This window comes from Lampris incognitus, chromosome 2 (assembly GCF_029633865.1).
Source record: "Lampris incognitus isolate fLamInc1 chromosome 2, fLamInc1.hap2, whole genome shotgun sequence".
Taxonomy (NCBI): domain Eukaryota; kingdom Metazoa; phylum Chordata; class Actinopteri; order Lampriformes; family Lampridae; genus Lampris; species Lampris incognitus.
The window spans coordinates 31,969,750-32,113,928 of NC_079212.1; the positions used below are offsets into that span (position 1 = coordinate 31,969,750).

At 44.6% G+C, this 144,179-nt stretch overlaps 3 protein-coding genes and 21 non-coding genes across 25 annotated transcripts in view; 3 read left to right on the forward strand and 21 right to left on the reverse strand.

The window, feature by feature from the left end:
* Nucleotides 1–696: 696 nt before the first annotated feature.
* Nucleotides 697–18,850, forward strand: LOC130107805 (SH3 and cysteine-rich domain-containing protein 3-like). Of its 2 annotated transcripts, none has more exons than XM_056274565.1 (13): nt 697–964; nt 2,129–2,169; nt 2,640–2,718; nt 3,991–4,147; nt 9,950–10,047; nt 10,283–10,343; nt 10,840–10,937; nt 11,131–11,200; nt 13,593–13,642; nt 13,959–14,041; nt 14,208–14,259; nt 14,552–14,689; nt 17,747–18,850. In XM_056274565.1, exons 2-13 carry the CDS (start codon nt 2,162–2,164, stop codon nt 17,852–17,854), a joined length of 1,002 nt encoding a protein of 333 aa, XP_056130540.1. In that variant the 5' UTR covers nt 697–964; nt 2,129–2,161; the 3' UTR covers nt 17,855–18,850. The 2 variants fall into 2 exon arrangements, with proteins under 2 accessions (XP_056130540.1, XP_056130541.1); XM_056274566.1 differs by having other exon boundaries at nt 697–881; nt 2,133–2,169.
* Nucleotides 18,851–29,573: 10,723 nt separating this feature from the next.
* On the reverse strand, nt 29,574–29,687 carry LOC130108613 (U5 spliceosomal RNA). The gene has a single exon (XR_008809924.1). It is a non-coding gene; the product is annotated as a U5 spliceosomal RNA (small nuclear RNA).
* Nucleotides 29,688–31,933: 2,246 nt separating this feature from the next.
* LOC130108607 (U5 spliceosomal RNA) lies at nt 31,934–32,047 on the reverse strand. The gene has a single exon (XR_008809918.1). It is a non-coding gene; the product is annotated as a U5 spliceosomal RNA (small nuclear RNA).
* Nucleotides 32,048–34,291: 2,244 nt separating this feature from the next.
* On the reverse strand, nt 34,292–34,405 carry LOC130108612 (U5 spliceosomal RNA). The gene has a single exon (XR_008809923.1). It is a non-coding gene; the product is annotated as a U5 spliceosomal RNA (small nuclear RNA).
* Nucleotides 34,406–36,651: 2,246 nt separating this feature from the next.
* Nucleotides 36,652–36,765, reverse strand: LOC130108614 (U5 spliceosomal RNA). Its single transcript, XR_008809925.1, has one exon. It is a non-coding gene; the product is annotated as a U5 spliceosomal RNA (small nuclear RNA).
* A 2,235-nt stretch (nt 36,766–39,000) lies between these two features.
* Nucleotides 39,001–39,114, reverse strand: LOC130108608 (U5 spliceosomal RNA). The gene has a single exon (XR_008809919.1). It is a non-coding gene; the product is annotated as a U5 spliceosomal RNA (small nuclear RNA).
* A 2,248-nt stretch (nt 39,115–41,362) lies between these two features.
* LOC130108615 (U5 spliceosomal RNA) lies at nt 41,363–41,476 on the reverse strand. The gene has a single exon (XR_008809926.1). It is a non-coding gene; the product is annotated as a U5 spliceosomal RNA (small nuclear RNA).
* A 2,247-nt stretch (nt 41,477–43,723) lies between these two features.
* LOC130108609 (U5 spliceosomal RNA) lies at nt 43,724–43,837 on the reverse strand. The gene has a single exon (XR_008809920.1). It is a non-coding gene; the product is annotated as a U5 spliceosomal RNA (small nuclear RNA).
* Nucleotides 43,838–46,083: 2,246 nt separating this feature from the next.
* LOC130108610 (U5 spliceosomal RNA) lies at nt 46,084–46,197 on the reverse strand. Its single transcript, XR_008809921.1, has one exon. It is a non-coding gene; the product is annotated as a U5 spliceosomal RNA (small nuclear RNA).
* A 2,246-nt stretch (nt 46,198–48,443) lies between these two features.
* LOC130108600 (U5 spliceosomal RNA) lies at nt 48,444–48,557 on the reverse strand. Its single transcript, XR_008809911.1, has one exon. It is a non-coding gene; the product is annotated as a U5 spliceosomal RNA (small nuclear RNA).
* A 2,246-nt stretch (nt 48,558–50,803) lies between these two features.
* On the reverse strand, nt 50,804–50,917 carry LOC130108603 (U5 spliceosomal RNA). Its single transcript, XR_008809914.1, has one exon. It is a non-coding gene; the product is annotated as a U5 spliceosomal RNA (small nuclear RNA).
* Nucleotides 50,918–53,163: 2,246 nt separating this feature from the next.
* On the reverse strand, nt 53,164–53,277 carry LOC130108604 (U5 spliceosomal RNA). The gene has a single exon (XR_008809915.1). It is a non-coding gene; the product is annotated as a U5 spliceosomal RNA (small nuclear RNA).
* A 2,246-nt stretch (nt 53,278–55,523) lies between these two features.
* On the reverse strand, nt 55,524–55,637 carry LOC130108605 (U5 spliceosomal RNA). The gene has a single exon (XR_008809916.1). It is a non-coding gene; the product is annotated as a U5 spliceosomal RNA (small nuclear RNA).
* Nucleotides 55,638–57,886: 2,249 nt separating this feature from the next.
* Nucleotides 57,887–58,000, reverse strand: LOC130108601 (U5 spliceosomal RNA). Its single transcript, XR_008809912.1, has one exon. It is a non-coding gene; the product is annotated as a U5 spliceosomal RNA (small nuclear RNA).
* A 2,255-nt stretch (nt 58,001–60,255) lies between these two features.
* LOC130108606 (U5 spliceosomal RNA) lies at nt 60,256–60,369 on the reverse strand. Its single transcript, XR_008809917.1, has one exon. It is a non-coding gene; the product is annotated as a U5 spliceosomal RNA (small nuclear RNA).
* A 2,252-nt stretch (nt 60,370–62,621) lies between these two features.
* On the reverse strand, nt 62,622–62,735 carry LOC130108602 (U5 spliceosomal RNA). Its single transcript, XR_008809913.1, has one exon. It is a non-coding gene; the product is annotated as a U5 spliceosomal RNA (small nuclear RNA).
* A 2,251-nt stretch (nt 62,736–64,986) lies between these two features.
* Nucleotides 64,987–65,100, reverse strand: LOC130108611 (U5 spliceosomal RNA). Its single transcript, XR_008809922.1, has one exon. It is a non-coding gene; the product is annotated as a U5 spliceosomal RNA (small nuclear RNA).
* Nucleotides 65,101–67,352: 2,252 nt separating this feature from the next.
* On the reverse strand, nt 67,353–67,466 carry LOC130108599 (U5 spliceosomal RNA). Its single transcript, XR_008809910.1, has one exon. It is a non-coding gene; the product is annotated as a U5 spliceosomal RNA (small nuclear RNA).
* A 2,249-nt stretch (nt 67,467–69,715) lies between these two features.
* Nucleotides 69,716–69,829, reverse strand: LOC130108598 (U5 spliceosomal RNA). Its single transcript, XR_008809909.1, has one exon. It is a non-coding gene; the product is annotated as a U5 spliceosomal RNA (small nuclear RNA).
* A 10,066-nt stretch (nt 69,830–79,895) lies between these two features.
* LOC130108597 (U5 spliceosomal RNA) lies at nt 79,896–80,009 on the reverse strand. Its single transcript, XR_008809908.1, has one exon. It is a non-coding gene; the product is annotated as a U5 spliceosomal RNA (small nuclear RNA).
* Nucleotides 80,010–96,289: 16,280 nt separating this feature from the next.
* On the reverse strand, nt 96,290–96,402 carry LOC130108616 (U5 spliceosomal RNA). Its single transcript, XR_008809927.1, has one exon. It is a non-coding gene; the product is annotated as a U5 spliceosomal RNA (small nuclear RNA).
* Nucleotides 96,403–102,089: 5,687 nt separating this feature from the next.
* Nucleotides 102,090–102,205, reverse strand: LOC130108596 (U5 spliceosomal RNA). The gene has a single exon (XR_008809907.1). It is a non-coding gene; the product is annotated as a U5 spliceosomal RNA (small nuclear RNA).
* A 36,231-nt stretch (nt 102,206–138,436) lies between these two features.
* On the forward strand, nt 138,437–139,272 carry LOC130106903 (neurexophilin-4-like). The gene has a single exon (XM_056273215.1). It carries the CDS (start codon nt 138,508–138,510, stop codon nt 139,270–139,272), a length of 765 nt encoding a protein of 254 aa, XP_056129190.1. The 5' UTR covers nt 138,437–138,507.
* Nucleotides 139,273–140,274: 1,002 nt separating this feature from the next.
* LOC130106902 (serine hydroxymethyltransferase, mitochondrial-like) overlaps nt 140,275–144,179 on the forward strand; it is a 27,801-nt gene continuing 23,896 nt past the window's right edge. Inside the window, exons 1-2 of the mRNA XM_056273214.1 lie at nt 140,275–140,426; nt 141,983–142,177. Coding sequence (XP_056129189.1) covers nt 140,394–140,426; nt 141,983–142,177 — 228 coding nt within the window. The 5' untranslated portion in view covers nt 140,275–140,393. The remainder of the gene's footprint in view (nt 140,427–141,982; nt 142,178–144,179) is intronic.

A 144,179-nucleotide genomic window follows, 5' to 3' on the forward strand; every position in this document is an offset into this window, starting at 1 on the left:
AAAGGAAGAAATATATCTCACCGTTGTTTCTATTTTGTCTTCAAATGTACCTCATAAAATTCTCCTTAACTAGATACTTACACTTCAAGATCTTTTTATTCAAGGAAGTAACTGAAATGAACCAACCAGACAGAAAATTCATGCTGTAGTGAAGGTCAGTGTGGGCCTCTGTAATAGCCCTGCCAGAGTTCATGGCCTCACATATGCTAAAAAACCAATGCAGACAGAAGCAAAGCCAGACGCACAGTCACATTAACACACACAAGAACTCATGTACACATCTATTTCAGACCACCTTTGTCAGTGAGGGGAATTCTGGGATACAAATGTTAAAAACACAGGTGACACAGCATGTCCATGTGTACACTTCTATAGCCTTGCATTCTGTTCTTATGAGAATTCTGCCGGGTGTTACGTGGCAAGGACAGTGAGCAGTGTGTGCATGCATGCATGTGTGTGTTTCTGTTGTTTCCACATGAATGGGGACCAAGGGGAAAAGAAGTGTGTATTTGTGTGTGCGTGCGTGTGTGTGTGTGTGTGTGTGTGTGTGTGTGTGTGTGTGTGTGTGTGTGCGTGTGTGCGTGTGTGTGTGTGTGTGAGAAAGTATCTGATTTCCCCTCGTCATCGGTGCTCAGTCTGAGGTCCCCAGCTGTCTCAAACAGTCACTTTGACGCCTGGGTATCCAGCAGTGTGCACACATACACACACACTCTCTCACAAAATACACTCACACAGTCACAGACAAACACACACACTTACATACACACATTCACAGATTGAAAATCCCTTTGGAAATCACTTAGAGGGAATACATCTGAAAAGGACCCAGATTAAGAGACTGCTGAAGTGGACGTTCCAAAAGGCCTTAAGTGAGGAGGCAAGTTGGTTGACTGGCCTGGTGGACTCTAAGGCTTATAACAGACTTCAGCCGTCGGCTAAGGGGGAAGATTTCATTGGCAGAGAGGTTCATTAATACAAGCTCTTCTGAACTGGCTGGGTTTGTGCTTATACCGATTTTGCTGTAGTAGAGTGTTTGCATGTATGCGTGACGGGGGGGTAATAGTCATCTTATTCGGCTTTTTATTCGTGTTGTGCCTTAAATATGTTTTAAATTCCACTTTGATATTCATTTGACCAAAAGTGCATGAAGCCTACAGAAATTCACAGAAGCGGACTTTTTAAAAAAAAAAATTGTATTGACACTGCTAACATATTTCCAGAATTTCTTCATTCTTGCCTATACTGGCAAGGGCACCCAAATTTAGCTGTGATGAGATTGAATTACACTACCCGAGAATAGTAGAGTCAAACTGACAAGTGCAGTCGTGTGTATGTGGTGGGGGAGGTATATGTGCCACTCTGCCTGCGTAAGCATAGATACATTGGTGACCATATTTGTGTATAAAATGTACTATATATGTCCACACAAGCACAAATATTCACCTGAGGTGTTGTGTGTCCAAGTGTATGTCAGCATGTGAACACTCATGAGTGTGTGTGTGTGTGTGTGTTTCATTTCCTATCTGCAGTGAATATCAAGATTCTGTCATTCTGTTGCGTGACAATATGTTTTGGTTGTTGACATTTCTATGTAGACGTGAAAAGGATGTGACAAAAACTTATTAAAGGAAACATTTTTTCCAAATAAAAAGAAAAATAACTCAAAAGGTTTAGTAGCATCTAATTTGTAGTTAAAGCTATTTTCATCACATATTTTTTTAATATATTTTTTAAGATACCTCTGGATATATGTTGCCCAATGACTTTGTTAGCCATGGGAGACAAAATAGCAACCATAAAAGACATTTAATTTAACTATTGTTTGAATTAAAGGAGACAAAACAGGGAAGCCAGTGACAGGGGATTTGTAATATGCAAAATCAGCACTATGGGGCAGATGATGTTCCCTACTAGATCTGCTGAATTCATGAGGTACCAACGTTGTTGTAAAAAAAAAAAAAAGTATTTTTTCACCATTGTTGTTTGTCCCAGAAAACCTCAGACGAGGTGAGACATGGAGCAGCCAAACTGTTGCAAATCTTGTCTCGATGTAGCCTTCATACTAACTGATGATTCTGCAAAGAAAGATTATTTCAGAAAAGAGTTAATGTTTATTTTCTCTGTTTAGGTAGGACTGTAGCAAAAGTGTCTACACTCCAACATGGACCAGTGAGTATAGTCGCAGTATTATTCCTGAAATCAATACATTTTCCACAGGGATGTAACTTTAGCACAACTCAAAGAATGTTGGCGTTACTCCCACTGCCACCTCCTTACCAACACTTTCAGTCCCGCTCTGCAGCTCTTGTGAGGTTCATATTGCATGAGTCCAGCTCGAAAAGAACAGACTGTTGACAAACAGAATGATCAAATTCCCATCTCTCATTTTTCCACATTCAGAAACATTATCTTCTACAAGCTTCTATTCTGAAGACAAAATGTATAAAAGAAATTTGCATTCAACCTTTTTGAAGTGTTGGTTGTGGAGAGTACACCGAGATCAGTGTACAAAGCATGTCCTTCATACATAAAGTTATCTGTTACAGAGTCGTATAGTCAGCGTTGTCGAATAATCAAGTTGATTAATTTGATCTTGATGATCTTTTTTAATGAGTTTTCTTTATCTGTGTGTGTGACAGGGAGGATGACAAGAACTCTGTGGATATCCATGACAACCCTCCGGCCCCAGACAATGTCGTGAGGGAGGAAGGGGATACTGTGAGTGACAGGGTCATGTCAACCTGTCAGCACTGGACACGCAGCAACCCTCCTAAGCGGTTTAAAATAGCCACCAGCTGTAACTACCCAAATACAGTACAGCACCAATTAGATTTACATGAGCCTGGAATTAAGCATTTCCAGACTTTGTCCTAGCGGGACAGAGTGATGCCGCTGGCTGGTCTGTGTGGGATAGCTTACTGTAGTTTTAATTAGATCAGAGACTGTCTGTTCTCGCTCTTTACGGAGTACAATATCAAAGTGCTGAGGCTGAGCAGCGCTTATGCTAATTTTGTAAGCTCTGTGAATCTGTCAAATCAATAATGATTAAAGCAAACTAAGCAGTGTAGGGGTAGCTACTTTGATCTGGTGTCCTACATTAGTTTTCAGAACTAACAATTTTAAACACAACCTCTCGACAACATGGTTTAACATGGTGATGTAGTGAAACAAGAGTAACAAAGGGTTTAGAGAGGGAGAGACTTGAGGAAAAAAACAACAGTCTATAAGATTAGATGTAGACACTTTAACATTACAACCCTTATTGTCTTGCTTATCTTACTGACAGCTACGGTGACACTGGCTATAGCCAATTGCCAGTGCTGTTATTTCAGCCCCTTGCCCACTGCTGGACAGAAGAAAAAAAAAACATGGTTAAATGTGAGTTTTGATGTCTTTTGGTCAAGGTCTTCTTCAAGTTTTGTTTGCCACATCTGCCTGATAGCCACCAAAACTTTGCTTTTTCTTCAAACTCCCCACAACCTGCCTTATTCTTCCACATTTTGGATGTCATGGCGAGTCCATAATCATACTTTGAACATTTGTGGATTAGCTGTTGTCTTCATTATGCCAGTGATAGAATTAAAAGGCGTATTTGTTGGTGCATATATCTGCAGGACTGTAGATTTAACTAAAGACCATGGTACCCAGGCACAGTTTTAAGGCAAATTTAGGGCCATATTAACAAAACATAAACATATGAACATACACCAATTGCCATAACACATATGTATTTAACTGTCTGCCATCCCATACACATTGCATCTAATCACTTCTATCTCTCTCACACACACACATGCACACGCAGCATGCACGCACGCACACGCACACACACACACACGCACACACACACACACACACACACACACACACACACACACACACACACACACACACACACACACAACTGAAAATGTTCATTTGGATTGCATAAAAAAGTTGACTGGGAATTATAGTCTTAAATGATTAAGATTCTGTCCTGTGTGTCTACAGATCTACTTCATATATGAAGAGGAGGTGGAGGTGGAGGAGAAGGAACCAGAGTTTCCATCAGACCCTGTTGTCTTGGTCAATGACAAACCTCACAAGTTCAAGGACCACTATTGCAAGAAACCCAAATTCTGTGACGTCTGTGCTCGCATGATAGTCCGTATGTATTGCCCAATGCATCTTGAAATAGAAAAAGTTAGCAATATTAAAAAATACAATACACCTGAGTCTCCATTGGCAGGGGATAGTTTGGGTGGACTATCCTTTCAAGAGCAGCTAAAACCCTGATGAACTTATCTTCAGTAGCCGTAATTAAAGCAGCAGTTTAAGATTTGTTTAAGCTGGGTGAGAGAGCTATTCACCTCCACAGAAAAATGTTTCTGAATGAATCATTGCACTAAGCAGGTGAACATGCATATGGAGAACATGTTTAGTGATTATATTGAATGTGCATTGTGCAATTGGAAAATTAACAATCGGGGAATTCAGGAAAACTATACCAGACAAAATCACATTAACAAATCTTCAAAGCAAGTTGAATCAGTTCATCTGGATACAGCGTTTATTGACAGATACGCTTCATCACTCATCTAAGTGACCTCTTCAGTCTAAACTGGCTGCAGGTATCCCCACCCTTATAAACAATACAGTTGCATAACGACTGAAAACAATGATAGGTTTCATATACAAACAGGGGTGTGACCATTAACTAAAGTTTCAATGGGCATGTGTACTATTCACAGAGGATTTGAGAATGTTTGCAATCATAGCATTGTACAATGGTGACAGATGTACTCTTAGCCCCCTGGTTTTCTTAACATAGTTGGTGTCTTGGACTCCCCGTTCAAACCAGTGTTCCTCCCTATCAAAGGTGTGCACATCCTCATCCTTGAAAGGGTGGCCACTGGCCTGTAGATGGGTGTAGAGTCCTGTGGGTTCCTGGCCTGATGCGTTAGCTCTCCTGTGTTGTGCCATCCTCTTGGCCAGCATCTGTTTCCCTAATGTACAAGTCACGGCAATCCTCCTGGCACTTAAAAGTGTACACTATATTGCTCCGTTTGTGCCAGGGGACCCAATCCTTGGGGTGGACCAACATCTGGCGCAGCGTATTTTGGGGTTTGAAAGCGAATGAGACGCGGTGTTTAGAAAATACAAGTCTCATCTTTTTCAACATTTCCACCACATACGGAATCACCACTGGTTTATGCTTAGGCAGCTGTTGTCCTTCTCCTCTCCTCTCTTCGATCGGCTGGTGCACTCAACTCAAAACTTTATTGCAGACTCAGGGTCCATAACAGACAAAGACATGGTTAAAAAAAAAAAGAAGCCATAAAAGATAAGAACCATTGGTAAAAGATAAACCCAAGACAATACATAGAGTAAACACAATAAAATAACATAAAAGGAACAAATCAGTGTCTTACAAGGATGCAGCTATACCAATGGTCCCACTGCCGGGATAGGTAGCGTGTGGCACTGAATCTTATATTAGTTAAACTCATGATGATTACATTACCAGAGTCACTGAGCTGGCAAATAAATTTATACATGAGATTTCTTAGAACAGCCTGAAAAGTACTGGCTCCTGCAGCCACAAAACATTTCACTTGCACTACACTAGGTCTTTTTAGTAGTATTCTCGTTGCATTATTATAAGCAACTCGAAGTCTCTGTAAGCTTGTTTTTTTGTGTTTTGACCACAGGTGTGCAGTATAAAGTGTACAATATGCGCTGAAGAGAGACCTCTTTTTTGGGGGGGGGGGGGTTCTCCCTTTTTCTCCCCAGTTGTATCCGGCCAATTACCCAACTCTTCTGAGCTGTCCTGGTTGCTGCTCCACTCCCTCTGCCAATCCGGGGAGGGCTGCAGACTACCACGTCTCCTCCGATACATGTGGAGTCGCCAGCCACTCCTTTTCACCTGACTGAGGAGTTTCGCCAGGAGGATGTAGCGCATGGGAGGATCACACTATTCCCCCCAGTTTCCCCCCTCCCCCCCCGAACAGGTGCCCCAACTGACCAGAGGAGGCGCTACTGCAGCAACCAGGACACATATGTACGGATCAAGCCACCAGTAAAAACAATCACTGTCTGGCCAGAGGGAGCAGTCTCTGAACTCCAGGACTGTTTTGACAACACAGACTGGATTATTTTTACACATTCAGCTACCCATGGCTCCCATAAAGACATTAATGAACAGACATCTGCCGTACTATCCTACATTAACTTTTTCACTGAGAGTGTTACAACAACAAAAAAAATCAATCCACACCTTTCCAAACCAGAAACCCTAGATGACCAGTGAGGTCCGGCAGCTGCTGAAAGCGTTCAAGTCAGGTAACTACGAGGCCTACAGCACAGCCAGATCCAACCTCAAAAAGGGCATCAGAACAGCAAAACATAACTGTTCCCTATGAATAGAGGACCACTTTCACAATAACTCCAAGTCCCAGTGAATGTGGCAAGGCATTCAGTCTATCACAGGCTACAAAAGCTTCAATAGCAGTCCCATGGTCTATGATGCCTCCCTGCCAGACGAGCTGAATAATTTCTACACCCGCTTCGACAAGGACAATACTGACCCAGTCACAAAAATCCCCAGCCACCCAGAAAAGCAGGTGCTCACTCTATCGATTGCAGAGGTCAGAGAATCACTGCACAGAGTGACCACACGGAAGGACACCGGACTGGATGGCATACCGGGTCGGGTCCTCCGGGAATGCTTCGACCAGCTGGCTGAGGTCTTCACGACTATATTTAACCTCTCACTGTCCCAATCCATAGTTACAGCATGCTTTAAGACCCCCTCTATTATTCCTGTCCCCAAGAAATCAACACCCACATGTCTGAATGACTACCGACCCATAGCACTCACCCCCATTGCCATGAAGTGCTTTGAGAGACTGGTTCTGGCTCACATCAAAAACACTATCCCCCCCACATTTGACCTACATCAGTTCGCCTACCATCCGAAAAGGTCTATGGAGGATGCCATTGCCACTGCCCCGCACTTTGCTCTGACCAACCTTGAACTTAACAACACATACATCCGGATGTCATTCATAGATTATAGCTCTGCCTTCAACACTATCATCCCCGCCAAACTAACCACCAAACTCCTCTCCCTTGGCCTCAATCCCTCCCTCTGTAACTGGACCCTGGACTTCCTGACCAACAGGCCTCAATCTGTTAGGTTAGGTGACCACACCTCCTCCACCCTGACCCTCAGCACAGGTACCCCTCAAGGCTGTGTCCTGAGCTTCCTCCTTTTCTCCCTCTTTACTCATGACTGCCTGCCAACTCACCCTTCAAATGTAATAGTTAAGTTTATGGATGACACCACAGTCATTGGCCGTATCATCAACAATCAATCAAGTTGCATTTTATATAGCGCTTTTCTAGCTGCAACAGCCACTCAAAGCACTTTACAATTAATGTATTCACATAAGAAATGAACGCAGACAACGACGAAGGGTGGCCAAGAGAATGGATGGCAACTACACTTGAACTATACTAACCAAAATATCAACAAAAAACTCTAAACTTATTCTTAACTTGTCTTCTTTACGGTCTATTTTCTTCTGCTTCTTTTTCTTCTTCTCCTTTAACAATGATGAGACGGTCTACAGGGACGAGATTCAGCACCTCACATCATGGTGCACCACCAACAATCTTGTTCTCAATGTGCAGAAGACGAAGGAGCTGATTGTGGACTTCAGGAGGTCTAGAAGCTGCAGCCACTCCCCCGTACACATCAATGGGGGGGCAGTGGAGCATGTCTCCAGCTTTAAATTCCTTGGAGTCCACATCAGTGAGGAACTTTCCTGGATATCAAACACCCAGGCCCTTGTGAAAAAGGCCAAACAACGCCTGCGTTTCCTGAGGAGGCTAAGGAGCATCCGTCTATCCCCCAAAATTCTCACCAACTTCTACCACGGCACCACAGAGAGCATCCTTACCAGCTGCATCTCAGTGTGGTACGGCAACTGCACATCAGTAGACCAGAAAGCTCGTCAAGGCGGCCCAGCATATCACCGGTACCCAGCTCCCAGCCATAAAAGACATTTATCACAAACGCTGCCTTCGAAGGAATCTCAGCATCAGAAGGGATTCCACCCACCCCAACCATGGACTGTTCTCCCCCCTGCACTCTGGGAGGCGCTACAGAAGCCTCAGAGCCCACACCACCAGGCTCAAAAACAGCTTCTTTCCCCAGGCTGTTGCTCACCTAAACCTGGCTACCCACTGAATGTCGGTGGATATTTTTAAATATTTTGTACTCATGCTCTTTTTTTTCTAACTTATTTTTAGCTTTTGGTCGTCATCTGTGTATATATCTTATATTGTGTTTGCTGTGTTTGTCTATGTCTGTCTTGCACTGTTTGGTGAAGCCACAGTCTTCATTTAATTTTTAACATGTGCCTGCACATTGTTTTTAATGACAATAAATTGAATTGAAACATACCCAGATCTGGCTTCCCACCCACAGACTAGGCCAATTGTGTCTGTAGGGATGCCCGGCCAAGCCGGATGTAACACAAGGATTCGAACCGGCAATCCCCGTGCTGGTAGACAATTGAATAGACCGCTACACAACCCAGATGCCCCTAGTGTATAATTTACAACATTCAGGAACAACAAATCCTTTACCCTGAAAAAATGTTATCGGCTCATTTGGAATTTATCCACATGGGGGACCTGACTTACTTCAGATAACAGGATTCAGCTGGAAGACACCCAACCAAGCAGGAGGTAACACAGGGATTCAATCCACGTGATCCCTGTTGGGAGGCAACAGAATAGACCTCCATGCTACCTGAATATATACCAAACTTGCGTGAGTGTTTGCTTGTGCATATATCATTCCGTATTGCCTATAAATATCATCATCATCTGTCAATTGTTCAGTAATATAATGTCTAAGATATTTCACCTTATTACACACCCCAAGATTATCATCAGAAAATTTAAAATTAGGAAATCTTAGATAATTGTCCTCTTTGGTTCTGCAGATCATGACAACACTTTTACTAGCATTGTATTTGATATCATGCTCTATACCATACACCAATCATGCACTCAGTGTTACAGGCTTTCAAATGCTTGGAAAAATCATCAATATATGGATTGTAGAGAACTGGAGACAGAATTCCCCCTTGTCTGAGACCATTGCTAACCCCAAATGAAGCTGAAACGCACTGTTTGGGCATCTTCCTGGCTTTAACAAACACCCAGTTAGGATAACCACCCTTAACCAGGGCCTGTTTAATGTGGGATTTCTCCCCTTCCCCCACCGCTGTGTCAGTGGGGACGTTGTCTGCTCAGTGGTACAGCATCCTGATGACTCCTAGTCAGTCCAGATGAACTGATTCAACCTTCTTGGATTTTCTTACCTGGATTATTGAGTATGCATAAAGACATCAACACATCTTGACCCGTTACTGTAAATATAACATATTCTACATATGAAGTAAATTCACATTATAATATTCTTGATTTCCCATTTACTATAAGTATTGAAAACTCGTTCTTTTTCATTTTGTTCAGTTTTTCACGTTTTTATACATATTTCTGCCTCAGTAGAATATGTTCTGTTGTTCTCAGGACCTTCATATATTTCCATGTTCCATGTCCTTGACACTGATTGCACAAGCAGGAAGAAAATGGATGGATGGATTGATATTAATTTGATATGTTCTAGTGTTATTGTCAACTGTGTTACATTTCATATATGCCCCATTTTTGATTGATATCTTATTTTTTAAAGCTGTATCCTATATAAGCTGTTGCTATGACTCACGCTTCCCATAAAGGTCATTCAATCTAATGGAAACAAATCTCATATGCTGAAATCAAATACAAAAAGAAATTACATGGGGGTGGGGGGGCAGACTGAGTGGTTTTTGAATGCTACATGGGCATTTGAATCCTGATAATTTAAACTGTGCCTTTTCTAACCCATCAGTGAACAACAAGTTTGCCTTGAGGTGTAAAAACTGCAAGACCAACATCCACCACGCATGCCAGTCCTATGTCGAGTTCCAGAAGTGCTTTGGCAAAATTGTGAGAAATTTTCCTTTGCTAATGGAGTATCTTGCCTTATTTCCAAAGCATACAATTTTAGAGACTATAAAAATGTGTATGGCCCTTTTAACATTGATTCTGAGTAAAACAAACATTTAAACTATAAGTATTTATATTTTCAAAAGTTCCCAAGCACAGTTTCTGTTTAATCTAAAAAGACAATGACATGGTGCCTGCATTCTTGAACCGCTGTTGTTTTTCTCTGTTTCTACAGCCCCCCGGCTTCAGAAGGGCCTACAGCTCCCCACTGTACAGCAGCGACCAACCTGATCCAAGTGAGATCAATGTGGACAATATGGGGACAGATCTAACCCTGGTGTCATACATATCTTGTGGGATGAAATAGAAACAAGGGAAAACAGGATTAAAAAAAAAATCTTGTCAAGTGGGAACCAAAACTAGGGGCCATTTTGGGTCCCAAATTGCAATTAAAACAACCAATTTATGGATCTATTTGCCAAATTATTTGTTACTGGAGCTACTTTTGTTGGAAATATTAGCTTTTATGATGAGTTAAATTTCACTTTCCTTGTTATAATTTACAGCACACATTTCTATCAACCTAAGGAAAACACATATTGCAATATTATCCTCATTATGACACTGCTGCTAATTTATGGGAAAAAGCACTATATAAATGCAGTCCATGACCATTGACAGAGAGAGAGCGAGAGAGTGAGAGTGACAGCGAGAGAGCAAGAGAGAGAGAGAGACTCCTATCATCTTAACTGTCAGTAAAAATGAACCTGTCTGTGTTATTGTCTGGCCCAGACAACCCCAACCGGAACGACCCTGTGTTCGACACACTGCGGGTAGGGGTCATCATGGCAAATAAAGAACGCAAAAAGAATGACAATGACAAGAAAAATGTGAGTGTTTAATATAGTTCTAATAAAATAATAGCAGCAAATGTCCCTAGGAAAACAACTACTAACTAAATTTGCCTCATACCATAAACAAAAGAAACTGTGCGATAATGGCAGTATTTTGAACAGATTTACTGGGTGGTCTACATACACAACATTAGAATGCACAGCGCTAACGTTCACATCTCTCCTCCAGATGATGATGATGATGGAGGAGGAGGAAGAGGAGAACCAACAGCCAAAGGAAAATGAGGAGGGAGGAGAAGGTATGGAGCACAGACACCAATGGCAGTAATCACATTTTTGGGGCACAATATAGACATTTACTAAGTTCAGAAGGAGATATGGAGTATTTGATATGGTACTGAAAAGAGAAGCAATTCAATTTCAACTCAACTTCTATTCCAAACTCATCTTAGTACAGGTTCATATCAAAAAGGAAATAAACAGTACAAGACAAGGACATATACATAGAACATAAATAATATTACAGGGGCAAAAACATTTGTCCATCTAATAATTCACATAGAGGCTCTTGTGCCAATGTCGCCACATATTTGATGAGAAATGAGTATAACTCTTTACAGGGTTGGTTAAAACCAGAATAACATTATTCTCCAACTTGTCTAGATGGCACACAAATGTATTGATGTTTCTTAACAGTGCTTGACAGGTAGGTATACCGATATTAACTAACATCTGGCTAGTACTGTAATATCTTGGTACATGAAGCAATAGCTGCATAGGATCATTATATGCCGCTTTAAGTCTCTGCATACTTCCTTTTCTGTAACTACCCCATGAGGGAGCAGATGTGTACAAAAAGCTCTGAACAGTGAGGCTTTGACATCGATTGAGATGTATCAACATGTTAGCCTGGGCATACAATTTGCAACATTGTAATTTAGTGATCAATATAGTGACCAAGATATTTACCCTCATTACACACCTTTAGAGCATTATTACCCAGATAAAAATCGGGAAAAACGAATTTTGTATCCTCTTTACATCTTATAATCATAATATTGTTCTTTTTTGGCATTGCATTGGATGTCAAATTCGGCACCATACTGGGAACATATTTTCAATAACTTGTAACCCAGCACTACATGGAGAGAAAACAACCATAAGATGGCTAACAACAGTATTTCTGATAACACAGCCAGTTTTATACCAATTCAGCTGCTTCGACGAGTCATCCATTCACACAGTGAACAAGAAAGGATATAAAATCCCACCCTGTCTGACCCCATTGCTAATATAAAAAAGAGCAGATGCAGCATTGCCCCATTTAACCTGCATAGTCTAATGAACATACCAGAAAACTAAAATTCTGAGTATTACCTTGGGACCACCTCTTTGGCACATTTTTTAAAAATAATTTCTCGTGATTAATTCTATCAAATGCTTATGAGGCTTCTATAAAAAACATAAACACGGTAAAGTTTTGGCTTTTGTATTTAGCTACCATTTCCTTTAGGGCAAAAATACACATATCTGTGCCATGTTTAAGCTTAAAACCAAATTGATTATCATTGGTAAGAATATACGTTTCTAGCCTGTTCAACAAAAATCTCTCCAACACTTTAGAAAGGATGCTCACTAGAGCAATAGGTCTGTAATTATCCTTGCTATTTAATTTACCAGCTTTATCTTTGATAACCAGCACAAGTAACACTGATAGTGTGGAAACTGGTAACATACCATGAATGAAAAAATCCAGTAAGACATACAGAAAGAAGGGAAACAAGCTTTTGACTGCCGTGTTCAGCAGTGATATAATCCATACCACATGCCTTATTGTCATCTAACTTCATGATAGCATGGTGTATTTCCTCCGGCCTAACTACCAAGTTCTCAGTGGAGTCAACATTATCAACCAAACATGTGTCATGTTTAACACAGCTGAATAGGTCATAATAGCACTGTCACCACATTCAGCAATATTATCTGAGCCACATACTCCATCAATATTAGATGGTAAGGACATTTTAAATTTGTTTATAATGCTGACCTCTTTCCAGAAGTCATAGTAGCTATTTTTTCGCAGCTTCCTAGCAAGTGAATCACTCATAATTGTCCCCTCATTACTTTCAATGAAGCAGAGAGCATATTTAAATCTACCATTAGTATGTTTTTTTGTGCTCAAAGAAGGGACCCTGACTCATCCTTCCTGACTCTGCCCATATTTTAAAGGCTTCTCTAGCTGCACCATGTAGCTCAGCCACATATTCATTCAAGCCAGGTTTAATATTATGCTCCTTATTCTTAGATTTATAAAAAGACTTATTAGCAACATTGAGATTCAACAATAGTATCATACATAGAATATAGGTCTCTGCCATATTGTTCATTTTTACAATTCATGTCACAACACCACATTGTATCTATTGGAAATTCAGTAGTATCTAGCAGTTTGTCAGTTTGAGCAGTATAATTGTTAATGGTGTATAATGTGCACGGATAAATAGACTTGCTAGCCCTTGGCTAATGGGTCAGCCCCTTTAGTCGACTGGTTAACATAGTCGCCCGTGGTGCGGGATTCATGGGTTTATCACCCAGTAATGAATGTGATTCTGGGCTGCACAGGATGAAAAACTACAATAGCCTTTTGCTTATGAAGCCAGGATACCAAACTTATCCTTGCTGTCTAAACAGGAAAGCCAGAAGACAAGAAGGAAAAAGGCGGCGACAAAGCAGATGAAAAGGTAGAGGAATTAAACATATTAGCAATATGTGCACAAGTGATTTTGTGGGGGTAAAGAGATTGAATCTCCCTTTTTAGATTATGAAAATCCTCTTTAGAATGCAGAACTGAAACAAGGGAAATGTAATCATTTACCTACCCACAATCCTCTCTGAATCTGAGCAAAGTGGCCAATGTATGTACTGTACCATTGGTTTCAAAGATGTGTCTCAATAGATTCATGCATAATGGGATTAAGATATCATTATCTGCATATATCATAAACCCTGTATTTAAAATCTAACAATCCTTTATTGCAAACTTTTCCTCCCCATCAGAGTAAGGGTACATTCTCCCAGTCCCACTACTACCTAGCCCTCTACCGTTTCAAGGCCATTGAGAAAGACGACCTTGACTTTCAGTAGGTTCCAGAGCCACACAAAAAATTTTCTTGATAGTTATTTAATCTATCAGACCAACACCAAATTTAACCACGTGAATGTTAACTCACTACAGGACACGCAACAGTTAAAATAAAAGTCAACGGCAGATAGATTAAAATAAACGTGTTTTTTTTTTCACTTCAGTCCTGGTGACCGAATCACAGTGCTGGATGACTCCAATGAAGAGTGGTGGAGGGTGAGCTTACTTTTAAAAATTCTCTCAAACACTTTTACATCACATTCATCTATACTGTACAGTCATGTTGTGTACATTCATACTTATTGTTTATAACTTTGTGAATAAAGATGAATTGTTGCATGTTCAACTCTGTTCCCACTGGATCAAGCAAGATTCTACTCTATTCTTGAATGTTATCGAAGTTCATCTATGGATGAACTAAGGTTTGTGTGTGTGTGTGTGTGTGTGTGTGTGTGTGTGTGTGTGTGTGTGTGTGTGTGTGTGTGTGTGTGTGTGTGTGTGTGTTCAGGGAAAGATGGGTGAGAAGACAGGCTACTTCCCCACAAACTACCTCATAAAAGTGCGAGCATCAGAGAGAGTGTATAAGGTCACGCGCTCCTTTGTCGGAAACCGTGAGATGGGACAAATTACACTGAAGAAAGACCAGGTGCACACGCGAGCGTGTGTGTGTGTGTGTGTGTGTGTGTGTGTGTGTGTGTGTGTGTGTGTGTGTGTGTGTGTGTGTGTGTGTGTGTGTGAGATGAAAAAAAGAAATGTTCCAGACTGCAGACAAGCAGCACTAGTTTTTCTGAAAGGAATTGGAGCACCAGATAACTTTTAAATTATCGTCATTGAAATAATTTTGATTGCACAGTGCAACGGTTCCCAAACTTTCAGGCAACGCACCCCCTACTACATCCCGACCAGGTTGATGCACCCCAATCCCCCACAACTTCAAAAAAACAACAAAAAAAACAACAAAAAAACCCAACATGGCCTATTTATAGCTGCATTGAAGGTATCAAGATCAAGTTTAATCATGCACAAATAATCAAAACTCAATAAAATATTCAAGAGATCACAACAATGCACTCTCACATTCGAATGAAACTGAAACTACACTGCAACAAAGTTTCAATAAATTGCAACAAAGTTATGCACAAGCTGCCACTTTTCACACCTGTAGTTCGTTTGCTTTGGTCCAAATCAGCAGATGAATTACTACTTTGTTACATAGTCCCTTAAATTCGGTTTGTTTCACATGGCGAAATTTCATGTGAACCAAAATGTATCAACAAAAGCCACGTGGGAACTGTCACTCTGTTCATAGTTAAGACATCTGGTGGAGTTAGTGGTGGAGAAAGGAGAGTTTGTTTTTCTTCTGGGATCGCTATGCAAAATGGACCATCAGCAGAATTGGCATTTGTTCATAATTGCAGTCATTGGTTGGGCCATATACCAAGCCAAAATATGTGAGCAGAATGGCACAATTGAACGCAATTCAAGGCAACGTGAACAATGTGTTGTTTCATGTTATGCGAAGAAGACATGCTGCCTTCAGTCGGCAATTCTGTGTTGACAAAGCTCCTTCTCAGCCCACAATACACAGCGCAGCTGGTGACGGGAGCTGGTTTAATCCAACACATGTGCAATGATTCCTGCAGTTGGGTTGGATCAAGTTCATACCACAAATGAATCGTAGCAGAGTTCGTCTGTAACCAGATCAAGACCACCTCTTCAACAAGGTCTTGGTCCAGTAGTTTGGGCCGCACCCAAGTGCGATTGCTGTGTTCACACCTGCCCAAACGAATCGCACAAAGGGGTTAAACGCTCCAGGTTAGATTAAAATGGACCAAACAGCTGAGGTGTGAAAGCACCGCTAAAGAGCAAAGAGTATGGCTGAGGGTTCTGAGCACAGGCTCAGAAGCAGATAGGCCTATCATGAGAGAAGATGGGGAAAAATGCAGTCACATTTTCAGCCACATTAAAAAAAACTGCATCAAGTTTAAATTACAATTAACCATAACAGTGGTTACGGAAATTAGAACACAAATAATTTCAGTCAAATTGCAATAAAGTTACACACCACATAAAGAACAAAGAGAATAACACATGCATATGCTCAGAAACAGTGGACAAAAACATGGACAAAAAGAGGATCCATGAGGATTTTCGATTGCAGTGCTGGTGGCTCAGCCTGTTTTTATTCCGTGAAAATTCCCACTTAAAAAAAATACAGTGTAATGGTATAATTATTACATCATTACACCACCTCTATTACAGTTTTCCTCCCGCCCACCCCGTAGAGGCAACTCGAGCACCCCAAGGGGTGTGCGCATCACATGTTTGGGAATCCCTGGCATAGTAGGATGACTATGGGAGAATAACATAATTGCCATTTAGATCATTTACCTAGAAGTGTCATTTTCACTACGCATTCTGTCTGCCACCAGGAATGAAGCCTCTCAGTATATATATATATATATATATAGCGTTTGCTTTACGGCAGTTATTTCCAGATTCTAAATTCAATAAATAATGCATATCAAAACAATTTTACTTTACAATGTCTGTGAACATAGCTCTTTTTCTTCTGCGCCTTTTCTTCTGCCATAGTATTTTGAGCTATTGCTTGTAAATAAATGCATGTGTCTTGTTGCTTTGCTATGAAGAAAGTGCCTCAGTTGTTCTTTGCTACAGTGACGTAAAGGACTTTGCCAAAATCCAAATAATTATTAAGTGCCTCTTTAAGATCTAATGAAAATGTTAGAGACTTTGCCACAGTATTGAGTTGATAACAGTGAAACACTTAGATGACTCCTGTGGGAGAATTTTATGTTCACTTGTTCCTTTCCACAAAGAGGTCAAAGTGCAGATCCAGCAACAGAACACTTCCAGCAAAGAGCCCTAGCTTCAGAAGGACGGATAGGTTTCTAGCAGGAGGGTTACCAGGGTTCTCCACTCAGGCACAATCTCACTAGGTCTCCTTGCTGTCTAAAGTGGTTCACAGTCTTTTTTTTTCATGCTAAAAAAAAAAGAGCCATATTTGGTACTTTTTCCCACAGGCATTTTTAGACCAATTGCCATTCAGTGTATTGGCATTCTGTAATTGCCCCCTGTATGCTGTTTTTCATTGGTGCCAGTTCCCATGCGATATTCAAATGTTGTTGCATTCGCACAGAAAATGTGGAAAGTGTGCCACAAAAAGAAGCGCAGAAGGAACTTGCGTGTGAAATGCGGAAGAGAAAGCCATAGGTGCTGAAATACAGAGCTAAATATTATCAAACATTTAATTAAGTTTAACTAAACGGTAATAACTAAACAGTAAATATGGGTTGCTCAATATTACTGTGTTGGATGACATTGATGATCAGTCTTCTGTCTCCAAAATACATAAACTTGAGGAATCTTGCTGGTGTCTGCGACTGTTGAAATTGTGACCAGCACATGAATGGTTTCTGTGCATTCAGTATCACGTCTGTTTCAAATTGAATGCTGGGATTCACAGCGTGAACACCAACTATTGAAGAAAATAAGGCTAACCCCTTTGAAGTTCAGCATCATTATTACCAGTGCATTAGTGGTAGAGTAAATGCTGACATCGAAATCGGTAACATTCCAACATCAGCTGTTTTTAAATCTCTGGGCCTTATAATAATGTACCAACATTACCTTTGATTATCTATGATGCTCAATTCCATTTCTGTCTCCATCCATGTTTAAGATCGTAGTGAAGAAAGGAGATGAGAAGGGAGGATACCTGAAGGTCAGCACTGGACGCAAGCTGGGCTTCTTCCCTGCCGACCTGCTGGAAGAGATAAAAGTGTCTTAAGAGACCACAAGAGGCAATAAATATGCCTGAAAACTGGGGAAAGTCATCCATTGCTAGAGATCTTCACTGTTTGACCAGCAATTTACTATGTCAATATCATTTCTTTGTTTATTTGAAATGAAAACAAATTAAAATGGACTTACCTCCAAAATGTTCTTAAAATATACAATTGATACAGTGACATTTCCTACGTGTATAGCACAGTAATGCAAGAGGTCAAATATTTATACCCTACCCCATACCTGCCATGCATACACTGAATTAATCTCTACTGATTACTCACATTGCACAGACAGATTTCAAAACATCAAATCTGGGTAGTAAGTGCAACAACAACAAAAAAGTTGTACTTCTGCAAGTTTCCAAATTGGGTTGTCAAATACTTTTTTAAATTACAAACCAAACAATAATTACACACCTTATCTGAAAAAGTAATGGAGCTAAAACAACTTCAAATGTTTATTTTTTTTATAAGTCACTGAACGTTTCAGTTAATGTTCAGTTAATCTTGAAGTGTGTTTGACAGCCATTTGTCTGGTATGTGAACAGATTCAGTGCCCCAACTGGATTCATTGATAACCTGCTGAGGTTGAAGTGGGTATGGCTGCCATGGAACCCAACTTGATGTGACGTACCTGTGCACATATGAGCCGGACATAGCTTAAAATGCATTTCACATGTGTATATTACAGCCCTTTAAAGCCATATAAGAAGCAGCCATTTGACACAAGATGCACATCATGCACTCTTAACTTTTCTGTAGCTCATGAAGTTGAAATGCTTCATGAGGTGAAATATTTTCCGAATTTCCAAGATTCTTGTATAATAGCAAGACAAATTTAATAATGAACATATAAATAGCATTTCATGATGAGCTTGTCAAATACATGCTGAACTTTCATCAGCGCATGAGACTTTTTTGTGCTTTTTCAAAATAGCATGTTCTTAATAATGATTTATGTAGAAATGTATGGTTTCCAAATATGATTTTTCTTTAATCCCTCGTGAACTCGTATCTTAACTGTTTGAATTTGTAAAGTTTATTTTCTTGAATGAAAATGGTCTGTATTAACTATTAAGGTTTGTGGAAGACCCCAAGCGCACGACACCAGACAGAGATGGGGTTAGCCGAAAACTGGCGTACTTCATTCCTTACGCGTACAAATAGTCAAACACAGGGAGGCAATGAGCGACAAGAGAAACGGAAAGTCCAAGGGGAAAAACTCGCGGGTAATCCAAAAACGGGAACACGGCAGGATACTAAATAGGATACTAAAACATAAACCAAGGGCTGGGGTGAGTTCGGAGAGAAAAGGACCGTGAGGGAAGAGTAGCCGCTACAGCGAGGAGGTTACAACACTAACTGACAACGGGCGCGGGGCCGTGCCTATAGTCCCCGGGTCCTATATTCCCCGGGTCCTATGTTCCCCGATCGGGGAACATAGGACCCTTTCGAAAAAAAAGGGTCCCATATTCCCCGTTTTCCCCTAAAAAGGTCCTATAATCCCCGTTGCAACAGACACCGGGGAACATAGGACCCTCTTTTGGAAAAAGGGTCCTATATTCCCCGCTGTTTAGGGGGTCCTCCCTATAGTCCCCGGGTCCTATAGTCCCCGGGTCCTATGTTCCCCGCTTTGTATGAGACCGGGGAATATCGGACCTTTTTGTATACAGAGGGCCCTATATTCCCCACTTTTCCCCAAAAGGGTCCTATGTTCCCCGTTTTGTATGTGCAGGGGAACATAGGACCTTTCTTTATAAAAAGGGTCCTATGTTCCCCTAGGGCCCCCGGGGAACATAGGACCCTTTTTATAAAGAAAGGTCCTATGTTCCCCGGTCAGCAGGTTTGACGCTGTTTGGCGCAAAAAGTGCATTTTCAATAATGCATTATTTAGGGCAGATTATTAAGAAGACAATGAATCATACGATTTCTATTTTTATATCACAAAAACGAATTCACAAAGTCCAGGTTGGCTAAAGTATGTGGAAACTTTCGACACTACACAAATTCAACTTATTAGCCTATAGCCTATATTTGGGCGCATAACCCACCCCGGTAGTTCTCTGATATTTATGCGCGAAATGTGTCACTTACCGAGGAAAATGCTCCTCGCCGAGTAGGTGAGCTGGCTCGTCTGTGTCTGAATGTAATATAGTAAGCCTGTGTTCCTTGGGCAATTGTACCCGGGCGTAGCTCAGCCGGTAGAGCTCTCGCCTATGGATCGCAAGGTCGTGAGTTCGATCCCGGGTGCCGCCAACTCAGCGTATGAGTAGCACATTGTGCGAGAAGTGCTGGGAGCTGAGGATAGGTGTTGTGTTCCGTCCTCAGCAGTCCATCTCCCAGAGGTCTAGTGCATTGTACCAGGGATAGACTCCTGCGTAAGCTAGCTGATATCGACAATAGGCCAATTCCGACCCACTTCTTCTATGTTCGCTAGAAAGCCGTCGTTCCCATCATAACCACACCAGCTTATTGGGAAAAGCATCTGACAGATATTAGATAGAAACCATCTGCTCAGTAAGGCCCTTTAAGCATCATAATTGTAATGATAATAATAATAACATAATAATAATGACAATAATAATGATAATAATAATAGCCTAATAATAATAATGATGATGATGATGATGATGATAATAATAATAATAATAACAATATAGCCTTATATTAGAAATGCTAAAAATTGGATAATTGAAATATTTATAATTATAAAGTAGGCTAATATAGCATGGTAATAACAATAAAATAATAATATGTGCCTGGTCTCTTAAGATTCTAAGATGCTGTATGCTACAGAAATAACGGGACATAGGCCTAGGCTAATGAATACGCCTTTTTGACAAAATATGAATGAAAGGCTAATCAACAACGCTAAAGCTGAATCACAAAACACATATTGCTCGAAAAATAATTTATAAATAGCCAAATGCACACATGATTTCGAGTTTGGAAATATTTAAGACTTGTCGAGGATGTGTGGTCATCTGCATCCAAGTTTCCTGGCGTTCTAAACCACATGATCAAAATTCACCTATGTCTAAACCGCCCGCCAACTTGCAACAATTTGCAACAATCGGTTGTTATCGGTGATAACTCGTGGACTCACTGTCATGTGCTTACTAGCCTACAAGAAGACAAACAATGGCGATAGTTATGGATGGTGATCGAGGGGGCAAAGTGTTGGTACATGAGAACTTCAGATATCAGAAGCACCGCACCAATCAAGACACCATTAGATGGAGGTGCTGGAGGTGAAACTGTAGAGTGCCACTGATCACAAATAGATCTGAAGTGGAGGACGTGGATGCTAACATTATTGTGCACGATGTTGGGGAACACGTGCATCCCCCTGACGGAGAAATGGTGCACCGTGCAGAATTCCGACAGGGGGTGGTTGCAGAAGTTGCGAGGGAGCCAACAGTCCCAATCAGAAGGATCTATAATGCGCAAAGGGTCCTGCAGCGTCGGCAATGTCAAATCCAGGGTTTTAGCCCCTCTTTGTTGAGTAGCCTAATGGACTAGGACTACTCATTTGGATTTTTTGAAGAAGAAAAAAGCCTTAACGTTAGGCTAGTTAGGCCTAGAGAGATTTTTGTTTTAGACCATGCCTTTTCTGGGGGGCTTCTGCCATAGACCAACCCTTTTTCAGCCAAGCTTTTACTAGAAGCATTTTGTTATTAATAGCCTATTATCAGCATTACTATTGATAGTATTATGCCAGCAATTGTTATTTGTTATTAGGCCTCTTTTATAATTAGGCTATTATTATTATTATCATTATTATTATTAGGCTGTAATTATTATTATTATTATGTATTATTTATTATTATTATTGATATTATTACTATTACTATTATTATTATTATTATTATTAAAGAAGAACATCAAAGGATGTAAGGTAGCACTCATCAAATGAAAAAAAGACACAATTCTCTATTTTACCATTTCATTGTTTGGCATCAGTCATTAACTTGGCCGGGTGGTCTTCTTCAGAAACCTTAATGACTGATGCCAAACAATAAAATGGTGAAATAGAGGACTGCCTCTGTTATTTTTTTACCATTTGGTGAGTGTTACCTTACATCCTTTGATGTTCGTCTTTGATTCATGTTTTTGGTTTCGCACCTCCACAAGCCTTTAGTTTTTTGAGAAGCACATATTATTATTATTATTAGGCAATTAGCCTATTGTGTAAGGTAAGCGGCCCCCGTTGATGGATACTTTGTGCTGGTCCTAAATTTCAAGTCCTGGTCTAAGTTCTCTGCCTAAAAAGTTCATCATTAAAGTCTTTTTGAAAGAAAGTCTGCCAAGTGATTTAATATGGAAAACGATCTGCAAAGTAACAAGAAAGTGGCTGAAGTGTCCAGTGCTGTGCAAATTGAACTTTGAGCGAAGGTGGAAATGGCTAGGTTATACTGGTAGGCGGGCCTACTGCAAGACAAACTTGCGTTGATTGCCGACTGTCCATGCTGAGCCGGAGAGCCAACTAACTAGGCCTACTGCAGTAAATATTGGTAAGAAATAACAATAAAGCAAATTACAGCCTCCCCTAGGCCGAATTTGGATACGCACTCAAGGTGGCCTGCGATATACAACAGCCAACAATGGTAATACGGCCTAATTTAATCAGCGGAGGAATAGATTGTCGTAGCCTACATCTCAGCCATGACCCAAGTTTTTATTATTTTGGACCCGTTAAGGAAATAATTTGCAAAAAGGGTTCTAAGTTCCCCGGTTTGTTCCTCGATTGGCAATAGCGGGGAATATAGGACCCTTTATTTGGAAAAAGGTCCTGTGTTCCCCTGGAAACAGCGGGGAATATAGGACCCTTTTTCCAAAAGAGGGTCCTATGTTCCCCGGTGTCTATTGCAACGGGGATTATAGGACCTTTTTAGGGGAAAACGGGGAATATGGGACCCTTTTTTTTCGAAAGGGTCCTATGTTCCCCGATCGGGGAACATAGGACCCGGGGAATATAGGACCCGGGGACTATAGGCACGGCCCCAATGATGGAACTCAGTGAGCAGCCCAGGGTCCAGGATGAGCTGGCGGGAGACCCAGCTACGTTCCTCCGGACCATAGCCCTCCCAGTCCACCAAATACTGGAACCCCCGTCCTCAGCGCCGGACGTCCAGCAGCCGGTGGACCTTCCACTGGGGGTGCCCATCCACGATCTTAGGGGGAGGCGGAGCCGGGGCCGGAGGCATCAGAGGACTGTGGGAGACAGGCTTAACCCGAGACACATGAAACACGGGACGGGTCTTCAAGGAAGCCGGAAGCTTCAGACTCACCGCCGCGGGGCTGAGAACCTTCCTGATTAGTCCATGGGCCAGAGCCCAAAATTTCCTATTTCGGTACACTCAAGGTGGCAAAACTTACTTATAATTTTTGAAAGGATCCATGTCTGTAGATTATATTTTGGTATGATAACCATTCCTGAGTGGCAGCTGTATCACAGTTATCAGCTCATGAAGTTAACCACCCCCTAAAGTAAATTGCATTTTAGACGCTGGTGCATATCCTGGTTTAGCCTCATGGTCAGGACATTTTTCAATGTTCTATAATATTGTCTTTGGTATCATTTTAAAGGGGACCTTCTTAGCTTTCATTCAAGCCCTGTTGTGGATATTTCTCACAAATATAGAGGTCACTTGAGCTCTTCAACCCGTCAATAACACACATCTTTCTGCAATGTTCGCCTAAACTATATACTTTCTTTTAGCCCTGTGGCATCTAGGAATATCAGGGACACAAAACACAAAAACTGGAATACTCACAGGACTGTAAAGATTCAGGAATTGTATAATATACCCATACTATTTCATTGTGTGAGGTGATTGTGAACCTTAAATTAGAAGGGCATTATTACTAAGAAACTAACTAGACCAAAGCCAGTTAGTCCATGGGTCAGACCAGATATCGATATCACCCAAGGTGACACAACTTCACTGGTGCCATTTTATTTGGTACACTAACAGAAGTAAAATAATACATGATAACCTTTCCAAATGAGCAGCTATTTCATTTTTCTTTCAGGAAACCTGTTTCTGTGCCTCTCACGATTGTGTATTTGCCCAGATTTTTACAAATATAGCATTTCAACACCCCTGGTACTGATTAGCCTAGCTTAAACTCTGGGACAGTTCTTAGTTGGCCAACAACCAAGGATAACCAGTACTGTGTACTTCCATTCATTGTGCTAAGCTAGGCTAACGTGCAGCCAGATAGCTTTCTACTAAACACATATAGAGGAAACTGGTATCTATCTTCTTGTCTCACTCTGGAGAAGATTGTAAGCTAATTTCCCATAATGTTAGCATGTTCTTTTAATGTATATGTTAATATGATTAGTTAAAGTGGCTATGAGGAACTTTCATCTTGTGTTGATTTTAGCGGCCTCATGTGGACAAAATACAGCTGTTGCATAGCAAATGTATCTATTTGTGGCTATGTAAGATAAATAATGGTAATATGACGCTGGTGAAGCAAAGTAAACTTTGTTTTAGTAGTGTTCATACACCTAAGTTACATGTATTTGTTTGTATGTGCCAGGTGAAAACTGACTGAATATGGCCACTGGTGAACAAGCAAGTTTTTACCCAATACCAAAGCGCCCACGGGTGGAGTGCATTATCCACTGTTCTGATGATACAGATAAGCTGGTTTCACTACAAAGTGTCGACTCATGGAGAACTCTGCTCAGGGCAGCTCAGATACGAAATCATGCACCAGTTTTGAAACTGGCAAAAGACATTCCTGAGGGACAGATTCCAGCAATCTACTACCACAGAAAGTGTCGCAGTATCTTCACTATGAAGCAAATTCTTGATGGCTTCCTTGCAAAAGAAAAGAAAAGTTGTGTCTCTGCTGAAGAGAAACAATCTAAGAGAGTAGCTCGACATGCTCCAAGTACATCTAGGACTTATGATGCAGAGTGCATATTTTGTCAGAAAAACAGCAAATATTCCAAGAGACAGAATACGAGAGAAGTACTGGTGCAGTGTCGAGAACTGCGAGCTGATGCAAAGATCAGGAGTGCAGCCACAAAGAAAAGGGACAGCAGAATCCTTGCCATTGTGAGTAGAGACCTTGTAGCAGCTGAAGGGCACTACCACAGGTCATGCTATAGACTTTACACCAAAGAAGAGGTTTCCAAAGGAGAGGTTGCCAGCAATGAAGATGATGATGCTGCAGCCCAGTATGAAGCTGCTGTGAATAAGGCATACAATGAGCTGTTCCTCTTCATCAGGATGGAGCTTTTTGGCAATCCTCAATGGATGACAATGACTGATCTCTCTTCTAGACTGGTAGCTTCAATGAACTCCCAAGGCATTGCCCAAGTCAAGGAATCAACCAAGAAGCACATAAGGCGAACCCTGGAGAGTGAGTTTGCTGGAGCCTTGCAGATATTCCCTGATGAGAAAGGAAAATTCCTCCTCTATCCCGATAACTTGTCCATGAGGGAACTTGCCAAAGAAAATCAGTCTCTCAAAAGGGAGCTGCAGACCCTGAAAAGTGTCAGTGCACAAGATGTTATAGCCAAAGCAGCCATCAAATTGAGAGCAGACATTAAAAGTCAAGATGTTCCTCAAACCTGGCCGCCTGAAGTCAAACCAGAAGCAGAATGTCCTACCATTCCAGAGTCGCTCATTATCTTCCTGTACTCTCTACTCACAGGCTCAAATGATCCTGATCATGCATCCCAGAGAGTGCAGTGCCTTCTGCAGTCATTTGGCCATGACATAGTATATGCAGTGACATGTGGAAATACCAAGCCTTCCAAGCACATTGTTCTGCCATTCAGTGTCAAATCGTTGACAGGAAATGTAGAGTTGATAAACATCCTCAACCGACTTGGTCATAGTGTGTCCTATTCACAGATGGAAGAGATCAACACTGCCCTGTGTCTCCAGAAACTCTCATCATCAGGGAGTGGCATTGCCCTTCCAGCTAACATCCATCCTGGCATATTCACAACTTTAGCCTGGGACAATATCGACCGTCTTGAAGAAACTGTCAGTGGTGAGGGAACATCTCACAGAGTCAATGGGATTGCTGTGCAAGCAAAGCCAGTCAACCCACTTCCTGTCCAACCCATGCTCACTGTTCCCAAAACAAAGAAGAGAAGCATTGATGGACCCCCACCAATGTTACCAACTTACAATGCTGGACAACGGGTAGGGCCACCACAAAGCAAAAAGTCAGATGCCGATACTGCAGCCAATACTAAGCTTGCCAGAGAGAAAAACCTTCTTTGGGTCCTAGCACGCTTGTCACAACAAGAAGAACAGTCAGTCAGCAGCTGGACAGGCTTCAACATCCTGACTCGAGGAGAGATGACGGTCATCCCCGACAATATAGGCTATCTGCCTACCATCAATGCTCCAGCGACACAAATGTCTACTGTCAACGAGGTGCTTAACCAGTCACTGAGCATCATGCAGTGCTTAGGCCTGAGGAAGATTGTCTCTGTCTTTGACCAAGCCCTGTATGCGAAGGCTGTCGAGATCACATGGAAACACCATGACAAGTTCCATGATATCATCGTTAGGCTTGGGGTATTCCACACCATCTGCACACTGCTGGCAATAATAGGAAAGCGTTTCCAAGATGCTGGACCCAAAGACCTCTGCATTGAGTCTGGCATGATTGCAGAAGGCTCAATTGCTGGTGTTATGGATGGCCGCAAGTACAACAGGGCAGTGCGACTACACAAGCTCCTGTATGAGGCTCTCATGCGACTGACCTTGAATGGTTTCCTGTCCTGGTTGGAAGAAACTCACAGGAATGACATGGTTCACCTGAATGAGACACTGAAGACCATTGACAGCCTTGGGAAAGAAGTCTCACAACATGCTTTGAAGGAGGTCCTCGAGAACAGCTCTTGTACACGCATCATGGATCTATTTGAAGTCTACCGTGAGTTCCTTAGAGGTGGAAACGGCAGCCTCTCGAACTTCTGGATGTCCTATTTGGACATGGTTGAAATCTTGTTGGGGCTCATCCGAGCATCCAGAGAGGGAGACTGGATGCTACACTTGGCTAGCATTCGAGCAATGATCCCATGGTGCTTTGCTTATGACAGGATGAATTATGCACGCTACCTCCCCTACTACTACGCCCAGATGTCTGAGCTGCCCATCACACACCCAGATGTGTACACAGAATTCATGGAAGGAGGCTTCTCAGTCCAACTGGGCTCCACCAATCCCTTTGGCCGAATCCCTGTTGACCAAGCTATAGAAGAAACGGTGAACAAAGACACCCAAACAGCTGGAGGGACAAAGGGATTCAGCTTGAAGCCAGGAGCTGTGACCAAATATTATCTCACAGCTGAGTATAGAAGCATGTACCTCAGACAGCTGAGAGACCTGACAGGTCAAGGCAGGTGCAAATGGTCTCATCCAGATCTACAGAGTCCAAGGATCAAGAGAGATGAAGCAGATGTCCAGTCTCTCATGGACCTTATGGAGAATAACTGGCTCAATCCTATGTCCCCTGATGAGATTGATTTGGTTAGCCTCTCCACTGGCAACATGGCTCCACCTGATGTGACCATAGATCTCTTGAGAGCTCTTGAGAAAGGAGAAGAGGCCTACCAAGCATTCCAGCAAACAAGGTTAGATGCAGACCCACCACCTGTGAAATTCCACGACAAGATGACCAAGCAAAGTCTGAAAACATTCTCCAATGTCAGCACAAAACAAGCTCATGGAAAGAAAGCACAGGATGTGGTTCTGAAGGCAGATAGAAACCTTTTCAGTCACATGATCCTGGTGGCTGAAAGCAGGAAGGTGAATCTGAAGGATGTCCTTGCCTACCCATTGGGCCCACTACCATGGGCACTGGCAAATGCTGATGGGTCCTTACGAAAAACAAACAAGGCTGCACTTGCCACAGAGCTTGAAAAGAATGTATCTCCTGCAGAAGACATCCCAATCCCATCTACTTCCATCATTGATGGGATGAGCCTGGTCCAAAAAATGAATGGCAACAACAAAACCTTTGCACAGGTGGCAGAGTCAGCCTTGACCCAGGTCCTCCATGAGGGAGCACAGAGTGGGAGGATTGATGTTGTTTTTGATGTCTATCACCAGACTTCGGTCAAAGATGCTGAACGACTGAACCGGGGTGGAGACATCACTCTCCAGTACAAGAATCTTGCAGGGGGACACCACGTCCAGCAGTGGAGAAAATTTCTGTGCAGTTCCTCCAACAAGACCAGTCTCATCAAGTTTCTGGTGGAAGAGTGGAAACTCCCACGATACAGAGCTATGCTGCATGGCAAGGTGTTGTACATGACCTGTGAGGAAACCTGCTACAAGTTGACAGAAGATGGGTGTGAGGAAGCAGCAGAACTGCACTCCACACATGAAGAAGCTGACACCCGTCTGCTCCTGCATGCATTGCATGCAGCAAATGCGGGCTCAAAGTCAGTTATCATTACAGCTGAGGACACTGATGTCATGGTGCTTTGTCTTGGCTTCCAGAAGGACATCACCTGTCCCATCTACCAGAAGTGTGGGACTCAGAACCGCACACGGTTTGTCGACATCACCAAACTGGCAAGTTCACTTGGAGACAGCATCTGTGACAGCCTAATTGGCTTACATGCCTTCACAGGCTGCGACACTTGTCAGTGCATTCGCTGGTCGAGGGAAGCTGAATGCCCTGAAGATAGTGAGAAAGCACACTTCCTGCCAAGAGACTTTTAGTCAACTGGGACAGACATGGAATGTGAGTGATGAGCTGTTCCAGAAAATTGAGCAGTTCACCTGTCGGATGTATGTTGCTAATAGCAGCACTGCTGAGGTGAACAAACTGCGTTACCAGCCCTTCTGCACCAAAAGGGGAGAGGTTGAGTCCAGCCAGCTGCCACCATGTAGAGACTGTCTCTTTATGCATGTTCAACGAGCCAACTATCAGGCAGCAATATGGAAGTGCTGTCTGCAGGCTAACCCTGTGGTGCCAAGCCCTACTGAGTATGGATGGACAGACGATGAAGGCAAGCTGGCCATTTACTGGATGCGCTCCCCACCTGCACCAGATGTGGTCTTGGAAATGCTAACATGCAAGTGTGTGCATTCATGCAAAATGCCAAGCTGCATGTGCCTGTCAAATGGACTTCCATGCACAGACATGTGCAGGTTACAGACCTGCAGTAACCAAAAACAGCAGGATGGTCCAGAACTGGACTTTGAACTTGGGGAGTCAGATGATGAGAGAAACGAGCAGTTTGATGAATGACAGTGTGATGATTCTGATGGTATTACTGTGGTAGTAGTCTATTGATGCACAGGATGTTGATTCTGGACTTGGTTACACAGAGCTTGATAACAATAATGTAACCATATTCACATATACCCATTACCCTACCCATTACCATTACATATACCCACTAATGATATGGGATTACATGTATCATTGACTAAGTATATGTAAATGTCAATGTTGTTTAAAATATTAAAATAGCTCATTACCTCACTATGGTATTCCTTTTTATCATGTATTTTGATTGTGTATTTAAACAAATGTATAGAGACCAGTTTGTGACCTAACTGGCTTTGGGCTAGTTCTCATTTAAGGCTCACAATCACCTCACACAATGAAATAGTATGGGTATATTATACATTTCCTGAATCTTTACAGTCCTGTGAGTATTCCAGTTTTTGTGTTTTGTGTCCCTGATATTCCTAGATGCCACAGGGCTAAAAGTAAGTCCTACATCTGGGCAGGACATCAAAAATTAATCATTACTCATGCTGTCCCTATGCACGGAAATCTTTAGTAAAAGGCGAAAGATTTGTACGATCTGCTGAGAAACTTGAGTTTATGGACACTGACAACAAGCAGAAGGGATCAGACTACCTGTCATACAAATTTTAATCATGTTTCAACAGTTCACGTTATTGAAACGTTGATGCAATGTAAAGCTGAGTTGCATTTTGAAAACACCTGCAAAATGTACGTCTAAAGTTGAGTAAAACTGTGAGATATAATAGAATCATACACATGGGAATCATCCTAAGATATGCAATGCATCATGGGAGCGGCTGCTAGCCAAAGTCTACAACGTAGGTAAGATGCCAAAGGGAGGAGCTGTATACTGATATTTTGACATGCGTGTGCACATTTATGTAAAACATAAAACATGCCAGACATGTGCATCACATTCTTATGAAAACATGTTTTGGCGTAAAAAAAATCTACCCTTTAAAAACCCGTGGTAGAGAAATGTGTGCTGTGCATCCCAGCCACGTCTAGTCCTTCTGGACTCTAATTTCCAAAAGTGAATGATTATTTCCTCTCCGTCAAAGAACCAGAAAAACAGAACGACAACTCACAATCCGTCTTCGTCGTAGCTCCTTTTTAAATCATTTCCCCAACTACCTCCAAGGCTGGTTTACGGACCAGGCATGCCAGGAGAGTGCCCTGGGGCCCAGCACCACGATGGGCACCAAAAGGTCAGGGGTATTGTGTTCGCATATAGTAGGGATCCCCAATCATACCCTACAAGGGATGTGTATTCCACCCCCGCGTCGCGATGTAGGGCCCAAGGTAGTCTCTGTTGATGCGGGCACCCCAAACCACAATCTCGACTGATGCAGGGCCCCAAGCTACAGATGTCTCTGAATGTATGCGGGGGCCCCAAGCTACAGTCTCGACTGATGCAGAGCCCCAAGCTACAAAGTCTCTATTGAAGCGGGGCCCCAAGCTAGTCTCTACTGATGCAGGACCCCAAGCTACATGATTCAAAGTTGTGTTGTACTTTGTACTCGCCATCGAAAGCCCATGAAGATTGGAATAGCGTCGACGACGATGTTGGGTATTCTCATTAGTTTTACATTTAACAATGTTTAGTATCGTTTGCGTAGACTATCTGACGGGGCGGGGGGGGGCAATGCACGTGCGTGCCCCGGGGCCCCCTCGTGGGTTAATCCGGCCGTGCCTACCTCGCACATACTTTAAAGTCATCCATTGGGCTATGTGTAACTGTATGAATATTACACAACGGGGCCCCTGCCGTGAAAGCATCAAGACATTTATATATGCTCATGATGCCCGGTTAGTAAAACACTACAGAAACTCAGTCTAGAGAATAACGAATGAGAATTCAGGTTTGACACGCATGTTTGTGAAACTACGAATCAGCGTGAGAATAGGCACCCTTTAAAATAGACTCATGAGAACAACATCTGTGCGTAACATGTCTGTGAATGTTCTCATTCATCCAGGTCATGGTTATCCAAAGGAGTTGAATCAAGTGCAACTGGACTTGGTGTATATCCGTGAAGAAGTTTCGCCTCTCATCCAAGAGGCTTCCTTAGTTCGTGCCTTTCTGACTAGACGAAGCTAGTCTGACTCGCTGGTGATGAGACTCAGAATGTATCCTCTTGGAGTCGTTGTCAGAGCTATAGATGTCCATGGCTCTTTGTGCCCCGATGTTTACCAACGCCCGTCGCTAACAGAGCCATAGATATGAGTGGCTCTTTTGTGTACCGATGTGTGGCCGCACGCGACGTTATCGGAGCTATTGATATGTGTGGCTCTCCTGTGCTCCGATGTCCAGCCTCGCCCGTCGCCTTCGGAGCTTATGGTTTGCATTTGTTTAGCAGCGACGGTCGTTGGGGGTGTTAGTTTCGAATTCATTATTCAGTAGTCATGGGAGTCGTTGGAGCCGTTAGTGACCGACTGTTGTTCTTGGAGACTCGGCTTCTTAAGTCTCCTGGGTAGAGATGAAAGGACGACATGTAAGTGGGAAATAGATGGTGTCGCAGACCCCCTCTCCTCTGTTGAGAGACTTTTTTTCCAGCTTCACATAGACGGCTTCCTTCACCCCTCTTTCAAAGCATCTATCCTCTCTGTCTAAAATGTGTATGTGTGTACCACGATTGGCAGTCATCAAGATACATTTCAATACCTAAATGTGTAGTTAGTTGCTTTGGATAACACGTACGATCCTGTGATGCAAAAAACTACTGAGCAACAAATCGGTTGACAGAGTCTCGGACGCATTAAGGACTGCACTTAAATCAGGACAATGAGCTCTCGAATATTTTTTTTCAACAGTCACGTAAGTCCTACATCTGGGCAGGACATCAAAAATTAATCATTACTCATGCTGTCCCTCTGCACGGAAATCTTTAGTAAAAGGCGAAAGATTTGTACGATCTGCTGAGAAACTTGAGTTTATGGACACTGACAACAAGCAGAAGGGATCAGACTACCTGTCATACAAATTTTAATCATGTTTCAACAGTTCACGTTATTGAAACGTTGATGCAATGTAAAGCTGAGTTGCATTTTGAAAACACCTGCAAAATGTACGTCTAAAGTTGAGTAAAACTGTGAGATATAATAGAATCATACACATGGGAATCATCCTAAGATATGCAATGCATCATGGGAGCGGCTGCTAGCCAAAGTCTACAACGTAGGTAAGATGCCAAAGGGAGGAGCTGTATACTGATATTTTGACATGCGTGTGCACATTTATGTAAAACATAAAACATGCCAGACATGTGCATCACATTCTTATGAAAACATGTTTTGGCGTAAAAAAAATCTACCCTTTAAAAACCCGTGGTAGAGAAATGTGTGCTGTGCATCCCAGCCACGTCTAGTCCTTCTGGACTCTAATTTCCAAAAGTGAATGATTATTTCCTCTCCGTCAAAGAACCAGAAAAACAGAACGACAACTCACAATCCGTCTTCGTCGTAGCTCCTTTTTAAATCATTTCCCCAACTACCTCCAAGGCTGGATTACGGACCAGGCATGCCAGGAGAGTGCGCTGGGGCCCAGCACCACGATGGGCACCAAAAGGTCAGGGGTATTGTGTTCGCATATAGTAGGGATCCCCAATCATACCCTACAAGGGATGTGTATTCCACCCCCGCGTCGCGATGTAGGGCCCAAGGTAGTCTCTGTTGATGCGGGCACCCCAAACCACAATCTCGACTGATGCAGGGCCCCAAGCTACAGATGTCTCTGAATGTATGCGGGGGCCCCAAGCTACAGTCTCGACTGATGCAGAGCCCCAAGCTACAAAGTCTCTATTGAAGCGGGGCCCCAAGCTAGTCTCTACTGATGCAGGACCCCAAGCTACATGATTCAAAGTTGTGTTGTACTTTGTACTCGCCATCGAAAGCCCATGAAGATTGGAATAGCGTCGACGACGATGTTGGGTATTCTCATTAGTTTTACATTTAACAATGTTTAGTATCGTTTGCGTAGACTATCTGACGGGGCGGGGGGGGCAATGCACGTGCGTGCCCCGGGGCCCCCTCGTGGGTTAATCCGGCCGTGCCTACCTCGCACATACTTTAAAGTCATCCATTGGGCTATGTGTAACTGTATGAATATTACACAACGGGGCCCCTGCCGTGAAAGCATCAAGACATTTATATATGCTCATGATGCCCGGTTAGTAAAACACTACAGAAACTCAGTCTAGAGAATAACGAATGAGAATTCAGGTTTGACACGCATGTTTGTGAAACTACGAATCAGCGTGAGAATAGGCACCCTTTAAAATAGACTCATGAGAACAACATCTGTGCGTAACATGTCTGTGAATGTTCTCATTCATCCAGGTCATGGTTATCCAAAGGAGTTGAATCAAGTGCAACTGGACTTGGTGTATATCCGTGAAGAAGTTTCGCCTCTCATCCAAGAGGCTTCCTTAGTTCGTGCCTTTCTGACTAGACGAAGCTAGTCTGACTCGCTGGTGATGAGACTCAGAATGTATCCTCTTGGAGTCGTTGTCAGAGCTATAGATGTCCATGGCTCTTTGTGCCCCGATGTTTACCAACGCCCGTCGCTAACAGAGCCATAGATATGAGTGGCTCTTTTGTGTACCGATGTGTGGCCGCACGCGACGTTATCGGAGCTATTGATATGTGTGGCTCTCCTGTGCTCCGATGTCCAGCCTCGCCCGTCGCCTTCGGAGCTTATGGTTTGCATTTGTTTAGCAGCGACGGTCGTTGGGGGTGTTAGTTTCGAATTCATTATTCAGTAGTCATGGGAGTCGTTGGAGCCGTTAGTGACCGACTGTTGTTCTTGGAGACTCGGCTTCTTAAGTCTCCTGGGTAGAGATGAAAGGACGACATGTAAGTGGGAAATAGATGGTGTCGCAGACCCCCTCTCCTCTGTTGAGAGACTTTTTTTCCAGCTTCACATAGACGGCTTCCTTCACCCCTCTTTCAAAGCATCTATCCTCTCTGTCTAAAATGTGTATGTGTGTACCACGATTGGCAGTCATCAAGATACATTTCAATACCTAAATGTGTAGTTAGTTGCTTTGGATAACACGTACGATCCTGTGATGCAAAAAACTACTGAGCAACAAATCGGTTGACAGAGTCTCGGACGCATTAAGGACTGCACTTAAATTAGGACAATGAGCTCTCGAATATTATTTTCAACAGTCACGTAAGTCCTACCTCTTGGCAGGACATCAAAAATTAATCATTACTCATGCTGTTCCTCTGCACGGAAATCTCTAGTAAAAGGCGAAAGATTTGTACGATCTGCTGAGAAACTTGAGTTTATGGACACTGACAACAAGCAGAAGGGATCAGACTACCTGTCATACAAATTTTAATCATGTTTCAACAGTTCACGTTATTGAAACGTTGATGCAATGTAAAGCTGAGTTGCATTTTGAAAACACCTGCAAAATGTACGTCTAAAGTTGAGTAAAACTGTGAGATATAATAGAATCATACACATGGGAATCATCCTAAGATATGCAATGCATCATGGGAGCGGCTGCTAGCCAAAGTCTACAACGTAGGTAAGATGCCAAAGGGAGGAGCTGTATACTGATATTTTGACATGCGTGTGCACATTTATGTAAAACATAAAACATGCCAGACATGTGCATCACATTCTTATGAAAACATGTTTTGGCGTAAAAAAAATCTACCCTTTAAAAACCCGTGGTAGAGAAATGTGTGCTGTGCATCCCAGCCACGTCTAGTCCTTCTGGACTCTAATTTCCAAAAGTGAATGATTATTTCCTCTCCGTCAAAGAACCAGAAAAACAGAACGACAACTCACAATCCGTCTTCGTCGTAGCTCCATTTTAAATCATTTCCCCAACTACCTCCAAGGCTGGTTTACGGACCAGGCATGCCAGGAGAGTGCCCTGGGGCCCAGCACCACGATGGGCACCAAAAGGTCAGGGGTATTGTGTTCGCATATAGTAGGGATCCCCAATCATACCCTACAAGGGATGTGTATTCCACCCCCGCGTCGCGATGTAGGGCCCAAGGTAGTCTCTGTTGATGCGGGCACCCCAAACCACAATCTCGACTGATGCAGGGCCCCAAGCTACAGATGTCTCTGAATGTATGCGGGGGCCCCAAGCTACAGTCTCGACTGATGCAGAGCCCCAAGCTACAAAGTCTCTATTGAAGCGGGGCCCCAAGCTAGTCTCTACTGATGCAGGACCCCAAGCTACATGATTCAAAGTTGTGTTGTACTTTGTACTCGCCATCGAAAGCCCATGAAGATTGGAATAGCGTCGACGACGATGTTGGGTATTCTCATTAGTTTTACATTTAACAATGTTTAGTATCGTTTGCGTAGACTATCTGACGGGGCGGGGGGGGGCAATGCACGTGCGTGCCCCGGGGCCCCCTCGTGGGTTAATCCGGCCGTGCCTACCTCGCACATACTTTAAAGTCATCCATTGGGCTATGTGTAACTGTATGAATATTACACAACGGGGCCCCTGCCGTGAAAGCATCAAGACATTTATATATGCTCATGATGCCCGGTTAGTAAAACACTACAGAAACTCAGTCTAGAGAATAACGAATGAGAATTCAGGTTTGACACGCATGTTTGTGAAACTACGAATCAGCGTGAGAATAGGCACCCTTTAAAATAGACTCATGAGAACAACATCTGTGCGTAACATGTCTGTGAATGTTCTCATTCATCCAGGTCATGGTTATCCAAAGGAGTTGAATCAAGTGCAACTGGACTTGGTGTATATCCGTGAAGAAGTTTCGCCTCTCATCCAAGAGGCTTCCTTAGTTCGTGCCTTTCTGACTAGACGAAGCTAGTCTGACTCGCTGGTGATGAGACTCAGAATGTATCCTCTTGGAGTCGTTGTCAGAGCTATAGATGTCCATGGCTCTTTGTGCCCCGATGTTTACCAACGCCCGTCGCTAACAGAGCCATAGATATGAGTGGCTCTTTTGTGTACCGATGTGTGGCCGCACGCGACGTTATCGGAGCTATTGATATGTGTGGCTCTCCTGTGCTCCGATGTCCAGCCTCGCCCGTCGCCTTCGGAGCTTATGGTTTGCATTTGTTTAGCAGCGACGGTCGTTGGGGGTGTTAGTTTCGAATTCATTATTCAGTAGTCATGGGAGTCGTTGGAGCCGTTAGTGACCGACTGTTGTTCTTGGAGACTCGGCTTCTTAAGTCTCCTGGGTAGAGATGAAAGGACGACATGTAAGTGGGAAATAGATGGTGTCGCAGACCCCCTCTCCTCTGTTGAGAGACTTTTTTTCCAGCTTCACATAGACGGCTTCCTTCACCCCTCTTTCAAAGCATCTATCCTCTCTGTCTAAAATGTGTATGTGTGTACCACGATTGGCAGTCATCAAGATACATTTCAATACCTAAATGTGTAGTTAGTTGCTTTGGATAACACGTACGATCCTGTGATACAAAAAACTACTGAGCAACAAATCGGTTGACAGAGTCTCGGACGCATTACGGACTGCACTTAAATCAGGACAATGAGCTCTCGAATATTTTTTTTCAACAGTCACGTAAGTCCTACATCTGGACAGGACATCAAAAATTAATCATTACTCATGCGGTTCCTCTGCACGGAAATCTTTAGTAAAAGGCGAAAGATTTGTACGATCTGCTGAGAACCTTGAGTTTATGGACACTGACAACAAGCAGAAGGGATCAGACTACCTGTCATACAAATTTTAATCATGTTTCAACAGTTCACGTTATTGAAACGTTGATGCAATGTAAAGCTGAGTTGCATTTTGAAAACACCTGCAAAATGTACGTCTAAAGTTGAGTAAAACTGTGAGATATAATAGAATCATACACATGGGAATCATCCTAAGATATGCAATGCATCATGGGAGCGGCTGCTAGCCAAAGTCTACAACGTAGGTAAGATGCCAAAGGGAGGAGCTGTATACTGATATTTTGACATGCGTGTGCACATTTATGTAAAACATAAAACATGCCAGACATGTGCATCACATTCTTATGAAAACATGTTTTGGCGTAAAAAAAATCTACCCTTTAAAAACCCGTGGTAGAGAAATGTGTGCTGTGCATCCCAGCCACGTCTAGTCCTTCTGGACTCTAATTTCCAAAAGTGAATGATTATTTCCTCTCCGTCAAAGAACCAGAAAAACAGAACGACAACTCACAATCCGTCTTCGTCGTAGCTCCTTTTTAAATCATTTCCTCAACTACCTCCAAGGCTGGTTTACGGACCAGGCATGCCAGGAGAGTGCCCTGGGGCCCAGCACCACGATGGGCACCAAAAGGTCAGGGGTATTGTGTTCGCATATAGTAGGGATCCCCAATCATACCCTACAAGGGATGTGTATTCCACCCCCGCGTCGCGATGTAGGGCCCAAGGTAGTCTCTGTTGATGCGGGCACCCCAAACCACAATCTCGACTGATGCAGGGCCCCAAGCTACAGATGTCTCTGAATGTATGCGGGGGCCCCAAGCTACAGTCTCGACTGATGCAGAGCCCCAAGCTACAAAGTCTCTATTGAAGCGGGGCCCCAAGCTAGTCTCTACTGATGCAGGACCCCAAGCTACATGATTCAAAGTTGTGTTGTACTTTGTACTCGCCATCGAAAGCCCATGAAGATTGGAATAGCGTCGACGACGATGTTGGGTATTCTCATTAGTTTTACATTTAACAATGTTTAGTATCGTTTGCGTAGACTATCTGACGGGGCGGGGGGGGGGCAATGCACGTGCGTGCCCCGGGGCCCCCTCGTGGGTTAATCCGGCCGTGCCTACCTCGCACATACTTTAAAGTCATCCATTGGGCTATGTGTAACTGTATGAATATTACACAACGGGGCCCCTGCCGTGAAAGCATCAAGACATTTATATATGCTCATGATGCCCGGTTAGTAAAACACTACAGAAACTCAGTCTAGAGAATAACGAATGAGAATTCAGGTTTGACACGCATGTTTGTGAAACTACGAATCAGCGTGAGAATAGGCACCCTTTAAAATAGACTCATGAGAACAACATCTGTGCGTAACATGTCTGTGAATGTTCTCATTCATCCAGGTCATGGTTATCCAAAGGAGTTGAATCAAGTGCAACTGGACTTGGTGTATATCCGTGAAGAAGTTTCGCCTCTCATCCAAGAGGCTTCCTTAGTTCGTGCCTTTCTGACTAGACGAAGCTAGTCTGACTCGCTGGTGATGAGACTCAGAATGTATCCTCTTGGAGTCGTTGTCAGAGCTATAGATGTCCATGGCTCTTTGTGCCCCGATGTTTACCAACGCCCGTCGCTAACAGAGCCATAGATATGAGTGGCTCTTTTGTGTACCGATGTGTGGCCGCACGCGACGTTATCGGAGCTATTGATATGTGTGGCTCTCCTGTGCTCCGATGTCCAGCCTCGCCCGTCGCCTTCGGAGCTTATGGTTTGCATTTGTTTAGCAGCGACGGTCGTTGGGGGTGTTAGTTTCGAATTCATTATTCAGTAGTCGGAGCCGTTAGTGACCGACTGTTGTTCTTGGAGACTCGGCTTCTTAAGTCTCCTGGGTAGAGATGAAAGGACGACATGTAAGTGGGAAATAGATGGTGTCGCAGACCCCCTCTCCTCTGTTGAGAGACTTTTTTTCCAGCTTCACATAGACGGCTTCCTTCACCCCTCTTTCAAAGCATCTATCCTCTCTGTCTAAAATGTGTATGTGTGTACCACGATTGGCAGTCATCAAGATACATTTCAATACCTAAATGTGTAGTTAGTTGCTTTGGATAACACGTACGATCCTGTGATGCAAAAAACTACTGAGCAACAAATCGGTTGACAGAGTCTCGGACGCATTAATGACTGCACTTAAATCAGGACAACGAGCTCTCGAATATTTTTTTTCAACAGTCACGTAAGTCCTACATCTGGGCAGGACATCAAAAATTAATCATTACTCATGCTGTCCCTCTGCACGGAAATCTTTAGTAAAAGGCGAAAGATTTGTACGATCTGCTGAGAAACTTGAGTTTATGGACACTGACAACAAGCAGAAGGGATCAGACTACCTGTCATACAAATTTTAATCATGTTTCAACAGTTCACGTTATTGAAACGTTGATGCAATGTAAAGCTGAGTTGCATTTTGAAAACACCTGCAAAATGTACGTCTAAAGTTGAGTAAAACTGTGAGATATAATAGAATCATACACATGGGAATCATCCTAAGATATGCAATGCATCATGGGAGCGGCTGCTAGCCAAAGTCTACAACGTAGGTAAGATACCAAAGGGAGGAGCTGTATACTGATATTTTGACATGCGTGTGCACATTTATGTAAAACATAAAACATGCCAGACATGTGCATCACATTCTTATGAAAACATGTTTTGGCGTAAAAAAAATCTACCCTTTAAAAACCCGTGGTAGAGAAATGTGTGCTGTGCATCCCAGCCACGTCTAGTCCTTCTGGACTCTAATTTCCAAAAGTGAATGATTATTTCCTCTCCGTCAAAGAACCAGAAAAACAGAACGACAACTCACAATCCGTCTTCGTCGTAGCTCCTTTTTAAATCATTTCCCCAACTACCTCCAAGGCTGGATTACGGACCAGGCATGCCAGGAGAGTGCCCTGGGGCCCAGCACCACGATGGGCACCAAAAGGTCAGGGGTATTGTGTTCGCATATAGTAGGGATCCCCAATCATACCCTACAAGGGATGTGTATTCCACCCCCGCGTCGCGATGTAGGGCCCAAGGTAGTCTCTGTTGATGCGGGCACCCCAAACCACAATCTCGACTGATGCAGGGCCCCAAGCTACAGATGTCTCTGAATGTATGCGGGGGCCCCAAGCTACAGTCTCGACTGATGCAGAGCCCCAAGCTACAAAGTCTCTATTGAAGCGGGGCCCCAAGCTAGTCTCTACTGATGCAGGACCCCAAGCTACATGATTCAAAGTTGTGTTGTACTTTGTACTCGCCATCGAAAGCCCATGAAGATTGGAATAGCGTCGACGACGATGTTGGGTATTCTCACTAGTTTTACATTTAACAATGTTTAGTATCGTTTGCGTAGACTATCTGACGGGGCGGGGGGGGGGGGCAATGCACGTGCGTGCCCCGGGGCCCCCTCGTGGGTTAATCCGGCCGTGCCTACCTCGCACATACTTTAAAGTCATCCATTGGGCTATGTGTAACTGTATGAATATTACACAACGGGGCCCCTGCCGTGAAAGCATCAAGACATTTATATATGCTCATGATGCCCGGTTAGTAAAACACTACAGAAACTCAGTCTAGAGAATAACGAATGAGAATTCAGGTTTGACACGCATGTTTGTGAAACTACGAATCAGCGTGAGAATAGGCACCCTTTAAAATAGACTCATGAGAACAACATCTGTGCGTAACATGTCTGTGAATGTTCTCATTCATCCAGGTCATGGTTATCCAAAGGAGTTGAATCAAGTGCAACTGGACTTGGTGTATATCCGTGAAGAAGTTTCGCCTCTCATCCAAGAGGCTTCCTTAGTTCGTGCCTTTCTGACTAGACGAAGCTAGTCTGACTCGCTGGTGATGAGACTCAGAATGTATCCTCTTGGAGTCGTTGTCAGAGCTATAGATGTCCATGGCTCTTTGTGCCCCGATGTTTACCAACGCCCGTCGCTAACAGAGCCATAGATATGAGTGGCTCTTTTGTGTACCGATGTGTGGCCGCACGCGACGTTATCGGAGCTATTGATATGTGTGGCTCTCCTGTGCTCCGATGTCCAGCCTCGCCCGTCGCCTTCGGAGCTTATGGTTTGCATTTGTTTAGCAGCGACGGTCGTTGGGGGTGTTAGTTTCGAATTCATTATTCAGTAGTCATGGGAGTCGTTGGAGCCGTTAGTGACCGACTGTTGTTCTTGGAGACTCGGCTTCTTAAGTCTCCTGGGTAGAGATGAAAGGACGACATGTAAGTGGGAAATAGATGGTGTCGCAGACCCCCTCTCCTCTGTTGAGAGACTTTTTTTCCAGCTTCACATAGACGGCTTCCTTCACCCCTCTTTCAAAGCATCTATCCTCTCTGTCTAAAATGTGTATGTGTGTACCACGATTGGCAGTCATCAAGATACATTTCAATACCTAAATGTGTAGTTAGTTGCTTTGGATAACACGTACGATCCTGTGATGCAAAAAACTACTGAGCAACAAATCGGTTGACAGAGTCTCGGACGCATTAAGGACTGCACTTAAATCAGGACAATGAGCTCTCGAATATTATTTTCAACAGTCACATAAGTCCTACCTCTTGGCAGAATATCAAAAATGAATCATTACTCATGCGGTTCCTCTGCACGGAAATCTTTAGTAAAAGGCGAAAGATTTGTACGATCTGCTGAGAAACTTTAGTTTATGGACACTGACAACAAGCAGAAGGGATCAGACTACCTGTCATACAAATTTTAATCATGTTTCAACAGTTCACGTTATTGAAACGTTGATGCAATGTAAAGCTGAGTTGCATTTTGAAAACACCTGCAAAATGTACGTCTAAAGTTGAGTAAAACTGTGAGATATAATAGAATCATACACATGGGAATCATCCTAAGATATGCAATGCATCATGGGAGCGGCTGCTAGCCAAAGTCTACAACGTAGGTAAGATGCCAAAGGGAGGAGCTGTATACTGATATTTTGACATGCGTGTGCACATTTATGTAAAACATAAAACATGCCAGACATGTGCATCACATTCTTATGAAAACATGTTTTGGCGTAAAAAAAATCTACCCTTTAAAAACCCGTGGTAGAGAAATGTGTGCTGTGCATCCCAGCCACGTCTAGTCCTTCTGGACTCTAATTTCCAAAAGTGAATGATTATTTCCTCTCCGTCAAAGAACCAGAAAAACAGAACGACAACTCACAATCCGTCTTCGTCGTAGCTCCTTTTTAAATCATTTCCTCAACTACCTCCAAGGCTGGTTTACGGACCAGGCATGCCAGGAGAGTGCCCTGGGGCCCAGCACCACGATGGGCACCAAAAGGTCAGGGGTATTGTGTTCGCATATAGTAGGGATCCCCAATCATACCCTACAAGGGATGTGTATTCCACCCCCGCGTCGCGATGTAGGGCCCAAGGTAGTCTCTGTTGATGCGGGCACCCCAAACCACAATCTCGACTGATGCAGGGCCCCAAGCTACAGATGTCTCTGAATGTATGCGGGGGCCCCAAGCTACAGTCTCGACTGATGCAGAGCCCCAAGCTACAAAGTCTCTATTGAAGCGGGGCCCCAAGCTAGTCTCTACTGATGCAGGACCCCAAGCTACATGATTCAAAGTTGTGTTGTACTTTGTACTCGCCATCGAAAGCCCATGAAGATTGGAATAGCGTCGACGACGATGTTGGGTATTCTCACTAGTTTTACATTTAACAATGTTTAGTATCGTTTGCGTAGACTATCTGACGGGGCGGGGGGGGGGCAATGCACGTGCGTGCCCCGGGGCCCCCTCGTGGGTTAATCCGGCCGTGCCTACCTCGCACATACTTTAAAGTCATCCATTGGGCTATGTGTAACTGTATGAATATTACACAACGGGGCCCCTGCCGTGAAAGCATCAAGACATTTATATATGCTCATGATGCCCGGTTAGTAAAACACTACAGAAACTCAGTCTAGAGAATAACGAATGAGAATTCAGGTTTGACACGCATGTTTGTGAAACTACGAATCAGCGTGAGAATAGGCACCCTTTAAAATAGACTCATGAGAACAACATCTGTGCGTAACATGTCTGTGAATGTTCTCATTCATCCAGGTCATGGTTATCCAAAGGAGTTGAATCAAGTGCAACTGGACTTGGTGTATATCCGTGAAGAAGTTTCGCCTCTCATCCAAGAGGCTTCCTTAGTTCGTGCCTTTCTGACTAGACGAAGCTAGTCTGACTCGCTGGTGATGAGACTCAGAATGTATCCTCTTGGAGTCGTTGTCAGAGCTATAGATGTCCATGGCTCTTTGTGCCCCGATGTTTACCAACGCCCGTCGCTAACAGAGCCATAGATATGAGTGGCTCTTTTGTGTACCGATGTGTGGCCGCACGCGACGTTATCGGAGCTATTGATATGTGTGGCTCTCCTGTGCTCCGATGTCCAGCCTCGCCCGTCGCCTTCGGAGCTTATGGTTTGCATTTGTTTAGCAGCGACGGTCGTTGGGGGTGTTAGTTTCGAATTCATTATTCAGTAGTCATGGGAGTCGTTGGAGCCGTTAGTGACCGACTGTTGTTCTTGGAGACTCGGCTTCTTAAGTCTCCTGGGTAGAGATGAAAGGACGACATGTAAGTGGGAAATAGATGGTGTCGCAGACCCCCTCTCCTCTGTTGAGAGACTTTTTTTCCAGCTTCACATAGACGGCTTCCTTCACCCCTCTTTCAAAGCATCTATCCTCTCTGTCTAAAATGTGTATGTGTGTACCACGATTGGCAGTCATCAAGATACATTTCAATACCTAAATGTGTAGTTAGTTGCTTTGGATAACACGTACGATCCTGTGATGCAAAAAACAACTGAGCAACAAATCGGTTGACAGAGTCTCGGACGCATTAAGGACTGCACTTAAATCAGGGCAATGAGCTCTCGAATATTTTTTTTCAACAGTCACGTAAGTCCTACATCTGGGCAGGACATCAAAAATTAATCATTACTCATGCTGTCCCTCTGCACGGAAATCTTTAGTAAAAGGCGAAAGATTTGTACGATCTGCTGAGAAACTTGAGTTTATGGACACTGACAACAAGCAGAAGGGATCAGACTACCTGTCATACAAATTTTAATCATGTTTCAACAGTTCACGTTATTGAAACGTTGATGCAATGTAAAGCTGAGTTGCATTTTGAAAACACCTGCAAAATGTACGTCTAAAGTTGAGTAAAACTGTGAGATATAATAGAATCATACACATGGGAATCATCCTAAGATATGCAATGCATCATGGGAGCGGCTGCTAGCCAAAGTCTACAACGTAGGTAAGATGCCAAAGGGAGGAGCTGTATACTGATATTTTGACATGCGTGTGCACATTTATGTAAAACATAAAACATGCCAGACATGTGCATCACATTCTTATGAAAACATGTTTTGGCGTAAAAAAAATCTACCCTTTAAAAACCCGTGGTAGAGAAATGTGTGCTGTGCATCCCAGCCACGTCTAGTCCTTCTGGACTCTAATTTCCAAAAGTGAATGATTATTTCCTCTCCGTCAAAGAACCAGAAAAACAGAACGACAACTCACAATCCGTCTTCGTCGTAGCTCCATTTTAAATCATTTCCCCAACTACCTCCAAGGCTGGTTTACGGACCAGGCATGCCAGGAGAGTGCCCTGGGGCCCAGCACCACGATGGGCACCAAAAGGTCAGGGGTATTGTGTTCGCATATAGTAGGGATCCCCAATCATACCCTACAAGGGATGTGTATTCCACCCCCGCGTCGCGATGTAGGGCCCAAGGTAGTCTCTGTTGATGCGGGCACCCCAAACCACAATCTCGACTGATGCAGGGCCCCAAGCTACAGATGTCTCTGAATGTATGCGGGGGCCCCAAGCTACAGTCTCGACTGATGCAGAGCCCCAAGCTACAAAGTCTCTATTGAAGCGGGGCCCCAAGCTAGTCTCTACTGATGCAGGACCCCAAGCTACATGATTCAAAGTTGTGTTGTACTTTGTACTCGCCATCGAAAGCCCATGAAGATTGGAATAGCGTCGACGACGATGTTGGGTATTCTCATTAGTTTTACATTTAACAATGTTTAGTATCGTTTGCGTAGACTATCTGACGGGGCGGGGGGGGGCAATGCACGTGCGTGCCCCGGGGCCCCCTCGTGGGTTAATCCGGCCGTGCCTACCTCGCACATACTTTAAAGTCATCCATTGGGCTATGTGTAACTGTATGAATATTACACAACGGGGCCCCTGCCGTGAAAGCATCAAGACATTTATATATGCTCATGATGCCCGGTTAGTAAAACACTACAGAAACTCAGTCTAGAGAATAACGAATGAGAATTCAGGTTTGACACGCATGTTTGTGAAACTACGAATCAGCGTGAGAATAGGCACCCTTTAAAATAGACTCATGAGAACAACATCTGTGCGTAACATGTCTGTGAATGTTCTCATTCATCCAGGTCATGGTTATCCAAAGGAGTTGAATCAAGTGCAACTGGACTTGGTGTATATCCGTGAAGAAGTTTCGCCTCTCATCCAAGAGGCTTCCTTAGTTCGTGCCTTTCTGACTAGACGAAGCTAGTCTGACTCGCTGGTGATGAGACTCAGAATGTATCCTCTTGGAGTCGTTGTCAGAGCTATAGATGTCCATGGCTCTTTGTGCCCCGATGTTTACCAACGCCCGTCGCTAACAGAGCCATAGATATGAGTGGCTCTTTTGTGTACCGATGTGTGGCCGCACGCGACGTTATCGGAGCTATTGATATGTGTGGCTCTCCTGTGCTCCGATGTCCAGCCTCGCCCGTCGCCTTCGGAGCTTATGGTTTGCATTTGTTTAGCAGCGACGGTCGTTGGGGGTGTTAGTTTCGAATTCATTATTCAGTAGTCATGGGAGTCGTTGGAGCCGTTAGTGACCGACTGTTGTTCTTGGAGACTCGGCTTCTTAAGTCTCCTGGGTAGAGATGAAAGGACGACATGTAAGTGGGAAATAGATGGTGTCGCAGACCCCCTCTCCTCTGTTGAGAGACTTTTTTTCCAGCTTCACATAGACGGCTTCCTTCACCCCTCTTTCAAAGCATCTATCCTCTCTGTCTAAAATGTGTATGTGTGTACCACGATTGGCAGTCATCAAGATACATTTCAATACCTAAATGTGTAGTTAGTTGCTTTGGATAACACGTACGATCCTGTGATACAAAAAACTACTGAGCAACAAAACGGTTGACAGAGTCTCGGACGCATTACGGACTGCACTTAAATCAGGACAATGAGCTCTCGAATATTTTTTTTCAACAGTCACGTAAGTCCTACATCTGGGCAGGACATCAAAAATTAATTATTACTCATGCGGTTCCTCTGCACGGAAATCTTTAGTAAAAGGCGAAAGATTTGTACGATCTGCTGAGAACCTTGAGTTTATGGACACTGACAACAAGCAGAAGGGATCAGACTACCTGTCATACAAATTTTAATCATGTTTCAACAGTTCACGTTATTGAAACGTTGATGCAATGTAAAGCTGAGTTGCATTTTGAAAACACCTGCAAAATGTACGTCTAAAGTTGAGTAAAACTGTGAGATATAATAGAATCATACACATGGGAATCATCCTAAGATATGCAATGCATCATGGGAGCGGCTGCTAGCCAAAGTCTACAACGTAGGTAAGATGCCAAAGGGAGGAGCTGTATACTGATATTTTGACATGCGTGTGCACATTTATGTAAAACATAAAACATGCCAGACATGTGCATCACATTCTTATGAAAACATGTTTTGGCGTAAAAAAAATCTACCCTTTAAAAACCCGTGGTAGAGAAATGTGTGCTGTGCATCCCAGCCACGTCTAGTCCTTCTGGACTCTAATTTCCAAAAGTGAATGATTATTTCCTCTCCGTCAAAGAACCAGAAAAACAGAACGACAACTCACAATCCGTCTTCGTCGTAGCTCCTTTTTAAATCATTTCCTCAACTACCTCCAAGGCTGGTTTACGGACCAGGCATGCCAGGAGAGTGCCCTGGGGCCCAGCACCACGATGGGCACCAAAAGGTCAGGGGTATTGTGTTCGCATATAGTAGGGATCCCCAATCATACCCTACAAGGGATGTGTATTCCACCCCCGCGTCGCGATGTAGGGCCCAAGGTAGTCTCTGTTGATGCGGGCACCCCAAACCACAATCTCGACTGATGCAGGGCCCCAAGCTACAGATGTCTCTGAATGTATGCGGGGGCCCCAAGCTACAGTCTCGACTGATGCAGAGCCCCAAGCTACAAAGTCTCTATTGAAGCGGGGCCCCAAGCTAGTCTCTACTGATGCAGGACCCCAAGCTACATGATTCAAAGTTGTGTTGTACTTTGTACTCGCCATCGAAAGCCCATGAAGATTGGAATAGCGTCGACGACGATGTTGGGTATTCTCACTAGTTTTACATTTAACAATGTTTAGTATCGTTTGCGTAGACTATCTGACGGGGCGGGGGGGGGCAATGCACGTGCGTGCCCCGGGGCCCCCTCGTGGGTTAATCCGGCCGTGCCTACCTCGCACATACTTTAAAGTCATCCATTGGGCTATGTGTAACTGTATGAATATTACACAACGGGGCCCCTGCCGTGAAAGCATCAAGACATTTATATATGCTCATGATGCCCGGTTAGTAAAACACTACAGAAACTCAGTCTAGAGAATAACGAATGAGAATTCAGGTTTGACACGCATGTTTGTGAAACTACGAATCAGCGTGAGAATAGGCACCCTTTAAAATAGACTCATGAGAACAACATCTGTGCGTAACATGTCTGTGAATGTTCTCATTCATCCAGGTCATGGTTATCCAAAGGAGTTGAATCAAGTGCAACTGGACTTGGTGTATATCCGTGAAGAAGTTTCGCCTCTCATCCAAGAGGCTTCCTTAGTTCGTGCCTTTCTGACTAGACGAAGCTAGTCTGACTCGCTGGTGATGAGACTCAGAATGTATCCTCTTGGAGTCGTTGTCAGAGCTATAGATGTCCATGGCTCTTTGTGCCCCGATGTTTACCAACGCCCGTCGCTAACAGAGCCATAGATATGAGTGGCTCTTTTGTGTACCGATGTGTGGCCGCACGCGACGTTATCGGAGCTATTGATATGTGTGGCTCTCCTGTGCTCCGATGTCCAGCCTCGCCCGTCGCCTTCGGAGCTTATGGTTTGCATTTGTTTAGCAGCGACGGTCGTTGGGGGTGTTAGTTTCGAATTCATTATTCAGTAGTCATGGGAGTCGTTGGAGCCGTTAGTGACCGACTGTTGTTCTCGGAGACTCGGCTTCTTAAGTCTCCTGGGTAGAGATGAAAGGACGACATGTAAGTGGGAAATAGATGGTGTCGCAGACCCCCTCTCCTCTGTTGAGAGACTTTTTTTCCAGCTTCACATAGACGGCTTCCTTCACCCCTCTTTCAAAGCATCTATCCTCTCTGTCTAAAATGTGTATGTGTGTACCACGATTGGCAGTCATCAAGATACATTTCAATACCTAAATGTGTAGTTAGTTGCTTTAGATAACACGTACGATCCTGTGACGCAAAAAACTACTGAGCAACAAATCGGTTGACAGAGTCTCGGACGCATTAAGGACTGCACTTAAATCAGGACAATGAGCTCTCGAATATTTTTTTTCAACAGTCACGTAAGTCCTACATCTGGGCAGGACATCAAAAATTAATCATTACTCATGCTGTTCCTCTGCACGGAAATCTTTAGTAAAAGGCGAAAGATTTGTACGATCTGCTGAGAAACTTGAGTTTATGGACACTTACAACAAGCAGAAGGGATCACACTACCTGTCATACAAATTTTAATCATGTTTCAACAGTTCACGTTATTGAAACGTTGATGCAATGTAAAGCTGAGTTGCATTTTGAAAACACCTGCAAAATGTACGTCTAAAGTTGAGTAAAAATGTGAGATATAATAGAATCATACACATGGGAATCATCCTAAAATATGCAATGCATCATGGGAGCGGCTGCTAGCCAAAGTCTACAACGTAGGTAAGATGCCAAAGGGAGGAGCTGTATACTGATATTTTGACATGCGTGTGCACATTTATGTAAAACATAAAACATGCCAGACATGTGCATCACATTCTTATGAAAACATGTTTTGGCGTAATAAAAATCTACCCTTTAAAAACCCGTGGTAGAGAAATGTGTGCTGTGCATCCCAGCCACGTCTAGTCCTTCTGGACTCTAATTTCCAAAAGTGAATGATTATTTCCTCTCCGTCAAAGAACCAGAAAAACAGAACGACAACTCACAATCCGTCTTCGTCGTAGCTCCTTTTTAAATCATTTCCCCAACTACCTCCAAGGCTGGATTACGGACCAGGCATGCCAGGAGAGTGCCCTGGGGCCCAGCACCACGATGGGCACCAAAAGGTCAGGGGTATTGTGTTCGCATATAGTAGGGATCCCCAATCATACCCTACAAGGGATGTGTATTCCACCCCCGCGTCGCGATGTAGGGCCCAAGGTAGTCTCTGTTGATGCGGGCACCCCAAACCACAATCTCGACTGATGCAGGGCCCCAAGCTACAGATGTCTCTGAATGTATGCGGGGGCCCCAAGCTACAGTCTCGACTGATGCAGAGCCCCAAGCTACAAAGTCTCTATTGAAGCGGGGCCCCAAGCTAGTCTCTACTGATGCAGGACCCCAAGCTACATGATTCAAAGTTGTGTTGTACTTTGTACTCGCCATCGAAAGCCCATGAAGATTGGAATAGCGTCGACGACGATGTTGGGTATTCTCATTAGTTTTACATTTAACAATGTTTAGTATCGTTTGCGTAGACTATCTGACGGGGCGGGGGGGGGCAATGCACGTGCGTGCCCCGGGGCCCCCTCGTGGGTTAATCCGGCCGTGCCTACCTCGCACATACTTTAAAGTCATCCATTGGGCTATGTGTAACTGTATGAATATTACACAACGGGGCCCCTGCCGTGAAAGCATCAAGACATTTATATATGCTCATGATGCCCGGTTAGTAAAACACTACAGAAACTCAGTCTAGAGAATAACGAATGAGAATTCAGGTTTGACACGCATGTTTGTGAAACTACGAATCAGCGTGAGAATAGGCACCCTTCAAAATAGACTCATGAGAACAACATCTGTGCGTAACATGTCTGTGAATGTTCTCATTCATCCAGGTCATGGTTATCCAAAGGAGTTGAATCAAGTGCAACTGGACTTGGTGTATATCCGTGAAGACGTTTCGCCTCTCATCCAAGAGGCTTCCTTAGTTCTTGCCTTTCTGACTAGACGAAGCTAGTCTGACTCGCTGGTGATGAGACTCAGAATGTATCCTCTTGGAGTCGTTGTCAGAGCTATAGATGTCCATGGCTCTTTGTGCCCCGATGTTTACCAACGCCCGTCGCTAACAGAGCCATAGATATGAGTGGCTCTTTTGTGTACCGATGTGTGGCCGCACGCGACGTTATCGGAGCTATTGATATGTGTGGCTCTCCTGTGCTCCGATGTCCAGCCTCGCCCGTCGCCTTCGGAGCTTATGGTTTGCATTTGTTTAGCAGCGACGGTCGTTGGGGGTGTTAGTTTCGAATTCATTATTCAGTAGTCATGGGAGTCGTTGGAGCCGTTAGTGACCGACTGTTGTTCTCGGAGACTCGGCTTCTTAAGTCTCCTGGGTAGAGATGAAAGGACGACATGTAAGTGGGAAATAGATGGTGTCGCAGACCCCCTCTCCTCTGTTGAGAGACTTTTTTTCCAGCTTCACATAGACGGCTTCCTTCAACCCTCTTTCAAAGCATCTATCCTCTCTGTCTAAAATGTGTATGTGTGTACCACGATTGGCAGTCATCAAGATACATTTCAATACCTAAATGTGTAGTTAGTTGCTTTGGATAACACGTACGATCCTGTGATGCAAAAAACTACTGAGCAACAAATCGGTTGACAGAGTCTCGGACGCATTAAGGACTGCACTTAAATCAGGACAATGAGCTCTCGAGTATTTTCTTTCAACAGTCACATAAGTCCTACATCTGGGCAGGACATCAAAAATTAATCATTACTCAGGCTGTTCCTCTGCACGGAAATCTTTAGTAAAAGGCGAAAGATTTGTACGATCTGCTGAGAAACTTGAGTTTATGGACACTGACAACAAGCAGAAGGGATCACACTACCTGTCATACAAATTTTAATCATGTTTCAACAGTTCACGTTATTGAAACGTTGATGCAATGTAAAGCTGAGTTGCATTTTGAAAACACCTGCAAAATGTACGTCTAAAGTTGAGTAAAAATGTGAGATATAATAGAATCATACACATGGGAATCATCCTAAAATATGCAATGCATCATGGGAGCGGCTGCTAGCCAAAGTCTACAACGTAGGTAAGATGCCAAAGGGAGGAGCTGTATACTGATATTTTGACATGCGTGTGCACATTTATGTAAAACATAAAACATGCCAGACATGTGCATCACATTCTTATGAAAACATGTTTTGGCGTAATAAAAATCTACCCTTTAAAAACCCGTGGTAGAGAAATGTGTGCTGTGCATCCCAGCCACGTCTAGTCCTTCTGGACTCTAATTTCCAAAAGTGAATGATTATTTCCTCTCCGTCAAAGAACCAGAAAAACAGAACGACAACTCACAATCCGTCTTCGTCGTAGCTCCTTTTTAAATCATTTCCCCAACTACCTCCAAGGCTGGATTACGGACCAGGCATGCCAGGAGAGTGCCCTGGGGCCCAGCACCACGATGGGCACCAAAAGGTCAGGGGTATTGTGTTCGCATATAGTAGGGATCCCCAATCATACCCTACAAGGGATGTGTATTCCACCCCCGCGTCGCGATGTAGGGCCCAAGGTAGTCTCTGTTGATGCGGGCACCCCAAACCACAATCTCGACTGATGCAGGGCCCCAAGCTACAGATGTCTCTGAATGTATGCGGGGGCCCCAAGCTACAGTCTCGACTGATGCAGAGCCCCAAGCTACAAAGTCTCTATTGAAGCGGGGCCCCAAGCTAGTCTCTACTGATGCAGGACCCCAAGCTACATGATTCAAAGTTGTGTTGTACTTTGTACTCGCCATCGAAAGCCCATGAAGATTGGAATAGCGTCGACGACGATGTTGGGTATTCTCATTAGTTTTACATTTAACAATGTTTAGTATCGTTTGCGTAGACTATCTGACGGGGCGGGGGGGGGCAATGCACGTGCGTGCCCCGGGGCCCCCTCGTGGGTTAATCCGGCCGTGCCTACCTCGCACATACTTTAAAGTCATCCATTGGGCTATGTGTAACTGTATGAATATTACACAACGGGGCCCCTGCCGTGAAAGCATCAAGACATTTATATATGCTCATGATGCCCGGTTAGTAAAACACTACAGAAACTCAGTCTAGAGAATAACGAATGAGAATTCAGGTTTGACACGCATGTTTGTGAAACTACGAATCAGCGTGAGAATAGGCACCCTTCAAAATAGACTCATGAGAACAACATCTGTGCGTAACATGTCTGTGAATGTTCTCATTCATCCAGGTCATGGTTATCCAAAGGAGTTGAATCAAGTGCAACTGGACTTGGTGTATATCCGTGAAGACGTTTCGCCTCTCATCCAAGAGGCTTCCTTAGTTCTTGCCTTTCTGACTAGACGAAGCTAGTCTGACTCGCTGGTGATGAGACTCAGAATGTATCCTCTTGGAGTCGTTGTCAGAGCTATAGATGTCCATGGCTCTTTGTGCCCCGATGTTTACCAACGCCCGTCGCTAACAGAGCCATAGATATGAGTGGCTCTTTTGTGTACCGATGTGTGGCCGCACGCGACGTTATCGGAGCTATTGATATGTGTGGCTCTCCTGTGCTCCGATGTCCAGCCTCGCCCGTCGCCTTCGGAGCTTATGGTTTGCATTTGTTTAGCAGCGACGGTCGTTGGGGGTGTTAGTTTCGAATTCATTATTCAGTAGTCATGGGAGTCGTTGGAGCCGTTAGTGACCGACTGTTGTTCTCGGAGACTCGGCTTCTTAAGTCTCCTGGGTAGAGATGAAAGGACGACATGTAAGTGGGAAATAGATGGTGTCGCAGACCCCCTCTCCTCTGTTGAGAGACTTTTTTTCCAGCTTCACATAGACGGCTTCCTTCAACCCTCTTTCAAAGCATCTATCCTCTCTGTCTAAAATGTGTATGTGTGTACCACGATTGGCAGTCATCAAGATACATTTCAATACCTAAATGTGTAGTTAGTTGCTTTGGATAACACGTACGATCCTGTGATGCAAAAAACTACTGAGCAACAAATCGGTTGACAGAGTCTCGGACGCATTAAGGACTGCACTTAAATCAGGACAATGAGCTCTCGAGTATTTTCTTTCAACAGTCACATAAGTCCTACATCTGGGCAGGACATCAAAAATTAATCATTACTCAGGCTGTTCCTCTGCACGGAAATCTTTAGTAAAAGGCGAAAGATTTGTACGATCTGCTGAGAAACTTGAGTTTATGGACACTGACAACAAGCAGAAGGGATCACACTACCTGTCATACAAATTTTAATCATGTTTCAACAGTTCACGTTATTGAAACGTTGATGCAATGTAAAGCTGAGTTGCATTTTGAAAACACCTGCAAAATGTACGTCTAAAGTTGAGTAAAAATGTGAGATATAATAGAATCATACACATGGGAATCATCCTAAAATATGCAATGCATCATGGGAGCGGCTGCTAGCCAAAGTCTACAACGTAGGTAAGATGCCAAAGGGAGGAGCTGTATACTGATATTTTGACATGCGTGTGCACATTTATGTAAAACATAAAACATGCCAGACATGTGCATCACATTCTTATGAAAACATGTTTTGGCGTAATAAAAATCTACCCTTTAAAAACCCGTGGTAGAGAAATGTGTGCTGTGCATCCCAGCCACGTCTAGTCCTTCTGGACTCTAATTTCCAAAAGTGAATGATTATTTCCTCTCCGTCAAAGAACCAGAAAAACAGAACGACAACTCACAATCCGTCTTCGTCGTAGCTCCTTTTTAAATCATTTCCCCAACTACCTCCAAGGCTGGATTACGGACCAGGCATGCCAGGAGAGTGCCCTGGGGCCCAGCACCACGATGGGCACCAAAAGGTCAGGGGTATTGTGTTCGCATATAGTAGGGATCCCCAATCATACCCTACAAGGGATGTGTATTCCACCCCCGCGTCGCGATGTAGGGCCCAAGGTAGTCTCTGTTGATGCGGGCACCCCAAACCACAATCTCGACTGATGCAGGGCCCCAAGCTACAGATGTCTCTGAATGTATGCGGGGGCCCCAAGCTACAGTCTCGACTGATGCAGAGCCCCAAGCTACAAAGTCTCTATTGAAGCGGGGCCCCAAGCTAGTCTCTACTGATGCAGGACCCCAAGCTACATGATTCAAAGTTGTGTTGTACTTTGTACTCGCCATCGAAAGCCCATGAAGATTGGAATAGCGTCGACGACGATGTTGGGTATTCTCATTAGTTTTACATTTAACAATGTTTAGTATCGTTTGCGTAGACTATCTGACGGGGCGGGGGGGGGCAATGCACGTGCGTGCCCCGGGGCCCCCTCGTGGGTTAATCCGGCCGTGCCTACCTCGCACATACTTTAAAGTCATCCATTGGGCTATGTGTAACTGTATGAATATTACACAACGGGGCCCCTGCCGTGAAAGCATCAAGACATTTATATATGCTCATGATGCCCGGTTAGTAAAACACTACAGAAACTCAGTCTAGAGAATAACGAATGAGAATTCAGGTTTGACACGCATGTTTGTGAAACTACGAATCAGCGTGAGAATAGGCACCCTTCAAAATAGACTCATGAGAACAACATCTGTGCGTAACATGTCTGTGAATGTTCTCATTCATCCAGGTCATGGTTATCCAAAGGAGTTGAATCAAGTGCAACTGGACTTGGTGTATATCCGTGAAGACGTTTCGCCTCTCATCCAAGAGGCTTCCTTAGTTCGTGCCTTTCTGACTAGACGAAGCTAGTCTGACTCGCTGGTGATGAGACTCAGAATGTATCCTCTTGGAGTCGTTGTCAGAGCTATAGATGTCCATGGCTCTTTGTGCCCCGATGTTTACCAACGCCCGTCGCTAACAGAGCCATAGATATGAGTGGCTCTTTTGTGTACCGATGTGTGGCCGCACGCGACGTTATCGGAGCTATTGATATGTGTGGCTCTCCTGTGCTCCGATGTCCAGCCTCGCCCGTCGCCTTCGGAGCTTATGGTTTGCATTTGTTTAGCAGCGACGGTCGTTGGGGGTGTTAGTTTCGAATTCATTATTCAGTAGTCATGGGAGTCGTTGGAGCCGTTAGTGACCGACTGTTGTTCTTGGAGACTCGGCTTCTTAAGTCTCCTGGGTAGAGATGAAAGGACGACATGTAAGTGGGAAATAGATGGTGTCGCAGACCCCCTCTCCTCTGTTGAGAGACTTTTTTTCCAGCTTCACATAGACGGCTTCCTTCACCCCTCTTTCAAAGCATCTATCCTCTCTGTCTAAAATGTGTATGTGTGTACCACGATTGGCAGTCATCAAGATACATTTCAATACCTAAATGTGTAGTTAGTTGCTTTGGATAACACGTACGATCCTGTGATGCAAAAAACTACTGAGCAACAAATCGGTTGACAGAGTCTCGGACGCATTAAGGACTGCACTTAAATCAGGACAATGAGCTCTCGAGTATTTTCTTTCAACAGTCACATAAGTCCTACATCTGGGCAGGACATCAAAAATTAATCATTACTCAGGCTGTTCCTCTGCACGGAAATCTTTAGTAAAAGGCGAAAGATTTGTACGATCTGCTGAGAAACTTGAGTTTATGGACACTGACAACAAGCAGAAGGGATCACACTACCTGTCATACAAATTTTAATCATGTTTCAACAGTTCACGTTATTGAAACGTTGATGCAATGTAAAGCTGAGTTGCATTTTGAAAACACCTGCAAAATGTACGTCTAAAGTTGAGTAAAAATGTGAGATATAATAGAATCATACACATGGGAATCATCCTAAAATATGCAATGCATCATGGGAGCGGCTGCTAGCCAAAGTCTACAACGTAGGTAAGATGCCAAAGGGAGGAGCTGTATACTGATATTTTGACATGCGTGTGCACATTTATGTAAAACATAAAACATGCCAGACATGTGCATCACATTCTTATGAAAACATGTTTTGGCGTAATAAAAATCTACCCTTTAAAAACCCGTGGTAGAGAAATGTGTGCTGTGCATCCCAGCCACGTCTAGTCCTTCTGGACTCTAATTTCCAAAAGTGAATGATTATTTCCTCTCCGTCAAAGAACCAGAAAAACAGAACGACAACTCACAATCCGTCTTCGTCGTAGCTCCTTTTTAAATCATTTCCCCAACTACCTCCAAGGCTGGATTACGGACCAGGCATGCCAGGAGAGTGCCCTGGGGCCCAGCACCACGATGGGCACCAAAAGGTCAGGGGTATTGTGTTCGCATATAGTAGGGATCCCCAATCATACCCTACAAGGGATGTGTATTCCACCCCCGCGTCGCGATGTAGGGCCCAAGGTAGTCTCTGTTGATGCGGGCACCCCAAACCACAATCTCGACTGATGCAGGGCCCCAAGCTACAGATGTCTCTGAATGTATGCGGGGGCCCCAAGCTACAGTCTCGACTGATGCAGAGCCCCAAGCTACAAAGTCTCTATTGAAGCGGGGCCCCAAGCTAGTCTCTACTGATGCAGGACCCCAAGCTACATGATTCAAAGTTGTGTTGTACTTTGTACTCGCCATCGAAAGCCCATGAAGATTGGAATAGCGTCGACGACGATGTTGGGTATTCTCATTAGTTTTACATTTAACAATGTTTAGTATCGTTTGCGTAGACTATCTGACGGGGCGGGGGGGGGGGGCAATGCACGTGCGTGCCCCGGGGCCCCCTCGTGGGTTAATCCGGCCGTGCCTACCTCGCACATACTTTAAAGTCATCCATTGGGCTATGTGTAACTGTATGAATATTACACAACGGGGCCCCTGCCGTGAAAGCATCAAGACATTTATATATGCTCATGATGCCCGGTTAGTAAAACACTACAGAAACTCAGTCTAGAGAATAACGAATGAGAATTCAGGTTTGACACGCATGTTTGTGAAACTACGAATCAGCGTGAGAATAGGCACCCTTCAAAATAGACTCATGAGAACAACATCTGTGCGTAACATGTCTGTGAATGTTCTCATTCATCCAGGTCATGGTTATCCAAAGGAGTTGAATCAAGTGCAACTGGACTTGGTGTATATCCGTGAAGACGTTTCGCCTCTCATCCAAGAGGCTTCCTTAGTTCGTGCCTTTCTGACTAGACGAAGCTAGTCTGACTCGCTGGTGATGAGACTCAGAATGTATCCTCTTGGAGTCGTTGTCAGAGCTATAGATGTCCATGGCTCTTTGTGCCCCGATGTTTACCAACGCCCGTCGCTAACAGAGCCATAGATATGAGTGGCTCTTTTGTGTACCGATGTGTGGCCGCACGCGACGTTATCGGAGCTATTGATATGTGTGGCTCTCCTGTGCTCCGATGTCCAGCCTCGCCCGTCGCCTTCGGAGCTTATGGTTTGCATTTGTTTAGCAGCGACGGTCGTTGGGGGTGTTAGTTTCGAATTCATTATTCAGTAGTCATGGGAGTCGTTGGAGCCGTTAGTGACCGACTGTTGTTCTTGGAGACTCGGCTTCTTAAGTCTCCTGGGTAGAGATGAAAGGACGACATGTAAGTGGGAAATAGATGGTGTCGCAGACCCCCTCTCCTCTGTTGAGAGACTTTTTTTCCAGCTTCACATAGACGGCTTCCTTCACCCCTCTTTCAAAGCATCTATCCTCTCTGTCTAAAATGTGTATGTGTGTACCACGATTGGCAGTCATCAAGATACATTTCAATACCTAAATGTGTAGTTAGTTGCTTTGGATAACACGTACGATCCTGTGATACAAAAAACTACTGAGCAACAAATCGGTTGACAGAGTCTCGGACGCATTAAGGACTGCACTTAAATCAGGACAATGAGCTCTCGAGTATTTTCTTTCAACAGTCACGCAAGTCCTACATCTGGGCAGGACATCAAAAATTAATCATTACTCATGCTGTTCCTCTGCACGGAAATCTTTAGTAAAAGGCGAAAGATTTGTACGATCTGCTGAGAAACTTGAGTTTATGGACACTGACAACAAGCAGAAGGGATCACACTACCTGTCATACAAATTTTAATCATGTTTCAACAGTTCACGTTATTGAAACGTTGATGCAATGTAAAGCTGAGTTGCATTTTGAAAACACCTGCAAAATGTACGTCTAAAGTTGAGTAAAAATGTGAGATATAATAGAATCATACACATGGGAATCATCCTAAGATATGCAATGCATCATGGGAGCGGCTGCTAGCCAAAGTCTACAACGTAGGTAAGATGCCAAAGGGGGGGGGGGGGGTTGTATACTGATATTTTGACATGCGTGTGCACATTTATGTAAAACATAAAACATGCCAGACATGTGCATCACATTCTTATGAAAACATGTTTTGGCGTAAAAAAAATCTACCCTTTAAAAACCCGTGGTAGAGAAATGTGTGCTGTGCATCCCAGCCACGTCTAGTCCTTCTGGACTCTAATTTCCAAAAGTGAATGATTATTTCCTCTCCGTCAAAGAACCAGAAAAACAGAACGACAACTCACAATCCGTCTTCGTCGTAGCTCCTTTTTAAATCATTTCCCCAACTACCTCCAAGGCTGGATTACGGACCAGGCATGCCAGGAGAGTGCCCTGGGGCCCAGCACCACGATGGGCACCAAAAGGTCAGGGGTATTGTGTTCGCATATAGTAGGGATCCCCAATCATACCCTACAAGGGATGTGTATTCCACCCCCGCGTCGCGATGTAGGGCCCAAGGTAGTCTCTGTTGATGCGGGCACCCCAAACCACAATCTCGACTGATGCAGGGCCCCAAGCTACAGATGTCTCTGAATGTATGCGGGGGCCCCAAGCTACAGTCTCGACTGATGCAGAGCCCCAAGCTACAAAGTCTCTATTGAAGCGGGGCCCCAAGCTAGTCTCTACTGATGCAGGACCCCAAGCTACATGATTCAAAGTTGTGTTGTACTTTGTACTCGCCATCGAAAGCCCATGAAGATTGGAATAGCGTCGACGACGATGTTGGGTATTCTCATTAGTTTTACATTTAACAATGTTTAGTATCGTTTGCGTAGACTATCTGACGGGGCGGGGGGGGGGGGCAATGCACGTGCGTGCCCCGGGGCCCCCTCGTGGGTTAATCCGGCCGTGCCTACCTCGCACATACTTTAAAGTCATCCATTGGGCTATGTGTAACTGTATGAATATTACACAACGGGGCCCCTGCCGTGAAAGCATCAAGACATTTATATATGCTCATGATGCCCGGTTAGTAAAACACTACAGAAACTCAGTCTAGAGAATAACGAATGAGAATTCAGGTTTGACACGCATGTTTGTGAAACTACGAATCAGCGTGAGAATAGGCACCCTTCAAAATAGACTCATGAGAACAACATCTGTGCGTAACATGTCTGTGAATGTTCTCATTCATCCAGGTCATGGTTATCCAAAGGAGTTGAATCAAGTGCAACTGGACTTGGTGTATATCCGTGAAGACGTTTCGCCTCTCATCCAAGAGGCTTCCTTAGTTCGTGCCTTTCTGACTAGACGAAGCTAGTCTGACTCGCTGGTGATGAGACTCAGAATGTATCCTCTTGGAGTCGTTGTCAGAGCTATAGATGTCCATGGCTCTTTGTGCCCCGATGTTTACCAACGCCCGTCGCTAACAGAGCCATAGATATGAGTGGCTCTTTTGTGTACCGATGTGTGGCCGCACGCGACGTTATCGGAGCTATTGATATGTGTGGCTCTCCTGTGCTCCGATGTCCAGCCTCGCCCGTCGCCTTCGGAGCTTATGGTTTGCATTTGTTTAGCAGCGACGGTCGTTGGGGGTGTTAGTTTCGAATTCATTATTCAGTAGTCATGGGAGTCGTTGGAGCCGTTAGTGACCGACTGTTGTTCTTGGAGACTCGGCTTCTTAAGTCTCCTGGGTAGAGATGAAAGGACGACATGTAAGTGGGAAATAGATGGTGTCGCAGACCCCCTCTCCTCTGTTGAGAGACTTTTTTTCCAGCTTCACATAGACGGCTTCCTTCACCCCTCTTTCAAAGCATCTATCCTCTCTGTCTAAAATGTGTATGTGTGTACCACGATTGGCAGTCATCAAGATACATTTCAATACCTAAATGTGTAGTTAGTTGCTTTGGATAACACGTACGATCCTGTGATACAAAAAACTACTGAGCAACAAATCGGTTGACAGAGTCTCGGACGCATTAAGGACTGCACTTAAATCAGGACAATGAGCTCTCGAGTATTTTCTTTCAACAGTCACGCAAGTCCTACATCTGGGCAGGACATCAAAAATTAATCATTACTCAGGCTGTTCCTCTGCACGGAAATCTTTAGTAAAAGGCGAAAGATTTGTACGATCTGCTGAGAAACTTGAGTTTATGGACACTGACAACAAGCAGAAGGGATCACACTACCTGTCATACAAATTTTAATCATGTTTCAACAGTTCACGTTATTGAAACGTTGATGCAATGTAAAGCTGAGTTGCATTTTGAAAACACCTGCAAAATGTACGTCTAAAGTTGAGTAAAAATGTGAGATATAATAGAATCATACACATGGGAATCATCCTAAGATATGCAATGCATCATGGGAGCGGCTGCTAGCCAAAGTCTACAACGTAGGTAAGATGCCAAAGGGGGGGGGGGGGTTGTATACTGATATTTTGACATGCGTGTGCACATTTATGTAAAACATAAAACATGCCAGACATGTGCATCACATTCTTATGAAAACATGTTTTGGCGTAAAAAAAATCTACCCTTTAAAAACCCGTGGTAGAGAAATGTGTGCTGTGCATCCCAGCCACGTCTAGTCCTTCTGGACTCTAATTTCCAAAAGTGAATGATTATTTCCTCTCCGTCAAAGAACCAGAAAAACAGAACGACAACTCACAATCCGTCTTCGTCGTAGCTCCTTTTTAAATCATTTCCCCAACTACCTCCAAGGCTGGATTACGGACCAGGCATGCCAGGAGAGTGCCCTGGGGCCCAGCACCACGATGGGCACCAAAAGGTCAGGGGTATTGTGTTCGCATATAGTAGGGATCCCCAATCATACCCTACAAGGGATGTGTATTCCACCCCCGCGTCGCGATGTAGGGCCCAAGGTAGTCTCTGTTGATGCGGGCACCCCAAACCACAATCTCGACTGATGCAGGGCCCCAAGCTACAGATGTCTCTGAATGTATGCGGGGGCCCCAAGCTACAGTCTCGACTGATGCAGAGCCCCAAGCTACAAAGTCTCTATTGAAGCGGGGCCCCAAGCTAGTCTCTACTGATGCAGGACCCCAAGCTACATGATTCAAAGTTGTGTTGTACTTTGTACTCGCCATCGAAAGCCCATGAAGATTGGAATAGCGTCGACGACGATGTTGGGTATTCTCATTAGTTTTACATTTAACAATGTTTAGTATCGTTTGCGTAGACTATCTGACGGGGCGGGGGGGGGGCAATGCACGTGCGTGCCCCGGGGCCCCCTCGTGGGTTAATCCGGCCGTGCCTACCTCGCACATACTTTAAAGTCATCCATTGGGCTATGTGTAACTGTATGAATATTACACAACGGGGCCCCTGCCGTGAAAGCATCAAGACATTTATATATGCTCATGATGCCCGGTTAGTAAAACACTACAGAAACTCAGTCTAGAGAATAACGAATGAGAATTCAGGTTTGACACGCATGTTTGTGAAACTACGAATCAGCGTGAGAATAGGCACCCTTCAAAATAGACTCATGAGAACAACATCTGTGCGTAACATGTCTGTGAATGTTCTCATTCATCCAGGTCATGGTTATCCAAAGGAGTTGAATCAAGTGCAACTGGACTTGGTGTATATCCGTGAAGACGTTTCGCCTCTCATCCAAGAGGCTTCCTTAGTTCGTGCCTTTCTGACTAGACGAAGCTAGTCTGACTCGCTGGTGATGAGACTCAGAATGTATCCTCTTGGAGTCGTTGTCAGAGCTATAGATGTCCATGGCTCTTTGTGCCCCGATGTTTACCAACGCCCGTCGCTAACAGAGCCATAGATATGAGTGGCTCTTTTGTGTACCGATGTGTGGCCGCACGCGACGTTATCGGAGCTATTGATATGTGTGGCTCTCCTGTGCTCCGATGTCCAGCCTCGCCCGTCGCCTTCGGAGCTTATGGTTTGCATTTGTTTAGCAGCGACGGTCGTTGGGGGTGTTAGTTTCGAATTCATTATTCAGTAGTCATGGGAGTCGTTGGAGCCGTTAGTGACCGACTGTTGTTCTTGGAGACTCGGCTTCTTAAGTCTCCTGGGTAGAGATGAAAGGACGACATGTAAGTGGGAAATAGATGGTGTCGCAGACCCCCTCTCCTCTGTTGAGAGACTTTTTTTCCAGCTTCACATAGACGGCTTCCTTCACCCCTCTTTCAAAGCATCTATCCTCTCTGTCTAAAATGTGTATGTGTGTACCACGATTGGCAGTCATCAAGATACATTTCAATACCTAAATGTGTAGTTAGTTGCTTTGGATAACACGTACGATCCTGTGATACAAAAAACTACTGAGCAACAAATCGGTTGACAGAGTCTCGGACGCATTAAGGACTGCACTTAAATCAGGACAATGAGCTCTCGAGTATTTTCTTTCAACAGTCACGCAAGTCCTACATCTGGGCAGGACATCAAAAATTAATCATTACTCATGCTGTTCCTCTGCACGGAAATCTTTAGTAAAAGGCGAAAGATTTGTACGATCTGCTGAGAAACTTGAGTTTATGGACACTGACAACAAGCAGAAGGGATCACACTACCTGTCATACAAATTTTAATCATGTTTCAACAGTTCACGTTATTGAAACGTTGATGCAATGTAAAGCTGAGTTGCATTTTGAAAACACCTGCAAAATGTACGTCTAAAGTTGAGTAAAAATGTGAGATATAATAGAATCATACACATGGGAATCATCCTAAGATATGCAATGCATCATGGGAGCGGCTGCTAGCCAAAGTCTACAACGTAGGTAAGATGCCAAAGGGGGGGGGGGTTGTATACTGATATTTTGACATGCGTGTGCACATTTATGTAAAACATAAAACATGCCAGACATGTGCATCACATTCTTATGAAAACATGTTTTGGCGTAAAAAAAATCTACCCTTTAAAAACCCGTGGTAGAGAAATGTGTGCTGTGCATCCCAGCCACGTCTAGTCCTTCTGGACTCTAATTTCCAAAAGTGAATGATTATTTCCTCTCCGTCAAAGAACCAGAAAAACAGAACGACAACTCACAATCCGTCTTCGTCGTAGCTCCTTTTTAAATCATTTCCCCAACTACCTCCAAGGCTGGATTACGGACCAGGCATGCCAGGAGAGTGCCCTGGGGCCCAGCACCACGATGGGCACCAAAAGGTCAGGGGTATTGTGTTCGCATATAGTAGGGATCCCCAATCATACCCTACAAGGGATGTGTATTCCACCCCCGCGTCGCGATGTAGGGCCCAAGGTAGTCTCTGTTGATGCGGGCACCCCAAACCACAATCTCGACTGATGCAGGGCCCCAAGCTACAGATGTCTCTGAATGTATGCGGGGGCCCCAAGCTACAGTCTCGACTGATGCAGAGCCCCAAGCTACAAAGTCTCTATTGAAGCGGGGCCCCAAGCTAGTCTCTACTGATGCAGGACCCCAAGCTACATGATTCAAAGTTGTGTTGTACTTTGTACTCGCCATCGAAAGCCCATGAAGATTGGAATAGCGTCGACGACGATGTTGGGTATTCTCATTAGTTTTACATTTAACAATGTTTAGTATCGTTTGCGTAGACTATCTGACGGGGCGGGGGGGGGGGCAATGCACGTGCGTGCCCCGGGGCCCCCTCGTGGGTTAATCCGGCCGTGCCTACCTCGCACATACTTTAAAGTCATCCATTGGGCTATGTGTAACTGTATGAATATTACACAACGGGGCCCCTGCCGTGAAAGCATCAAGACATTTATATATGCTCATGATGCCCGGTTAGTAAAACACTACAGAAACTCAGTCTAGAGAATAACGAATGAGAATTCAGGTTTGACACGCATGTTTGTGAAACTACGAATCAGCGTGAGAATAGGCACCCTTCAAAATAGACTCATGAGAACAACATCTGTGCGTAACATGTCTGTGAATGTTCTCATTCATCCAGGTCATGGTTATCCAAAGGAGTTGAATCAAGTGCAACTGGACTTGGTGTATATCCGTGAAGACGTTTCGCCTCTCATCCAAGAGGCTTCCTTAGTTCGTGCCTTTCTGACTAGACGAAGCTAGTCTGACTCGCTGGTGATGAGACTCAGAATGTATCCTCTTGGAGTCGTTGTCAGAGCTATAGATGTCCATGGCTCTTTGTGCCCCGATGTTTACCAACGCCCGTCGCTAACAGAGCCATAGATATGAGTGGCTCTTTTGTGTACCGATGTGTGGCCGCACGCGACGTTATCGGAGCTATTGATATGTGTGGCTCTCCTGTGCTCCGATGTCCAGCCTCGCCCGTCGCCTTCGGAGCTTATGGTTTGCATTTGTTTAGCAGCGACGGTCGTTGGGGGTGTTAGTTTCGAATTCATTATTCAGTAGTCATGGGAGTCGTTGGAGCCGTTAGTGACCGACTGTTGTTCTTGGAGACTCGGCTTCTTAAGTCTCCTGGGTAGAGATGAAAGGACGACATGTAAGTGGGAAATAGATGGTGTCGCAGACCCCCTCTCCTCTGTTGAGAGACTTTTTTTCCAGCTTCACATAGACGGCTTCCTTCACCCCTCTTTCAAAGCATCTATCCTCTCTGTCTAAAATGTGTATGTGTGTACCACGATTGGCAGTCATCAAGATACATTTCAATACCTAAATGTGTAGTTAGTTGCTTTGGATAACACGTACGATCCTGTGATACAAAAAACTACTGAGCAACAAATCGGTTGACAGAGTCTCGGACGCATTAAGGACTGCACTTAAATCAGGACAATGAGCTCTCGAGTATTTTCTTTCAACAGTCACGCAAGTCCTACATCTGGGCAGGACACCAAAAATTAATCATTACTCATGCTGTTCCTCTGCACGGCAATCTTTAGTAAAAGGCGAAAGATTTGTACGATCTGCTGAGAAACTTGAGTTTATGGACACTGACAACAAGCAGAAGGGATCACACTACCTGTCATACAAATTTTAATCATGGTTCAACAGTTCACGTTATTGAAACGTTGATGCAATGTAAAGCTGAGTTGCATTTTGAAAACACCTGCAAAATGTACGTCTAAAGTTGAGTAAAAATGTGAGATATAATAGAATCATACACATGGGAATCATCCTAAGATATGCAATGCATCATGGGAGCGGCTGCTAGCCAAAGTCTACAACGTAGGTAAGATGCCAAAGGGGGGGGGGGTTGTATACTGATATTTTGACATGCGTGTGCACATTTATGTAAAACATAAAACATGCCAGACATGTGCATCACATTCTTATGAAAACATGTTTTGGCGTAAAAAAAATCTACCCTTTAAAAACCCGTGGTAGAGAAATGTGTGCTGTGCATCCCAGCCACGTCTAGTCCTTCTGGACTCTAATTTCCAAAAGTGAATGATTATTTCCTCTCCGTCAAAGAACCAGAAAAACAGAACGACAACTCACAATCCGTCTTCGTCGTAGCTCCTTTTTAAATCATTTCCCCAACTACCTCCAAGGCTGGATTACGGACCAGGCATGCCAGGAGAGTGCCCTGGGGCCCAGCACCACGATGGGCACCAAAAGGTCAGGGGTATTGTGTTCGCATATAGTAGGGATCCCCAATCATACCCTACAAGGGATGTGTATTCCACCCCCGCGTCGCGATGTAGGGCCCAAGGTAGTCTCTGTTGATGCGGGCACCCCAAACCACAATCTCGACTGATGCAGGGCCCCAAGCTACAGATGTCTCTGAATGTATGCGGGGGCCCCAAGCTACAGTCTCGACTGATGCAGAGCCCCAAGCTACAAAGTCTCTATTGAAGCGGGGCCCCAAGCTAGTCTCTACTGATGCAGGACCCCAAGCTACATGATTCAAAGTTGTGTTGTACTTTGTACTCGCCATCGAAAGCCCATGAAGATTGGAATAGCGTCGACGACGATGTTGGGTATTCTCATTAGTTTTACATTTAACAATGTTTAGTATCGTTTGCGTAGACTATCTGACGGGGCGGGGGGGGGGGGCAATGCACGTGCGTGCCCCGGGGCCCCCTCGTGGGTTAATCCGGCCGTGCCTACCTCGCACATACTTTAAAGTCATCCATTGGGCTATGTGTAACTGTATGAATATTACACAACGGGGCCCCTGCCGTGAAAGCATCAAGACATTTATATATGCTCATGATGCCCGGTTAGTAAAACACTACAGAAACTCAGTCTAGAGAATAACGAATGAGAATTCAGGTTTGACACGCATGTTTGTGAAACTACGAATCAGCGTGAGAATAGGCACCCTTCAAAATAGACTCATGAGAACAACATCTGTGCGTAACATGTCTGTGAATGTTCTCATTCATCCAGGTCATGGTTATCCAAAGGAGTTGAATCAAGTGCAACTGGACTTGGTGTATATCCGTGAAGACGTTTCGCCTCTCATCCAAGAGGCTTCCTTAGTTCGTGCCTTTCTGACTAGACGAAGCTAGTCTGACTCGCTGGTGATGAGACTCAGAATGTATCCTCTTGGAGTCGTTGTCAGAGCTATAGATGTCCATGGCTCTTTGTGCCCCGATGTTTACCAACGCCCGTCGCTAACAGAGCCATAGATATGAGTGGCTCTTTTGTGTACCGATGTGTGGCCGCACGCGACGTTATCGGAGCTATTGATATGTGTGGCTCTCCTGTGCTCCGATGTCCAGCCTCGCCCGTCGCCTTCGGAGCTTATGGTTTGCATTTGTTTAGCAGCGACGGTCGTTGGGGGTGTTAGTTTCGAATTCATTATTCAGTAGTCATGGGAGTCGTTGGAGCCGTTAGTGACCGACTGTTGTTCTTGGAGACTCGGCTTCTTAAGTCTCCTGGGTAGAGATGAAAGGACGACATGTAAGTGGGAAATAGATGGTGTCGCAGACCCCCTCTCCTCTGTTGAGAGACTTTTTTTCCAGCTTCACATAGACGGCTTCCTTCACCCCTCTTTCAAAGCATCTATCCTCTCTGTCTAAAATGTGTATGTGTGTACCACGATTGGCAGTCATCAAGATACATTTCAATACCTAAATGTGTAGTTAGTTGCTTTGGATAACACGTACGATCCTGTGATACAAAAAACTACTGAGCAACAAATCGGTTGACAGAGTCTCGGACGCATTAAGGACTGCACTTAAATCAGGACAATGAGCTCTCGAGTATTTTCTTTCAACAGTCACGCAAGTCCTACATCTGGGCAGGACACCAAAAATTAATCATTACTCAGGCTGTTCCTCTGCACGGAAATCTTTAGTAAAAGGCGAAAGATTTGTACGATCTGCTGAGAAACTTGAGTTTATGGACACTGACAACAAGCAGAAGGGATCACACTACCTGTCATACAAATTTTAATCATGGTTCAACAGTTCACGTTATTGAAACGTTGATGCAATGTAAAGCTGAGTTGCATTTTGAAAACACCTGCAAAATGTACGTCTAAAGTTGAGTAAAAATGTGAGATATAATAGAATCATACACATGGGAATCATCCTAAGATATGCAATGCATCATGGGAGCGGCTGCTAGCCAAAGTCTACAACGTAGGTAAGATGCCAAAGGGAGGAGCTGTATACTGATATTTTGACATGCGTGTGCACATTTATGTAAAACATAAAACATGCCAGACATGTGCATCACATTCTTATGAAAACATGTTTTGGCGTAAAAAAAATCTACCCTTTAAAAACCCGTGGTAGAGAAATGTGTGCTGTGCATCCCAGCCACGTCTAGTCCTTCTGGACTCTAATTTCCAAAAGTGAATGATTATTTCCTCTCCGTCAAAGAACCAGAAAAACAGAACGACAACTCACAATCCGTCTTCGTCGTAGCTCCTTTTTAAATCATTTCCCCAACTACCTCCAAGGCTGGATTACGGACCAGGCATGCCAGGAGAGTGCCCTGGGGCCCAGCACCACGATGGGCACCAAAAGGTCAGGGGTATTGTGTTCGCATATAGTAGGGATCCCCAATCATACCCTACAAGGGATGTGTATTCCACCCCCGCGTCGCGATGTAGGGCCCAAGGTAGTCTCTGTTGATGCGGGCACCCCAAACCACAATCTCGACTGATGCAGGGCCCCAAGCTACAGATGTCTCTGAATGTATGCGGGGGCCCCAAGCTACAGTCTCGACTGATGCAGAGCCCCAAGCTACAAAGTCTCTATTGAAGCGGGGCCCCAAGCTAGTCTCTACTGATGCAGGACCCCAAGCTACATGATTCAAAGTTGTGTTGTACTTTGTACTCGCCATCGAAAGCCCATGAAGATTGGAATAGCGTCGACGACGATGTTGGGTATTCTCATTAGTTTTACATTTAACAATGTTTAGTATCGTTTGCGTAGACTATCTGACGGGGCGGGGGGGGGGGGCAATGCACGTGCGTGCCCCGGGGCCCCCTCGTGGGTTAATCCGGCCGTGCCTACCTCGCACATACTTTAAAGTCATCCATTGGGCTATGTGTAACTGTATGAATATTACACAACGGGGCCCCTGCCGTGAAAGCATCAAGACATTTATATATGCTCATGATGCCCGGTTAGTAAAACACTACAGAAACTCAGTCTAGAGAATAACGAATGAGAATTCAGGTTTGACACGCATGTTTGTGAAACTACGAATCAGCGTGAGAATAGGCACCCTTCAAAATAGACTCATGAGAACAACATCTGTGCGTAACATGTCTGTGAATGTTCTCATTCATCCAGGTCATGGTTATCCAAAGGAGTTGAATCAAGTGCAACTGGACTTGGTGTATATCCGTGAAGACGTTTCGCCTCTCATCCAAGAGGCTTCCTTAGTTCGTGCCTTTCTGACTAGACGAAGCTAGTCTGACTCGCTGGTGATGAGACTCAGAATGTATCCTCTTGGAGTCGTTGTCAGAGCTATAGATGTCCATGGCTCTTTGTGCCCCGATGTTTACCAACGCCCGTCGCTAACAGAGCCATAGATATGAGTGGCTCTTTTGTGTACCGATGTGTGGCCGCACGCGACGTTATCGGAGCTATTGATATGTGTGGCTCTCCTGTGCTCCGATGTCCAGCCTCGCCCGTCGCCTTCGGAGCTTATGGTTTGCATTTGTTTAGCAGCGACGGTCGTTGGGGGTGTTAGTTTCGAATTCATTATTCAGTAGTCATGGGAGTCGTTGGAGCCGTTAGTGACCGACTGTTGTTCTTGGAGACTCGGCTTCTTAAGTCTCCTGGGTAGAGATGAAAGGACGACATGTAAGTGGGAAATAGATGGTGTCGCAGACCCCCTCTCCTCTGTTGAGAGACTTTTTTTCCAGCTTCACATAGACGGCTTCCTTCACCCCTCTTTCAAAGCATCTATCCTCTCTGTCTAAAATGTGTATGTGTGTACCACGATTGGCAGTCATCAAGATACATTTCAATACCTAAATGTGTAGTTAGTTGCTTTGGATAACACGTACGATCCTGTGATACAAAAAACTACTGAGCAACAAATCGGTTGACAGAGTCTCGGACGCATTAAGGACTGCACTTAAATCAGGACAATGAGCTCTCGAGTATTTTCTTTCAACAGTCACGCAAGTCCTACATCTGGGCAGGACACCAAAAATTAATCATTACTCATGCTGTTCCTCTGCACGGAAATCTTTAGTAAAAGGCGAAAGATTTGTACGATCTGCTGAGAAACTTGAGTTTATGGACACTGACAACAAGCAGAAGGGATCAAACTACCTGTCATACAAATTTTAATCATGTTTCAACAGTTCACGTTATTGAAACGTTGATGCAATGTAAAGCTGAGTTGCATTTTGAAAACACCTGCAAAATGTACGTCTAAAGTTGAGTAAAAATGTGAGATATAATAGAATCATACACATGGGAATCATCCTAAGATATGCAATGCATCATGGGAGCGGCTGCTAGCCAAAGTCTACAACGTAGGTAAGATGCCAAAGGGAGGAGCTGTATACTGATATTTTGACATGCGTGTGCACATTTATGTAAAACATAAAACATGCCAGACATGTGCATCACATTCTTATGAAAACATGTTTTGGCGTAAAAAAAATCTACCCTTTAAAAACCCGTGGTAGAGAAATGTGTGCTGTGCATCCCAGCCACGTCTAGTCCTTCTGGACTCTAATTTCCAAAAGTGAATGATTATTTCCTCTCCGTCAAAGAACCAGAAAAACAGAACGACAACTCACAATCCGTCTTCGTCGTAGCTCCTTTTCATACCATGTCACCGCTTACCAAAAGGGGTATTGTGTTCCCATATAGTACGGCTCCCCAGTCACACCCTACAAGGGACGTGTATTCCAACCTCGCGTTGCAATGTAGGGCTCAAGACAGTCTCTGTTGATGTAGGCACCCCAAGCTACAGTCTCTGCTGATGCAGAGCCTCATGCTACGTGATTCAAAATTGAGTATCGTCTACTCCTTCTGGACTCTAATTTCCAAAAGTGAATGTCCTCTCCATCAACGAACCAGAAAAACAGGACGACAACTCACAATCCGTCTTGGTCGTAGCCCTTTTTTATACCATTTCACCGTCTACCTCGCACATACTTTAAAGTCATCCATTGGGCTATGTGTAACTGTATGAATATTACACAACGGGGCCCCTGCCGTGAAAGCATCAAGACATTTATATATGCTCATGATGCCCGGTTAGTAAAACACTACAGAAACTCAGTCTAGAGAATAACGAATGAGAATTAAGGTTTGACACGCATGTTTGTGAAACTACGAACCAGCGTGAGATTAGGCACATTTAAAATAGACTTATAAAAGTAACGTCTGTGCGTACCACGACTTACAGTCATCAGTATACTTTTGAAAACCTAAATTTGTAGTTAGTCACTTTGGTTAACCCCGTAAGATACTGTGATACAGATGGTGCAGGCCATGACGAACTCCTTGACGTCCCTCCTCATAGTGGGCCACCAGAACCGTCGAGCTATGAAAGTGAAAGTGCGGTGGACTCCAGGGTGGCAAGCGAGCTGACTGGTGTGGCCCCATTTGAGGACCCGAGACCTCACTGAGTCCGGAACAAACAGTCGGCGAGGCGGCACGTTGCTCGGGGCTGGACTGGAGCGCAAGGCGCGCTTGACCACCGTTTCAAGGCCCCAGGTCACCACGCCAACGACCTTGGTCTCAGGGAGGACGGGACTTGGTTCCACCGTTACAGGTTCCTTAAGGTGTTGACGAGACAGAGCATCTGCCTTGGTGTTGCGGGAGCCAGGACGATAAGTCAGTGTGAGGTCGAACCGACTGAGGAAGCTGGCCCACCGTGCCTGCCGACCATTGAGACGTTTGGTTGCCCGGATGAACGTCAGGTTCTTATGATCAGTCCAGATGGTAAATGGATGCTCTGCCCCCTCCAGCCAATGGCGCCATTCCTCAAGTGCAGCCACTACAGCGAGAAGCTCCCGATTACCAACATCGTAGTTCTCCTCGGCGGGAAGGAACCGGCGGGAGAAGAACGCGCAAGGATGAACCTTCTGGTCGGCCTCTGATCGTTGGGAGAGCACAGCCCCCAATCCGGTGTCCGAAGCGTCCACCTCAACTATGAACTGCCTCTTGGGATCGGGATGGAGTAGGACGGGGGCACTGGTGAACCTCTCCTTGAGCGACAGAAATGCAGAGCGAGCAGCTGGGGACCAGACGAACGGCTGAGAGGGGGAGGTTAGACGGGTGAGGGGTTCTGCTACAGAGCTGTAGTTTCGGACGAACCTCCTGTAAAAGTTCGCGAACCCGAGGAAGCTCTGCAGTTCCTTACGTGACTTAGGATCCGGCCATTCCACCACCGCTTTGATCTTGCGAGGATCAGCTCGAGTCTTGCCTCCCTCCACGATAAAACCTAAGTAGTCCACTGACTCAGAATGGAACAGGCATTTCTCAGCCTTGACGAACAGCCGGTTACGAAGGAGGCGTTCGAGAACCTGCCGCACGTGCTGGACATGCTCCTCGAGGGACCTGGAGAAGATGAGGATGTCATCAAGGTAGACGACAACGAATTGGTCGAGCATGTCGCGAAGGATGTCATTCATGAGTGCCTGGAACACCGCCGGGGCGTTGGTGAGGCCGAACGGCATTACCAGGTACTCATAATGACCACGGGGAGTCTTAAAGGCTGTCTTCCACTCGTCCCCTTTCCGGATCCGAACGAGATGGTAGGCGTTCCGGAGATCCAGCTTAGTGAAGACAGTCGCCTGGGTCAGGGGTTCGAGGGTGGAGCTCATCAGAGGCAGGGGGTATTTATTCTTGATGGTGATGTCGTTGAGTTGGCGATAATCAATGCAGGGTCGGAGACCACCATCCTTCTTCTTAACGAAAAAGAAACCAGCTGCCACCTGGGAGGATGAGGGTCGGATGAGCCCTGCCGCCAACGATTCTGAAATGTAATCGTCCATAGCAGCCTTCTCGGGGATGGAAAGGCTGTAAAGACGACTGCTAGGGAGAGAGGCCCCAGGACGGAGGTTGATAGCACAATCATATGGCCGATGCGGAGGGAGAGACTGAGCCCGCGTCTTGCTGAAGACCTCCCCGAGATCATGATACTCGGGAGGAACAGAGGAAAGATCGGGAGGAGGGGCAATCGGAACAGTCTGGACTGCTGGACCAGGTGCGGCCTGAAGACACCGGGCGTGACAGGAGGAGCTCCACTCCAAAATGTTACCAGACGACCAAGCAATGTGTGGCTCATGCTGAGCCAACCAGGGACGCCCCAAGATCACAGGAACTAAGGGAGACTGGATGACGAAGAACTGAAGGCTCTCCACATGGTTTCCAGCAATAGTGAGAGACACGGGACAGGACTGTCGGGTAACACTGGCCAGGCGGCGCTCATCCAGAGCAAAGGCCTCTATTGGCCTCTCCAATTCCTCACATGGAATGTTAGCTTGAGCAGCAAACGTAGAGTCCAAGAAACACCCATCAGCTCCCGAATCGATGAGTGCGCCTACAGTGAGCCGCTGGTCTGCCCAAGCCAGGGTAACGCTCACAAGATGGTTAGCCGGAGCAGGATGGCGGGAACAGGAAAGACGGCTCACTAGGATCTCCCGGGGTCCCAGTGAGCCTAATCTTTTGGCCGCGTAGGACACTCGCTGATCCGGTGTCCCTTAAGACCGCAGTAAAGACAGAGACCTGCCTTGAACCGGGCCTCACGTTCAGCGGGAGTCAGTCGTGTACGCCCAAGCTGCATAGGTTCCTCCTCTGTCACTGTCTGGGAGGAGGAGAGGCTTGCCACAGGGGAAGTGGAGTGCGACGAAGAAGAGCCCCCTTCGGAAGCTCTGGATGGCTGAGAGGTAGAAACGGTTCCCCGTAGACCTCGCTCGCGCCTTCTCTCGCGGAGACGTCCATCGATGCGGATGGCAAGGCTGATAAGGTCGTCGAGAGAGGTAGGATCCTCCCGGGTGGCTAGCTGATCCTTGACGGCATCGCTGAGGCCCCTACGGAAGGTTACCCGAAGTGACTGGTCGTTCCAGCCACTCTCAGCCGCAGCCAGCCTGAACTCGACTGAGTAGTCAGTGACACTGCCACTGCCCTGCTGGATCCTGCTCAATCGGACACCCGGATCCTGACCTTACACTGGATGATGGAATACCTTCCGAAGCTCAGCCACAAAGTCATCGTAGGAAGAGCAGAAACTGGCCCCCATGGACCAGGAAGCAGTGGCCCACTGAGCAGCGCGGCCAGTCAGCAGGTTAGTCACGTAAGCAACTTTTGCAGCATCTGTGGTGAACCCCCTGGAATGGTGGGCGAAGACAAGCTCACACTGCATGATGAACGTGGCACAGGTCTCAAAGTTGCCATCAAAAGGCCTGGGATTGGAGATACTGGGCTCCCGGAAATCCGAAACATAAACGGTAGGATTGTCTAAGGCAACGGCTGCGGGCACTGCTGGAGGAGGGGCGGCCGGAACTGGTGGGACAGCTGGCTGGATGGTGATAGCCGCTGTGAGAGTTTGCAACTGCTTAAGAACCTCCTCTTGTTGGCTCGCGAGCGCCGCTTGCTGGGCCGAAAGAGAATCCACCGAAGCCTGGAGGGGTTGCACCTGAGCCCGGAGGCCCTGCATGGCAACAGCGGCCTCTTGTAGTTGCTGGCCGTGGGAGGCTGTAAGCTGAATCTGCTTATAGAGAGCAGCCTGGACAGGATTGGCGTCTGGGTTGTCTGGGTTCATAGTGAAGGCGAGTTCGTACTGTTAAGGTTTGTAGAACGAACCCAATAGCGACAACACAAGACAAAGTAAAGCACCAACCTGGCAGGACTCGTAGAGGAGAGCCGGCCGGGCCTGGACAGAAGGGGGAGGCGCTTCAGGCGGAACTTGAGAATAGCTTCTTAAAAATGGGAAAACGTAAACTGCCCCCTTAATCCGAAAAGGAAAAAAAGTAAACTGCTCCTTTAAAGTCCGAAAGGGAAAAAACGTAAACTGCTCCTTTAAAGTCCGAAAGGGAAAAAAACACAAACTGCTCCTTTAAAGTCCGAAAGGGGAAAAAACACAAACTGCTCCTTTAAGGTAGAAGTCCAACCGAGTAATAAGATCCACAGTGAGAGGGGAGAAATTAGAATATCAAAAACTTGATCTCAACTAGAAAATCACGATGGGAAAATCCAATGGGGAAAACACAAAGAGAGTTCTTCTCCGAACAAGCTCTCAAGGAGAACTGACACAAGGGAATAATCAAACAAGCAAAAACACGGAGAATACTACAATCTGTACTCCACCGGGAGACACAGAAATGTCACAAAACTCGAGACGAAGAATTTACTCACGGGACTGTTCAGGACGAACTCGCGACGAGTTCTGGAAAGCAAACAAACTTATACTAGAGTGGTAAACGAGTAGGCAGGCTGCAGGTGTTTCAGACGCGCCCCTCCCCCGCTCTCATTGCTGGTTGCCAGGTTGGTCAACAGACCGAGCCCTAACACTTATAACGCTACTTTTTGGAAAGATTTTGCTCAATACATTCATTGTAACATTCTGTCCAATTTTCATTACTCTACAAGGATGTGCTGTTTGGTTTCTATGATGTATGCATTTCAGAACAAAAACAATATTATTTTGTAAATTTTTCCATTATTCTAGCAAAATTTCACATTCACAAAAGTAAATGTTCTAACAGAAAATCTTTATTCAGTTTTTTTTAGAAATGAAGTGCAACAACACATACAAACTACTCAGCACTCTGCAAACCCCAAAGCCGTAAAAACTATTGACGTGTGTAAACTATATAATTGTCTGAACTGCTGAACCGCTCTTTATTTTATTTCTATTTTGTTCTTTTTTTTATTCCTTTTTCTTTCATCTTATATTTTATTTACCTCATAACCCCTGGCATATATATCTGTATATGTTGGTGTTGATTGATTGATGTCATTTAATCTTCAAATTTATAAATAAAATTTGTTGAAAATATTATTATTATTATGTCGTTTATTCTTCCATACAAAATCACAAAGCAAGCAACATGGTGCTGCTCCAACAAACCTCGTTCTCGCTCCGCCCTGTCAACCCAAAAACCCTTTCTTAAAGGGCCCGTGTCTACCCAACATAGAACGTCAATCAGTTATGGTAAATTGTGCCCATATAGTCCGCTACATACGTCCCCCCAGAATTCACCATAATAAAAAAAAGTCAATGTGGAGGGGGGCGGATGGCCCGGGGTGCTTACAGGAGGGGCCTTAAGGACCCTGCGGCGGCGTGGGGTAGGCCGAGTGATAGAGGAACCTTAGGGGCCTTGTTGGGGGGTGGGGGCAGAGTAGGAGGGCGCCCCCGCCGTGGAGCTGGGCAAGTTCGTGAGGACCGGGAACTCAGCGAGAAGCCGGAGAAAATCGTCTGCAGCGGAGAGCATGCTAGACAGTCTGATGGAATCCGCTCCGCTGAGGGTACACCCATATGAGTAGAAAGTGACAGCGTCAATCAAGCGATGGTTGTTGACATCCACCTGCAGCCCATAGGCGCATAGGAAATCCACGCCGAGGAGAGGGACGGCCAGTTTTGCCGTGACAAAGTCGCAACCGAACCGCTGTCCTCCGAAATACAGCTCCACGTACCTAGTGCCATAAGTGCGGATGGGGCTGCCGTTAGCGGCTTCCATGGGGGGGGGGGCATATTCGCAGGACAGGATGTCCATTCCTGATGCGGGCAGAACGCTCCTCCGCGCGCCCGTGTCGCACAGGAACCGCCCGGAAATGGTGTCTTTGATGAAGAGCAGCCTGCCAGTTCAGCCGACGAACGTGGCCCCGGCGTTTCCCGCCGAGCTGAAACTACATGGAGATTGGCACCACTTGGCCTTGGGTCCAAACTTTGCGTGGTAAAAACACAGGCTGTGGTCCTGCCGCCGTTGAGGAGCTGCTGCTGCGGCGGTGGCGACTGTTGTGTCACCAGGCGGTGGTGGAAATGTTTGGGCGGGAAAAAGCACGGCCGCGTAGTGTTGTTGACCAGCCAGGAAAATTTGATCAGCCTCCTCGGCCAGAGCACGACAATCAGTGATGGCGGTGTTGGCTATTGCAGCCTGTACCTGAGGAGGCAGCTGTCACAGAAACAGTTGGACGAAGAGGAAGACGGGTTTGTGCTCTCCCAGGAGATCCAGCATCCTGTCCATGAGTTCAGACGGCTTACTGTCACCGAGGCCTTGTAGAGCGAAAAGCCGGCTGGCCCGCTCTGCGTCAGAAAGTTCAAAAGTTTTCAACAGGTGAGCCTTGAGTGTCTCGTATTTATCCTGCTGCGGAGGATTTTTGAGGCGACTCACCACTCTGGTTGCTGTTGAACTGCCGAAAGCCGACACCACAATCCAAGTTATAACACAAAATAACAAATATGCATATTAAATGATTTTACAGAAATGGCTCTAACAGGGTCCCTCAAGACTTCTACTACTACTACTTTCGGCGGATCCTCCGTTTCCATTTCTTTCTGTCTTCTGCGTCTTCCTCTTGTCACATCTGCATGTCTTCCCTCACCACATCTATAAACCTCCTCTTTGGCCTTCCTCTTTTCCTCTTCCCTGGCAGTTCCATATTCAGCACCCTTCTCCCAATATACCCAGTTTCTCTCCTCCACACATGTCCAGACCATCTCAATCTCGCCCCTCTTGATGAAATATTGCCCCTGATAGGTTTTACATGATGCCTGAAGGGGGGAGGGCAAACATTTTATGATATTGTTGTTGGAATGTTATGCTTGCCCACAAAATCAGACTTGATGATGCAATCATAAAAATCTGGCTGTTAGACGAAGTTAAGGTGATTAGATTTATATCTAAAATACTGATTTTTTTAATAAGTTGTTGAAAAGGTTATATAACATGACCCAGTGTTGTAGTCGAGTCACTAAACCTCGAGTCCGAGTCAAGTCTCGAGTCCCCAGTGTTCGAGTCCGAGTCCGATTCCCCAAAGAAGAGTCCGAGTCGAGTCCACGTCAAGTCCCCATTCCGAGTTCGAGTAATCAAGGTTGAGTCTGAGTCGAGTTCCAAGATGGGCTCCAGTGCTCCAATCTGGCACCGTAAAAAAGCTATTGGGTGATCAATGTTACAGTATTAATGTAGCTATCAATATCTTATGCCAAATTATTAGGGCCTACTACAAAAAAACCCCAAAAAAGTCTTTATCAATTAACAAGTCCGAGTCCTCATCTCCAACTTCCGAGTCCGAATGCAGTCAATGCTCGAGTCCAAGTCCAAGTCATCAGTGCTCAAGTCCAAGTCAAGTCTCGAGTCCTGAAAATCAGCACTCGAGTGTACTACAACACTGACTAGTAAAAATAAAATCCACTTTCATTTGACTTTGTCTTTAAAGATAAAAAAACATTCATTTTCATACGTTTCGAGTCAGTGCAAACATCGCAACGATTCCAGAATATCACTAAAAATAATTTTGTCTGTTCAATTTGAACATTGGTAGACCATGATTGGAGACTGAAAAGGGGAACATTGCATTGATGAACAAAATAGGGTCAAATATGATTTGACTATGATATGACTTTTTGACAGGTAATGAAAATGTATTGTCTACTGTACAAAGTATTTGTGAAGTTTTTCCCGGGTAAAAAAAAAAAGTTTTCCACATGTGGGAAAAAGGTATGTGATGTGACGTCAGACCTCTGACTCAGGCCATTATCCAAAGGAGTTGAATCAAGTGCAACTGGACTTGGTATATATCCGTGAAGACGTTTCGCCTCTCATCCAAGAGGCTTCCTCAGTTCGTGCCTTTCTGACTAGACCAAGCTAGTCTGACTGGCTGGTGATGAGACTCAGTATTTATCCTCTAGGAGTCGTTGTCAGAGCTATTGATATGCGTGGCTCTTTGTGGTCAGATCCTCTTGGATGAGAGGCGAAACGTCTTCACTGATATATACCAAGTCCTGCTGCACTTGATTCAACTCCTTTGGATAACCATGACCTGGATGAATGAGAACATTCACAGACACGACTCAGGCCCTTGGCTCTCACAGTTTCTCTTTTTGACCACCAGATGGTGATGACGTGGTACTTTATCGATGGGGATTGGGTTTTGTTTTTGGGGATTTTGAAAAGCAACGTTTATTTTTCCCTTAAACAGGGGTCGGATACCTTTACTATGAAAAGAGCAAACTTTAGCCGCCCCCCCCCCCAAAAAATCTGTCTTGAACTGCAAAACATATTTGAGCTTTATAATGAAGGTATTACAGCGTATTAAGGCAGCTGCTTTGGTTTGAATCCAGCCAGGGCCCCTTTGCTGTACGTTATCCCCTCTCTCTTGACTATCCCAGTCAAATAAAAGTGTAAAATGCCAAAAAAACAATCGAATAAAATACCCTTTTTTGTGATTTTATTTTTCAACAAGTCATTGGGCGGCAGGCGGGGAGACACCACTACTGCTTCTAATAATAATGATGATAATAATAATGCCCAATGACTGCTGGAATGGGCTCCAGCATCCCCGCGACCCTGAGAGCAGGGTATGCGGTTAAGACGGATGGATGGATGGATGGCTTTTTATAATAAGTCACTGATGAAAAGACGAAGGCGGAGATGAAGGCGGTAGAGTTGAAGATGCTAAAATTTTCGTTGTGAGTGAGGAAAAGGGACAGGATTAGGAACGAAATTAGAGGGGCAGCTCACGTTGGAAGGTTTGGAGATAGATGTTGCAGATTTTGTGTTCCTGCTATTACGATTATCATCATCATTATTATTATTCCATTCCATTATCCAAACCGCTTACCCTGCTTTCAGGGTCAAGGGGATGCTGGAGCCTATCCCAGCGGTCATTGGGTACTATTATTATCATTATTATTAGTAGTAGTGGTGGGGATAATAATTTAGGCCTGGGATTCTTGAAGCCTGTGTTGAGGGTCACAAGAAAAAAATGCACTCCTCAGAAATGCCAAGTAAAAGATTATATACGATCTAAAGAGAAACATGAGTTCATAAGCATTGGAAAAGAAGCGGAAGGGATCACCTTGGGTCGAACAGTTTTCACTGACGTCTCAAAGGTGAAAATTGACGGGGAAAATGTGTACTTTCGAAGATGCTTGTCTGGGAAACACGAACTATTACGAGAACAAGTACCTTTATAAACTACAATCGAAACATGCGCATTACGGCTAGCAGACATTAAAATAAGCGAGTTTCTATATGTTGCGAAAATTAATCACTTTCCATAACAATTCACTTTCATTTTTAACAAAAACTAATCTATAAGATGTTAAGCTACGTTTTAATAATATATATCGAGACCTCTAAATAACTGATTAACTTATTCTTGAACAATAGATGTGACCCCACCGTAAGGCGGGGCATCAAAAATTAATTGATACTCATAATGTTTCTCTCCACGGAAATCTTTAGTAAAAGGCGAAAGATTTATACGATCTGAAGAGAAACAAGAGCGTACTGTAGAACTGGGGATGACGCACGGACCAGATTCTCCGCCTTACGACTATACCTGACGGCTTAATAATCACTTTTTTTAACAACTATTTTGAATTTAAATTATACTGTTTGAATAACTTCAGAACATAACGTCAATGCCGAATATTGTGGTGGTCTAATTATATTATTTGTAAATTCCTTTACTCTGACGCTTTGCATTCTGGGAAGGGTGCTAATATCTTATTGATCGTCTCTACTATTAAAAGTTTAGCCCTCTCACCGTGGTGAACTGGATCTATTGGATGTTATATTGTAGTCATAGATGAGTTGAAAGCAAAACACAAGCGCTTGACTTTACTAGTTTGCTTTTTAAGCTTCGTATAATTCAAGGTTCACGCATGAGCAGAGTAAACTGTCTTTGGTCTGAATAACTCCTCCTAACAGTGCATAAGGGACTGATCCGTGTACGGACTACCAACTATTTTTCATCCATGTTTTATACCGTATAATTGTCGCTGCGTTTTCTATCCTGATTAATTTTGCGTTTCCTAGTCAGCCTATTGTTTACACAAAGCGTCGTGTGCGTGCACATGATTACCCTTTACGGAGACGTTACGACTGCACCTGCGTAGTGTGGCAGAGCCTCGCAGATGGTCATGGATACATCTAATAATGCATTACATTGGACAGGTTGCAAACCTTCGTCTCTTGCAGAGATGCAGATATAACTTAAATCTATGTTTTTCGTGGACACAAAAACATGGACACATTTGTACAGGCAATAATTAAAAGAGTGCCAACTTTACATGGATTAATTAGATAACAGAGCGTTTAGTCTGAGAACAAAACCACCCGTGAAGTGCCTTTGCAGGTCGTCCTCATGCAGTCCGCAGGAAGGTTGGCTGGTTGTATTATATCTAACATTACAGTCAGTCTTACAACTGCCTCTAATTCAAATCCACGGAGAGTTGGCCGTAACGGCGAGTTATAACTAATGTTAAACAAACTACTGTCTACTTAACAAGCTTAAAACTAAAGATGATTTTATATTTAATCAATGACAAAGTCAAACTAATCAGCCTGTTCATGAAACAGGTTCGAAAAATACTGCACACATTAAGTTTGGTCTACAAAACACTGGTACTCAGATTAAACTAAAATAAATATATATACAGTGCCTCGCAAAAGTATTCAACCCAGTCATCACTCATTTCTGGATTAGAAAAGATATTCACACATCTGTTCCTGAACAATATTATTTTTGTGAACCCATAAGCTCTAACAGCATGTTCCCAAAGCCAAAATAAGTTATGTTTCGCTGACTTTTTATTAATGAATTAAAAACTAAAATATAGTGTTCGCATAAGTATTCAACCCCTTTGTGCTCTGAAAGCTCCAAGTTTACACAAATGAAAAATTATTCCTAAAACAAACTCAGGCAAACAGAATTGGATATAATTAATGGGAACCTGTAAAATATCAAAGTAACGGTCTCGTTTATGGGTATATAAAGCACTCTGTGTAAAGTTCATTAGCCGGGCGTGAACTCCATCAGAAAATGAAGACAGAGCAGCATAATACTGAAGTAAGAGACAAAGTGATTAAAATGCAGAAGGCGGGAAAGGGATACAAAACAATATCCAAGTCTTTGGATGTCCCACAAAATACTATTGGATCCATTGTCAGTAAGTCGAAGCTGTATCACACCACTGTGATGTCTTGAGTTGATTCAGTTGGAAGGACAGTAGGGGGAGCTAGAGGACAAGATAGGATGTAAGTGACTGTAAGAAGGGAGAAGGAGTTTGACGTGGGTTGTTCAAGTAAAGAAGCGTATGCTAACAGACGTGTCTTCGAGTGGTCCCTTAGCAACACAACATATTGGCGACGATGGCTGTGAATGTGAACCCAATGACGCCTTTCCTCATGTCTCCGGGTGAGCCTTCGATAAGCTTTTCAAGCTGGCTACGTGCTTTTGAAAATTATCTGCTAGCTTCGGCGGAGAAAATGTCGGAAGCTAGAATGCGCGCGCTTCTCATCCATAGCCTCGGTGCTGAGGGGCAGAGACTATTTTACACACTGACTTGCGAAAATGAATCTTATGATGCAACGGTAGCTGCACTGACGAAGTTTTTCGTTCCTGCTGTTAACGTGGTGGCTGAAAGATACAAGTTTAGACAAGGGAGTCAGCATCACGGAGAATCAGTGGCACAGTACGTGTCCGCGCTGAGAGAACTCGCTGCTACGTGCGACTTTAAAACGTTTGAGGGTTACATGCTACGGGACCAGTTGGTGGAAAAGACTAACTCCAATCGGATAAGAGAGCGTTTGCTGCTGGAGGTGCCCCAACTCTGGAAAAAGCTGTGACTATTGCTGGACTAACTGAATCCATCACACCTAATGCTAAAATCATGGACCGGGGAACTGCGGCTGCAGCACCGCCCGCGGCAGCTGTGGGCGTGCAGCCGGTGGACAACCAGGGGACCGCCAGCGTCCACGAGAAACAACGCCAAGAGACAAGGGCTAAGATGATTCAGATGTGGAGCACTCGACCATAAAGCTTCCTACCCATCTTGCCGCGCCAGGACGGCCCGTTGTAATAACTGCAGGAAACAGGGGCATTTTGCAAAGGTGTGTAGGGGGCCAAAGAGAGTAAGTGAAATTACAGATGATGTGGAACAAGTAGAGAGCACTGTGCCTGAAGTGACTATATTAAATGTAGATACTGTAGCTCGCACTGGGAATAAAATAATGGGCACAGTACAGATAGCTGTTGAGGGGCAGACAACACAAAATGTGGAACTTACGCTGGACACGGGCTCTGCCGTTTCAGTCCTTCCCAATGCAATGTTAATGCAACTTTTCCCAAACGCCCCACTGAATACACTGACACTGAAACTTGTGAGTTACGGAGGCAATCCTATTCCTGCGAGTGGAACTCTACATGCCACGGTGTCATACGCCAGTAAAAGTATGAGGAGTGAGATATATGTTATACACTTCGGCACGGCCATTCTAGGCAGAGACTTGTTTGCTGGACTTGATATGCAGTTAGTGAATGGTCAGGTTGCAAGTCAGACCTGCTCCCCAGTCACACGTCAACCAGATGCTGTTTCATCCATTTCAGAACAGGGCAATGGGGAGACACTTAGCTATGCAAAAGGATTTGTTCACAAAATCAAAGTGCGCACAGATGTGACCCCAATTCAGCAAAGACTGCGCCGCCTACCTTTTGCAGTGAAAGGTGCCGTTACGCAGGAGCTTGAGAAGTCTCAAAGACAGGACATTATAGAGCCTATCGAGTCATCAGAGTGGGTTTCCCCTATTGTAGTGACCGGAAAGAAAGAGGGAGCTATTAGGTTATGTGTGGACGTAAGGGAGCCTAATAAGGCTATAGTGGTGGACAGCTACCCTCTCCCACACATGGAGGAAATGTTTTCAGAGCTCAGAGGGGGAACTGTTTTCTCCACACTGGACCTGCAGAGAGCATATCATCAGGTGCTACTCCATGAGGACAGCAGAAATCTCACAGCTTTCATCACACACGAGGGTCTCTTCAGGTTTAACTGTGTCCCGTATGGACTGGCTTCAGGGCCTAGCTGCTTCCAGTGGATGATGACAACCATACTGAAAGACTTACCAGGGTGCCAATGCTACATGGATGATGTGATCATCCATGGGAAAATCAGGGAACAACATTATGCCCATCTCCGAGCAGTACTCCAGGCCATCAATGCATCAGGACTGAAACTGAACATGGCAAAGTGCAAATTCAGGCAGGAAGAGCTTGGCTCCCTGGGCCACAGGGTGTCAGCCCAGGAGATACAGCCAGACCCCTGTCATGTGGAGGCAGTGTTGCAGGCACCTGTCCCCAAGTATGCCTCTGGCCTCCGCTCCTTTCTGGGGCTCACTTCATGGTATGCAAAGTTCATTCCCAACTACTCCTCAGTGGTGCAGCCTATGCACAGCCTGTTGCGAGGAGATACTGCATATGTCTGGACCGCAAATGCACAGCAGAGCTTTGAAACAGTGAAACACTTGATTGTACAGTCCCGCGCTGACCTTGTTTGACCCTGATCTGCCCACCATCGTAACCACTGACCCTTCAGATTATGGGGTTGGGGATGTGCTGACTCAAATACACCCAGACAACTCCGAGAGAACAGTGGCATTCGCGTCACGCATGCTTTCATCAGCAGAGCGGAAGTACTCCACGGTGGAGAAAGCTTTTGGGGGTGTCTGGGCTACAGAGAAATGGAGGACCTACCTGTGGGCAGACGCTTCACGTTACGTACAGACCACAGCCCCCTCACTACACTACTCTCCTCTAAGGGGCTGGACAGAGCTGGTATGCGTATAGCTAGGTGGTCGGCTAGGTTGCATGCAGTACAGACCTGGCACAGAAAATGTCCCAGCTGACTGTCTGTCCAGGCTCCTGTTGCTAACTGCTGATCAGGGACAGGAGGACGAGCTGGAGGTGGTGGCACTCATCGGCAGCTTCTCAGCTGTGTCTGCAGATGAATTCAAGGAGGCCTGTCAGGCATGCCCTGTTCAGTCACAGCTGCGCAAGTTCATCGCCACAAGATGGCCACACTCACGTCTGGATCCAGCACTGACACCCTACTACAGACTGAGAGCAGAACTGTCCATAGTGGATGGATGGATGTGTCCTGCGTGGAGACCACCGTCTAAGGGTGCCACAGCAACTGCAGCCACAACTGATACGACTGGCTCACGAGACACATCAGGGCATCGTCAGAACGAAACAATGTCTCAGGGACCTCTACTGGTGGCCTGGGATGGATGCACAAGTCGAAGCCACAATCAAATCTTGCCTCACATGTCAGCAGCATGACAAGACAGCTGTTACACATACTATGCCTATGCAACCAGTTCCATTCCCAGACGCTGCATGGGAAAAAGTAGCAATAGACATTGTAGGCCCTTTTGAGTCCACAGCCCCTGGTTGCCGTTTTGCTATTACCCTCAGAGATTACTTTAGCAAGTGGCCTGAGTTTGCATTCATGTCCTAAGTTACTTCTGCATCAGTTATCCACCTCCTGTCTGCAGTGTTCAGCAGGAAAGGAAACCCAAAAGAGTTAATCTCAGACAATGGTAGTCAACTGATTTCACAGGAAATTGAATCTTTTCTCAAGGACATGGGAATTGCACACAAACGCTCCTCATTCTACTGCCCCCAGGCCAATGGGGAAATTGAGAGATTTAATCGATGTCTGAAGGATAGTCTACTGACTGTGAAAGTAGAATGAAAGGAGTGGACAGCATCAACCAGAGACTTCACTGCCCCGCCCCCCTTACAGCCTGATGGAACCCTACCCCCCCCCCTCTGGGTTCCCGGACGAATAGCTCTCTCCAACCCCCCCCCCCCCACACACACACACACACACCTGTAACATCTACAGTGTGCTTCACAGTTGACCATGTCAGAAGACAGCTGACGAGTTTAGAGGAAAAGGCGCCGGCTATAGACGTTGGCTATGCGCATATTTTAGTTGAAATGACTGCTGGGATAGGCTTCACCATCCCCGCGACCCTGAGTAGGATAAGCGGTTTGGATAATGGATGGATGGATGGATGTTAAAACATTTTTTATTCGTTGTTGAGAACGAAAGAATCACTTTATGCCTATAACTATGATAAACTAATCATAATGTTAAACCACACAGGGAGCCACTGGATAGGGTCAAAAGAAAAAAAAGTGTTCGAGCAAGATGTGGACTGGTGAGGAAAGCCACAGATAATCCTGCAATCACTGAAGGAGCTCCAGAGGTCAGTGGATGAAACTGGAGTAAATGTGCATGAGTCGATCATACCATGGGCTCTCCTCAAATCTGGCCTGTACAGGAGGGTGGCAAGAAAGAAGCCGTTGCTCAAAACTATACATATAAAAGCACACTTGGAGTTTGCTACCAAGCATGAGAGAGACCCAGTTAGGATGTGGGTAAAGGTTTTGTGGTCAGATGAGATGAAAGGTTTTTTTTTAACATGTCAAAAAATAACAAAATAAAATATATAGGCAGGAATACAAGAACAAATGGAAATAACTGTGAACATATTTTGCAAACTCTCTGTAACAACACAAGTAATAACTAGTTCAGGTTCGAAAAGGGTGTAGGATGAAGTAAAGAACTTTTCTGGTCCCACCCCTTTCTTATACATTATCAATCAAACCAAACCAAAACAAAACTTTCAAAACAAAACAAAAAGTGAAAAAAGGAAAGAAAGACCAATGCATAGAAATCAAAATAAACAAAACAGCACAAGTCAAACAAGACACCTTACACGTCAAGTATCGTGTTATGTTATCACCTCTTTGTTCATCCATCCTGTATCTGTTCAGTGTGTTATTTCTAAAGAATTATTTAAACTTCCTTGTTGACGAACACAGCTTCATTTCTTTTCTACAGTTGTTCCATAGATTGACTCCTTTATGGTTATACAATGAAGTTTTGCATTTGTCTTCACTAATTGTTTTTTTGAATATACATATTCCTCTGAGATCGTGTTTACTTTCCTTCATTTGGAACAACTTTTGGACACTGTTTGGTAACTGCTGATTTTTCACTCTGTACATGATTTGAATTGTTTTTAAGTCAACCAAATCCTTAAATTTTAGTGCTTTCAGTTTGATCAAGAGTGGGTTTGTAGGCTCTCTGTAAGTGGTTTTGTCTACAATTCTTATGGCTCTTTTTTAAGGATCTGTGTTTGTTTTATATGTGTTCCCCCACACTTCCACACAGTAGGTGATGTATGGAAGTATGAAAGAACAGTACAAGGTGTATAGCGCTGATGCAGGAGATCTTTGACTTTATATAATATTGCAATTGACTTTGATATTTTTGCTTTAATATACTTTATATGTGGCTTCCAACATAATTTGTTGTCTATTATTACTCCAAGAAATTTGATTTCTGACACTTTTTCAATTTCTACATTATTTATCATGACCGATTCCCACATATTATACATTTTGTTTTGCTTAGATTTAGTGTTAGTTTATTTGAATCAAACCAACTCTTTATTTTCTTCAATTAATTTCTTACTGTATCCAAAGATTGTTCCAAGTTGTCGCCACTGCAAAGTAGGTTTGTGTCATGTGCAAATAAAGTTGAGCTTTTTGGCCAAAACTCAAAGCGTCGTGTGGCGCAAACCTAACACTGCTCATGCCCTAAAAAACACCCTCCCTACAGTGAAGCATGGCAGTGGCAGGATAATACTATGGGGCTACTTTTCTTCTGCAGGCACTGGGAACCTTGTTCAAATTGAGGGAAAAATGGATGGAGCTAAATACAGGGAAATATTGGAAGAAAGCCTGTTGCAGTCTGCCATAAAACTGAACCTTGGGAGAAGGTTCACCTTCCAGCAGGACAATTACCCTAAGCACAAGGCTAAAGCAACAATGGCATGGCTCAGGAACAAAAAGGTGAACGTTTTGGAGTGGCCTAGTCAAAGTCCAGCCCTCAACCCCATTGAGAATCTGTGACACAGACTGAAAATCGCAATCCAAAGGCACCATCCCACAAACCTGGAAGACCTGTACAAATTCTGCCAAGAAGAACGGGAAAAAACTACTCCAGAAGAAAATGCAAAGCTTGTACATACTTGCCCAACGAGAATCATGGCTGTAATTGCAGCAAAAGGGTACTCTACTAAGCATTGATATGTGGGGGTTGAATATTTATGCAAGTGTTACGGACTAGTCGGGTCTAGGGTTTAAGGGTTAAGCACACAGTCTTAACCTGGAGTCTGTAGAAAAGATGAAAAAGGAGGGGAGAAAAGGAAAGAAGGACTGATTTCCAAGACTAAGAAACAGGCAGGAGGTGGGCTAACTTACCGAGGTAGCATGCTAGCAGTTAGCAGGCCCCTCCAACAAGGCCTTGGCCATATGGGTCTCAGCTCCCGTAAACGGCGGACTCCGTCTTGGCAGGTCAGTTCAGTTTAGGTTGATGGTCTTGACGGTCTCCGTTTGACCACCAGATGGTGATGACGTGGTACTTTATCGATGGGATTTGCGTTTTATGTTTTTTGGGATTTTGAATAGCAATGTTTATTTTCCCTAAACCAGGGGTCGGAGACCTTTAAGATAAAAAGAGCAAACTTTAGCCCCCCCCCCCCAAAAAAATCTGTCTTGAACTGCAAAATATATTTGAGCCTTATAATGATGGTATTACAGTGTATTAATGCGGCTGCTTTGGTTTGAATCCGGCCCGGGCCCTTTGCTGTATGTTATCCCCTCTCTCTTGACTATCCCAGTCACATAAAAGTGTAAAATGCCAAAAAAACAATCAAACAAAATACCTATTTTTGGTGATTTTATTGTTTAACAAGTCCTTGGGCGGCAACCAGCCAATCATTGCCCAACACAAAGGCAGCTTCTTCAGTCGGCAAGGAAGGAACAACACCCACCACTACCAGTCCATTTACAATGTTAGATGCCAGAAATACAATGTGCAGAGGGTCACTAACAAAACCACCTCTACCCCCTTCACTGGGGTAGAAGCTTTAAAATAGGTGGCAGGCGGTAGGTCTACAAATCCCTAACCATTAAGGACTGTGGGGCCCCTGTATCCCTCAAAATTGATATAGGGATAATTTCGCCATTGGATGCACCAGAAACTGCTCCTTTTGACACAAAACCTTCAAACCCCTTCACTATTGGGCAGGAAGTCAGGTTCAAACTGTCCACTTCACAAGGACTGAGCTGAGTCTGGGTTTTAATCAATCCCACAATTTTCCCATCTCCATTTTTCTTCTTGAGGCCGGGACAACTGGACTTTATATGTCCAGGTTTTCTGCAATAATGGCAGATGACATCCTTTTTGGAAAAAATAAGGCTTGCCATATCTTTTCCCTGGCCCTGCAGACTGAACAGAGGTGGGAGTAGATTTTGTCATGACAGACTCACCAGGCCTGTCAGTTGCAGCCTGCCTCCTATCCTATCCTGTCTGCCAAACTTTCCTTTCCATGGCACTTCTCTATGAGTTAACTCATAAGAATCTGCTGCCATAGCAGCTTTTCTTAACTCAGTAATGCTCATCTCATTTAGATGTATCTCCATATGCCAGGGTAAACTGGTTTTGAACTGCTCCACCAGCACAAGATGCCGCAACTCTTGAAAGGTGTGAGTGTTAGTGCTTGCTAACCACCTGTCAAATACAACCTCCTGTTGCCTAGCCAAATCAAGGAAGATTTCACTTGATTTTCGTTGCAGAGACCTGAACCTCTGTCAGTAGGCTTCTGGCACCACCTTATAGGCTGCCAGAACCACCTTACTCACAGTATCAGTCTCTGCTGTCAGAAGCATCTAAAACCACATAAGCTTCATGGGCTCTGCCCTCAAGCACACTCTGCATAAGCAACACCCAGGCCATTCTAGCTATTTGGCAATTTTCTCAAAAGCATCAATGAAAGAGCCCACATCATCCCGATTAAATTTTGGCTGAGTCTCAAACAGCTGGAAACATCCAAACAAGCTTCATACTTACGTTGTAAGTCAATGTTGTTCACTTTAAGCTTCTCTTGCTCTAATGTCAGCTTTGCTATCTCAACCTGAAACAGCCGCTTCCCCTCTCTCTCCTGCTCTGCTTATTCATGTACGTGATTTTTTAGGTGTAACACTGAAATCAGGGTCTCCACAATCTCTGGCTTTTTAGTCTCTGGAGTGATGTCTACCTCACAATATTGAGGTACTGCAAGCAAATCTTTTTTAAGTTTAAACAACTCCTAGCGCCCAAAATCACTCCCACAAATCTCCTCTACGCTGAACGTTGCCATGGTTTTTATCAAATTTTCTCAAAAATAGGCTAACCAAGAGACAAGACTCTCACAAAATTACTTCTAAGGTAACTATTACCAAACAGCCTTGCTGATAAAACATATAACCTGCAACAAGAGGTAGCTGATAGGTCACTATACTCCCAGAGATTGATATGAACAGGCCGCACACTGAGCGCTCACGACGTTACTCGCAGACTACAAACCGATACACTGCAGTACACACCAGCAAAACACCTGCCACCATTAGCCAAGTAGCTATCAGCTAACTTGCCAAACCAACCTGTTATTAACCTGTAGACCTATATCCCTTTTTTTAACCGCAACACACACGATAAATGTATTCACCAACTTCCCTTCTAGCTAGCTGTTTTACATACATACGCAACCATCCGTTTTAAGCTAGAAGTTAGCACCGTGTAGCTATAGCTACGTGTGTTATAAGTAAGCTATTACATTAATATATAAGTAATTTATAAGTATTATAAATTACTTATATCTTTATCACAGTGATTTATAAGTAAGTGTAACCCGAACTTTGCGTTCGGCCGTCGTCTCCCTACACGCCCTGGGACTCTGCGTTGTGTTTGTTGTAGTATGATGTTTGCGTGGAAAAGGAAGGAGGCGGAGGCTTGGGATCGTGGCTGAGACCTGGGCACTTTATTGGCACTCGCTTACACTTCACCTCTCATCAATCAGCTGGCCGCTGGCCTCCTCATACTCACAGCTTCCGGCAGAAGAAACAAAAAAAAACATTTGATCAACGTAGCCTTTTGCCCGGGACAAGATTTAGGGGTACGGTGTTGCAAAAGGGACAAACATCGCCATTTGCGGCATTCCCAGGGGAACATACAGCGTAACAGTGCCACCCCGTGGCGGATTTACATTACTACCTTACATCTACCCCTTCTTTAATTGATGGCGTCCCAGCCATCAGACCAAACAAAACAAAACAAATAAAACTTATGAGCATAAACATTAAAACAGATCACACTGAAAGTGACGTATTAATACCATGAGTTGCATATGAAATGTAGATGTGTAAATGCAATCAAAGTAAATAAACCATTAATAAAACTTGTTTGTTTGTTTTTTTCTTCCGTGGATTATACGTGCCTTGCTACTCTCTCTGCTATGGCCCTCTGCCACAATGTCCCTCTGCCACAATGTCCAGCCCCTCTCTATCTTCTGCTGTTCCTCTTTTGATCTCACCACCTGTGACTCGTAAGACAGTTTCTTTGGGGGACGTCGAGTTCTCTGTGGGTTCCTCCTCAGGCTGGGGCCATCAAGTGCGTTGGTGTCTGGTTGTAGTATGATGTTTGCGTGGAAAAGGAAGGAGGCGGAGGCTTGGGATCGTGGCTGAGACCTGGGCACTTTATTGGCACTCGCTTACACTTCATCAATCAGCCGGCCGCTGGCCTCCTCATACTCACAGCTTCCGGCAGAAGAAACAAAAAAAAACATTTGATCAACGTAGCCTTTTGCCCGGGACAAGATTTAGGGGTACGGTGTTGCAAAAGGGACAAACATCGCCGTTTGCGGCACTCCCAGGGGAACATACAGCGTAACAGTGCCACCCCGTGGCGGATTTACATTACTACCTTACATTTTACAGTAAACTATGTGTGACTTGACACTCCAGTAGCCGTGGCCTACTTCTAAACCTAGCAACAACATACGGCTTTTCCCGAGCTGAATCCAACTCAATTGTGCCTCTTCTCACAAACAGAATGCTTGGATGTAACTCGCTAACTGACGTCTAATCGCTAACCGGCTTTATCTAACATATGCATTTCCCTTCAAGTAAATCGCGGACGAGCGCCCCAAATAATGTTACGGACTAGCCGGGTCTAGGGATTAAGGGTTAAGCACGCAATACTAGTCCTAACCTGGAGTGTGTAGAAAAGATGAAAAACGAGGAAAGAAACGGAAAGGACTGATTTCCAAGACTGAGAAATACCCGGAGGTGGGCTAGCTTACCGAGGTAGCAGGCTAGTAGTTGGCAGGTCCCTCCGACAAGGCCTCGGCCATATGGGTCTCAGCTCCCGTAAGCGGCGGACTCCGTCTTGGTAGGTCAGTTCAGTTTAGGTTGATGGTCTTGAAAGGTGTGAACTTGTGGTGTCCCGGACAGCGTGTTGAAAGTGGCGTATCCTGAGGCGTATTCATGCAAACTGCCGCCATTAATTAACTCCAGGGGACGCATCCGCACCTCACAGTGACGTCCTGTATAGAGGAATTATTTGTTATCAAACACAGGGGATGCGCGCGCAGCTTGGCTGCAGGAAGAACGTTACTGTAATGTCCACAAATACACGGGACGACTGTGTGAACGAATAACTGGCTTGGTATGAAGACGGCTAGCGAACTTCCAATACGTTACAATGGTTTGATTTTAGTTTTAAAATGTTTTCCGCCTGCTACAACAGCTTGTCACCCAGTGATAAGACCATTTATGCTACGAAATTAACCTTGGTGAATGGGATACGTCTTGGAGACCCATGTGCTTCAAGCGCAGGTCAGTGGATTAATGACGAGACAAAATGGCCCAGTCTTCAGTGGCCAAATATTCACAAATACCTGATCGACACACCAAGTCTTTATTGCCGGGAGAACTTGAAAGCGTACACGTCTCTGCATGCATACAGCTATGTTACTAGTGGTCATGTCCAGGACGTACTATTTCATGATTACAAAGTTGCAAACCTTGTAGTTCTGAGGACTGAGGTGCTGTCTAGCCAAAGACAGCGCAAGAATGAGATTTACAAGAGATGTACAAGGTCTGGGTTAAACAACTGTATTCTGGCCGCGAACTGCAACTGTATGGCTGGGTATATTGTGGTGATAGGAGTTAATACTAATATTTATACCAATACTTACCACCTGAGGGCAGTATCCACTAACGTACCTCCTTGTAAACTATAACGGTATTGTCTTTCGTAGTCTGTAGGATTCCGGCAGAAGACGCCACACGATACTTGATGCACATGTTGGCGGTGTTGTCACAGTACTTTAATAAATAGTTGAATTGTTGAATCCAAGTTTCTTCATTTATAATAAGAAACATTACATATGTAACAAGTTAATTTACTAAGTACTGTTAGCTTTCCATTACTAATTAACCTCTTCAGTCACTATCGTTAATGTAGTAAACAACAATTCACTGCTCATTTGCTTCAATCAATAATTATACAGCTGTGCCTGCGGGCATATCTAGCCCGAACACCATTTAAACCAATGTGTGTAATACATTAGATTGCTAGGGATTAATCTCTATACTATTTTCTTGCAGCTTGGGGTCAGCACTGCTTAACCACACCTCCAATAATTTCTCGATGAAAACCAGTCCAGGTATGTAAGAAAAGGAACACACTGGCCAAAAAAAAAAACAACAACAACAAAAACCGCTAACACCAGCTAACATCCGCCTTTGATGGTCAGCGTAAAAGGGTACAATCGGCATTCACTCCCGGGTCAAATGACTCCGCGGTAGACACGGGTATTTACCGGCTCCACCTCCGATCGGCATTTGAGGGGGTCAGCAAAATGCAAATATAACCCCCATCACTTCTAACACAAGCACAATATTTTAGTTTTTATTTTATTTAAAAAAAATCAGTAAACCACAACTTATTTTGGCTTTGGGGACATGCTGCTAGAGCTTATGGGTTCACAAAAATAATATTATTCAGGAAAAGATCTGTGAGTATCTTTTATAATCCAAAAATTAGTGATGACTGTCAAGGAGGTTGAATACTTTTGCAAAGCACTGTATATAAGTAACAACTTACATTACGAAACTGACAGCTTTCAGTCAAGCTTTGTGCCAATCTTCAGTGACTAAAAACAGACCTGTTCTGGGGGCCTGGAGCTGGATCATCCATAGTTTCTCATGTCATCGCAGTCAAAACTGATGTGACACAAATCAGTCCTAAATTCATGATACATTCATAGTCATTGGTGAAATCCCTCTGAAACTATATCAAATCTACTATAAAACATTAGTAAAACGGTATCTTAGGGAGAAAAATCCTCGAGTCGACTAACTCCTCAGAGATAGCCATGAAACTAATTGGCGCGTTTTTCATTGGATAATTAGTAAGCAGTGATTGACATACACTGTGGCTGAACCCCAGCAGTTTTGGGTCGCTGGGGTAAACCTGAACTGACTTACAAACGATTTAAGATGAGTTCCAAGAGCTTTAATACATGCATAGAATGAAAGCACATAACAGTGACGACTTCTTTCAACTTCAAAACGTAATTAGAAACCCTGTTTTTGTTTTTTTTGGGGGGGGTTTTCCACATGGGTCGCTTTTGGTCTGAAAGGGCCCATGACCCATTTTCCCCAACTATGGCTGTGGAATGGACCTCACAGAACCACACAAGTCCTCATTCAGCGCGTTGTGTTGGAGGTCTCTGTGGCCTCTCTCATTCAGGGGATTGTTTTAAATCCTGGGTTTACTGATGAACTTGTTACGGCTCGCCCACCCCGCGCCGTGGCCCGCCCACCCCGCGCCGGCAGCCAATCAGCTCGTCAGGGCCGGGCTTAGTCATCTGGGCTGGGCTTAAGTTTGGTGGCCTCCCACGCGCCCGTTGTCAGTTCGTGTTGTAACCTTCTCGCAGCAGCGGCTGCTCTTCCCTCACGGTCCTTTTCTCTCCGAACTCACCCCAGCCCTTGGTTTATGTTTTCCCTTGCAAAGTTTCCCCGTGGAAGTATCCTGCCGTGTTCCCGTTTTGGATTACCCGCGAGTTTTTCCCCTTGGACTTTCCGTTTTTCTTGTCGCTCATTGCCTTCCTGTGTTTGACTATTTGTACGCGTCAGGAATAAAGTACGCCAGTTTTCGGCTAACCCAATCTCTGTCTGGTGTCGTGCGCTTGGGGTCTTCCACAAACCCTAACAGTACTCCCTTTCATTTTTAATTTGAATTATTTTATAACAATAATCCTATGGTGTAATCACGTTTTTTTTGTAAATAAATGCTTAAGCTTGCTAGTCACCATGTCACACCCTCTTCCTGAAGTGCAGCTTTCAGGTTGAGTGGGACACGTACATACACGGGTGACAAATGAAAGGAAAAACCAACATAAAGTGTCTTAGTAAGGTGTTGCTCCACCAGGAGACTCCAGAACAGCTTCAATGCTCCTTGTTATAGATTCTACAAGTCTCTGAACTCTGTTGGAGGGATGAACACCATTTTTCCAAAAGACATTCCCTCATTTGGTGTTTTGATGATAGTGGTGGAGAGCGCTGTCGAACACATTGGTCCAAAGTCTCCCATAGATGTTCAACCCTCTCGTGCCCTGTGGATGGGGGTATTGTAAATAAAATACACCTATTTCATTAACTTAATGGCAACACATAAATAACTGAACCTGTATTTCTTATACTTTAACCAAGTCATTTTCCCATGTTAGAAAAGTATGTTCAATGCCGGTGATTTTTCAAGCCGTGTGTAACAGGAGGCATGGTGGTTTGCAGGATGTCCTCAAAAAACACGTTTTTTTAGACATTTAAAAAAACCTTTATTTTCTTTTTTTTTCTGTGATCTTGCTCCCATTAGGTGATATATATATAATCCAGCATGAAACAGGCTTGTACTGTCTCATAGAAAATTTACTTGACTAACTGGATTATTTTGCTCCTTATTTGTTGAGCACTATCCCTACCGTTGAGTGTTTCTTTTAACAAAGATATCTATCTATCTATCTAGATATATGGATATATATATGGATATATATATATATAGATATAGATATAGATAGATAGATAGATAGATAGATAGATAGATAGATAGATAGATAGATAGATAGATAGATAGATAGATAGATAGATAGATAGATAGATAACATTACATTACATTACATTACATTACATTACAGTCATTTAGCCGACGCTTTTATCCAAAGTGACTTACAATAAGTGCATTTAACGTAGGAAATCAGGAGAACTACTAGTCGTCAGAGGTGATAAGTGCATCTAAAAAGAGCAAAACCAGTGCTAAAGTAAAAGTGCAAGGAAAAGATTTTTTTTTAAATGAGTGAATACAATAAGTACTAAGAACAAGTAACAGGGTAGGTAGTAGTCTTTAAAGAGGTGAGTTTTCAATCTGCACCGAAAGATAGGCAACGACTCCGCTATCCTGACATCAGGGAGGAGTTCATTCCACCACTGTGGGGCCGGGACAGAAAAGAGCCGTGACCGGGTCGATCGGCAGCAGGGACCTCTAAGCAACGGGGGCAACCAGGCGTCCCGAGGCAGCAGAGCGAAGTGGTCGGGCGGGATCTAGAGCTTGACCATGGCCCATAACATACACCATCAACCCATAGGCGACACGTGCACATAACGACTGGTAAGTACTACCACATTAAGAGTTTATAATTTGATTAATCAACGACGAAAAGTTCAGCCGGCGGCAATAACAGAAGATAAAATACCTCAATTTTTGGTTTGAAGTTGGATGTCTTTGACCTGACTGACTGAAGTATTTTAATATTGACCTTTCAATAAGCCCTGCTATTCAGCAGGACACCAAAAACTTAATTTATTCTCAAAATATTTCTCTCCGCGGAAATCTTTAGTAAAAGGCGAAAGATTTCTACGATCTGAAGAGAAAGTGTACTGATGAACTCACGCACGGATCAGATTCTCCGCCTAACTATTATAGTTGACGGCTTTACAATCACTTTTTTTTACAACTATTATGAATTTGAATTATACTGTTTGAATAACTTCAGAACATAACGTCGATGTCGAATGTTGTGGTAGTCTAGTTATATGATTTGTAAATTCCTTTTATCGGTTGCTTTGCATTCTGGGAAGGGTGCTAATCTCTCATCGTTGTCTCGACTGTTCAACTTTAGCCCTCTCGCGGTGGTGAACGGGATCTATTGGATGTTATATTGTAGTTATAGACGAGTTGAATGCGAAACAAGAGCGCTTGACTTTACTAGTTTGCTTTTAAGCTTCGTATATTCAAGGTTTACGCATGCGCAGATTAAACTGTATTCGATCCAAATAACTCCTCATAACAGCCCATAGGGACTGATCGGCGTAGGGACTGCCAACTATTTTTCATCAATTTTTTATACCGTGTAATTGTCGCTGGATTTTCTATCCTGATTAACGCAGTCAGTTGAGGTGGTTCGGGCATCAGATTAGGGTGCCTCATGGGCGCCTTCCTTAGAGGTTTACCGGGCATTTGTCTATTGGCACGATTTATTCATAATTACAAAATAGGTGTTTATATCTATGTCTGCAACTGCTGGCCAATTCATTCCTGTTATTCGATGTGGACATTTCTGGTTTGCAAATTATAAAACATTTTTTCAGTTAGACATAGATTGCACATTTTACTACTGGTTGAATATGCGTTGCTCTTTGAGAGCAAAGCATTTTCCAGGTGTTTGAATAATTAATGTGCCTGTCCGCCAATGACCAGATATAACGGCTTAAAGATGTTACGTTCTTTAAACGGTTGTGTCTAAAGCTACACGTGTGCATTAAACCTCCATTTAAATGTTCCCTCTGTTAGACCGATGTATGTCTCTATTTTACCGTTGCCATTTCTCGTCACCGTAGCTTGGTAGATAACCCCTTTCGTCTGGCATCTTCTTTCGAGGGGGCATGAATCGTCACTTGATTTGTTCATGATTCTTGTGTTGCGGGACGATGTTAGTTGTTGAATGTTTGGCATGCAGCTGTAACTAATTTTGATGGTGTTCCTGTATCTTTCTCAGTTAATGGTCCGGGGTAAAACACTTATCCAAAAGTTAAAAAAAAAACTGCTTATCGATGTCTGTGGCCACGGTATGGTGGGCTGTACCAGGTAATGTTTGGTTTTCTGCTGTTTGTTGGTTTGCTGGCAGTCAGTATTTGATGGTGGGTTGTGCTTGAGCTTAAAATTGTAGCCTGTGGTGACCCACATCTACACTGCTCAAAAAATAAAGGGAACACATAAGCAATGCAATGTAGCTCCAAGTCAATCACACTTTTGAGATATCAACCTGTCCAGTTAGGAAGCAACACTGATTTGTGAATCAATTTCACCTGTTGGTAAATTCTCTAATTTCCACCAGGTGGAAATTAGACAATTTGCAAGACAACCCCTATAAAAGGAATCGATTTGCAGGGGGTGGCCACAGACCATTTGCCTGTCCTCATCTTTTCTGGCCGATCTTTGGTTAGTTTTTCATTTTGCTAGTGTCCTCACCACTAGAGGTGGCATGAGGCGGTATCTGCAACCTACAGAAGTTGCTCAGGTAGGGCAGCTCATCCAGGATGGCACATCAATGCGTGCTGTGGCAAGAAGATTTGATGTGTCTCCCAGCACAGTGTCCAGAGCATGGAGGAGGTACCAGGAGACAGGCGAGTACACCAGGAGACGTGGAGGGGGCGGCAGGAGGACAACAACCCCGCAGCAGGACCGCTATCTGGTCCTTTGTGCAAGGAGGAACAGGAGGAGCACTGCCGGAGCCCTACAAAACGACCTTCAACAGGCCACTAATGTGCAGGTTTCTGCTCAAACAGTGAGAAACAGAATGCATGAGGATGGTATGAGGGCCCGACGTCCACAATTGGGGCCTGTGCTCACAGCCCAACACCGTGCAGCCCGATTGACCTTTGCCAGAGAACATCTTGGTTGTCAGATTCGCCATTGGCGCCCTGTGCTCTTCACAGATGAGAGCAGGTTCACACTGAACACATGTGACAGACGTGAGAGAGTCTGGAGACGCTGTGGAGAACGTTCTGCTGCCTGCAACATCCTCCAGCATGACCAGTTTGGCGGTGGGTCAGTGATGGTCTGGGGAGGCATATCCTTGGAGGGCCGCACAGACCTCTATGTGCTAGCCAGAGGTACCATGACTGCCATTAGGTACCGGGATGAGATCCTCAGACCCATTGTCAGACCATATGCTGGTGCAGTGGGCCCTGGGTTCCTGCTCATGCATGACAATGCTCGTCCTCATGTGGCCAGAGTGTGTCAGCAGTTCCTGTATGTCGAGGGCATTGATGCTATGGACTGGCCTGCACGTTCCCCAGACCTGAATCCAATCGAGCACCTCTGGGACATCATGTCTCGTACCATCCGCCAACGCGATGTCGCACCACAGACTGTCCAGGAGTTGACCGACGCTCTGATCCAGGTCTGGGAGGAGATCCCTCAGGAGACCATCCGTCGTCCCATCAGGAGCATGCCCAGACGTTGTAGGGAGTGCATACAGGCACGTGGAGGCCACACACACTACTGAGCCTCATTTTGAATCGTCTTGAAGAATTTCCACAGAAGTTGGATCAGCCTATGTTCTCATTTTCCACTTTGATTTTGAGTATGATTCTGAATCCAGACCTTAATGGGCTAATGATTTTGATCATTGATCATTCTTAGGTTATTTTGCTCTAAACACATTCCTCTGTCTAATAAATAAAGATTTTCAGCTGAAATATTTCATTCATCGAGGTCTATATTGTGTTTTTAGGTGTTCCCTTTATTTTTTTGAGCAGTATATATAACTAGAGACATTCACCTGAGAGGACGGTGTACCTTTAAGGGATGAGGTGAGGGGTCAGATAATGCACTTCCGCTTCCGGTACACAGTTCAGTGTCGTTGTCGAACGTATGACATGCAAAGTTGGAGTTAGTAAACTACCTCGACTACGTCTACTCTCACGTCTCCTGTCTCGTTGTTTTCTAACTCCACAAGCCGCTCTTTTGTAATGTAGCTTGGTATGGGGGTGTAGCGTCATTGAAGATGGACTCATTAGATGATAATTTTGAGAGTGTTCTATTAATGCTTTCTGGGATGTTCTTCAAGGTGGAGGGTGGGTGGTTGCTCTCTGACATACTGCAGCGTTGTTAAACTTAATGTACGGCTTGTATGTGCCGTTCCTAAGGTCCACTGAGATGTACAGAAAGTCAATTTGTTTTTTGTTTGCTTCAATTGTGAAATTTAGCCCATTGTTTGATTTTTTTTTTGTTTGATTGATAGTAACACCAACATCTACAGTGTGCTTCACAGTTGACCATGTCAGAAGACAGCTGACGAGTTTAGAGGGAAATCCAAAGGAGTTGAATCAAGTGCAATTGCACTTGGTACATATCCGTGAAGACGTTTCGCCTCTCATCCAAGAGGCTTCCTCAGTTCGTGCCTTAAGCTAGTCTGACTGGCTGTTGATGAAACTCAGATATTTATCCCCTTTGGAGTCGTTATCAGAGCTATTGATGACCATGACTATTTGTGTTCCGATGTTTAGCAACCCCCGTCGTTATCCGGCTCTTTGGGATCCGACGTTAAGCAGCGACAGTCGTTGGTGGTGTTAGTTTCGATTTCGTTAGTGCTCCATTCGGTGGTCATGAGAGGCGTTGGAGCCGTTAGTGACCGACTGTTGTTCTTGGATGCTAGGCTTCTTGAGTCTCCTGGGTAGAGATGAAAGGACGGCATTGTAAGTGGGAGATAGGTGGTGTCGCAGGCCTCCTCCTCTGTTGAGCGATGGTTTTTCCAGTTTCGCATAGATGGCTTCCATCACCCCCCTTTCTAACCATCTATCGTCTCTGTCCAAAATGTGTACGTTGCTGTCCTCGAAGGAGTGTGTCTTCTCCTTTAGGTGTAGATAGACTGCTGAGTCTTGTCCTGAGGAGTTGGGCCTTCTGTGTTGGGCCACCGTTTGTGTAGTGGTTGTTGGGTTTCTCTTATGTATAGGTCAGTGCAATCCTCATTGCATTGTACAGCATACACCAGATTGCTTTTTTGGGTGTGTGGTACGCGGTCTTTGGGATGAACCAGTCTTAGTTGGAGTGTGTTGCTGGGTTTGAAGTATAACGGGATGCGGTGTTTGTTAAAAATTCTCCTGAGTTTCTCGGAGACCCCAGAAACATACGGGATGACTATGTTATTCCTTCTGTTCCTTTTCTCCTCAGCGCTCACCCGGTTGGTCTTTTTTTTTTATCGTTGAGATCATGGATTGGTTGACGTACAGGCACAATGGGACGTGTCCAGATCCTGTCAGCTGCATGCGTTGGACTAGTTTGAAATGAAAATCATATCGCTATTATTTTCAGTCCTTTCATTTCTGTTTCTGAAAACAACAGAACGACAAAACAACCATAATTTCTAATAGCCTACACATTGCAATATATCGTCTCAGTGTGCTATACCTTCACCTCACCTCACCTGGCACTCTATGATCATTCGGCTATTGTAATGGTTGCTTGCGACAGTCGTTATTGGGCTTGCTCAATGACGTATATGGGTCTAATGAGAAAAAAAATGCTTTTGGTCGATATACTCTGTAATGGTTTTGCATTTCAGCCTCATACATGCTCTAAGGATAGGGTTGAGCTCCGGATTAAATAATGTTTTGCTATTCATTATTTTTAAAATGGAGAATGCATGGGTAATAGGACATGTATTGTTTTAATCAATGTTTAGTGTTTTTACGGGGTTTTACCGCTTTGCTTTAGTTCCGGGAGAGTGTTCCTGGTAGGAGCGTTTTTAGTGAGGGACGGCGAACGAGTGAGGGCGGGCGTAGTATTAATCGAGCTGTATGGAGTGACTATGTGCCGTTTGGCCGGAGAAATAAAAAGAAATCAACGGAACCCGTTCGTAATCCGAGTGGTTTACCTTCGCTACGGAGACCATGAAGGGGGACTGGTGTCAAACCATAGGATTACAAGGCCATTTATGGTGGAAATAATATTTAGCATTGCGTGTTGCATTGGGACGTGAGATGCATTCAGATATGAGCATCAGTGTAAGGGCTAGTATGGCATTTGTAGGCCCATGTCTATCAATGGTGTAAGCTTTCTTGGTTGGGTCTTACATTTTTCTGTAATATGTGTGTTGAGCCTGTACTTCAGCTATAAATTCATGGAATTCTGTATTCTTTATATCCATTGTAAATTACACATTTTTTCCCGTTTAAAGTGGGAAGAGGGGGGAATTTAAAGAGTGCTCATCCTAATGAATCGCACTGTTAATCCGGGATGCTCCCCGCGGAATTTTTAATACAAGGCACAATATTTATACATCATACGTTCATAAACGTGGAAGGAAGCGGAAACGATCACCTTCTGCGTCATGTAATTTTCATTGACGTTTCATAGGAGAAAGAGGGCTGCGAAAATTTGCGATTGCTAAAACATGCATGATTGGGGAACACATATTGTGTTGGTCGATACTATATACAGAAATAAGCTGCAAAGCAATGTAAAATGTTAAGCAATCAATATATTATGAGATGAACCATCAAAACATGCAAATTGAACTGAACATGTGGATATTCTATTATTTTATTATTTGACTTCGACGCAAGCCCCGCAGTACAGCAGGGCATCAAAAAATTAGGTGAAACTCATAGTGTTCCTCTCCACGGAAATCTTTAGTAAAAGGCGAAAGATTTATACGATCTGAAGAGAAACAAGAGCGTATTGATTAACCCATGACCACGCACGGACGACATTCTCCGCCTAACTATTACACGTGACGGCTTTACATCATTTTTTTACAACTATTTTTGAATTTGAATTATACTGTTTGTATACCTCCAGAACGTAACGCTGCTGTCGAATGTTGCAGTAGTCCAGGTATATGATATAGAAATTCCTTTTCTCTCGGACACTTTGCATTCTGGGAATGGTGTTTGTTTGTTTTAGTTTTTTGGGAAGTGTGAAATCTCTTTTCGAGTGTCTCAACTGTTCAAGTTTAGCTCTCCCACAGTAGCAAACTGGATCTAATTGATGTGATATTGTAGTTATAGATGAGTTGAATGCGAAACACAAACGCTTGACTTTACTAGTTTGCTTTTGAGCGTTGCATAGTCAAAGGTTTACGCATGCGCAGAGTAAACTGTCTTTTGGCCAGTAACTCCGCATAACACCGCATGGGACTTATCCGTGTAGGGACTGCCAATTATTTTTCATCCATGTTTTATAGCGTAAAATGGTCGCTGCATTTTGCAATTTTGCGTTTCCTACTCAAGTCTATATGTTGCACAACGCGCCGTATACGTGCACATGAGTCCCCTTTACGGAGATGTTACGACAGCACCTGCGCATTGTGGCAGACGGTCATGGATACGTCTAGTGCATTCATTCCACTGGACAGGCTGCAAACCACACATTTCTACAGGAACAGATTAGAAGAGCGCCAACTTTACTCGTTTTAATTTGATAAAAAAAACGTTTAGTTTCTCGTAATATACTGTTAGAGCAAAACGTGAAGTGATTTTGCAGGTCGTCCTCATTGCAGTCCGTAAGGATGTGGGCTATTTGTATTACATCTAACATTACATTACATCGGGCTACTTAAGTTCAAGCAACAGCAAGAAAGTATACTGCCGCAGCCCGGAGTCAGTCTTACAAATGTCTCCAATTCAAATTCCTTGCGATGAACCCCCCGGGGAGTTGGCTTTAATGGCTGGTTATGACTAAAGTTAAACAAACTACTGTCTACTTAACAAGCTTAAAACTAAAGATGAGTTCATATTTCATCAATGACGAAGTCGTGACTACGACAAATTTAATCAGCCTGTTCATGCATGAAGCATGTTCGAAAAATACTGCAGCTTACATTATATATATATATATATATATATATATATATATATATATATATATATATATATATATATATATATATATATATATATAAATCCAGTGAGTCAAGTAAATTCTTTGAGACAGTACAAGCCTGTTACATGCCATAAGTAATAAAGCAACTCGGGATAGAACATCCCTTTATTGCTGTAAGGGCTGCTATAACTATCCCAATAAACTAAACTAAATAAAAAAGAAGAGCCTTGTGGCTGACGCGTGTTCCACTTAATTGTTTGGTCCAAGAGTGATTCTTCCTTTGTGTTTTAACTATTTATTTAAACTTGCTTGAAGACATACAGTGAAATAATGAATTGCATCCATGAAATAATAACGTTTAACCTGACCTAATACACGTATACACAAGGCACGTATACACGTATGCAATGCACGAATACACGTAGGCTACGCACGAATACACGTAGACTATGCACGGTCAGAAAAAGCGTGTGGCTCCACTCCATTCCATTCTAGGCAACTCGCCCTTCCGCTTACTTCCTCTTCCGGAGCGCGTTAACCCAGGAACACCCTTCTCCAGTTCTTAAAGTGATATGCACCTATCTAAGACTACACATCAAACTTAATACACACATAAAGAAAGCAGTTACGTAAAGTATACGATGTGTAAAACACAAGTATTTAAACTAATTATTCAAATTAGTAATTAAAACATTAATTATTAACCATTAGGAGACATTTGGCTCCTACATTACCAGCCCCTAATTGTTCTGATAATACTAAAGCCTATAACAATTACCACATCCATAACAAATTCCACATCAAATTACATCAATACATAAAATGAACAGGCATTTATATTATCAAATATCTGATGTTACAAAATATGAAAAGGAAGTGTTTGGTAAGCACAGTTCAATATTTCGCCAGAGAGAGAGAGAGTGAGTGAGTGAGTGAGTGAGTGTTTCCAGCACATGGCTCATCGTGGGGGCTCAGTCTTTACCACCTGCCTTGATGCTGTGGACCATCGTTGCCGCTACCGGAGTTGAGGTAGGTACTCTTTAATCCATCTCTTCCAAAACAAATCTGACATATATTGCACCTGCCTCCATCTACGCCGTGAGTAGAGATCATCCTTGTCGAATAATCCTGGCGGTAATGAGGGTTTCACCTTCAGCAGCAGGACATGATTGGGCGTCAGTGCCTCCAAGTCATTTGGGTCACTAGATGCCTTTGTGATAGGTCGGCTGTTGATGATCGACTCAACCTCACATAAGACTGTGTGAAGGCTTCTTCATCAAGGACTTGTTCTCTCACTGTGGAATTCAGCACCTTTCTAACTGATCTTATTAACCGCTCCCACACTCCGCCATGATGAGAAGCTGTGGGAGGGTTAAATGTCCATTTAATCCCATATTGATGAAACAAATGCTGAAATTTGGAGGTGTTCCAGTCAGCAATGGCTGCCTTCAGCTCACGATTGGCCCCATCAAAGTTCGTCCCATTATCTGAATGAATCTCTTTCACTTGTCCTCTCCTTGCTATGAAGCGACAAGCTGCGTTTATGCATGAGTCTGTGACCAATGATGAGGCAAGCTCAATGTGAACTGCGCAAAGAGCTAAACAAGTGAATATAACACCGTATCTCTTTGTGAGGCATCTTCCACGTTTCACCTCAACTGGTCCGAAATAGTCCACCCCAACTCTGGTGAAGGGTGGATCATCTGGCATCAACCGATCTCGTGGAAGATCAGCCATTAGTTATTTCCCAACTGTTCCATGTAAACGACAGCATGTAACACACTTTGAGAGAACCCTTTGAATGGCTGTGTTGGCACTAGGGATCCAAAATCTCTTCCGCAGTTCAGAGAACATATGATTGCGGCCTCTCTGTTCGCTTCCTCATGGATCTGTCGTAGAACTACATCAACAATAGGAAAGTCTCTAGACAGAATGACAGGCTGCTTACAACTTTCTGTCAGACTTTCTGACATAGCCTTCCACCAACTCGCAACAGACCATCTTGAAACACGGGATTCAGCTTATACAAGCGGCTACTGTGCTTCACATTCTGTCCCTTGAGTAGAGCTAAAATCTCATCAGAGTGCTTCTCTTTCTGACAGAATTTGATCACGTCCTGACACATTGATATGGCTGCTTCATCTGTAACAACAGATTTCAGGCAGTCATCCACGTAGACATTCTGCAACACTGTTTCTACCACTTCAGCTTTGAACTGCCCACTCTGGTCTTCAGCATACTTTCTCAGAGCAAAACTGGCACAGCTAGGTGAAGACGTAGCTCCAAACAAGTGCACAGTCATTTTGTGCTTACAAGGCTTGGTTATAATCACCACCTGTCCACCAAAGGAATCTGAGTAAATCAGAGTCATCATCAGGCACTCTAACCTGGTGGAACATTGCTTCCACATCTCCCATGACTGCAACGGGTTCTTGTCTGAATTGGATTACAACGCCAATTAGACTACTGGTCAGGTCTGGACCTTGAAGAAGCTGCTCATTTAAGGATGTGCCCTGATAGGATGCAGCACAGTGAAACACAACTCTCAGTTTCTGTTTCACTGGGTGGTATACTGCATGGTGCGGTAAATACCACACTTTCTCTTTCGTGTGTGTCAATTCTTCATTGGACAACTGCACTGCATAACCTTTTTGAATAAGCTGTTCCATGAAATCTGTTGAAAGCAGGCATTCCTGATGAACTTCCACTGTAAGTTGTGTGCTCGCTGTTCAGCTATCTTGCGATTATTTGGCATGTTGACCATTTTGCTCTTTAGTGGTAAACATATGGTGTAATGACCATCCATCAGTTTAACTAATTCCATGACCATGTCCATGAACTGATGATCTTCTCTAGACATCTCTACTTCATCATGTTTTCCTCCCTCAGGGAAATCCATCTTGAACTGTTGAAACCACAGGTTCTCTAAACAGGCCACAGATATACGATTCACCGTTGTCTTCATCAGTTTTGTCATTTCTGCATGACTGCAGAGTTCCCTTAAGGGCCCATTCACGGTCCAACGTAGTTTGGTTCTTACAGCGTATGGTCCATTACCAACACTGTTCATCACTTCCCACAGCTCCATAGCTTTGGGTACATTTGCTCCAATGAGCAGTCCAATGTCGGCCTCAATTTGAGGGAGATAGATTTCTTTGAGGTAAGACCACCTTTCAAAATCCTTCTGCTGGGGTATATTTTCATTACCTACAGGTATTGACCTTTTGCGTGAAGACATCTGGAAGTTCAAGGAACTCGCCGCCTGACAAACTGCTGACCTCCAAGCCAGACACCACGTAAGTGCATACAGGTTTCTTTTCATTCATGGTTCTCAGCAGTATGTCGGTCTTCCTTCCACTGAGCTTTAACTTATCCATCAATGCCTTCGTACAGAACGTGGCAAAGCTCCCTGAGTCCAGAAAAGCATAAGTCTGCACCACCACACTTCCCTTCTTGGCTATGACTTGGACAGGAACTATTGCGAGTGTGCAGTCATCTTCTACGGCCCCAGTAAACTCATAACCATCAGACTCTACACAGACAAATGCACTCAAAACTGTTTGACCTTCACAGTTACCAGTCCTCTTCTTTGGCTCAGCAACTGTCCTTTTTCTGAATGTGCAGCAGTGTGGGATGAGCTAAGGAACACATATGACAGCTCACCTTTACTTTACAGGCTTTACTCATGTGACCATGCTTCAAGCAGCTAAAACACAGTCCTTTGCCTCTCATGAATTCCAAATTGTCTTTGTGTGGCTTGCCTTTTAGTTTACTACATGACTCTATGGCGTGTTCACCCTTACAGAAGAGACATGTCCTTGTCGTAGGTGTGATGGGATTCGTGTGTTCTGTTTGCACTGCATCTTTCGTTTGTCGATCCAATAGTATAGCACTTGTGGTGAACAACTTCTTGATTCCACTTCTTTCCTTAGCTCTATGATCGTCTTGTTTAGTTGGATCCTTTAGCAGTCGTGCCGTCCTTTATATCGCCAAAGATTGGATGAAGTGCAATTTTGGCCTGTTTGTTTATGAACTCAACCAGATCTTTAAACCTGACTCTCTTGTCGCATTGCTCCTGTACACTACACACAACAGCTCTCCACCTTTCACGTAGCATGTATGGAAGCTTTGCTACGATAGCCTTTAAGTTCACAACATTATCCAGTTCTTCCATGTAACTTACTTCAGTCATGGTATTACAGCATGCTGTTAGAAAGAGTGAAAATGCATTTAAAGCTTCTCCATCCTCTGGCTTGATAGGTGTCCAGCTCAAGACCTTGTTCATGTAGGCTACAGCAATCTTGTAATCATTCCCAAAATGCTCTTTGAGCAGCTGTTTAGCTCTGCAATAACCTACAGTGCATCCGGAAAGTATTCACACCCCTTCACTTTCCCCACATTTTGTTATGTTACAGCCTTATTCCAAAATGGATTAAATTCCTTTTTTTTCCTCATCAATCTAAAAACAATACCCCATAACGACAAAGTGAAAAAGGTTTTGGAGAAATTTTTGCAAATTTATTAAAAATAAAAAACTGAAATATTGCCTGTACATAGGTATTCACACCCTTTGCTATGACACTCAAAATTGAGCTCAGCTTCATCCTGTTTCCACTGATCATCCTTGAGATGTTTCTACATCTTGATTGGAGTCCACCTGTAGTAAATTCAATTGATTGGGCATGATTTGGAAAGGCACACGCCTGTCTATATAAGGTCCCACTGTTGACAGTGCATGTCAGAGCAGAAACCAAGACATGAAGTCAAAGGAATTGTCTGTGGACCTCCGAGACACGATTGTATCGAGGCACAGATTTGGGGAAGGGTAAAAAAAAATTTCTACAGCTTTGAAGGTCCTGAAGAGCACAATGGTCTCCATCATTCGTAAATGGAAGAAGTTTGGATCCACCAGGACTCTTCCTAGAACTGGCCGCCCAGCCAAACTGAGCAGTCGGGGGAGAAGGGCCTTGGTCAGGGAGGTGACCAAGAACCCGATGGTCACTCTGACAGAGCTCCAGCATTCCTCTGTGGAGACGGGAGAACCTTCCAGAAGGACAACCATCTCTGCAGCACTCCACCAATCAGGCCTTTATGGTAGAGTGGCCAGACGGAAGCCTCTGCTCAGTAAAAGGCACATGACAGCCCGCTTGGAGTTTGTCAGAAAGCACCCAAAGGACTCTCAGACCATGAGAAACAAGATTCTCTGGTCTGATGAAACCAAGATTGAACTCTTTGGCCTGAATGCCAAACGTCACATCTGGAGGAAACCAGGCACCTCTCATTACCTTGCTAATACCATCCCTACAGTGAAGCATGGTGGTGGCAGCATGCTGTGGGGATGTTTTTCAGCGGCAGGAACTGGGAGACTAGTCAGGATCGAGGGAAAGATGAATGGAGCAAAGTACAGAGAGATCCTTGATGAAAACCTGCTCCAGAGCGCTCAGGACCTCAGACTGGGTCGAAGGTTTACCTTTCAACACGACAACGACCCTAAGCACACAGCCAAGACAACGAAGGAGTGGCTTCGGGACAAGTCTGTGAATGTCCTTGAGTGGCCCAGACTTGAACCCCATTGAACATCTCTGGAAAGACCTGAAAATAGCTGTGCAGCGACGCTCCCCATCTAACCTTACAGAGCTCGAGAGGATCTGCAGAGAAGAATGGGAGAAATACCCCAAATATAGGTGTGCCAAGCTTGTAGCTTCATACCCAAGAAGACTTGAGGCTGTAATCGCTGCCAAGGGTGCCTCAACCAAGTACTGAGTAAAGGGTGTGAATACTTATGTACATGCAATAATTCAGTTTTTAATAAATTTGCAAAAATTTCTACAAAACGTTTTTCGCTTTGTCATTATGGGGTATTGTATGTAGATTGATGAGGAAAAAAAGGAATTTAATCCATTTTGGACTAAGGCTGTAACATAACAAAATGTGGGGAAAGTGAAGGCGTGTGAATACTTTCCGGATGCACTGTAAATCTGACTTCATATGAAGACAACTTTTTATCCACTCTTTAGGTGGACCAGTAGTGAACTGCTCTAAGAAGTAGAGACGGTCCTTATAGCTTTCAGTGCGGGATTCTACTTCATGCTCAAAGGCTCTTACAAAAAGATTGTAGTCTAAAGGATCACCGCTGACGATAGGGATGTCTAACGGTGGCAAGGTCATCATTTTTTGCTGCTTCACCATCAACTCTGTAATGCTATTCTGGCGTGTCATGACACTGCAGAGCGTTTCTACTGCATGATCATCTGCAATAAAGTTACTAGACTGACCTACACCAGTGGGCTGGGGACAAAGTGGCCTGAATTGTTCACCTCCGTTTTCTGTGTTGACGATTGGCTCTGCATGTGGTGGTAGAACTCTATAGATTCAATAGTCATTCGACATGTAGGACTTACTTGGAATAAGCGCTAAGTTTCAAAATTTTCTAATACTTTGTTTTTAGCGTCAGATGCAGCAATAGCAGTTTGTAGTTCTAATGCTTCCCTTTTTGCCATCAACTCAGCTTCCTGACGTTCAAGATCTTGCTTCTGCTTGAGAGCAGCAGCCTTTGCAAATAATGCGGCTCTCTCTACCTCAGCCTTGTGGCGCGCTGAGGAAGCACTGGAGGACGCCTTGCTTCCAATGTCTGACCCACGCCTTCTAATCTTAATGCTCGAAGCAAAGGATGCTATTGATATACTGTCTGTAGGCTTTACCTCTGCATCACAGCGTCTAGCTTGCTCTACCCACACCTCGACTGCCTTTAGCCACGTTTCCACTTCTGGCATAAATCCTCTTATACGACTTATTTTAGACTCATATGAATTTTGATTTTCAGAGAACTTGTCGTCATGGATTGTTTTATATTATCATTTAGCTTGTTTATTTCCCCAAGCAAATCTTGATAATCCAAACGTTAATTTCCTTTTCACTGCATTGACGTTAGCATCATCTTCCATTAGCCGCTCAAGCTCATTTGCCTGGTTGGTTAGCTGACCTAGCTTAGCTCTTCTAGACTGTGTTAACCTATGCAGTATGTCCTCGACAGCCATTTTCGCATTTCTCTTTTGACGAGGCAGCTCCTCAAACCTTTCTTCCATTTTTCCACGTTACTTTTAAACGTTTTCAAATTAAGCAATGCTAGCGATAAGTTTTTTACTGCTTACCGTGCTGCCTTTCTTTTTACCGTCGCTCACCAGTGCTCGGGCAATTGTGGGGTACTTGGGATTTAGTAGCCCCCCATCTATTTTTTATTTTATATACTTACCTTCATTGACCACTCACTAATAGTAAAGAGGAGAATTGTCTGCTGTGTTGTTGTGATAGCCGGTTCTCGCCACAGGAGGGCACTGCAGGTTAATTGCTTCTAGCCTGTGTGACGTAGTGCTGGCTCTCGCCGTGCACTCTGGGACATAGAGTCGTCAGATGAGTGTTGCCGCTCGTATAGTGAGCCATGCTCTGAAAACGTGTCCTCTGTAATGTCTATTTGACAGATGGAGTAAAACAACAAAAACACCAGCCCTTGTAAGTGTCATTCTTATCAAGTGTGCTACAAATATTGGTGCCGAAACCCGGGATCAGCGCCATTGCCACCATTGTCAGGAGAAGAAGTGGGGAGCGGAGTGAGAACACGTGACCAACAATGGAACTGGAGCTTGAGCAACTGCAAGACAGGCTGAGTGAGACCCTCCTGCAGTTAGGGCTGGACCAGTTAAAAGAGGTGTGTGTTATTGCTAAAGTCCCCACTGAAAACCAGACAAAGAGGCATGCGCTGATCAGACTTATTAGTGAAACTGTGGATGAAGCAATTGAGAAGGAGGATGAAGAGGTAGCACGTCAGTTTCTGTCCAGACTAGTGGACCTCTCTAGTGAAATGAAGCAGAGAGGGGCGGAGTCACATACTGGTGCAGGTGCAGACAGTACTAACAAGGATGCTGCTGAATTGGCAAGCTTACATGAACAATATCAGGCCTTACAGTCCAGCTTTACTGCATCCACAAAAGCGCTTGAGGAAGAGATATCACGCCTCAGTGAGAAACTAAGTCTTAAAGAACCCAGTAGACCTAGTCAACCTTCAAACCCAATCCCGTCAGTAATCCAACCCCCTGAAGTGACCATACGCAGAGACTTTAAGATAAATGGCCAAATAGGAGAACGGGGGCAGATAGACAAGTTGTCTTATATAAATCTTACGCATCAGATTGATATGGGGGTGAGAAAAGGCCACAGCGAGTTGGAGATAATAGAGGCTGTAATCCGAGCCATCAGCCCTGGGCTGACTCTCCGTGACTTGTTAGAGATCAAAACCGAACTCACTCTCCCTCAGCTGAGGACCATTCTGAACGGCCATTTCAAAGAGGATAGCTCTGTGGACCTATATCACCGACTAATCAACATCACACAGGACAGTCAGGAGTCACCACAGAACTTCCTGTTCCGAGCCATAGCATGTAAAGAGAGACTCTTAGCAGCAGCGAGAGAGCCTGGCTCTGATGAACAATACAGCCCTGAACTGATACAGAAGAAGTTCCTAAGAGCTGTGGGAACTGGGCTAGTGAGTGACCAGGTAAAATATCAGCTCAAGAGCTATCTCGATGATCAAGCAACTACTGATGATGTTCTCATTGTTAAGATGATAGAGGCCGCAAGTTTCGAGTCAGAGAGACAGCGGAAATTCAAGAAGAGCTCCCACAGTAAGGAAACCAGAGTGCGGGAAGTGCGAGCTGAGGCACATCAGTATCGAGGAGCGGAAGCTGCAGTGGTCGGGGGTCAGGAGTCGTCGCCATCAACATCCGCGAGTGTGAATGCCCTTAAGACACAGGCAGGGAACCAAAAGGAGTCTGCGTTCTACGAGATAATCCAACAGCTGAAAGGAGAAATGGAACAGATGAGAAAAGCCATGAACCACTCCTCTGGCCAAAGACCTTCTCGTCAGCAGCAGCCTGTGAGGAAGCGCGGATGCAAAGCCTGTCAAGACAGTGAAAGGGGCGACCAGTGCAACCACTGTTTCAAATGCGGACAGAGTGGCCATCTTTCAAGAGGGTGTAGAGCTCAGAGGCCTGAAAAATCGGAGCAGGTAGACACGTCTAGCTGTACTGTCACCAGCAAGCTCATCGACGACAGTATTCAGCTACTAGAAGCCAGAGTGTCTGCCCGACAGCGAGACGAGGCAGGGCGGGAACAGCAAGCACCCACAGTGAGTCATATCTCCTCAAAACGCCAGTCACAGCTGCTGAACCTAATTGGAAAGAAATACATGATAAACTGTTACATTGATGGTGTAGCCACACAGGCATTGTGGGATACCGGGTCGCAGGTCTGCCTAATCAGTGAAGAATGGAGGAGAAAACATCTCCCACACACCAAGGTGAGAAGCACAGAAGAGATCCTTGGCCCTGGCACCCTGACTGGTAAAGCAGCAAACCAGACAACCATTCCTTTCTCTGGATGGGTGGAAGTGACTGTCCAGTTAGCACCGAATAGCACCACTCAGACTCCACCAATGGAACTCACTGTGCCAATACTAGTAACCACACACCAGGGCACCGCAGAAGAACCGATCATCGGTTACAATGTAATTGAACACCTGTTAGAGTCTGGAGCTGGACAGCCATCAAGTGTAATCACAAAGGCACTAAGCATTGCGTTCGCGGTTGACTACAAGAAGGCTGAAGTCCTCGTGAAGCTGATAAACAGCCAAGATGATATGGAAGGTGAGGGGATGGTTAAAGTGGGCCGAGAAAGCATGACTATTCCGGCGGGCCAGACAAAGATTGTTAAGTGTGGTGTTAGAGCAGGGCCCCTCCAAGCAGACCAGAACGTCCTCTTTGAGCCTAATGTGAACCCAAAGTGGCCAGAGGGCCTGAAGGTGGATGAAAACATTGTATGTTTACAGAAGGGAACCTGGTCACGCATCGCTGTCCCAGTGACTAACGTCACAGCTCATGACATCACACTGCCGCCACGGACTCCCCTGGGGCAGACCCAAAGAACTAGAGCCATCTACCCTGCCGCCGTGAAGCCGTTGGATGTGGATGGGACTAGTACAGTGAACCCAGTCATCCCAGGGACCTCCACAACAGGTACAGAACGAAGACCTGTGATTAGAGACACAACAAAGCTGAAAGGGCCAGGTGATGTCAAGACGGAACACCAGGAGGAAGATCTATGGGACCCGCCTGTCCCTCTGAACCACCTGACACCTGAACAACAACTGCAGGTGAGAGAGCTACTGCGGGAGGAGAGTAGTGTGTTCGCACGCGATGACCATGATGTGGGGACTATTCCATCACTCCAGCTCAAGATCCGCCTGAGTGACACCACACCGGTGAAGCGGACATACACATCAGTCCCAAAGCCTCTTCATAAAGAAGTGAAGGAATACCTCGAGGATTTACTGAACAGAGGCTGGATAACTAAGTCAAAATCACCCTACTCAAGCCCAATCGTGTGTGTGCGGAAAAAGGATGGGAGCCTCTGCCTCTGCTGTGACTACCGTGAGTTGAACAAGAGGTCCATCCCAGACCGCCATCCAATACCACGCATCCAGGATATGCTCGACAGCCTGAAGGGGAGTGCCTGGTTTTCTGTCTTGGATCAGGGGAAGGCATATCACCAGGGGTTTCTTGAGGAGTCCAGCCGTCCACTGACTGCATTCATCACCCCGTGGGGATTATATGAATGGGTGAGAATTCCCTTCGGACTGTCCTCAGCACCAGCAGAGTTCCAGAGGTCCATGGAGGAATGTTTGATTGGGCTGAGGGACAACATTTGTCAGCCGTATTTAGATGACAACCTGGTCCACTCAACCACATTCGACGAACACCTCCAGCACCTGAGAAGAGTACTGCACCGCTACAGAAGCCATGGAATCAAGCTGACGGCAAGAAAATGTGAACTCTTCAAAAACCAAGTAAGGTTCCTGGGAAGGCTTGTGACCAAGGATGGATACACAATGGACCCCGCTGATGTGGCCCCGGTCCAGGCACTGAAGGAGAGAGAACCTACGACCATCGGAGAGCTCAGGAAGATGCTGGGATTCATCTCGTATTACCGGCCCTACATACCTAACTTCTCCCGAATCGCAAGGCCTCTCTATGACCTCCTCACCCCAGAGAAGACAGCAGCGGGGAAGCTCAAACAAAAGAGAAAGGACAAGGGGAGGAAGGGCTCCCGAGACCATCTGCCCTCCTCTCACCCAGTTAAGTGGACAGCTGAACACCAACAGGTCCTCTGTCAGTTGATTGAATTCCTCATCCAGCCACCAGTGTTGGGCTACCCAGACTTTGAACAGCCCTTTATCCTTCACTGCGACGCGTCACGAGAGGGCCTCGGGGCAGTATTGTATCAAAGACAGTCACAGGGTGGGCTGGCAGTCATCGCGTATGGGTCTAGGACACTGACAACTCCTGAGAAGAACTACCATCTCCACTCAGGGAAGTTGGAGTTCCTCGCGATGAAATGGGCCATATGTGAGAGATTTAGAGATTACCTCTACCACGCTCCATCATTCACTGTCTACACAGACAATAATCCCCTCACCTATGTGCTCACGACAGCCAAACTGAATGCGACCACCCACAGGTGGGTAGCAGAGTTAGCCGATTTCCAGTTCTCTATCAAGTACCGGCCTGGACGAGCCAATGGGGACGCAGATGGCCTCTCACGCATGCCGATGGAGCAGTACATGCAGACCTGTTCACAAGAAGTACACCCCGAGGTCATGAACAGTGTGACCCAGGCGCTGTCAGTACAGCTGGAGAGAGCTGAGCCTTGGATGTGTCCGGTAACCATAGCCACAGCACTAGCCGAGTTTGAGAAGGAACATACATCACCTGTGGCAGAGATACCCAGTCAGACGGTGAGAGACGCCCAGAGGGAGGATGCTGTCATTGGTGAGGTGCTGAAGTACATAACCTCCAATCAGTGGCCTCGGGGAAAAACACAGTGTGCGAGCAGGGGTGTTGCGACACTCATGAGAGAGAAGCATCGGCTGTGCCTTGATGATGATGGCATCCTGCGCCGGAAAACAGCTACCCGAACTCAGCTAGTCCTGCCGAAAAAGTTCCATGAGCTGGTATATAAAGAACTGCACAGAGACCTGGGCCATCTAGGCGTGGAGAGGGTGTTGCACCTGTTGAGGGACCGTTTCTATTGGCCTCACATGCAGAAAGATGTGGAACATTACATCACACAGGTGTGTAGCTGCCTGAAGACCAAGCGCCCCAACAAACCAACCAGAGCCCCTCTCACCAACATCGTGACCACACACCCATTTGAGATGGTCTCCATTGACTTCTTACACTTAGAGAAGTGTAAGGGAGGGTACGAGTATATACTGGTGGTTATGGACCACTTTACCCGTTTTGTTCAAGCCTATGCATGCAGAAACAAAGCTGCCAAGACCGCCGCAGAGAAGGTATTCGGGGACTTTGTGCTGAGATTTGGTTTCCCGGCGACGCTGCACCATGACCAAGGGAAGGAGTTTGACAATAAGCTCTTCGCCAAGCTGCAGGAGTACAGTGGAGTCAGGGGTTCTCACACAACACCGTATCACCCGCAAGGAAATGGTCAGGTCGAGCGTTTCAACAGAACGGTTCTGGCGATGCTGAGAAACCTGCCAGCGGTTGCGAAAACGGATTGGAAAGCGTCACTCCCAAAGGTGATACATGCATACAACTGCACCCGAAATGAAGCGACCGGATTTGCACCTTACTATCTGTTGTTCGGCAGAAATCCAAGACTTCCCATTGACCTGATGTTTGGCCTTAGAGCAAAGGACCAGGCACTATCCCATCAAGAATATGCAGAGAAGTGGAAGGCCCGCATGAATGACGCCTATCGCCTAGCATCAGAGACAGCACGGAAGGAGGGGGCCAGAAACAAAACACTATACGACAAAAAGGCCCACGGGACAGAGCTGTATGCCGGATGCAGGGTTCTCATCCGCAACCTGAACGAGAAAGGAGGACCGGGGAAATTAAGACCATTCTGGGAGGACCAGGTGCATGTAGTAACACAGAGGAAGCACGCCGACAGCCCTGTGTATGAGCTGAAGCCGGAGAATGGAAAAGGACGAACCAGAATCATGCATAGGAACCTTCTTCTGCCATGCGACTTCCTGCCGGTGGAACCAAGAGAAGAGGACTTACCTGTGAAACCTAGACGGGAGAGAAAGAAGACAGACAGACAAATGCAGTGGAACCAGGAACAGGACAGTGACTCAGATGATGAGGATAACTGGAGATGCATCGTAGGACGACCAACAGTCAGAGCCAGTGAGCGGATCCAGAGTCAGCTGAGCCCAGACGCCTTGGAGTTCTACCCGGAGGAAAGAGACGGTCAAGATGAAGAGGATTTTGCGGAGCAGCCTGCAACAATAGAGGACAATGGGACAGTGTCAGAGAATGGCGAGACATCTGGAGCTGAAGAAGAGGATGAGCCCGATGACGACAAGAGCCCGGAAGATGCCTTGCAGCCTCCACCAGAAGATGCCTTGCAGCCTCCTCCAGGGGAAGCTGTGCAGCCTGCCAGAGAAAAAGCATATCCTTTGAGAAATAGAAAACCTACACCAGTGTTTACTTATCACAGACTAGGGCAGCCTAGTGTGTCTGGTAGATAAGCAAATCAGACAACTCAGTATAAATAAATAAATGAAAAAAAAAAAAAAAAAAAAAAACTTTTGACATGTTACAATTGTTATAGCTATGTGATTTTAGTTGTCCTGTGATCACCAGACACAGAGTTACTGTAGCATTGGGGTTTTAGAACACACCTGTTACCACCAGGGATATTACTATTACAAAGGTATTTGCTTTTAGTCAGATACTATAGCTCCCCGGCCTCAAGACGGACGAAGCAGTGGATTCAAGTGCACATTATTTACTGCAAACATATACCATTAATAGGAGATGTGTGTTATATGTTATGACTGATTACAGTACAGTATCCAGATTGACTCCTGCTTAGTAATAACCTATCTTTTCAATGAAAAGTTATGCAATGTGGACTGGTAGATTTGTTATGTCGGGACGCCATTATCTTTTTGAGGGGAGAGTGTGGGGTACTTGGGATTTAGTAGCCCCCCATCTATTTTTTATTTTATATACTTACCTTCATTGACCACTCACTAATAGTAAAGAGGAGAATTGTCTGCTGTGTTGTTGTGATAGCCGGTTCTCGCCACAGGAGGGCACTGCAGGTTAATTGCTTCTAGCCTGTGTGACGTAGTGCTGGCTCTCGCCGTGCACTCTGGGACATAGAGTCGTCAGATGAGTGTTGCCGCTCGTATAGTGAGCCATGCTCTGAAAACGTGTCCTCTGTAATGTCTATTTGACAGATGGAGTAAAACAACAAAAACACCAGCCCTTGTAAGTGTCATTCTTATCAAGTGTGCTACACAATCCTCATCAGCGAGTTTCCTTGCTGTCCACGATGCCTTGAATCCGTCTCAATCTTCCTTTAACCACTTGGAGCAAGAGGGTATTTCTGACAAAGATGTAAGGGCTGCTATAACTATCCCGATAAACTAAACAAAACAAAAGAGAAGAGCCTTATGGCTGACGCGTGTTCCACTTGTCTGTTTGGTCCAAGAGTGATTCTTCCTTTGCATTTTAAGTACTTATTTAAACTTGCTAGAAGACATACAGTGAAATAATGAATTGCATCCATGAAATAACAACGTTTAACCTGACCTAATACACGTATACACAAGGCACGAATACACATAGGCTATGCACAAATACACGTATGCTACGCACGAATACACGTAGGCTACGCAAGAATACACGTAGGCTACGCACGAATACACGTAGGCTATGCACGGCCAGAAAAACCGTGTGGCTCCACTCTTCCATTCTAGGCAACGCGCCCTTCCGCTTACTTCCTCTTCCAGAGCGCGTTAACCCAGGAACACCTTTCTCCAGTTCTTAAAGTGACATGCACTTATCTAAGACTACACAGCAAACTTAATACATATATAAAGAAAGCGGTTACGTAAAGTATACGATGTGTAAGTATTTAAACTAATTATTCAAATTACTAATTAAAACAGTAATTATTAACCATTAGGAGAAATTTGGCTCCTACAATTGTCTCGTCATGAACATCTCGAGCACAACGTCCAATGGGGAAGGGAGTAGGAAAAACACGGACCAAGTGTACCCGGTTATTTTCTTGCCCGGTGCGGGATTCGATACGGTGTGTACTGCACCACAAAGCGACGTCACTAACCTCTCGACTAAAGGGTCATACCCGATAGCGAGGGGCTAACGTGTCTTATTAGTAGTTTACAGTCGTCACCCTCTCCCGGAAGCGCGCCCTCGCGCTTTGTTATTCCCGCACTCCGCAGAGACTTCTGAGGATCTGCACACTTCCGGATCCCACCGCTGCCACCAACGTAACCGATTATTTACTTGCCCGGTGCGGGATTCGACACGGGGTGTATTGCACCACAAGGCGACATCACTAACCGCTCGGCTAAAGGGTCAGACCCGTTAGCTATGGGCTAACGTGTCTTATTAGTAGTTTACATAAGTATTAGAATGGTTTAAGAACATCTGACAAGAACTGAAAATAGTTTTGATATCTGCGAATTCTACCCCTCCATACGCAAACAGTTACTATCCAAAGGCATTGATTTTGCCACAAAAACACAGTGATATCCGAGCAAGACAGAGACATTATATACCAGGTGAAGGAATGAATCACTTTTATACCACAGTGGAAACCCATGGCAGAAAAAAAGGTAATAGCAAATTTGATGTAACCGTGGGCAGCTTCGACGGGGCGGAAACGTGTGAACTAATTGCAATATATTTGTTATCTCAACTACAAGACCTAGACATCAATGTCGGACTCCATAGGGATGATGGGCTAGCAATTTGCAGCAAAACACTAAGAGAGGTCGAGCAAATTAGGAAAACAATATGCAAAATATTCTCAAACAATGGGCTAAAAATCACAGTTGAAGCAAACAAAAAACAAATCGACTGTCTGGACATCTCAATGGATCTCAGGATATATATATATATATATTAGGGCTGGGACTTAAACGCGTTCAGTCGATAATTAATTATAGGAAAAATAACGGCGTTAAAAAAAATTAACACATTTTATCGCATTTTATTTTTACACTCCAGTCAACACGGAACGCTTCTCAGAGCAGTCGTTTCTGGCATACGGATTATACCGATGCACCGATTGACGTCAGTCAAACGGAGGGCGGAGTAGGTTAGGCTAACAAGTTAGTATGCTAACAACAGATGTGATGGATGACAAGGATGACACTGCGTTGCTTAGCTCTGTGGATTGGAAATTTACATTTAAAAAACGGTCGGATGGAAGCCTAGATAAGAGCACTGTTGTGTGCAGACTGCAACAAAGAGTTTGCATTCCACCGCAGTTATTCAAGCCTCCGGTACCACCTAAATGCGAAACACGTTGCAGCTAGTACGAACACCGGAGCTAATGCTAACGCTAGTGCTCCTAGTACAACCAAGCAGAGTCGCCAACCGACTCTCCACCAGATGACGGGGTTCAAAGCCAAGATGAGTAAGTCCACGTCTGATAAATTAACAAACTCACTGGCGAAATGGATTGCTGTGGACTGTAGACCACTTTCAGTGGTAGAAGATCAGGGGTTACAAAAAGTACTGTGTTTACAAAACAAACTTGTTTTGAACAAAATAAACAGGATTTTGTTGTTTAAACTTATGTATGTGTCTATTCATTGATTTAGTCATCTACCAAGACCTGTTTGAATTGAGAAATGTTGCTTCTGGTGTCAAATATCGATATGCGATTAAAATGCGATTAATTAATTACAAAACCCATAATTAATTCGATTAATTTTTTGAATCAAGTCCCACCACTAATATATATATATTGTAGCGAATTAGGGGGGCAACCGCAGGAACCGCCGGGACGCGAACCCATATATCCCGCTTGACATTTCCAACCGCTCGATTAAAGGGTCCGACCCGTTAGCCAAGGGCTAGCGAGCTTATTCATCATTCATTCATCATTCATTCTTAAGCATATCAGCTCCTTCACGCCTCTGGGCGCACGCGCTTCAAATGACCTCACGGTCTCACCATCCCACTTCTGACACCAATGTATCGAATTCGGGGAGCAGCCGCGGGAACCGCCACAGCTAGGACGCGTCTCCCACTCCGCAAGCGACAACATTAACCAGTCGACTAAAGCGTCCGACCCGTTAGTCAAGGACCAACGTGATCCATGCACGTTACATGTACGTTACAATATCAAAAACGTTGTCACTAATTTCAAACTTGTTTTCAAATTAACAGTAGGCCTGGTGCCACACAGAACGAGCAGCTAGCTAGCATTTACGGGTTAGCTCTCAGTAGTTCGCTAGCCACATGGGCATCAAACGTCATAAAGCAAAACCATTTTCACAAAATAACAACCTAAAGTATAAAACGATATCTCTGGCACACATATTTACATATAAAACTGCATGGATGACCATCTAAACATAGGGTTGCAGATGGATTTAACAGAGCACCCCGTTTCAACGTCTTACCTTTAACATATCAAAAACGTTGTGACCTAAAACGGCCACCATGACCAACGACGGCAGCCCAAACAGCTGTTCAACCAGTCATATCAACAAACTAAGCGCCCCCCAGTGGCTACTGTCAGATTACCTTTGTAAATTGAAACAAGAATGAGACGTCTCAAAAATAAAACATTACAGCATAAATGATGTGTCACCTTCACCATCTTACATACACACACACACACACACACACACACACACACACACACACACATATATATATATCAACTAGGATGCGTTAAAACTATTCCTGTATTAAAACTTTTTTCCTGTGTCCGTGTTGATATTCCACTCCTCATTAGTTGAGCACTTACAACACCATTGACGGTTTCGGAAAGAAACGTGATCTATATATATATATATATATATATATATATATATATATATATATATATATATATATATATATATAATCGAGTTAATCAAGTAAATTTTGATAGTGACTTAAAACAGGCCTGTAATGGGGGGTCTGGAGCTAGGTCGTCCATAGTTTCTCATGTCATTGCAGTCAAAACTGTTGTGACACAAATACATCCTAAATTAACAATACATTCTCAGTCATTGGTGAAATCCCCCTAGAACTGTCAAATCTCCTATAAAACAATATCTTAAGGAGAAAATCCTCGAGTCTACTAACTCCTCAGAGATAGCCATGAAACTAATTTGCCCGCTTTTGTGGGGGAATTTCTTCTTGGCACACTGTTTAGTCAATCACTCAGAGTGCCCAGCGCAATTACTCAATGTCCAATGCCTTCGAGTCTGAGTAGGTTTATTGTATTTGCACACAAAAAGTGCATCAACAAACCGAGCTGGTGCCAGGAGCAACTGAAGCAACCTGGCCAAGACACACTGTTTTATACTGTAACTTAACCCCACCTATTGCGGAACTTTAGACCACACCTTTGACTCTAGATCACATCCCACAATATACCACTATTTTCTTATCACAACATTGTTTTGGTTTCCAGAATCTAATGGCGTCTCAATCCGTCTCTGTGGCCTCTCTTATTCACATGATTTTTTTTAGAATCCTGTGCTTATTGATGAACCCGCTTTCATTTTTTATTTGAATTAGTTTCTATCAACATTCTTATGGTGTAATCAGGTGTTTTTCTAAGTAAATGCTTAATCTTGTTAGTCACCATGTCACCACCCTCTTAATGAAGTGCAGCTTTCAGGTTGAGTGGGACACATACATATATATACACGGCTGACGAATGAAAGGAAAAAACAACATAAAGTGTCTTAGTAAGGCTATGGTCCACCAGAGGCCTCCAGAACAGCTTCAATGCTCCCTGTCATAGATTCTACAAGTGTCTGAACGCTACTGGAGGCATGAACGCCATTCTTCCCAAATATATTCCTTTATTTAGTGTTAGGGTGATTGTGGTGGAAAGTGCCGTCTAACACGCTGGTCCAAAATCTCCTATAGATGTTCAACTGGGTTAAGATCTGGTGACTGTGAAGGCCATAATATATGATTTACATCGTTTCCATACTCATCAGTGATTCAGTGACCCCTCGTGCCCTGTGGATGGAGGCATTGTAAATAAAATAGACCTATTTCCTTAACCTTAACGGCAACAATGAATTATAACCTGTATTCCTTAAACTTTAACAATGTCATTTTTCATGTTAGAAAAGTATGTCCCTGTAGGTTTCAGCAGGAGGCCATGTGATTTGCTGGATGTCCACAATACGAGGGGAACGTTTGAAGCTCAAAGTTTAATGATGGCAGAGCGCACCCCGGGACAGTACTACCAAATTGCGGAAGTATTGGATTTCGCGGAACTGGTGGATAAACTGGTGGAGGCTGTGGTACTGGTGGATACCGCAGAACTGGTGGAGGCCGCGGAATCGGTGGAGGCTGTGCGACTGTTGTCCTCGGACTCTGACAGTGCTTTTCATTCCACAGCAGTTGGGGGAACCAGGAGACCCTGATTCCATGATTGAGCAAATTCCACAATCGCCAGACGATACTGAATTCGAATTGGTGTTGGAAACCACAGACGTTTTGGAGAATGATGATGAGAGTCCTGACTTGGACTTCAGTTTCGATAACGAACTCAGTTTCGACAGCAGTGGTTGAACAGAGTGAAATACAAAAAGTACAACACAGTTAAAAATAAAATAAAAAAAATTAGAGGGAAGGGCGCCGGCCATAGACGTAAGGCTGTGACGCACATTTTCCATCCATCCATTATCCAAGCCACTTATCCCAGTCTACTTCCGTGCCTACACCCCGCTGGGTCTAGCATCAACCTATCCCAATCGGGGTTGCGGGATGCTGGAGTCTATCCCAGCAGTCATTGGACGGCAGGCGGGGAGACGCCCTGGTCAGGCCGCCATAGTTGACAAAATGTTAAAACTTTTTTTTTTAATCGTTGTTCAGAACGGAAGAATCACTTTAGGCCCATAACAATGATACACTAAAATGAAAATGTCAAAAAATTACGGTTATTAATTTCCTTATTATTTTTGTCAGAACCCATACAGGGAGCCAGCCACTGGAGAGGGGCAAAAGTGCTGATCCCCGGACCTAAACAAACGTTTTAAAGAGCTGGGTTAGGGCGGGGCTTCTCACTATTGCGGCTCTCATACTTTTCTATTGGCGAGATCGCGGACTGATTGACGTACAAGCACAACGGGCGTACGCAACGGTTATAAATGAGACCTGCCAGCTCATGTCAGCTGCATGCGTGAAGTTGTTTGAAATGAAAATCGAATCACTATTTCGTTTTCAGTCCTTTAATTTCTGTTTCTGAGGACAACAAAACGACAAAGAACCACAATTTCTAGTAGCCTACACATTGTAATACATTGTCTCAGTGTGCTATTTCCTTTAACTTCACGTCACCACACTTGGCGCTCTATGATCATTCAAGTATCGAAATGTTTGCTTGCGACAGTCGTTATTGGGCTTGCTTAATCTCTTATATTTCTTAGATGTATTGTGAATTGTTTTTTTTTGCATACTCTGTAATGGTTTTCGGTTTCCGCCTCATACAGGCCATTTTTTGTTGCCCTTTTATATGTGTTTAAGTCGGAGAGTACGGCTGGCGTCGTGTGTGGCTGCCACTTCTCCCTTACGTAGCCCCCCCCCCTTTGCCCATCCACACCTGTGTGTCTGTGATATGTTTATCTGTTGTCTTGTTTCACTGCCGTTTACTGTAAAGCGACTTTGAGTGTTAGAAAAGCGCTATATACGTTTGATTTATTATTATTATTTATGTTGTAAATAATGATATTTAGCATTGCGTGTTGCATTGGGATGTGACTTGCATAGGTATTTGTAGGCCTATGTCGTGTAGGTTTCTTGGTTGGGTCTTACATTTTTCTGTAATATGTGCGTTGAGGCTGTACTTCAGCTATAAATTCATGTAAAGCTATTTCTTTATACCCATTGTAAATTTCACTTTTTTCCGTTTAAAGTGGGAGGAGGGAGCACTTCAAGAGTGGTTACCCTAGGCAACCACACTGTGTTAATCCGGGATACTCCCCACAGAGATCTTTAATAAAAGGCGAAAGATTTATACGATCTTAAGAGAAACATGAGTTCATAAGCAGCGGAAGGTAGCGGAGGGATCGCCTTCTGTGTCATTGTGGTGACCCACATCTATATAACTAGAGACATTCACCTAAGAGAGTTCAGTGTCGTTGTCGAATATATGACATGTAAAGTTGGAGCTAGTAAACTACCTCGACTACGTCTACTCTCACGTCTCCTGTCTCGTTGTTTTCTAACTCCACATTGGTGACCCCGACGTGATCGAACAACTAATACGAGTATGTTTGACAACGACGACGCCGGTGCTAACAACATGGCTATTGCTAACGCTAGCATTTACACCGCTACTGTGAAGCTACCCGACTTTTGGCAGCATAATCCACGGCCGTGGTTTCAACATACTACCAGCACAAGCTGTGGACACGATGACCGACAGTCACGGCCCCCAGATGGACGCCGCCAACGGCTCGGACATACGGTATCAGACATGTGGACGTGTGTTTTGGCGGCCGACGTTTCGGCTGGGACTTTGTGATGGCTGCTGTATCCACCCCGCTCCTAGGTGCGGATTTCCTCTGTGCTTTCAACCTGCTGGTGGATGTTAAAAACTGTCGCGTGATTGATGCCGTCTCTTTTGCGTCATACCCCTGCACGCTTGGGGGCGCTGGAGCGCTGTGCCTCGCTAACACACTCTCCACCGGGGATCCATACCAACGCCTGCTCGCAAATTTCCCCGAGCTGACCACACCCACCTTCTCCTCGGCGGTGGCCAAGCACGGCGTGGAACATCATATCACCACAGTGGGGCCCCCAGTTTACGCCCGGGCCCGACGCCTCGACTCGGCCAAGCTCGCAATAGCCAGGGAGGAGTTTTCGACTATGGAGCGCCTCGGCATTGTCCGCCGTTCTGACAGCCCGTGGGCTTCCCCTCTTCACATGGTTACTAAGGCCAACGGGGGTTGGCGCCCGTGCGGGGACTACCGTCGCCTAAACAATGCCACGACCCCCGACCGGTACCCCATACCGCACATACAAGATTTCTCTACCCACCTGGCGGGCGCTGCCATCTATTCCAAAATCGACTTAGTGCGGGGGTATCACCAAGTGCCGGTCCACCCACTGGATGTCCCAAAAACGGCTGTCATCACACCCTTTGGGCTCTTTGAGTTTTTACGTATGCCTTTCGGCCTTAAAGGGGCGGCGCAGACGTTTCAGCGCCTTATGGATTCTGTGCTCCGTGACATGCCATTTTTGTTTGTGTACTTAGACGACATCCTCGTGGCCAGCGCATCGGCAGAGGAACACATGACGCACCTCAGACAGCTGTTTGACAGGCTCAGCGAACACGGCCTCATCATCAACCCAGCTAAGTGTCAGTTCGGGGAGTCGTCCATCACCTTCCTCGGGCACCACATCACTCCACAGGGGGCCGTTCCCCTCCCTGCCAGGGTTGAGGCTGTCACCATGTTCCCCCGCCCCCGCACTGTACAGTCGCTGCAGGAATTCCTGGGCATGGTGAACTTTTATAACCGTTTCCTGCCCCGTGCCGCCCACATCATGCGTCCCCTGTATGAGGCCCTGCGGGGTAAGAAGTCTAAGGACGAGCTGGACTGGTCTTCGGGGATGGACGAGGCTTTTGTGGCCGCCAAGACCGCGCTGGCCAACGCTGCGCTGCTAGCTCACCCGTCGCCTGCCGCCCCCATAGCCCTTACAACGGATGCCTCCGACTACGCCGTGGGGGCCGTGTGTGAGCAGTGGGTGGGGGGGGGCTGGCAGCCGTTGGCGTTCTTCAGTAAACAACTCCGTGAGAGCGAGCGCAAATACAGCACCTTTGATAGGGAACTACTGGGTCTCTTCCTCGCAACCAGACACTTTAGGTTCCTATTGGAGGGCCGACAGTTCACCGCTTTCGTGGACCACAAACCGCTGACGTTCTGTATGGCCAAAACCTCAGAACCGTGGTCTGGGCGTCAGCAGCGTCATCTCGCGGCGGTTTCCGAGTTTACCACGGACATACAACACGTGTCGGGCAAGGATAACTCCGTCGCCGACTGCCTTTCACGGGCGGTTGTTAACGCCGTTCACTTGGGACTCGACTACGCCGCTATGGCAGCGGACCAAGCCAAGGACGCGACCGTTCAAGACTACCGGTCGACCCCTACGGCGCTACGGCTGGAGGACGTGACGTTCGACGCGGCCAACACCACCCTCCTCTGTGACATCTCCACCGGTCAACCGCGCCCCCTGGTGCCTACTTCCTGGCGGCGCCGAGTTTTCGACACCGTCCACGGCCTTTCCCACCCGGGAGTGAAGGCCTCGACCAAATTGGTGAGCGTCAAGTTTGTTTGGCCTGGGCTCCGTAAGGATGTTAGAGCCTGGGCCGGCTCGTGTGTGGCGTGCCAACGCGCCAAGGTGCACCGCCATACCAAGGCCCCTTTGGCGCCGTTTGTGGTTCCAGAGAGGCGGTTTGACCACGTCAATGTTGACCTGGTGGGTCCCCTGCCCCCCTCCCGTGGTTATACGTTCCTCCTCACTATTGTGGACAGGGCCACCAGGTGGCCAGAGGCTATTCCCTTGTCCTCCACGACGGCAGCAGAGGTAGCACGGGCGTTCATCGGCTGCTGGGTGGCCCGTTTCGGCACACCGGGTGACATCACGAGCGACCGGGGCTCCCAGTTTACCTCGGAGCTCTGGACGGCGGTCGCTGAGCACCTGGGGATGAAGATCCACCGCACTACGGCGTACAACCCGCAGAGCAACGGACTTTGTGAGCGGTTCCATCGGGACATGAAAGCCGCTCTGCGGGCAAGCCTCACTGGCTGCGACTGGATGGACCGGCTCCCATGGGTCATGCTCGGCCTGCGTTCGGCCCCGAAGGAAGACCTCCAGACCTCCTCCGCTGAGCTGGTGTATGGCCAGCCCCTGCGAGTTCCGGGGGAGTTTCTTCCGGATGCTACGACTCCCTGGTCGGCCGCCTCTCACCTCAGTGCGTCCCGGAGCGCTGCCGGTGCCTTCGCTCCCGTTCCGATGTCTCAACACTGCCTCCCCCGGTCCTACGTCCCCAAGGATCTGCCATCGGCGAGGTACGTCTTCATTAGGCACGACAGCCATCGGTCCCCGCTGCAGCCCCCATACGACGGGCCCTTCCGCGTCCTGGAGGCGGGGGATAAGAACTTTGTGGTGGACATGGGGGGCAGGCCGGAGCGGGTCGCTATAGACCGTCTCAAGCCTGCTCACTTGGACATTGGGGAGCCAATGCAATTGGCCCTACCCCCGCGGCGGGGACGCCCTCCTAGGTCGGCCCCGGCACCTGCCTCTGTTCCTGCTTCGGCCCCGCCTATGGCCCGGGTTTCGGCCCCATCTGTTTCCCCTCCTGTGAAGCGCAGCCGTTATGGCCGCAGGGTCCACCCCCCGACTCGTCACTTGTTTTCCCCGTGACTTTGCACTATGTCATTGACTGTTCTGTTGTAGAGTCTATTTTTATGTTCATGAGTTGCGCTTTTGCTGTTTTGCATTGTTTTGTGTAGGTGAATTCTGGGGGGGCCTGTGTGGTGACCCACATCTATATAACTAGAGACATTCACCTAAGAGAGTTCAGTGTCGTTGTCGAATATATGACATGTAAAGTTGGAGCTAGTAAACTACCTCGACTACGTCTACTCTCACGTCTCCTGTCTCGTTGTTTTCTAACTCCACATCATACAATTTTCACTGACGTTTCACAGGCGAATATTGGCGGTGAAAATATAACCAGGATAAACATACGGTATTAGAATAAGTACCCTTGTCAATTTACAAACTAAACATGTGCGCATCACGTTAGATAACCGCTAGATACGGAAACATTTGGTTGTGAAATTGATATTAATTCAGACTGATAGCGTATCACGTCATAGTTGTTCCTAATTTTTAAACATTTTCATCACAATTGCGTCGACCATTGCATTTAAACAACGAGGATAGCCCCGCAGTCTCCTGCAGGGCTTCCAAAAATTGATTCATCTCATCATCAGCCGCTTCTCAGCGGATAATACGTAATGATCCTTTCGCGAAGATATACAGCGAAATACCGACGCAAGGATCACTATCGCTGCCTTACCAAACTAAATAACGGCTTTACATGAACTTTTTTTTAACAAATATTTTGAAATTGTATTATACTCTTTGCATAGGCGGACAACAAAACATCGCTGCTGAATGTCGTAGTAGTCTAGTTATATGATTTGGAAAGTCCTTTTCTCGGACGCTTTGCATTCTGGGAAAAGTGCTAATCGCTTTTCGATTGTCTCTACTGTTCAAGTTTAGCCCTTTAACAGTGGTAAACTGGATCTAATGGATGTTATATTGTAGCTACAGTGGAGCTGAATGCAAAACAAAAGCGTTTGAATTTACTAGTTTGCTTTTCAGCTTCGTTTAATTCAAGGTTTACGCATGCGCAGAATAAACTCTTTGGTCAGAAACCCCGCATAACAGCGCATAGGGACAGATCCGTGAAGGGACTACCAATTATTTTTCATCCATATTTTATACCGTATAATTGTCGCTGTATTTTCTATTCTGATTCATTTTGCGCTTCCTATACAGTCTATTGGTTGCACAACACGTCGTATACATGCATATGATTACCCTTTACGGAGACGTTATGACGGTCCAACCTGCACAGCGTGGCAGAGCCGCCCAGACGGCCGCGGATACAGCCAATGCGTTACGCTGGACAGGTTGAAAACCTCCGTCTCTTGCAGAGATGCAGAAACAGGCAACGATTAAAAGAACACCACATTTATTCGGTTTCATTTGATAACAGTGTTAATTACTCGTTGAGAGCCAAATTACACGTGAGGTGCCTTTTCAAGTCGTTCTCATTGAAGTCCGTAGGCCATAGAAAATGTGAGAGGGAGGACAGCGGAATGGTGTGCATGCAAGGACGAAGGCATATGAGTTTAAATACTTGGGGTCAACTGTCCAAAGTAACGGGGAGTGCAGAGAGAGGTGAAGAAGAGAGTGCAGGCAGGGTGGAGTGGGTGGAGAAGAGTGTCAGGAGCGATTTGCGACAGAAGGGTACCAGCAAGAGTTAAAGGGAAGGTTTACAAGATGGTTGTGAGACCAGCTATGTTGTATGGTTTGGAGACAGTGGCACTGACGAAAAGACAGGAGGCGGAGCTGGAGGTGGCAGAGTTGAAGATGCTTAGATTTTCATTGGGAGTGACGTCGAAGGACAGGATTAGGAACGATTATATACATAGAGGGACTGCTCAAATTGGACGGTTTGGAGACAAAGCTTAAGAGAGGCAAGATTGAGATGGCTTGGACATGTGTGGAGGACAGGTGCTGGGTATATTGGGAGAAGGATGCTGAATATGGAGCTGCCAGGGAAGAGTAAAAGAGGAAGGCCAAAAAGGAGGTTTAAAAATGTGGTGAGGGAAGACATGCGGGTGGCTGGTGTGACAGAGGAAGATGTAGAGAAATGGAAACGGATGATCCGGTGTGGCGACCCCTAACGGGAACAGCCGAAAGTAGTAGTAGTAGTAGGCCATAGAAAATAGAAAATAGAAAATGATTAACATAATTTTCATACTCATCAAACCATTCAGTGACCCCTCTGCCCTGTGGATGGGGGCATGGTAAATAAAATAAACCTATTTTATTAACCTAATGGCAAAACACAAATAATAGAACCTGTATTTTACCTATGTAATTTTCTCAAGTTAGAAAAGTAGGCCATGTCCCATGCCAGTGGTGTTTCAAGCTGTGGGTAGCATGAGACCAGGTGGGTTGCACGATGTCCACAATTAACACATTCTGATTGGAAACAATTTTTAAAAAATAATGTATTTCCGTTTTTTGTGATCTTGCTTCCATTCCATTATTCCAAGCGACTTTGAGTATTAGAAAAAGCGCTATATAAGTTTAATTTGTTATTATTATTTTATTATTATCATTATTGTTATTATTATTATTATTATTATGATTATTATGTGACATATTTTGAAGTAAAACATTCAAACCGGAGGGAAGCATGCGATTGGGTCCTTCAGGACATAACAGTGAAATATTGCCCCTTGTAGGTTTTACATGATGCCTGAAGGGGGAAGGGAAAACATTTTATGATATTGTTGGTTGGAATGTTATGCTTGTCCACCAAATCAGACGTGATGATGCAATCACAAAAAAATGGCTGTTGGAGGAAGTTAAGGTGATTAGATTTATCAGAATCAGAATCAGAATACTTTATTCATCCCCGAGGGGAAATTGGGTAATTAATTATATCTAAAATACGGATTTTTTGGGGGGGAGATTTTATTTTTTAACAAGTCGTTGAAAAGGTGTCTAATATGACGACAAAATAAGCTAACGAGGTAAAAAAAACAAAAACAAAAAAAAAACACTTTCATTTGACTTTGTCTTCAAAGATAGAAAAAAATTCGTTTTTGTACGTTTTGACTCGGTGTAAAGAACACTATGATTGCAGAATATCACAAAAAAATTTTTCGTCTGTTTGACCATTGGTAGGCCTTGATTGAAGGCTGAAAAATAGAGTCGAATATTAATTATCACGCTTTTTGATAAGTAATGAAAACGTATTGCTTACTGAAAAAAGAATTGTGAAAAAATTCCCGGGTAAAAAAAGTGTTTTCCACAGGTGGGGAAAAGTTATGGGACCTCTGACCTCTGACCCAGGCCACTGGATCTCACTGTTTCTCTATATGACCACCAGATGGTAATGAAGTGGTACTTCATTGATGGGATTTGCGTTTGCGTTTAAGGGATTTTGAATATCACAGTTTATTGTTCTCCTAAACCAGGGGTCGGCAACCTTTACTGTCAAAAGAGCCCCCCCCCCCAAAAAAAAAACCGTCTGGAGCTGCAAAACATATGTCAGCCTTATAATGAAGGTATTGTGGGAGTGCAGGAATGAGGAGATGAAGAGATCGAGTCGAGTCAATTCCGTTTACTCGCCACACAAAACGACACCGATACGGCACAATCTCTCGTGGCAACCAGCTAACCGCTAGGCTGCTGCAAACATGGCTCCACCCCGGAAACTCTAAGCAGTGCCTACGTCAGCACTCCGAAGATCTGCCTTAAAGGAGCAGCAGCCCCTGGTGAATCTACCCTCAATTGCGTATCACCACACAGCCCCCCCCCCCAGAATTCACCATCACGAAAAAATGCCAAACAGTAATGTAACACAAAAGTACTCAGTGAAACAGCCAACAGGCGAACAGGGTGGACCAGGCGGCCAAAACGCCTGCGCTGCATGGGTATGGAGGCGGGGTGAGGGCAGGGGCAGGGGACAGAGCCGGAGCCCGGGCAGGGGCCGAGGCTGGGCCAGGGGCCTGAGAAGGGGGGGGGGCGTCCGTGCATCCGTCTCAATTGCCAGTCTTCTCGCTAGTCTTGCCACTGGTAGTAGCTGGTCTCGAACGAGAGAGTGGGGTTGATGATGCGCAACTCTTCCTCGCTTTAATCATTGCGCAAGTTATCAGTCATCCATCACAGGACTAGATGGTCCTCGTCGCTGCGACGGACCAATAACAAGTCTAAATTAGCCTATCAACATTACTAATAGGTCTAAATGAGCATTCATTAAGTTGGGTGTTTATGATTACTTGGTACTTTAACTTTGTATTTCCATCACAATAATGTCATGTTTTGTTGCATTTATGAAATTAGAGAATTACAATAAAGAAAACTGTTTAGATTTTTTTGTCACTTGCAGATCATAATCACGACAGTCGACTGCTTATTTATGTACAATAGCGATATCAGATAGTCAGCTTCTTGTTACGGAAATCCGTCTTGCTGTTTGCAAATTTGTTTTACAAAAAAATCGTGATCTACCGTCAGCAAACTGCAATAGTTAACTAACTATTAGGCGTTATCAAAGTACAGCCAGCCAGGTTACCGACGCACCGCCCTCACCCTTCCAGCTGGATGACGTGATGTGGGTTGGCCAAGGTCATGAATGTTGTTGACAAGGTATAAGAATAATCACACATACAAAAGAACAAATAACAACCTCATTATAAAAATTCCCCATTGCTCACATTGGACGAATGGTAAAACTTGTACCATGTTTTATTTACAGCCTATTTTGGATAGGACAGCTTGTCTACTTGATTAGTTGGTTTGGCAGCTGGAAGATCCACTGAGACGCTAAGACGGCAGCAGAATTTCACCGGGATTGTCAGTGATTTTACATTTCCTGGTGAGAACACTTGTCATTTTGGCAGCATCCCCGTGGCTAAAGAATGGGGACAGCGGGGAAGGCTGTCAAGTTGTGCCCGCTTGAGAGATCCTTTTCTCGGGTTGATGAGTCATAACAAGGGCCAGGCAGGTGGTGAAAAGGAGCAGGAATGAAGTGAAGAGTTACATACCGGGGCCGGGGGCGTATCATGACGGGCTCCATTCATTATTACAGTATGTGTGCGTGTGCGTGAGAACGTCTGTCTGCTACTGCTTTAGTGTGCAAGCATGAACACACAGGGGTCTAATTCAAACGGCACCAAATCCGTATTATGTTCCCTTGATCCAGGTTACTGGGGACGGTTTCTTTTATCCCCGGGCAGTTTCTATGTTTCTGTTTTGTTTTGTCGTTTGCAGAGAGAGAGAGAGAGAGAGAGAGAGAGAGAGAGAGAGAGAGAGAGAGAGAGAGAGAGAGAGAGAGAGAGAGAGAGAGAGAGAGAGAGAGAGAGAGAGAGAGAGAGAGAGAGAGAGAGAGAGAGAGAGAGAGAGAGAGAGGTTGGAGTTGTGAACCCGGAGAACAGCATTCATTCCCTGTGATACAACCACATCTTGATCTTGAAGGATCCCCCACCCCACCTTTTTTTTTTTTTTTACTGCGGGGTGACATGCGTCTACTTATGATGTGATTTGGGGGGTTGTCTGTCTTTTTAGAAAATCACTCGTTTATCAGGCAGGCGTAGCCGATCAACTTGCCAGTCGTTGGATGGAGCGTCGTTGCTGCGGCAAGATGAACAAGCTTTGTATGAACTTTGCCGTCACCTGTTTGTGGCTCCTGTCAACAACGGTAAGGTCAGCGCCAGCACCATATCTTCTCACACAGTGGTCAGATATTTTCTTTTTTTCACGATAGAAAACTAGGTTAGGATATTATGGTCAAGAGACGATATCCTTTTTAAAAAAAAAATGTTTAGGAAAAAAAAATCCACATTATGAAGAGGGATTATGTTCCCTAACTCTCTTCTAGTGTATCAGTCTGTTGATTTATATTTACCTTACGAGTCTCTTAAGTTTCTTTAATGATCATATTTTAACTTATTCAGTCTATTTAGTGATGATTATAATGTGTGTGTGTGTGTGTGTGTGTGTGTGTGTGTGTGTGTGTGTGTGTGTGTGTGTGTGTGTGTGTGTGTGTGTGTGTGTGTGTGTGTGTGTGTGTCTGTTTAGAGAAAGAGCTAAACCCTGCTGATTTGTTGCTCTAAATCATTTATAATTTCAACAGAGATTAAATTTCTACATATCTACAATTCTCATCTAAAGATCTGCCATACAAGTGCAGATCACTGATAATGATACTGTATTTCAACTAAGGAGGTTTGATAGCCCCAATCAGTGATGATGGGGAAGAGAACGCGTAGAAAAGGCGGCTTTGGGAATTAATTCCCTATTCTCATTCATCATCACTGGAGGGGATTATTTACTAAAAACCAATTACTCAAAACATTTGAGTATTTTTTTTTACAAAATGGGCCATCTGCTTTCTTGTAGAAGTGATACAAAGTCTTTGTTGTTATATTAAACCAAACACAGAACATAATAGGACATTTATTCATTTATTTAGCAAGAGCCACGCAAAACATTACATTGCACCACATTGTACTTGTAGAGCTACTTTTAATCTTTAGCTGGAAAGGAGACAATCAAGCAATGGTCAGCACCAAACAACATAGAACAAAAAGACCAATCCAAAGTACCTAACACAGTCATCAGTATACTGATGTTCCCTGAAGGAGATGCCCAGTGTTTTTGGGAAGAACTCCAAGAAGAAGGAGCTGATCGCCAACCTGGGTGAGATCTAACAGAGGATTGAGAAGGAGCACCAGCTCTCACCCGGAGGCTTCCCAAACATCACCAAGATGCAGGAGCTGCTTAACGGCCAGGACTTCTCCAAGTTTGCACTGCTGAAGCCCAAACATACAACTAAAACAACCAACAACTGATTATGTAGGCTTGCACCTTGGCGAGGCGCGCTCGTTTGATGATGTCTGTGATGGTATACTATTGCTACCATCATAACATCATCCCTCCAAAAAGAAAAAAATATTTATTTCAAATTTGTCAATTTGTTCTTTTAGTACACCCATATAATTTCCTTTCAGCAGATACTGTGGCCATTATTCAATCCATGCATCTACTGCCTATCTTTCCTGATTATGAACAAGCTGTAAACAGAAACATTAGACACTATGGAGCAGCCAGGGTTCAATTAGGCTATAGCCACTGTTAGATGACAACCTCATGACCCCTCTCATAGTAATGTTGTGTGCTGCTATTAATATTCTCGGTTGCTTTCAAAACCCAAAACACGCTGCGCCAGAAATTGGTCCACCCCAAGCATCGGGTCCCCCCGGCACAGAGCAGTACAGTTTACGCTGTGCCGGGAGGATTGCCAGGATTTGTGCATCGCGGAAACCAAACAGATGCTGGCCAAGAGGATGGTACAACACAGGAGAGCTAACGCGTCAGACCAGGACTCCGCAGTCTACACCCATCTACAGGCCAGTGGCCACTCTTTCAAGGATGAGGATGTGCACATCCTTTCGGTCGTTATGCCACTGTATTATTTATAAGGGTGGGGATACCCGCAGTCAGCTGAGACTGAAGAGGTCACTTAGATGAGTGATGAAACGTTTCTCTCAATAAATGTTGTGTCCAGATGAACTGATTCACCTTTCTGGGATATCAATATTCTGTTCGTTTTACTTGAATTTTAGAAATACACGATCCTCTTGAAGCTGAAAATCTTTCAAGATCTTGATAATTGGGGGGGGGGGTCTCAACGCTGTGGGCATTTTTGTCAACCCCTGGCATTTTATGTGTTTTTTGTTGTTGAGATGGAGGGTGTCTTTTTTTTCCCCATTCGGTTGTGGCAATGTGACTTTGTGTCCTTAAAAACACTATTAAGGGTTCCAGCGTTGCCACTGCAGCTGTCTTGGCACACAGATAGTGTGCTTGCACTGGCTCTTGCCACCACTGCTCAGTTTGTAAGTCAGCTGTCCCATGTTGGCACAGAGCCGCTGACACGGCTGTCACACAGCAGTGTCCAATTAGAGAACAGGTGAGAACAGCACATGGCTGCCGATAAGGTGTGGAACAGTTGACTCAGCCGGAGCTTACCTCGCTGGCTTGAGGAGAATGTCATGAAATGGGGTGGATACCACTCACTGGTAAGAAATAATGACATCCTCACACTTCTTTACCTAAAAATCTGGGAGAAGATTAACCCTCTCCTTCTGCACCATCATTACAAAGTTAAAGCTGAAGCGCTGAGCAGCGTGCAGCAGACGTGCACAAACATCAGAGACGCCCTCCTTATGTTTCGTTGATGTCCATGTTGGCCAGCCTATGTCTCCAGTTTGCCTCAAAGTAAAAAAAAAAAAAAACTCTCGAGATTTCTCCCTTGTTTCGTGTTATGCCATGTTTAAATATGAGGTGGAAGTCTTTTTGTCAACGGAAAAACAGGTGTTCATCATATTTTGGAAACTCAATTCTTGTTCTGCTGTGCGTGTGTTGTGTTGTGTTGTGTTGTGTTGTGTTGTGTTGTGTTGTGTTGTGTTGTGTGTGTGTGTGTGTGTGGGGGGGTTAACATGCATGGCACAAATTATGCACTGAATCTCAGAAATCAGATTGATGGAAGACGCAGAGAGAAAGCCCCTCAGTAATGATTCAGCTTATTAGGATTGGTGCCTATTATGGACACATCGGGAGGTGGGCACCGGGATTATAATGAGATGCATCATCTCTCCAAATACACACAGTCTCACAGTTTCTCTGTCACTTCTCCTCTGAATTTTTAATGTTGTGCTACTTAGTCATGGAGCCTGTCAGCTGGAGAGGACTAAGTCGAATTAGAAGTGATTGCTTTGGTATGGATAGTGATGGGGTTTTTTTGTTTTGTTTTTTTTGTCTTTTCTAAGGAGGAGGTGTCCTGATTGTTTAGAGCCTGTGTGTTGTTACAAGTTGTTTTACTTATTAAGTAATTATCCTCCGTGGCTTCCATGCAGTAATATTTCATTTATCTCGGTTACTATGAATACAACTGCCAATACTACTATGTTCTCTGCCTGCTACTTGTTTTAATCCCAGAGTACCTTATTTCCATATTGACCACATTTACTACAAGCTAATTAGGGATTTCATTTTTCACATATCCCCTTGAGACATACATACATACATAGATGATTAATGCTTAGTTATACTGAGTTAAAATTTGTCAGGGTTGGAGGTTCAACAATATATGGTGAAATATATACTGCTTTTTTTTTCTTTTATGGAAAGCAAGTTGCAAAGTGCTTCCCCTAATTGTTCTCATGTGTTGTGATTTAGGGCGAGACCAAAGAAACTGTCCTCACATACGAAATTTGAGCAGCACGTTGGATGTGCAAAACATAAAGAACACTAACAAGAGGCAGGGCAAGGTGTGAAGATGAAATAAAATGAAAACATGCACAGAGAGCAGGAAATTTCGGGTCACTTGTACTTTCCATGAAATAGACCGACAAGGTGAATCCAAGCAAAAGCTTTGATCCCTTAGTAATTTTCACTTCTCAGTCCAATTCAGTCAAAATGGGAACTGAGAGCTGAACAGCAGATGAAGGGGAGGAGACAGGATATGACTTTTAAGCCTTGAGACAGCTGAAGGCTTAGCAAGGCATTTTGGTTGTTTTGAAGCAGTCATTGTATTTTCATACAGCACGTAGGATCATAGCCTCAGTCCCTAGTTCTCCTCATGACATTTACAGTTATCCTGTTCTTGATAATGTTCCACTTCTTTCCAAGACAAATGATCAATAACTCCCAATAACTCAGATCAGTCATCGAGGTCATTGCGAGAAGTCTTGAACGGAGAACTGACAGTAAAATAGAGAGAGGGAGGACATATCCCTCATTGGTATTGTTTGTAGTCATCCATTGTCCTTGCCTGAAGGAGTTGACTTATTGATCACGTGTTGCCAAGTCATTCTCATTCAAAGGATCACCAAGACATAATTATTTCTATTGATTAACTCTCATCTTATAACATAACTACAATAAAAATGTCCTTCATTTTAGGCTGTCCTGTTACACCACAGCCCCTCCCCACCTCTCTTCTCTCTTTCACCCAATCACACTGAAATAAAGCCCGAATCATATTTGGGCCAGATAGGCACAGTATTTCTAAGTCACTATCTATGTTTTCATCAACCTATTTTTATGTAGGGTTTTTTTTTATGGCTGCAAATCAGAAAAGCTGAAAGGGGATGCTTAATTTTGAAAAAATAAAATAAAATAAATCAACCCAAATGTTGCAAAAGGTTTCATTAAGGTGCTGATTATGTGATCAATCGATGGAAAGGGGATTTTGACACTTATCAATGCTGGCACTAATGCTGTCCAACACTGTACACAGGAAGATGGTTCACCCAAAACCACTTAAAATTCACTTAACATTTTGGCATTAACATTTAAGGTGTTGTTTTTTTTTTAACTATTTAGGTTCTAGATGGATAGGGCTTTCCACACAAAGAAATAGTGTGCCAGAAATTGGGAAGGGTCGCAAGAAAGTATTTGAAGTCAACTCAGTGAAGTACTACATGATTGAACCTATACAAATTCAACATTCTCTGCAAGTCAAAACAAATGTTTCGAATCATTTGTGTCTGCCATTTGAAATGTCTTCTAAGATCAGTAAATTGATTTAAAAAGTTGGGAAAAAGTAAAAAAACTCTCTCCTCAATCATATCCTACAGGTGGAGGAGACAGCCAAGCCCTTGGACTACCAGGACCCAAGTCTCCTGAAACAAATTCCACAATCTATTTTATATGAATCATCTGCAGAGGGGAGAGGAGGAAAAGAGCAGGCCATGGGAGCTTCCCTGAATGCCAAACATCTCTCCAAAGACTCACAAATCATCTCCACCAAACCCAGACCACCAAGTTACAGCTCTCTCAGCCCATACAGTTGGTCGCAGAACTTCTCCCAAGCCCTGGATCAATATCTGTACCGCTCTTCCCCCAAATCCAAAAGTCCTGCAAAGACTGCCTTGAAGGCCAAGAAGATCCTTGGCTGGGGAGATTTTTACTTCCACGTGAAAACTGTTAAATTTAGCCTGTTGGTGACAGGGAAAATTGTCGACCACATCAACGGGACCTTCGGTGTCTATTTCCGCCATAACTCATCACGCCTAGGGAACATATCTGTAAGCATCGTCCCACCTTCCCAAGCCATGGGGTGGGATGTTCTGGACCCTGGGGCTCAAAGCCCCAACTCCAACAATGGCCAAGTCTTGGGTCAGGGGTTCCAGTCCCAGAACCACCCTCAGTCGACTGGCCCTGGTACCCTTGACCAGCAGAAGCAGCAAGATTTGATGATGACGACGACGGAGCTCAACTGTCGGGTTGAGTACCAGAGAACCGACCGGTCCAAGAAGACTAAACCCTGCCTCTACGACCCGGGGAAGATCTGTTATTCTGAGAACACCCAATCACAAGGAGCCTGGATCTGTGCCAAGCCATTCAAAGTCATTTGCATCTTCATAGCATTCACCGGAACTGACTATAGACTGGTGCAGAAAGTCTGTCCAGATCACAACTATCAGACTGACCACCACCAGCAGCACTTTGGATGATGGGAGTCTGTGAAATAACTAAAAGTGCAATTTAGATGTCAAGACATTCAATCGCTACAAACTGATGTGTTTATTTTCAACATGTATAGTGCTGGGTGCTTGTAAAATGTGTGCATTATGTGTCTGCAATGGTTTTGCATTGTTGAGATTGGGATGTGAATGTCCCCAACAAAAACTCTTAAAGACAATATGGCCACATATCAGTGAATGTAGTTTTGAAATACAAAAAAAAGTACACATACAACATGAACTGTTTAGAACAACACATCTTTAAGATGATCACTGTAAAGGAAGAAAAAAATGTGCATTGGACTCAAACTATGCTCACTGATCCAATGGAAACGACAATTTCAAATGTTAAAAATGCTTTTACAATTGTGCATACTCGTGCATACTTTCAGGTTTTATAGATACAATTGATATTATTGAATACATTCATTTGAACCAAAAATGCAATGCCTGCTCTAATGTACATTCTGAGTTTGTTCATAAAGTAATTGTAGGCAATAAGTGATAATCAAGTAATACATAGATTAAACTACTTTAGTCATTTTGAAAGCTTTATGTAGAAAATAGTTTTTAAAGACTGTGGCATCTGTATTTTCTAAAATATTGACAGCTGAATTTCAGCTCCATTTGTTAAAATTTCAAAACGATGTTTAAAGCATTTTCGAATGAAACCCTTGAATTGTTCAACTCTGTATTTTGATTTTAAAGCTTTAATGGAATATATTGTACATAGACTTATTGTATCAAATACTACATGTGCAACTATATGTGCAGTGATGGATGATCAGCCTGATGTGACTTTCATTGTTGAATTTTCATTTTCAAACTCATTAATATATTCATTTACTTAGCTTTAAGCACAGTTGCCCAAACTATCACCAAACATCCTCTCTTTGCTCCTGTGGAAACTATTATTGACAAAGATCAGACACAGTTAGTCCTCTGAAGAGACTGACTAGAATATACTATGGCTTAACTAATGATTTACCATTGCTAATAATAGTTTTATCAGGGACAGATGTGGTAGGCATGTCCATGGCTCCTATCCCACTCTGTCTTCACCTCCACCCCTTCCATCTTTTCTCCCATTCCAGCCTCTGGCTACCTGGGACATGTTGTCTCTGTCACTGCGGAAATTATTACAGGTAGATACTCAGTTTTTTCTCATTTACCTGCTCAAGAGTTTTGCAGATTAAAACAGTTTGACCGAATTCCTCACTTTTAACGGCAATAAAAGCCAGATCTCATAGTAGCTGTTTATTTATCTGTTTATGGTTTATTTGAAAAAGGGGGTAGATATAAACACACTTACAGAGTGAACATCATCAGATCCAGTAGTGCACCATAGCTTATGCTAATTTTCAAATGGGCATTTTAAATGACAGAAAAGTTAAGAACAAGCAAATGGAGATGAAATATATAAAAGTATGGTTGTAACTGTGTGTGAGAGCTAGTTGACATCGACGCTGGTAAGATGAACTGTCACTTGCCTGCCTTGATCATTTATACTTGTTTTAAGAGAATAATTTTTCCTCTTTTTTTACGGAAATATCCATGTTCATACTGTTTTCGGCAAACTTTTCTACCCAGATAGTGACTGTTTTAGCTAAGAGGCATATGGATGCAAACTAGACTATCGTGCCAATCCAGGTGACCTTGATGGAGTGGGTCACCTGATCAAGGGCTGTGTATTCTGTTGTTGTTGACCTATTCCCATGGACTTTTCAGTGTATTGATACGATTGCATAAGCGGTTGTGTTTTTCACTAACAGAGACCATCTCTCTGTCAGCCTGTTGGTCAGGGGGAACATAGTTCACATAAACCAGCTTTTCGGAACAGAAAGAAAGCTACTTCTTTTCCCAAAAGGATCTCGTCCTCTTTAGGTGAAAGTGGGGATGAATTCTGAGGTTTATGCAATACATAATGTGCTTCCGGCGTAACAGAATATTAACAAAAGATGGCAAGAGACCTCTTTAAACATGTAGTTATGCTAGTTTTGTAATCTATTTGGCCAAAGTAACAACTAGTTACATAACTATCATGCGGCTACAATCTGGCCTTCAGCAAACAGAACCCTGATAACTCTGCATCCCTCCCTATGAGGCCGACCCACATTATGGTTTTTCATGTCCAAGGTTTTCAAAAGCCGCTCCACTGGATAACATTTAATTTTTCACTGCCTTTCATCAAATGGCTTATTTAGATCTTCAAAGACACATTATACTGACTCAGTGGTCTCCATGTGAGCGTTTCAAAGTGTTATGAAATGGCCTTCTTACTCGTTGCTTTAAGTTTCATTATACAAGTATAGGCTACCCTGCATGAGGTTTTCACAAAAAGGTATCAAAGGAGCACTATTAAAACACCACCAACACTCAAACAAAATGAAAGACAAAGTTCCTTTTGTTTTTGTAAATTTTGGTTATTGCACAGTGGGTAGTTCCATGTATTTGTATCTTCTTGTGAGGATTTTGAATGCAATTAAATGGTCCCACGCAGCAGTTTTGAGAAACACAAAACACTATTTAATCTCCCCATGCAGGGTCTACGTCCTTGGGGTTGATGTTTTTGGTGCAATGTGTGACAAAGAATGTAATGTAAAGTAGGACACACATCATTTGTCAAGCTGCCTGGAATGAAAGCTGCTTGTTACCTACGTTTTGTGACTGTTTGTATGTTTCTACAATTTCCTCACCACAGCCCTTGTGCCTCAGGGCTCCAGGACGCATGGGGCGACAGGGGCAAATTGTTGGGGAGTTGCTCAGACGAGGCCTATCTGATGCTGGCCAGTGGACAGGACAGGAGAGCTTGGCCCTGGATGACCCAGAGATGTGGAGTCTCCTCCAGCAAGAGAAGGACAGACAGTGTCGGGGACTGGAGCTTATCGCATCAGAGGTGGGCTGAAAAAGGAAAGATGGAGGGAGAGAGAAGGAAGGGGAGTGTGAGAAAGCATGTGTTTGAATCAGTGTTGACAAGGAGACTTAACCATAATCAGAACTAAACTAGCTGTAATTTTCATTAATAAAAGAAAAGTGCAAAGCTTTAACATAACATATGGTAGAAAGGTAGCTTTACTACACATACCAGCCTCCTATGGAGCCACCTGGATGAAGGGTACAAAGACATGTTGTCTTGCTCACACCACAAGGCCTATAATATCATGCAGCACAAAATGACCAGGGTTACACAGTGGCGCAGTGGTTAGTACAGTCACTTCACAGCATGAAGGTCCTGGGTTCGAGCCCCAGGGTTGTCCAACCTTGGGTGGGGGGGTCATCCCAGGTTGTCCTCTATGTGGAGTTTGCATGCTCCGGTTTCCTCCCACAGTCCAAAGACATGTAGGTCAGGTGAATTGGCCATGCTAAATTGTCCCTAGGTGTGAATATGATGGCCCTGTGATAGACTGGCGGCCTGTCCAGGGTGTCTCCCCGCCTTCTGTCCAATGACTGCTGGGATAGGCTCCAGCATCCCATGACCCCAATTGGGATATGCAGTTTTGATAATGGATGGATGGCTGGACAAAGTGGCCATTTGGAGACTCCAATTGGGCATTTTAAAGATGCATATCCAGAACTAAAAGAACATAAAATGCTCATATTTTGGTGCCATATAATCAAATTGGAAGAAGCAACTAGTAAGACTTATGGCAATAGCTTCATTGAGTCGTAGGCTCAAGAGACAAATCCAAAGGAAATTACTTTCATTCAAAACACAATTTCTATTATAGACGAAGATGAAACTGTGTTTTGAGCTTCTGCAAGTCCATTTCATTGATTTCATAGGTTAAATCTGACACTTTCGGAACAAACTAAAAAGGGTAACCTTTCTGCAGAGACAATGATTATGCAGTTTTCAAGAACTTAAGCCATTTCAGTTTGTGTACCTCATTTTTGGCCATGGGCTCAGAAATCAAGGTGCATCGTAACAGGTTAATCAATAGCATTAGTGCAAATTTATTGAAAGCTTACCCTGTATCAGTTCACAGTACATTTAGTCCAGACTGTCCCAACCACAAGACAGTCAGAGCTTCACATTCAGTGCTAAAAGGACTTGGAAGTCATGTTGCTTGTCACTACACTGCCACCAACAGACATCCAACAAACAGTCACTTTGAGCTTGAACACACGACCTATGTATGACAAAAGGACGACATTAAGGCAGAGTGCGTCAATCAGAAATACAGTAATAAAACTGTGAAGGAGCCTCCTTCAGCAAAATAACTCTCAGTCACTAGTTAAGAGCATCTGAAGTTTCTATCATTTTTCAACCTTTTCCCTTCAGAGAATTTCCTGAGAATTTGATGGCGTCTCCCCTTTACAAGTCACTGATTTCATCTAAGAAGGCTGTGGGAGATGAAGGCAGCCCTCATTCTTTTCTTCCTCAACAATTACGAATTGGCAGCAAAGTCACTCACAATAGTCAGTCAGTCAGTCAGTCGCAACTACAGGCCAGCCCCCAGTAGAGACCACCCCCTCCACTCTCCCCCCTTTTATACAGTGAACGGTCAAGTGATCCCATTAGATTCCCTTATTGATCTCTTCTTCTAAATCAAGACATAGTGTTGATGAGGGGGGAGTGGGAATGATAGCGTGCTCGTAGTGGGGGGGGCATGTAGAGAGAAAAGTAAAGAGACGGTTTTTTAGCTACACGGGGGAGTAGTTTAGGTCCTGCTGGAATGATTGAGGGATTTCCGAAATGCTGACAGGTTTAGGGTAAAGACACAAGATGGGGAGAGTGGGTGGTTGAGGTGCACAGAGATAAAAAGAGAAAGGAGAGAGAGAGAGGGAGAGAGAGAGAGAGAAGAGGGCAGAGGCAAGAGGGATGTAAGGTAAAGAGAAGTACAGATGACAAGGGAAGTCAAAGAGAATGAGAGATGGGAGGGAGTCGAGAGAGTGAG

What these genes read in the sequence shown, in the direction of transcription:
- LOC130107805 (XM_056274565.1), top strand. An exon ending in GCGACAAAGCAGATGAAAAG is followed by an intron (nt 13,643 to 13,958) that starts GTAGAGGAATTA and finishes CCTCCCCATCAG; the next exon opens with AGTAAGGGTACATTCTCCCA. An exon ending in AAAGACGACCTTGACTTTCA is followed by an intron (nt 14,042 to 14,207) that starts GTAGGTTCCAGA and finishes TTTTCACTTCAG; the next exon opens with TCCTGGTGACCGAATCACAG.
- LOC130106903 (XM_056273215.1), top strand. Translation starts at nt 138,508, where the DNA reads ATGGGAGCTTCCCTGAATGCCAAACATCTCTCCAAAGACTCACAAATC.